Source organism: Oncorhynchus masou, chromosome 12 (genome assembly GCF_036934945.1).
Source record: "Oncorhynchus masou masou isolate Uvic2021 chromosome 12, UVic_Omas_1.1, whole genome shotgun sequence".
In the NCBI taxonomy this organism is placed as follows: domain Eukaryota; kingdom Metazoa; phylum Chordata; class Actinopteri; order Salmoniformes; family Salmonidae; genus Oncorhynchus; species Oncorhynchus masou.
This window is the reverse complement of record NC_088223.1, coordinates 71,103,386-71,247,564: the sequence shown is the minus strand read 5'-3', so window position 1 is coordinate 71,247,564 and position 144,179 is coordinate 71,103,386. Positions and strand designations below refer to the sequence as shown.

At 43.0% G+C, this 144,179-nt stretch overlaps 5 protein-coding genes and 1 pseudogene across 6 annotated transcripts; 2 read left to right on the top strand and 4 right to left on the bottom strand.

The window, feature by feature from the left end:
- Window positions 1–1,535: 1,535 nt before the first annotated feature.
- LOC135550768 (PRKR-interacting protein 1 homolog) lies at window positions 1,536–11,936 on the bottom strand. Of its 2 annotated transcripts, none has more exons than XM_064981873.1 (6): window positions 11,775–11,936; window positions 11,501–11,579; window positions 11,205–11,305; window positions 10,997–11,082; window positions 10,800–10,864; window positions 1,536–4,742 (listed from the first exon to the last, which is right to left on the bottom strand). In XM_064981873.1, exons 1-6 carry the CDS (start codon window positions 11,901–11,903, stop codon window positions 4,645–4,647), a joined length of 558 nt encoding a protein of 185 aa, XP_064837945.1. In that variant the 5' UTR covers window positions 11,904–11,936; the 3' UTR covers window positions 1,536–4,644. The 2 variants fall into 2 exon arrangements, with proteins under 2 accessions (XP_064837945.1, XP_064837946.1); XM_064981874.1 differs by having other exon boundaries at window positions 10,806–10,864.
- Window positions 11,937–28,035: 16,099 nt separating this feature from the next.
- On the bottom strand, window positions 28,036–74,663 carry LOC135550767 (vacuolar protein sorting-associated protein 37D-like). Its single transcript, XM_064981871.1, has 4 exons — window positions 74,378–74,663; window positions 61,268–61,439; window positions 36,045–36,127; window positions 28,036–29,010 (listed from the first exon to the last, which is right to left on the bottom strand). The coding sequence occupies exons 1-4, from the start codon at window positions 74,507–74,509 to the stop codon at window positions 28,480–28,482; spliced, it is 918 nt and encodes a 305-aa protein (XP_064837943.1). The 5' UTR covers window positions 74,510–74,663; the 3' UTR covers window positions 28,036–28,479.
- Window positions 74,664–78,168: 3,505 nt separating this feature from the next.
- LOC135549394 (nucleoporin 88-like) lies at window positions 78,169–88,342 on the top strand (annotated as a pseudogene).
- Window positions 87,003–113,110, bottom strand: LOC135550766 (rab GTPase-binding effector protein 1-like). The gene is made up of 19 exons (XM_064981870.1): window positions 112,972–113,110; window positions 106,726–106,854; window positions 106,365–106,568; window positions 102,457–102,620; window positions 102,165–102,284; window positions 101,422–101,557; window positions 100,651–100,829; window positions 100,315–100,422; window positions 99,139–99,441; window positions 98,888–99,040; window positions 98,397–98,501; window positions 97,991–98,107; window positions 95,974–96,072; window positions 95,449–95,589; window positions 94,284–94,473; window positions 92,214–92,269; window positions 91,275–91,373; window positions 90,850–90,966; window positions 87,003–90,286 (listed from the first exon to the last, which is right to left on the bottom strand). The coding sequence occupies exons 1-19, from the start codon at window positions 113,015–113,017 to the stop codon at window positions 90,185–90,187; spliced, it is 2,568 nt and encodes an 855-aa protein (XP_064837942.1). The 5' UTR covers window positions 113,018–113,110; the 3' UTR covers window positions 87,003–90,184.
- A 1,231-nt stretch (window positions 113,111–114,341) lies between these two features.
- LOC135550764 (uncharacterized) lies at window positions 114,342–121,413 on the top strand. The gene is made up of 8 exons (XM_064981868.1): window positions 114,342–114,485; window positions 116,299–116,422; window positions 118,527–118,584; window positions 118,855–118,937; window positions 119,125–119,286; window positions 119,414–119,471; window positions 119,722–119,804; window positions 119,975–121,413. Exons 2-8 carry the CDS (start codon window positions 116,314–116,316, stop codon window positions 120,163–120,165), a joined length of 744 nt encoding a protein of 247 aa, XP_064837940.1. The 5' UTR covers window positions 114,342–114,485; window positions 116,299–116,313; the 3' UTR covers window positions 120,166–121,413.
- Window positions 120,937–138,784, bottom strand: LOC135550765 (derlin-2-like). Its single transcript, XM_064981869.1, has 7 exons — window positions 138,657–138,784; window positions 132,950–133,015; window positions 132,712–132,785; window positions 132,391–132,484; window positions 131,785–131,980; window positions 131,307–131,397; window positions 120,937–121,413 (listed from the first exon to the last, which is right to left on the bottom strand). Exons 1-7 carry the CDS (start codon window positions 138,747–138,749, stop codon window positions 121,308–121,310), a joined length of 720 nt encoding a protein of 239 aa, XP_064837941.1. The 5' UTR covers window positions 138,750–138,784; the 3' UTR covers window positions 120,937–121,307.
- Between the last annotated feature and the right edge of the window lie 5,395 nt (window positions 138,785–144,179).

Genomic DNA, 144,179 nt, shown 5'->3' with positions numbered 1-144,179 from the left:
GAGACATTCCGTGAAAACATTTTTTGGTCTTCTCACGAAAACATCAGTATGATTTGGACTACCAAACTAATATGTTTGACCCTCACGAACACGATGGTGTTCTCCTTTTTCCACATTTTGTTACGTTACAGCCTTATTCTAAAATTGATTACACCCCCCCCCCCTCCTCAATCTAGCAGATATATTAAAAATAAATAACTGAAATATTACATTTACATAAGTATTCAGACCATTTATTCAGTACTTAGTTGAAGCACCTTTGCAGCGATTACAGCCTCGAGTCTTCTTGGGTATGACGCTACAAGCTTGGCACAACCTGTATTTGGGGAGTTTCTCCCATTATTGTCTGTAGATCCTCTCAAGCCCTGTCAGTTTCGATGGGTAGCATCGCGTTGTCTTGGCTGTGTTAGGATCATTGTCCTATTGGAAGGTGAACCTTCATCCCAGTCTGAGGTCCTGAGAACTCTGAAACACGTTTTCATCAAGGATCTCTGTACTTTGCTCCATTCTTGTCCTCGATCCTGACTAGTCTCCCAGTCCCTGCCGTTGAAAAACGTCTGCCACCATCATGGTGCCAGGTTTCCTCAAGATGTGACGCTTGGCATTCAGGCCAAAGAGTTCAATCTTGGTTTCATCAGACCAGAGAATCTTGTTTCTCCTGCTCTGTGAGTCCTTTAACTGCTGTTTGGCAAACTCCAAGTGGGCTGTCATATGCCTTTTACTGAGGAATGGCTTCCGTCTGGCACCTCAACCATAAAAATCTGACTGGTGGAGTGCTGCAGAGATGATTGTCCTTCTGGAAGGTTTTCCCATCTCCACAGAGTTACTTTGGAGCTCTGTCAGACTGACAATCAGGTTCTTGGTCACCTGCCTGACCAAGGTCCTTCTCCCCCGAATGCTCAGTTTGGCCAGGCGGCCAGCTCTAGGATGAGTCTTTGCGTTTCCAAACTTCTTCCATTTAAGAATGATGGAGGCCACTGTGTTCTTGGGGACCTTCAATGCTGCAGAATGTTTTGGTACCCTTCCCCAGATCTGTGCCTTGACAATCCCACCTCGGAGCTCTACGAACACTTCCTTCAACTCATGGCTTGGTTTTTGCACTGATATGCAGTCAACTGTGGGTGCTTATATAGACAGGTGTCAGCCTTTCCAAATCATGTCCAATCCATTGAATTTACCACAGGTGGACTCCAATCAAGTTGTAGAAACAGCTCAAGGATGATCAATGGAAACCGGAGCTCAATTTAGATTCTCATAGAAAAAGGGTCTGAATACTGTTTTTTTAATCAATTTGATAACATATTTAAAACCTGTTCCATGAGAGTATTGTGTTTAGATTAATGAGGATTTTTTATTTAATCAATTTTAGAAAAAGGCTGTAAAGTAACTGAATGGAAAGGTCAAGGGGTCTGAATATTTTCTGAGTACAGTGTAGTTTTGTGCCAACCCCCTAAAAGGGGTTAAATTTGTAAAAAAATATATATATATATATATACACACACACACACACAATACCAGTCAAAAGTTCACACATCTACTCATCCAAGGGTTTTTATTTTTACATTGTAGAATAACAGTGAAGACAAAACACACATGGAATCAATCATGTAGTAACCAAAAAAGTGTTAAACAAATCACAATATATTTTAGATTCTTCAAAGAAGCCACCCTTTGCCTTGATGACAGATTCGCACACTCTTGGCATTCTCTCAACCAGTTTCATGAGGTAGCCACCTGGAATGCATTTAAATTAACAGGTGTGCCTTGTTAAAAGTGAATTTGTAGAATTTCTTTCCTCCTTACTGTGTTTGAGTCAATCAGTTGTGTTGTGACATGGTAGTGGTGGTATACAGAAGATAGTCTTTTACCAAATAGGGCTAAGTCCATATTACGGCAAGAACAGCTCAAATAAGCAAAGAGAAATGACAGTCCATCATTACTTTAAGACATGAAGGTAAGTCAATGCGGAACATTTTGAAAGTTTCTTTAAGTGCCGTCGCAAAAACCAAGCGCTGATTAAACTGGATGTCATGAGGACCGCCACAGTAAAGGAAGACCCAGAGTTACCTCTGCTGTAGAGGATAAGTTCATTAGAGTTACCAGCCTCAGAAATTGCAGCCCAAATAAATGCGTCAGAGTTAAAGTCACAGACACATCTCAACATCAACTGTTCAGAGGAGACTGAGTGAACCGGGCCTTCATGGTTGAATTGCCGCAAAGAAACCACAAAATAAGGACACCAATAAGAAGAGTCTTGCTTGGGCCAAGAAACACAAGCAACGGACATTAGACAAGTGGAAATCTGTCCTTTGGTCTGAGTCCAAATTTGAGATTTTTGGATCGAACCTCTGTCTTTGTGAGATGCAGAGTAGGCGAACGGATGATCTCCACATGTTTATTTTATTTTACCTTTATTTAACCAGGCAAGTCAGTTCAGGGGGTTTGAACTTGCAACCCTGCCGTCCCAGGGTCGCCTAGTGATTCCCACCGTGAAGCATGGAGGAGGTGGTGTGGTGGTGTGATGATGCTTGCTGGTGTCTGTGATTTATTTAGAATTCAAGGCACACGTAACCAGCATGGCTACAACAGCATTCTGCAGCGATACACCATCCCATCTGGTTTGTGCATAATGGGACTATCATTTGTTTTTCAACAGGACTAAGGGGCCTAGCCCAAACAATGACCATTATTCCTCTTCCACCAAACTATACAGTTGGCTCAATGCATTGGGGCAGGTAGCGTTCTCCTGGCATCCGCCAAACCCAGATTCATCCGTCGGACTGCCAGATGGTGAAGCGTGGTTCATCACTCCAGAGAACGCGTTTCCACTGCTCCAGAGTCCAATGGCGGCAAGCTTGACACCACTCCAATCAACGCTTGCCACTGCACATGGTACCTTAGGCTTGTGTGCGGCTGCTCGGCCATGTAAACCCATTTCATTAAGCTCCTGACAAACAGTGCTTGTGCTGACGTTGCTTCTAGAGGTAAGGAGTGTTGCAACCGAGGACAGAGTTCTGTGAGCTTGTGTGGCCTACGACTTCGCGGCTGGGCCGTTGTGTCTAGATTTTTCCACTTCACAATAACAGCACTTACAGTTGACCGGGGCAGCTCTAGCTGGACAGTAATTTAACAAACTGACTTGTTAGAAAGGTGGCATCCTATGACTGTGCCATGTTGAAAGTCACTAAGCTCTTCAGTAAGGCCATTCTACTGCCAATGATTGTCTACAGAGATTGCATGGCTGTGTGCTTGATTTTATACACCTGTCAGCAACAGGTGTGGCTGGCAGGGTAGCCTAGTGGTTTGAGCGTTGGACTAGTAACCGAAAGGTTGCAAGTTTGAATCCCAGAGCTGACAAGGTACAAATCTGTCGTTCTGCCCCTGAACAGGCAGTTGACCCACTGTTCCTAGGCCGTTATTGAAAATAAGAATTTGTTCTTAACTGACTTGCCTAGTAAAATAAGGGTAAAAATAAAAATAGCCGAATCCACTCATTTGAAGTGTCCACATACTTTTGTATATATAGTGTATACTCAACCTTCACATAAGTTCAGTAGGGGAAAAAAGTAAGTTATCCTATTCAGGTCAAACACTTACTGTAGGACTTGATACAGAGATTAAACGGTTTAGGATGTGTTTTTCAAATAAGGATAAAACCTGATTCCTCATCTATGTAAAACTGTAGAGATATGTCACTGGAGGACCCTTGACAATAGCCACCGAACCGGTCTGGCAGGTGTGAAAACTGAGTAACTGTGGGTGATAGTCCTTGGCAACCAACAATACACATATTTGAGGAAGGAAAATAAAGCATTACACCAATCTTGTTGTACAATGGAACCGCCAATAGCCGATTTGCAAGTCAAGGTCAGCCATACCAGCAAACTAGTTCAAAACTCATTCCATTAAAGACTACAAATACTAGTACTCGACTACTCTTGTTACAAATATTAGACCAATTCTATTATCCTTCCCCAAATTAATTTCACATGGAGGGTGGAATGAGTGGAGTGACCCTATGAGTATTATGTCCTGCTCAGCATTGTGGAAATAGCTTGACAGTGCTACCTAAAGTAATTGTATATCTAGTGAAATTGGGTTATCATTTAGTAATACATTCCAGAAGATTCTATTGGGGTAAACAGCAAATATAGGCCCAATTCTTCCCAGATGTTTATGAAAAATATATACACAAGCATAGTATAAAATAAAATGTGAGAAATGACGCTAACACACAACAAGTTTCAAAGTAGAGACATGCATGAAATTAACATCTTGATAATCATATTCATCAGGGCACACTGTAGCAAAAGGTTTTTGCAACGAAAAACAAAAACGAGCAAGTCTTATTTCAAGTTCAGGTAGTCCCTCCCTGTTACAGACCATTTGGTGCCTAATGAATACAACCCAGCTTTGTCATCCTCAATTCAAAGAATCTAACTACAACCACAAGTTGGGAAGAACAGCAGTTACCTAACAGAGGCTTATCTCCCTTGGTTCGCTCTCAGATAATGTCTCAAATCCATGACATTGATCAAAGCTAGGCTGTGTTGCTTGGCTGTGTTGACTTCTGAACTGGTATTAGATGTTGTTCCACCGTTCAATTTCGTCTTGGAGCACGTCTCATGACCCGGAGCCATGCATTCATCTCTTCCCCATGACGAAACTGGGCGCCTCTGCATCATCCTCAGCCTCCCTCTCCTGGTCGTCCTCTTCACTGCTGGAGGAGGACTTCTCAGAATCTAAAGAGAGGGGATACCAAAAATAGTCAAAATCAGTCTCTTCTGCCATAGCGGGCTCTAGATGGCTGTAACACCTTTTAGCATAGAGATTGCCATTGATGGCTTCCACCATTTAAAAAGTAGTCAAGAGGGTGGGGATTTCTATGTGTTGGAAGTGATCATGCAATGATCGGCACTAGGGCTGGAAGTGATCAGGCAATGATCGGCACTAGGGCTGGAAGTGATCAGGCAATGATCGGCACTAGGGCCAGCACGCTAATTGTATAACCGACGTGAATAAACAAAAAAAAAGTCATAAAAATATATTTGCTCAAATTAATGTATTATCAACTTGATTCAAGTAGTAGATATACTATCCCAATTTCAGTAGTGTAAATTGATAATTGTTTTGCTACCTGAATGCATTTATATCAAACTGTCTCCATCTCCTCCTTCAAAATGCCTCCATTATCTGTACTACAGTGAGCATAACTCTGCACGTTCTCTGGTTTGTATAGATGGTAAAATACACCCTTAAAAATCCCCACTATGCTGAAATGAGCTACCAAATATCATCTTGGTGAGTGTGGACATTTATAAGCTAAAGTCATCAATGACGTTATAAAAACCAAGTCGAGAGCCATGCTAGGCGAGCAAACATCAAGTATGTGAGCAACGTGTATTTAAAAAAAAACGAATTTGCCTAAAATAAAAGGTTAAGAACAAATTCTTATTTTGAATGACGGCCAGGAACAGTGGGTTAACTGCCTTGTTCAGGGGCAGAACGACAGATTTGTTCCTTGTCAGCTCAGGGATTTGAACTTGCAACCTTTCAGTTACTAATCCAACACTAACCACTAGGCTACGCTGCCGCCCCGTAGTGGGAGAGCAGACTCCAAAAAGAAATACAATTTGCCTAGGCAGCTAGGCTGACGTAGGCTACCAATTAGCCTTGAATATTTAGGTTAGTATACATTGTCAGACGGCTCCATATGCATTCATAATCAATCACCCAGTTAATTAGTGTGTGTGCACATCTGACATTGCAGCTGTAGCACTTGTGCTAATTTTGGTCCGTTTTGTCAAATTTCAGTCAGAGCAGAGGCCGGAGTCATTCACCACTACCTGCTAGTGGGGAGTCGACTCCAAAATAATTGATTCCTCGACTCCTTGCCCTTTGACTCCCGGTGTCGACTCCCATTTCTGGGTGTAAAGTTTAGATTTCACTAGGAATCGACTCCTAGTCAGCATTTTTGCAACGGAGGAGACCGAATAGTGGCCGTAGGCTACTTCAAACAACAGAAACTCTTGCATCTTGCACGAGCGAAAGCGAGAGGCACAGTCAGGCATAGGCAGGTCGGCAACCAGATACTGCACTTGACACATTTATGAAATTGCTTATCCCAGTTAATAATAAGCATGCACCCATTAAGAAAAATACTGTAAAAACTTAAATCCACATTTTAATTGAAAAATTGTTTGTCTGAGCGGGATGAGGAAAAAGGAATAGCAAATAAGTGTCTGCACAACTGATTGGCAACTGTACTGCAATTTGAGAAATCATGTGATTATACCGAATAAAAATAAATCTATACTATGAAACAAAGATAAATGACAAATGATAGTAAAAAGCTTTGGAGCACCTTAAAATTACATTTTGGGCAAAAAGCTCCATCATTCATGGAATTAGCTGGCTCGTTCATGACAAAACCCACTGATATTGCCAACTACTTTAAATTATTTTTTCCATTGGTAAGATTAGCAACTTAGGCATCACATGCCAGCAACTACAGGGTTCTATTCAATAGAGCACACCACAGCAAAATGCTCTGAAACAATTTGGGTGGGTGTTTGTTATTGGACAATTTTTTACGGTATATAATTGGTAGTTAGTCTTTTCCCATCGCTGCAACTCCCGTACGGACTCAGAAGAGGCGAAGTTTGAGAGCCATGTGACCTCCGAAACACAACCCTGCCAAGCCAACCGAAAGGTTGCAAGTTCGAATCCCCGAGCTGACAAGGTACAAATCAGTCGTTCTGCCCCTGAACAGGCAGTTAACCCACTGTTCCTAGGCAGAATTCATTCTTAACTGTCTTGCCTAGTTAAATAAAGGTTGAAAAAAATATTTTAAAAACCCGAAAGCCAGCCTCACCAATGCGTCAGCGGAAACGCCGTACAACTGGAGACCGAAGTCAGCATGCATGCGCCCGGCCCGCCAGGGTTGCTAGAGCGCAATCGGACAAGGACATCGCGGCCGGCCAAACCCTCCCCTAAGCCAGACGATGCTGGGCCAATTGTGCGCTGCCTCATGGGTCTCTCGGTCGCGGCCGGCTGTGACACAGCCTGGGATCGAACCCAGGTCTGTAGTGACACCTCTAGCACTGCGATGTAGCGCCTTAGACCGCGACGACACTCGGGAGGCCCAGTCCCTCCATGTTTTAGTTTGTTTTTTCCCCCGGTTGGTGCCTAATGAATACGACCCATGTTCATAGGGCAGGTCTCTCACCTTTAACATTTGCAACTGTTTAATTAATAAATACCTTATTATCCACTTTAATGTTAACCCCCTAATATGTTTGTTTTTCACGCATCTCCAGAAACAGTCAACAAGTTTGGCTTTTTCTCCTTGGTTTTGTGTACGATTAAAAGTGTAGTTGGCTGTACAGGCTTTGCCGAAGGACTTTGTCTCAATATCATGGTTTAAATGACATTAAGCCATCCCTTTTTAATGTTTGTTCAAATAGGTTAACTGTCATGGTCAAAACATATTGATACAACAGTAGCTACGATGGGGAGAAGTCTGTCCATAATAAAGCATTGCTCTGCATTCTTAACAGCACTATCAACAAGGCAGGTCCTACAGGCCCTAGTTGTGTTGCACCTGGACTACTGTTCAGTCGTGTGGTCAGGTGCCACAAAGAGGGACTTAGGAAAATTGCAATTTGCCCAGAACAGGGCAGCACAACTGGCTATACATAGGGAGTTAACATTAATAATATGCATGCCAATCTGTAAATATGTGGTGGTGGAAATTATGAAATGTAATGCGATGTAGTATTTTAAACTGTATGTAACTGTCTTATGTTGCTGGACACCAGAAAAAAATAAAAAAATAAATAAATGGGGATCCATAACAAATACAACCAAAAGAAAATGTACTGCTTTAAAATTGAGATGGCCTCAATGGTGCTATCCATGCTGTCACAGATACCATAATGGCAGATAGAAAGTGAACTCCTCTTTGTATCTCTATGCTTTACACACAAGATCTCATCCAAACACAGATCAAATTGTCTGTCTCTTTGTGACCGTCAATAATGTCATAGTTTAATACAAATATGAAGATGGCAATGTTATAAACAAGTGAATCAAGGTAAAAAAAAAAAAAAGGATCTAATGAAAACCAATGACTGCATTAATGTTACAAGCTAGCTTTTATAGGCTGCATATTTCAATCATTAAAATAATTTTCATTTAGTTATTTTTCCAATATTTTGTCAGCATTGTGTAATCATTCTAATGTGAGGGTAAGAATGTGAATAGAGAAAGCTGATCCGAAGTGTCGCCTTCTTTCGATCCTATCGATATTAACATACACAGAGCACACAAACAATTAGGAACACTTATTTCCATGACAGACTGACCAGGTGACCGCTATGATTCCTTATTGATTACACCTGTTAAATTCCCTTCAAATCAGGGTAGATGAAGGGGAGGAGACAGGTTAAAGATGAAGGGGAGGAGACAGGTTAAAAAATGATTTTTAAGCTTTGAGACATGGATTGTGTATGGGTGCCATTCAGAGGGTGAACGGGCAAGACAATAGATTTAAGCGCCTTTGAACGGGGCATGGTAGGTGCCAGTCGCACCAGTTTGAGTGTCAAGAACTGCAACGCTGCTGGGTTTATCATGCTCAACAGTTAAGGGCAAAAGGGGATGTAGTGCAACTCAATATTAGGAAGGTGTTCCTAATGTTTTGTTCACTCTGTATACAACAACACACTTAAACCTTGTTCACACTGCAGGCCTTAATGCTCAAAACAGTTTTGTTTTTCAAATCCCTTTTGGAATACTGACTGTCCGAACAGAAAAGACATTGGATTTGTGTGTTCAGACTGTAGTCATTTGCGGACATTGCTATGCTAGTTGTCATGGTAACGGCAGGTATGTATGCAATGGCATAGGGTAATTGGTGGTAGTGCTTCCTCTCACTCAAAAGTTGTGTGGTAAGCTAAGATGTCATTGCCTGCCATTGGAAGTATCCCAGTTGCTTTGAACGTTCAAAAATCAGTGTAAGAACACTTTTAGAGCCTCAAAGAATAAGATGTTTTGAATCAAGTCCTTTTTGTCTTACCACAACAGTCAACTAGCTAGCTAGCTGGTTGGTTAGCTTGCTAGCACATCAAATATTATTGGTCACATACACATGGTTAGCAGATGTTAATGCGAGTGTAGCAAAATGCTTGTGCTTCTAGTTCTGACAGTGCAGTAATATTAACAAGTAATCTAACAATTGCCCAACAACAACCTTTTACACACAAATCTAAAGGGATGGAGGAGAATATGTACATGTAAGTATATGGATGAGTGTTGGCCGGGCGGCATAGGCAAGGTGCAATAGATGGTATAAAATATGATATGAGTAATGTAAGATATGTAAACATTATTAAAGTGGCATTGTTTAAAGTGACTAGTGATCCATTCACGCTGTTAAGCTTTCTTCACCACACTTTGTGTGGTGGACCATTTCAGTTTGTCCGTGGTGTGTATCTCCAATGCACTTCTTTATAAACTCACTCACTGAGTCAGCGTTAGACAATGTTATCTGAGGCTGACCGGAACATATCGCGGTCCACGTGATCAAAAGAATCTTGAAGCGTGGATTCCAATTGGTCAGACCAGCGTTGAATGGTGCTAGTCACCGGTACATCCTATTTGAGTTTCTGCCTATAAGACAGTAGGAGCAAGATGGAGTCGTGTTCGGATTTGCCGAAGGGAGGGCGGGGGAGGGCTTTATATGCATCGCAGAAGTTAGAGTAGCAATGATCAAATGTATTACACCCAAGCGTAGTGCAATGAATATGCTGATAGAATTTAGGTAGCCTTGTCCTCAAATTTGCTTTGTTAAAATCCCCAGCTACAATGAATGCAGCCTCAGGTTATATGGTTTCCAGTTTACACAGAGTCCAGTGAAGTTCCTTGAGGGCCGTATTGGTGTCTGCTTGAGGGGGAATGTACACAGCTGTGACGATAACTGATGAGAAATCACTCATTTGTTTGTAAAGTTTTAACAACCTAGTTGACTGTTCAGAAGAGTTGCATGGTCAGGAATCAGATTTATTTATGAGTGGTTTGAAATTTGGCTGGAAATATCTGATTCCAAGTGCTCTTTGGCTATTCAGACTATAGGAAAAAAGATCAGATTTAAATGTGCAAAAATAGAATTTGAGTCACTTCAAACTGCCAGTGTGAACAAGGCTTTAGTGAGCATTCTCTACGTGCTAGCCTAGCAGTTAAGAGCATTGGGCCAGTAACCAAAAGGCCGACAAATCTGTCAATGCGCCCTTGAGCAAGGCACTTAACCCTAATTGCTCCCGTAAGTCACTCTGGATAAGAGCTTCTGCTAAATTACTAAAATGAAAATATGTTTTGGGAAACACGTTACACATTTGTCTGTTAAAAAAAACAATGCAGCATTAAAACTCATAGGCTTAAGTTCCATGCTATTGGGAAACCTAGCCCTGTTCTGTAGCACAATATGCAAGTACAATTTGGCTCTTGCACTGCACTTACGAAAAATATTGCAGTCAGAGTGTAGTATAACTGCAGTGCAGTATGCTGCAAATACCGCATCCAAAATAGTTTTTTTACTACCGTAATTCTGAAATTACTGTGTCCAAAATACCACAGTCGACAGCAGTTACTGCACTTTTACTGTAGTTTCAAAACTATTCTTTTTTTGTAAGGGTGGCCATAGCAACACGAGTTGTGGACTTGCTCTTCGACACACTTCTGAACATCTGAGGGGAACATGTTTCAATAAAATCCATCACTTAAATGTCATTTTTTCCTTTTACCTTCACCTTTGTTGGCATCCTGCTTGGCTTTTTTTGCCATAAGCTTCTTCTGCTTCAGCTTTTCCCTGAAATACACATACATATGTGTAACATAAACCATCAAGTATACAGATTACAGCAGAGAATCAAAGAATAAAGGCCATGTATGCTCTATACATTTTTATTTTATTTAGCGGGTCCATGATTACTGCACCAACCTTTTCTTCCTGCGTTTGGCTGTTCTTTCATCAGCTGCCTGTTGGTTATCTGACACCTTGTCAAGATAGTCCAAATCCATCTTTTGCTGCAAGAACATTTTATTATTAAAATCTTTATTGGTTACCCCCACCGCTTGAAAGAAATTGGTTCCCATGAGAAACGATGTCGCCGGGTGTCATTGGGGAGCCCGTAATAAAAAATGCCCACCTTCTCGGTCATCTTGTCCAGGAAGTCCTGTCTCTGATACTCTCGCCTGCGAAGGTGTCTGTACACATGGAATTCTCCACTGCCAGCTCCTGCACTGGAGCCTGGAGAAGATTCATTAAATATCTCATCAGTGGGTTTAAAACATATTGCTTAGGCTTTAGGGTTTTTGAAAAATGCGTCCATACGCCTCTCTTGCAAGGGCTCGCTCTACTATTGGACTGCAAAACAAGGGAATCGTACATGCCCTTGCCGAACCCTGAGAATTCACAAATTCATCCGCCAAATTGCAGGCTTACCCATCACATCCCGCACAAACTCCGGAGGAGCCCGGGGGTTCCATTCTTTCGGTCGGTCTGGGATAGGAGCAGGTTTATCCTGCAAACATACGTGAGTATTCATAGATTCATAAATTAACTAAATACTTGCTATAGTCACACACTGTTCTATCTACCGTAACGTTAAGCACATATTCGCTGGTGCTAACGTCGTTAGTTAGCCTGGCTAACTGTGGAGATAAGCATGTGCCATTTGAAGATATCCTCAAAGGCCCGAACCTCCCCAGCCACTTACAGGGTTTCTCATCAATCTCTCCAATTTCAGGCGCTGCTCCTCTGCTGGAGTTTTGGCAATAATCAACGGCTGAGATTCCTTTCCTGGCTGTTTCCCTGGTCTCCCATCTTTTTCCTTGATCACCGCCATCTTTCGAATATGATGTTTGTCTTCTTCTACATTGATTTGTAAGTACAAGGTTTAGCACCGCCTAGCGTACTGGTGGGTGCAATCCTGGAAACGATACATTAGTATTGCGCTAAATTGGTTATTATGTTACTGTTGGTATATTAGGTAGGCACTCGTAGAAAAACACAATGAACGATGTTCCTTGCAGCATGTTATTCTAAAGTAGCACCTCCTCGAGAAAGCGTAGAAAAACACAATGAACGAGGTTCTTTCGAAGTAAGGTAGTTGATTTACCTTGCAGAATGTTTTTCTAAAGTAGCACCTCCTTGAGAAAGTTGTAATGCAGAAGTCTTGATAGGCCAACAGGGGGCACTCCTCCCCCTAGTTCAGGGATCGTCAAATACATTCACATGGGCCGATTTTTTTTATTGAGCGGATGGTCAGGGGGCCGGAACATAATTAAAAGTAATTTGTAGACTGCAAATTGACCGCATGACACCCAAACAGATAGAACGTTTGATTAAAACATAGTAATGTCAAACCTTGCTTATATTTGTATACACATATGTATCATATATTTGTATTTAACCTAGGCAAGTAAATTAGTGCCTGCCTACTATACCAACAGGAACAGCTGCCTGTTCAGGGGCAGAACGAGAGATTTGTATATTATCAGCTCAGGGATTCGAACTTGCAACATTTGGGTTACTAATCCAACACTTTAACCACCAGGCTACCCTGTTGCCCCATATATCCCTTGATTATGCATGTGAATACTTTGGAACAGATTTCCAAAATTAAAATCACTTGGAGCTGGTGTTTTTAGAGTATTTTATGAACATCAATTTACAAAAATGTAATTCAAAATAAATGTCAGCTCAGAAAACTTGGGGACCAAGTAAAATGACCCACAGACCAAATTAGGCACGCGGGCCGCCAGTTGGGGAACCCTGCCCTAGTTTAATCGGCCAATCTTCAGTTTCTACTACCATTTGTGGACATAAATTAATGATATATACCCACTGATTTTTTAAGAATATCTAGTTGCGGCCATATATATTGGCACCCTTGCAATTTAAAAAAAATTGTTGGATTTTCTTGTTATTGGATTTTTAACATTACAGAAATAAATATATTTTTGTAAAACATTTATTGAAATTCTCAAACATTCAAATATGGGGAGTTTTGATAATGTTGTGGGGTTGCTTTGCTGCATCTGGTACTGGGGAACTTAAACATCCATGCGCAAGGCATCATGAAGTCAGCAGATTATCTACGGCGAGGTCATAAAACAGCAGTTGATGGAGAGCACCCCTCAAACATTGAAGAATTAAAACAGTTTGCTGGTAAAAAATAAGGGGGGCCAAATCACAAAGGTGTAGCAAGCTCATTGATGGCTACAATAAGTGTTTGTTTGCAGTTATCATGGGAAAAGGCTATGTAACCAAGTACTAGCTCCGGTGTGCCAATAATTATAATTTTGTCCATGCCATTTGTCTCTATTACAACTTAAGTTTACAAAAAAATACAATTGGTTCTGCAATGTAGAAACTCCAATAACAAGGTGTTATTCATTATTATTTCAACTCATTTTTAGAAGAAATGTGGAATTATTTAAGAAAGGTGCAAGGATGGCAATTTATTTCACATCAATTTTAACTTATAAATGCCTCATGAGCTTTAGTTCAACAGTCATACCCAATCAGAACCCAAAATATAGTCTAAGCTTGTTTTATTCCAATGTTTGTGAATAAAATAAATGTAAACAGATTCTGTATAGACTCAAAACAAGCTTAAAACTATAATTTTGATATAATGGTCAGTACTTACATCCATAGCTCTGTCTATGAATTTGAGTGGTTGCATTACTCCAGCCCCATCCCTCTGCTTTTTACCGAAACAATGGTGGGGGCAACGCTTTGTTATTGTTTCAACAGTGGTTTTGCCCCTTTAAAGGCAAAAGCTTGGGAGACTTGGCTTGTTCCTGCCTTGAAAAACATATTCCACAACCCTTTCACCTTAAAAATTACATCCCATTTATTGTGACAATGTAACCAACTCCCCTACTTGACGCATAATTTCTTTGTTGGCCATTGCTCGACAACTAATGCTTGTTGGGCATGTTGGCATAAGATGATGCATTAGCATCACCCAGGAGAGGAGCGAGCGTAAGTTTAGCCTTAAAAAAATAACTCCATTCGTTTCCATAATAGCAATATTTTGTTATATTTAGTGTAGTTTTCCTAGTCAGACTTTGAACATCAACATCATGCACGTTGTTCAGTACAGAGCAACCTAACCTCACCAATCGATACCAAAGCCAACACACAATCAATGGTCTCTGTTATGACAATAAGCATATAACAACTCTTATGCAAAATACTCTGAATGGTCAAAGCCACAGTGTTTCAGAGTTTCAATTAGGCTTACTTTCAGTCCCTCCGAGAGCGGCAATTACGCAAGGCAAATATGATACACACTCAAAATGCATCAACTCGTTGCATCTGAATGAATTAGACTGGTTACATCCTAAACAGAGAGCAATAGGGATATTTCCCCCCTTTACACATCAACCGTAGGGAGAATGTTTATGTCGAGTCAACCAGGCAGATATAAACACAATTGAACTCCCAATAGGCACACATACACCATACACACTTATTGTGTGTGTGTGTGTGTGTGTGTTTGTTCATTCCTGCATTTGTGCATACACGTATGCTTAACAGGTTGAGGGAGGTCCGGAAGCAACAGGGGTGGTTTCTCCCAGTAAACTCTGTCTGAGCTGGTTTGTGAATGCACTCGAAGACTCCCATATTTTAATAGGCTGTGGCAGCTCTCACAACAGCTCCCTGACTAAAGTGGACACTGTACTCACCCCTTGCTCGGTTACCCCTCAGTCCCCCCAACCTCCCATAGAGTTTCTCTCTAGGGTACAGGACTTGTTTATGCCACTTGCTCTGCGTGGCATTCTCTGGAGGCGTTGTGTGGGCTGTAGTCAAAATGATTTCATTTTCCCTATTACGCCCACAGCATCTTAATGTCAGCAGGGATGTGCCAGTTACGTAACATGTAGCACACTCACGATGGGATGTTTAAAACATGCAGATGGGCGCCAAATTGGGGATTAGCAAGCAAGAGAACATCAGCCAGAGAAAGGGAGACTGAGTGAGATGGACTATATGCTGTGCTACAGCCCCCTGTCTTTGGGGCACAGGGGCTTATGTTAATTTGATACGGCTCTCGTGAATTTGACATTGATCGGCCCTGCCCCTTCCTCTCCTCAAATTCAGTTCTAACTCAAACCACTCACCAGATAGACCCTGCTAAAAGATCAAAGGCGGATAACTGTCTGGACAGAACATCACAGCTTCTCCCTGTGCTGCCTTTCAACTGGCCCTGTCTTTCGTTGGGCCTTCACTTGACTGAACTCCCCTCCCCCAACAACCCCTACAGGGGCATTTGATAGGGCTAATAAGCAACATAAACAATCGCACGCGCACACATTGTTTTCACCTGATCCCATACTGTGAATAGTTGAAGGGAAAATAAATATTTCTGCCTTAATTAAACATCAAACATTCACCTGACTTAAACCTCTATACTGTGCATATGAAAAAGTCAAATCAGCTTTCATAGATCAAATTTATCATTCAACTATGAAATATAGCTGATGATTTTTATGGTGTGTATGCAAAGGATTGGAGCTGGAGTTAAGCTTCAAGGAAATTGAAGGCCCACCTAATCACTGTGCCAAAACATTTAATTTGCATTGACTGGGTTACTATGGTGAAAATGGTAATTATTCCACATATGACCATATTTTATTAGATCACATCAATATTAGGGTGTGGTAGGTCAAGACTAGAGCAAAATGCTGCATTCATTGTCCTCTAATGTAAGTGAATATCTCAAACCTGAAGTATTTTCTGTTCCTGATCAGTCCATATTTCTAACACTATCAATACTGCTTTCATGAATTCAAAAAGAGTGTTTCTTCCTAATAAACTTAGCAAAAGAAGAAAAATCCCTTTTTCAGGACCCTGTCTTTCAAAGATAATTTGTAAAAATCCAAATAACTTCACAGATCTTCATTGTAAAGGGTTTGAACACTGTTTCCCATGCTTGTTCAATGAACCATAAACAATTAATGAACATGCACCTGTGACGGTCGTTAAGACACTAACAGCTTACAGACGGTAGGCAATTAAGGTCACAGTTATAAAAACTTAGGACACAAAAGCCTTTCTACTGACTCTGACAAACAACAAAAGAAAGATGCCCAGTGTCCCTGCTCATCTGCGTGGACGTGCCTTAGGCATGCTGCAAGGAGGCATGCGGACTGCAGATGTAGCCAGTGCAATAAATTGCAATGTCTGTACTGTGAGACGCCTAAGACAGTGCTACAGGGAGACAGGACGGCAGGGGCAGACCATGTGTAACAACACCTGCAAAAGATCAGTACATCTGAAAATTACTATGATCACTTGGCTACATAGCTGATGCCTGCTGGACTGCTCATTTAATCACGGTACTCCATTTTGTTTATTTTATATATCTGTCGGCCCCAGCCTCGAACTCAGGCCCTGTGTGTAGTTAACTGACCCTCTCTGCCCATTCAATGCCATTTTACCTGTTGTTGTTGTCTTAGCGGATTAGCTGTTGTTGTCTTACCCGTTGTCTTAGTTAGCTCTCCCAATCAACACCTGTGATTGCTTTATGCCTCACTTTGTCTCTCTAATGTCAATATGCCTTGTATACTGTTGTTTAGGGTAGTTATCATTGTTTCATTTTACTGCGGAGCCCCAAGTCCCACTCAACATGCCTCAGATACCTCTTTTGTCCTATCTCCCACACATACGGTGACCTCATTTAGCATAACTAGTGCCTCCAGAGATGCAACCTCTCATTGTCACTCAATGCCTAGGTTTATCTCCACTGTACCCGCACCCTACCATACCCCTGTCTGTACATTATGCTTTGAATCTATCCTACGACGCCCAGAAATCTGCTCCTTTTATTCTCTATCCATATCGCACTAGACAACCAGTTTTAATAGCCTTTAGCTGTACCCTCATCCTACTGTTCCTCGGGTGACGTAATGGCTAACCCAGGCCCTGTGTGTCCCCAGGCGCTCTCATTTGTTGACTTTGGTAACCATAAACACCTTGGTTTCATGCATGTTAACATCAGAAGCCTCCTGCCTAAGTTTGTTTTACTCACTGCTTTAGCGCACTCTGCCAACCCTGATGTCCTTGCCGCGTCTGAATCCCTGCTTAGGAAGGCCACCAAAAATTCTGAGATTTCCATCCCCAACTACAACATTTTCCGTCAAGCTAGAACTGCCAAAGGAGGAGTTAGCCTGAAAAGTTCTGTCATACTTTCCAGGTCTATGCCCAAACAGTTCGAGCTTCTAATTTAAAAAATGAATCTCTCCAGAAATAAGTCTCTCACTGTTGCCACCTGTTATAGACCCCCCTCAGCTCCCAGCTGTGCCCTGGACACCATATGTTAATTGATTTTTCCCCCCATCTCTCTTCAGAGATAATTCTGTTAGGTGACCTAAACTGGGATATGCTTAACACCCCGGCCATCCTACAATCTAAGCTAGATGCCCTCAATTTCACACAAATCATCAAGGAACCCACCAGGTACAACCCTAAATCCGTAAACATGGGCACCCTCAGATATTATTCTGACCAACTTACCCTCCAAATACATCTCTGCTGTTTTCAATCAGGATCTCAGCGATCACTGCCTCATTGTCTGCATCCGTTATGGGTCCGCGGTCAAACGACCAACCCTCATCACTGTCAAAAGCTCCCTAAAACACTTTTGCGAGCAGGCTTTTCTAATCGACCTGGCCCAGGTATCCTGGAAGGATATTGACCTCATCCCGTCAGTAGAGGATGCCTGGTTGTTCTATAAAAGTAATTTACTCACCATCTGAAATAAGCATGCCCCATTCAAAAAAAATTGAACTAAGAACAAATATAGCCCTTGGTTCACGCCAGACCTGACTGCCCTCAACCAGCACAAAAGCATCCTCTGGCGTACTGCACTTGCATCCAATAGTCCCCGCGATATGCAACTTTTCAGGGAAGTCAGGAACCAATACACACAGTCAGTTAGGAAAGCTAAGGCTAGCCTTTTCAAACAGAAATTGGCATCCTGTAGCACTAATTCCAAAAAGTAAAGTCCATGGAGAATAAGAGCACCTCCTCCCAGCTGGCCACTGCACTGAGGCTAGGAAACTGTGTCACCACCGATAAATCCACGATAATCGAGAATTTCAATTTCTCTACAGCTGGCCATGCTTTCCTCCTGGCTACCCCAACCCCGGTCAACAGCTCTGCAACCCCCGCAGCTACTTGCCCAAGCCTCCCCAGCTTCTCCTTCACCCAAATCCAGATAGCAGGTGTTCTGAAAGAGCTAAAAAACCTGGACCTGTACAAATCAGCTGGGCTACACAATCTGGACCCTCTCTTTCTGAAATTATCTGCCTCCATTGTTGCAATCCCTATTACTAGTCTGTACAACCTTTCTTTCGTATCGTCCGATATTCCTAAATATGGGAATGCTGCCGCGGTCATCCCCCTCTTCAAAGGGGGTGACACTCTAGACCCAAACTGTTAAAGACCTACAGTTGAAGTCTGAAGTTTACATATGCCTTAGCCAAATACATTTAAACTCAGTTTTTCACAACATTTAATCCTAGTAAAAATTCCCTGTTTTAGGTCAGGATCAGCACTTTTATTTTAAGAATGTGAAATCTCAGAATAATAGAAGAGCTAATGATTTATTTCAGCTTTAATGTCTTTCATCACATTCCCAGTTGGTCAGAGGTTAACATACACTCAATTAGTATTTGATAGCATTGCCTCTAAATTGTTTAACTTCAGTCAAACATTTCAGGTAGCCTTCCACAAGCTTCCCACAATAAGTTGGGTGAATTTTGGCCCATTCCTCCTGACAGAGCTGGTGTACCCGAGTCAGGTTTGTAGGCCTCCTTGCTTGCACATGCCTTTTCAGTTCTGCCCACAAATTTTCTGTAGGATTGAGGTCAGGGCTTTGTGATGGCCACTCCAATACCTTGACTTTGTTGTCCTTAAGTCATTTTGCTTTGGAAGCATGTTGGGGTCATTGTTCGTTTGGAAGACCCATTTGCGACCAAGCTTTAACTTCCTGACTGATGTCTTGAGATGTTGCTTCAATATATCCACGTAATTTTCCTACCTCATGATGCCATCTATTTTGTGACGTGCACCAGTCCCTCATGCAGCAAAGCACCACCACAACATGATGCTGCCACCCCGGTGCTTCACGATTGGGATGGTGTTTTCGGCTTGCAAGCCCCCCCCCCCCTTATCCTCCAAACTTAACAATGGTCATTATGGCCTAACAGTTCTATTTCTCCAAAAAGTACGAACTTTGTCCCCATGTGCAGTTGTAAACCGTGGTCTGGCTTTCTTATGACAGTTTTGGAGCAGTGGCTTCTTCCTTGCTGAGCGGGCTTTCAGGATATGTCGTTATAGGACTAATTTACTGTGGATATAGATACTTTTGTACCTGTTTCCTCCAGCATCCTCACAAGGTCCTTTGCCGTTGTTCTGGGATTGATTTGCACTTTTCGCACCAAAGTACGTTCATCTCTAGGAGACAGAACGCGTCTCCTTCCTGGGCGGTATGTTGGCTGCTTGGTCCCATGGTGTACTATTGTTTGTACAGATGAATGTGGTACCTTCAATTTGGAAATTGCTCCCAAGGATTAGCCAGGCTTGTGGAGGTATACAATTACATTTTTCTGAAGTCTTGGCTGATTTCTTTTGATTTTCCCATGATGTCAAGCAAAGAGGCACTGAGTTTGAAGGTAGACCTTGAAATACATCCACAAGTACACCTCCAATTGACTTAAATTATGTCAATTAGCCTATCAGAATCTTCTAAAGCCATGACATCATTTCCTGGAATTTTCAAAGCTGTTTAAAGGCACAGTCAACTTAGTGTATGTAAACTTCTGATCCACTGGAATTGTGATATGGTGATTTAGTGAAATAATCTCTCTGTGAACAATTGTTGGAAAAATTACTTGTCATGCACAAAGTAGATGTCCTAACCAACTTGCCAAAACTATAGTTTGTTAACAAGAAATTTGTGGAGTGGTTGAAAAACGAGTTTTACTGACTCCAGCCTGTGTATATAAACTTCCGACTTCAACTGTATATCCATCCTGACCTGCCTTTCTAAAGTCTTCAAAAGCCAATTTAACAAACAGATCACTGACCATTTCGAATCCCACCTTCTCCGCTGTGCAATCCGGTTTCCGAGCTGGTCATGGGTTCACCTCAGCCACGCTCAAGGTACTAAACGATATCAGGCTACCGGAGACCTGGAGTTCTCTGGAACTGCCGATCTGCGGCCAACAAGGCAGAGTTCATCTCAGCCTATGCCTCCCTCCAGTCCCTCGACTTCTTGGCACTGACGGAAACATGGATCACCACAGATAACACTGCTACTCCTACTGCTCTCTCTTCGTCCGCCCACGTGTTCTCGCACACCCCGAGAGCTTCTGGTCAGCGGGGTGGTGGCACCGGGATCCTCATCTCTCCCAAGTGGTCATTCTCTCTTTCTCCCCTTACCCATCTGTCTATCGCCTCCTTTGAATTCCATGCTGTCACAGTTACCAGCCCTTTCAAGCTTAACATCCTTATCATTTATCGCCCTCCAGGTTCCCTCGGAGAGTTCATCAATGAGCTTGATGCCTTGATAAGCTCCTTTCCTGAGGACGGCTCACCTCTCACAGTCCTGGGCGACTTTAACCTCCCCACGTCTACCTTTGACTCATTCCTCTCTGCCTCCTTCTTTCCACTCCTCTCCTCTTTTGACCTCACCCTCTCACCTTCCCCCCCCACTCACAAGGCAGGCAATACGCTCGACCTCATCTTTACTAGATGCTGTTCTTCCACTAACCTCATTGCAACTCCCCTCCAAGTCTCCGACCACTACCTTGTATCCTTTTCCCTCTCGCTCTCATCCAACACTTCCCACACTGCCCCTACTCGGATGGTATCGCGCCGTCCCAACCTTCGCTCTCTCTCCCCCCGCTACTCTCTCCTCTTCCATCCTATCATCTCTTCCCTCTGCTCATACCTTCTCCAACCTATCTCCTGATTCTGCCTCCTCAACCCTCCTCTTTCCCTTTCTGCATCCTTTGACTCTCTATGTCCCCTATCCTCCAGGCCGGCTCGGTCCTCCCCTCCCGCTCTGTGGCTCGACGACTCATTGCGAGCTCACAGAACAGGGCTCAGCCGAGCGGAAATGGAGGAAAACTCGCCTCCCTGCGGACCTGGCATCCTTTCACTCCCTCCTCTCTACATTTTCCTCCTCTGTCTCTGCTGCTAAAGCCACTTTCTACCACTCTAAATTCCAAGCATCTGCCTCTAACCCTAGGAAGCTCTTTGCCACCTTCTCCTCCCTCCTGAATCCTCCTCCTCCCTCTCTGCAGATGACCCATTTTGAAAAGAAGGTCGACGACATCCGATCCTCGTTTGCTAAGTCAAACGACACCGCTGGTTCTGCTCACACTGCCCTACCCTGTGCTCTGACCTCTTTCTCCCCTCTCTCTCCAGATGAAATCTCGCTTCTTGTGACGGCCGGCCGCCCAACAACCTGCCCGCTTGACCCTATCCCCTCCTCTCTTCTCCAGACCATTTCCGGGACCTTCTCCCTTACCTCACCTCGCTCATCAACTCATCCCTGACCGCTGGCTACGTCCCTTCCGTCTTCAAGAGAGCGAGAGTTGCACCCCTTCTGAAAAAACCTACACTCGATCCCTCCGATGTCAACAACTACAGACCAGTATCCCTTCTTTCTTTTCTCTCCAAAACTCTTGAACGTGCCGTCCTTGGCCAGCTCTCCCGCTATCTCTCTCAGAATGACCTTCTTGATCCAAATCAGTCAGGTTACAAGACTAGTCATTCAACTGAGACTGCTCTTCTCTGCATCACGGAGGCGCTCCGCACTGCTAAAGCTAACTCTCTCTCCTCTGCTCTCATCCTTCTAGACCTATCGGCTGCCTTCGATACTGTGAACCATCAGATCCTCCTCTCCACCCTCTCCGAGTTGGGCATCTCCGGTGCGGCCCACGCTTGGATTGCGTCCTACCTGACAGGTCGCTCCTACCAGGTGGCGTGGCGAGAATCTGTCTCCTCGCCACGCGCTCTCACCACTGGTGTCCCCCAGGGCTCTGTTCTAGGCCCTCTCCTATTCTCGCTATACACCAAGTCACTTGGCTCTGTCATAACCTCACATGGTCTCTCCTATCATTGCTATGCAGACGACACACAATTAATCTTCTCCTTTCCCCCTTCTGATGACCAGGTGGCGAATCGAATCTCTGCATGTCTGGCAGATCAGTGTGGATGACGGATCACCACCTCAAGCTGAACCTCGGCAAGACGGAGCTGCTCTTCCTCCCGGGGAAGGACTGCCCGTTCCATGATCTCGCCATCACGGTTGACAACTCCATTGTGTCCTCCTCCCAGAGCGCTAAGAACCTTGGCGTGATCCTGGACAACACCCTGTCGTTCTCAACTAACATCAAGGCGGTGGCCCGTTCCTGTAGGTTCATGCTCTACAACATCCGCAGAGTACGACCCTGCCTCACACAGGAAGCGGCGCAGGTCCTAATCCAGGCACTTGTCATCTCCCGTCTGGATTACTGCAACTCGCTGTTGGCTGGGCTCACTGCCTGTGCCATTAAACCCCTACAACTCATCCAGAACGCCGCAGCCCGTCTGGTGTTCAACCTTCCCAAGTTCTCTCACGTCACCCCGCTCCTCCGCTCTCTCCACTGGCTTCCAGTTGAAGCTCGCATCCGCTACAAGACCATGGTGCTTGCCTACGGAGCTGTGAGGGGAACGGCACCGCAGTACCTCCAGGCTCTGATCAGGCCCTACACCCAAACAAGGGCACTGCGTTCATCCACCTCTGGCCTGCTCGCCTCCCTACCACTGAGGAAGTACAGTTCCCGCTCAGCCCAGTCAAAACTGTTCGCTGCTCTGGCCCCCCAATGGTGGAACAAACTCCCTCACGACGCCAGGACAGCGGAGTCAATCACCACCTTCCGGAGACACCTGAAACCCCACCTCTTTAAGGAATACCTAGGATAGGATAAAGTAATCCTTCTCACCCCCCCCCCCCTTTAATGATTTAGATGCACTATTGTAAAGTGGCTGTTCCACTGGATGTCATAAGGTGAATTCACCAATTTGTAAGTCGCTCTGGATAAGAGCGTCTGCCAAATGACTTAAATGTAAATGTAATAACCGCCATCGATAAAAGACAGTACTGTGCAGCCGTCTTCATCGACATAGCCAAGGCTTTCAACTCTCAATCACAGTATTCTTATCGGCAGACTCAACAGCCTTGGTTTCTCAAGTGACTGCCTCGCCTGGTTCACCAACTACTTCTCAGAGTTCAGTGTGTCAAATTGGAGGGTCTGTTGTCCGGACCTATGGCAGTCTCTATGGGGGTACCACAGGGTTCAATTCTCAGGCAGACTCTTTGCTCTGTATATATCAATGATGTCGCTCTTGCTGCGGGTGATTCCTTGATCCACCTCTACGCAGACAACACCATTCTGTATACATCTGGCCCTTCTTTGGACACTGTGTTAACAAACCTCCAAACGAGCTTAAATGCAATACAACACTCCTTCCGTGGCCTCCAACTGCTCTTAAACGGTAGTAAAACTAAATGCATGCTCTTCAACTCCAGGTCATCTTCAAGTCTTTGCTAGATAAAGCTCTGCCTTATCTCAGCTCACTGGTCACTATAACAACACCCACCCGTAGCACCCGCTCCAGCAGGTATATCTCACTGGTCATTCCCAAAGCCAACACCCCCTTTGGCCGCCTTTCCGTCCAATTCTCTGCTGCCAATGACTGGAACGAATTGCAAAAATCACTGAAGCTGGAAACTTATATCTCCCTCACTAACTTTAAGTATCAGCTCTCTGAGCAGCTTACCGATCGCTTCAGCTGTACAAAGGACAACCGGTAAATAGCCCATCCAACTACCTACCTTATCCCCATATTGTTTTGTTGTTGCTCTTTTGCACACCAGTATTTCTACTTTCCCATCATCATCTGCACATCTCACTCCAGTGTTAATTTGCTGAATTGTAATTACTTTGCACTATGGCCTAGTTACTACCTTACCTCCTTACTCCATTTGCACACATTGTACATAGATTTTTCTATTGTGTTATTGACTGTACGCTTGTTTATCCCACTTGTGTTTATTGTGGCACTGCTTTGCTTTATCTTAGCCAGGTCGCAGTTGTAAAGGAGAACTTGTACTCAACTGGCCTACCTGGTTAAATAAAAAAACCCGTGGGACAGGTACAGGATGGCAACAACTGCCCCAGTTACACCAGGAACGCACAATCCTTCCATCAGTGCTCAGACTGTCCACAATAAGCTGAGAGAGGCTGAACTGAGGGCTTGTTGGCCTGTTGTAAGGCAGGTCCTCACCAGACATCACCAGCAACAACGTCGCCTATGGGCACAAAACCACAGTCGCTTGGCCAGACAGTACTCGCAGAAAGTGCTCTTCACTGACGAGTCGCGGTTTTGTCTCACCAGGGGAGATGGTCAGATTCTCTTTTATCGTCGAAGGACTGACCGTTACACCGAAGCCTGTACTCTGGAGCAGGATTGATTTGTAGGTGGAGGGTCCGTCATCGTCTGGGGCGGTGTGTCACAGCATCGTCGGCCTGAGCTTGTTGTCATTGCAGGCAATCTCAATGCTGTGCATTACAGGAAAGACATCCTCCTCCCTCAAGTGGTACCCTTCCTGCAGGCTCATCTTGGCATGACCCTCCAGCATGACAATGCCATACTGCTCGTTCTGTGCATGATTTCCTGCAAGACCGGAATCTCAGTGTTCTGGCCAGCGAAGAGCCCGGATCTCAATTCCATTGAGCACCTCTGGAACCTGTTGGCTCGAAGGGTAAGGGCTAGGGCCATTCCCCCCCAGAAATTGTCAGGGAACCTACCCTTGGTGGAAGAGTGGTGTAACAGTAAAAACTGGCAAATCTGGTGCAGTCCATGAGGATATGCACTGCAGTACTTAATGCAGCTGGTGGCCACACCAGATACTGACTTACTTTTGATTTTGACATGTCTGTGGAACTTGTTCAGTTTGTCTTAGTTGTTGAATCCTGTTATGTTGATACAAATATTTACACGTTAAGTTTGCTGAAAATAAACGCAGTTGACAGTGAGAGGACATTTCTTTTTTTGCTGAGTTTAGATGAAATTGCAGGGACAAAAAACACTGGGAGAAAGTGAGCATGGGTACTTATTTTTTTAAATGTTATTATTTTTACCCCGTTTTCTCCACTAATGGTAGTTACAGTCTTGTCCCATCGCTGCAACTCCTGTACAGACTTGGGAGAGGCGAATGTTGCGTCCTGCCAAGCCGCAGTGCTTCTTGACACACTGCTCTTTTAACACAGAAGCTAGCCACACCATTGTCAGAGGAAACACAGTACAGCTGCCAACTGATGTCAGCGTGCATGCGCCCGGCTGCCACAAGGAGTCGCTAGAGCACGATGGTACAAGGACATCTTAGCCGGCCAAACCCTCCCCTAACCCGGACAATGCTGGCCCAATTGAGCGCCGATTCTCCCAGTCGTGACCCATCCTGGGATTGCACACGGATCTGTAGTGACGTCCCTAGCACTGCGATGCAATGCCTTAGACCGCTGTGCCACTCGGGAGGCCCAGCGCATGGGTACTTCTAAAATAAAACTCCTTGCCCAAAGACATAGAGCTAAAGGTTAGAAATGAGCTGTTGACAGAGGGCAATTTTATCAGATTAACCACCATTGACAAAAGCTGTTGTTGACATAAAATGTTGCTGAAGAGCGCAAAAAACATTCCTTTTTTTGACAAGGCCTGTGGTTCTACTACCCATTGTCAAGCCTTGCCCACTCTGTCCAGCCACTGTTGCCCCTGGGGCCTGTTAGAGAGAGCACAGGAGGCTGATGAGACTCCAGATGACCCATGGGGGGGGGGGGGTGAGTCAACCGAGAGATGGCCAGGCTTTCTGCGTGTCGCCTGCAGGGAATACAAGTAAGGCCAACGTCTTTAATTTACGATATACTGTAGGCTTAGCATTGTGTGTATTTCTACTATGTGTTAAGATTATCATGTTGAATGATGTAGGCCAAGCTTAAATAATGAGATCAATGAATTCATAGTAAGTGATGTAAGTATTGTAACGAATCATTGTCTCTCATTTAGCTTGCTTCACCACACACAGCGCCGACTCTTTTTTTTCTCCTCACGCAATCAGGTCACTGGCAGTTCAGTGTCCAGACATCCATACAAGTAGACATTTACCTACTGAGACGCCATGATCTTATTCGGAGCGGTCTGCCCCACTCATATTTTCATACGCCACACACATTCATACTGAGACATTGCAGTGAAATACACAACAGGCAGAAAGGAGAAATTGACTTGAGTGTTATAGTGCTAATTTTCAATGGAATACACACGGATACATTTTGACATACACTGGGCATTTTGTAGAAGCGCTTGCCACCACAATCCACTGATATGAAAAGCTGTAGGCTTATGTCAATAGTATTGTTTTTGGCTAAGTGAATAACCACCACATTCAATTTGATGTACTGTAATTCACATTCCCATCCATTTTCAGGAAAGATGCATGAGTATTCAGTTACCTTGGAGGGAAGAGAAAGATACTATACTGGACAAAATGCTGAAAGCTTTAGTTGTGATCCTGAAACAGAATGGAAACCCCACATTGATATGTACACCATTCCCTTTCACAAAGACTTTCTGTGATAGCTTCTGTTTATTATCATTAGGCCTAATATCTGGGTTAGAATTCAAATCCACACTGTCACAAGTGTTAAAACACGAGTAACTTCAGTACTCCCAACATGAGCTGAAAGGCCTGGTAAACAATTAATGTGGGCTAAATAAAGTCCTCTAATTCTAGGCCCTTAAGTCACTTATGAGCTCCGTACAATCTTATTGCCATAATAACATATTGAGGACATAGGGGAAGACTTGTTCGTGACCACAGTGAAGCCATGGTGTTTTCGCTCTGGCTTGCCCTGGCAGGCTTCTCCTATGAGAGGGCACAAGATCTGAGCTATAAAGTTCACCCTCACCTTGGAGCCTTAAGCAATAAGGCCCGAAGGGGTGTGGTATATGGCCAATATACCACGGCTAAGGGCTGTATCCAGGCACTCAGCGTTGTCGTGAATAAGAACAGCCCTTAACCATGGTATATTGGCCATACACCACACCCCATCTGGCCTTATTGCTTAATTATCCTATTTTCCCCAAAGTGCACTTACAGTATATGCTGGACTGGTAATAAATTGTTTCATATTAAATCATAACAGTATGTGCTGTCTAAGATCAGCCTGCAGAAGGTTGTCTTTCTCACTGAGATAAAATGTACATGCTCTCAGTTGGGAGGAGAAATAAACATCCTGAAATATCCTGTGTGGCTCAGTTGGTAGAGCATGGTGCTTACAACACCAGGGTTGTGGGTTCAATTCCCATGGAAAAAGTACCAACAAAATGACTGTGCACACTCTAGAAAAAAACATCTGCTAAATGACTCAAATGTAAATGCAGTTTCTCATTTATCAGAATAAATAAACAGCCTTTGTTGCTGGTCATTTCAAATAGTAAATAATTTGCCAATGTGAATGCTTCAACACTGTTTGTGAAATAACAGAATTTGGTGCTCTTCAATGTTTATTTGTGACGGGAATCAACTTCGGCTGAGAATCTTGGTGACCTTTTAGAAAATGTAGCCCTATTTGGGAGCCGGGCCAAAGATAACAATGACTGTTTCCCCATATCCACTCTCCACTCTTATTAATAAAAAAAATCCATGTGACAACACCATTTTTTTGAAGACCATCTGCACCATCTTCAAATGTGCATTTGAAAAGGGAAGCTGCATAAACACTGCCACATATCGTGTTCTTGGTTAATCTTTGTGTTGCAATTTCAGAAAGATGGCTTGGAAATGGTTCCAAAGATGCATAAATATGACTATTGCTTGGATCGAACTATAAAACAAGTATCAACAAGGATTTAGATTAATAATAAAAACCATGATTTGAACTTTATTGATCATCAGCAAAACGACACCAGGCCATTTCATAGGAGCCTTGCAATTCTCAGTCGGATGGATGGACAATGGGGTCCTTTATGACAAGCTGGAGACACTAGTCCATTTGTGACATTTCCTTATCATAGCTGTGCTTTACAACCCTGTGACGCCCTGGAAGTGTAACATTCAAATAAAAATGAAAACCATGCCCTGTTTCTCCTTCATTTACTCCCTTGCTTTCAACTGAAATTATTCTGTGCTTTATGGCTTCTGGTTATATCCCATTTTAGGTATGTTTACGTTTTGTGTCATGGGTGGTGAACATATGTTTCAGATCAATTCCACAAAAGCCATCTTTGCGTGCATGAGTCTGGTAGCCACTGTTTGGTTCCATGTCTAGAGACCTCTAGGGCCCATGCCTCAGTTATCGGTATGGAGGCTCAGGCTGGTGAGGGGCGGGCCTATAGAGCTGCTGTAACCGCATCGGTCTGGATGACCAGCCTCCGGGTAACTGTCCAATGACCCGTAGGTTCACAGGATGCCCATGTCCAGAGAGCGGGGCACTGGGGCTCAGGATTTGGGTCTGGCCCGGCTGGGAGTCCAGCGGAGGTAGACTGGTGTGGGTCAGGGCAGATGGCGAGGTGGTGGAGGAGGGTGGCAGGGGGAAGTGGGGAAGCAGGATGGCGGGGGTGAGGCCGTAGCGGAGCTGGAAGACCCGGGGCGGGCCCTGGGCCATGAAGCCGTTGGTCCGCTGGGGTTCCGGCTTCTCGTCCCGCATCTTGTCCTCTTGCTCCTCTGGCTTTTTGGGTTTGCTGGAATTCCGTTTGGCTCGGCTGAGCTCCTGGATTTTCTCGGCCTGAGCACGGCGGATGTGGTAGCTCTTCCTGGAGCTTTGGAAGGAGTCCAGAAACCCCTCCAGGGGCACATTCCCCTCCATGAACTTCTCCAGGAGGTCCTGCAAAGCAGAGGCCCACAAATAAATGGGTATCAGGTGAATTCAAACAAAAGGATTCCCAACCCCTGGGAACAGTTCAAACACAGCCCCACATGTAAAAGTAGATTTCACATTAACTTACATTTTTCCATTAATACAGTGTCCACCACATTTCCACTGGCACAGCCCTAGAATGATTGTAATCAGTCTGACTGGCAACTGTGCCCCCAGTCATGGGGAGCAGATGGAAGACCCGTCTAGCCCAGTATGGGGGGAGTGAATAATTCATGACAGTCTAGTCTGCACAGCCCACCTCCCCAAACACTCTAACCTCTGTCTGAGCACAGCCAATGGAAATTACTCAATTAACAGGCTACGCACACAAAAAAGGCTTGGGTCATTACCGTGTCTCTTCCATATCAGAGCAGCGCAAATGGTCCCCACAGTACCCCCATAATTGCCCTGGACACTGTTTCTTTCTTCACAGTTGCCAGCTGTAGAGGGCTTGACATAATCAACACTATGATATTACCTTCAGCCTCTGGGGCTGAAATCTGGCGTCTTCAACAGGGAGCCGCTAAAGATAGTGTGGCGATACATAAAACCAAATGGTGTTAGAAGGCTGGAACACACAGAAGGACCCACCCTTACCATACGTTAGATAAATAGATTGTGTGAAATCCATCTAATAAACAAATGGCCTGAGGGTCGTCTATTTTTGAGAGACCCATGTTTTTTCAGTGCTGGCTAAGAGCCATTCCTCAACGCAGTCCTATTATGATGAGGGTCACCCAATCAATCAGGCTGACTGCTGCCCTAACAACTTTGAGTCATGGAGCCATCAAACGGGGTTGTGTGAGGTGGAGGAATCACAGTTTATTTAAGTCTGAGCTGGACGGCCTTGCATGGATAAATCAAAACCTGAAGGAAGGATTGTGTGTGGGAAAGTAAGCCTTTCTCTTGATGGGAACGTGCTGTATAGGACTGTAGTCTGTTCACAGTTATGCATTCGGTCACCTACTTAAAGGGTTTGTGAAATGAAGGATTATAAGGACCAATTGCTAATGGATCAAGCTCAATAAATGTGTTGCGCCATGTGTTCCTCGCCAAATAAAAATGTTTTATCACCAAGGACAGTGTCGAGGTTGCACAAATTGTCTGGTAAAAAAATTACCTCTCTCACAAGGGTAAAAACATACCGATATGTGCTCAGCAAACTTGATCCCATGACTCCATTTCCATTGGCCCTGTGCGGTTGGCAAAGTGTGCACAGGCTAGCCCACACCAAGCCCAATATGGGCTAGCCCACACCAAGCCTAGCTACTTCATAATATAGAGGAAGAGGCTCATTGGAATATTTTGGGGTGTGGTTTGCACACAGTTCTTTTTGTGCAACCATTACTGAGAGTGTTCTGTTGTGTGACGCCAAAAATATTTGATCTTGTACACTGTCAACATTGAAGTCTTTATAAAGACAAAGATGGAATCCGCAGTAGGGGGAAATTGTGCAACTGGCCGCCCCACCTCCATAATTGTTTTTTTGTTGTTGTCAAGCAAGCTGAGGAGCGTCGTGCGGCATGGTAAAAAAAAAATACAGTACATATTGTGCTCTTCTAGCACACGTGCAATGATGTCCGAGGTGGAAAAAAAGTGTTGTTTGCAGTAACTTTCTTTGTTGTTGTAATATCGCAAATGGATGTGGCAGTTTCACCATTTAAGGATTCCAGCTTTAAGTACATGTGACATATTAGACTTAACATTCTCTAAAAATGTATGAATGAAAGCAACAACTTGGTCGTCTTTGCTAAATACCTTAAAGCTGGAAACATTAATGGATGGGCTAGCCACATCTGTGCGATATTACAAGAACAAATAAGTTACTGAAAACAACATTGGCCATATCTGAATACCCATACTAGCGTACTACATACTTAAACTGCATAATATGTACTCATTGTCGCATACTATTTAGCACGTACCATTTAGTAAAAAGTATGCAGTATGCCACGGCTGCAACCAACGCAGTAGCGGCTCCTGACTGGCTGAGTAGGTGTGTGGCGGAGTGCGGGTGGATTTGTCAATTCCAGACGTGCAAACTACCTGCCCTCCAGGACACCTACACCACCCAATGTCACAGGAAGGCCATAAAGATCATCAAGGACAACAACCACCCGAGCCACTGCCTGTTCACCCCGCTATCATCCAGAAGGCGAGGTCAGTACAGGTGCATCAAAGCAGGGACCGAGAGACTGAAAAACAGCTTCTATCTCAAGCCCATCAGACTGTTAAACAGCCATCATTAACTTTGAGTGGCTGCTGCCAACACACTGACTCAACTCCAGCCACTTTAATAATGGCAATTGATGGAAAAATATATCACTAGCCACTTTAAACAATGCTACTTAATATTATGTTTACATACCCTACATTACTCATCTCATATGTATATGTATATACTGTACTCTATGTATATACTGTACTCATCTACTGCATCTTTATGTAATCCATGTATCACTAGCCACTTTAAACTATGCCACTTTGTTTACATACCCTACATTACTCATCTCACATGTATATACTGTACTCGATACCATCTACTGCATCTTGCCTATGCCGTTCTGTACCATCACTCATTCCTATATCTTTATGTACATATTCTTTAACTAGAAGCACAAGCATTTTGCTACACTCGCATTAACATCTGCTAACCATGTGTATGTGTGTCACGTTCTGACCATAGTTCTTTTGTGTTTTCCTTGTTTTAGTGTTGGTCAGGACGTGAGCTGGGTGGGCATTCTATGTTTTGTGTGTCGAGGTTGTTTTTCTGTGTTCGGCCTAGTATGGTTCTCATTCAGAGGCAGGTGTCCTTAGTTGTCTCTGATTGAGAATCATACTTAGGTAGCCTGGGTTTCGCTGTGTTTTTGTGGGTGATTGTTTCCGTGACTGTGTTTTACACCACACGGTACTGTTTTCGGTTTTCACATTTGTTGTTTTTGTAAATTGAAGTGTTCAGTTTGGATTTATTATTAAATAAGATGAACACTAACCACACTGCGCTTTGGTCCTCTCCTTCAACGGAAGAAAACTGTTAAAATGTGACAAATACATTTGATTTGATTTGATGACAATGGACCTCAGGATATCATCACGGTATCTCTGCATTCAAATTGCCATTATAAATTGCGTTCGTTGTCCGTAGCTTATGCCTGCCCATACCATAACCCCACCTCCACCATGGGGCATTCTGTTCACAACCTTGACATCAGCAAACCGCTCACCCACATGATGCCATACACGCTATGCCTGGTACAGTTGAATCCGGGTTTAATCTGGGAAGAGCACCTATCTCAAGTGTGCCAGTGGCCATCGAAGGTGGGCATTTGCCCACTGAAGTTGGTTACGACGCCGAACTGCAGTCAGGTCAAGGCCCTGGTGAGGACGACAAGCACGCAGATGAGCTTCCCTGAGACGGTTTATGGACTTGGTCTGCGGTTGTGAGGCCGGTTGGACGTACTGCCAAATTCTCTAAAACGACGTTGGAGGTGGTTTATGGTAGAGGAATTAACATTCAATTCTCTGGCAAGTTCTGGTGAATGTTCCAGCAGTCAGCATGCCAATTGCACGCTCCCTTAAAACTTGAGACATCTGTGGCACTGTGTTGTGTGACAAAACCGCACGTTAGAGTAGCGCTTTATTGTCCCCAGCACAAGGTGCATCTATGTAATGATCATGCTGTTTAATCAGATTCTTGATATGCCACACCTGTCAAGTGAATTGATTATCTTGGCAAAGGTTAAAAAAAAGCTCTCTAACAGGGATGTAAACAACTTAGTGCACAAAATTTGAGAGAAATAAGCTTTTAGTGAATATTTCTGGGATCTGTTATATTAGCTTGTGAAACAAGGGACCAACACTTTACATATTGCATTTATATTTTTGTTAAGTGTAGTTATATTAAATTGAAGCTTTAGGTTACTGAGGTATTTACATTTTTCAGTAAACCGTGATGGTTAACCTGCAGTATGTATTAAAAAGTAGCTGAATATTCATATACACATTTATGTAAATGTAGGAACATGCTATAATTCATCAAAGGTAGGCCTATATCTGTAAATCCACTCAACCATGTCAGTGTTTGAGTGTTACATTTCCCAGCACTGTAAACATTATCAATATTTCCTGTCTTCCTTCAAACACAGTTATTTTCGGAATATCACATGTACTAAGATGATGTGTTAGGGGGGGTTCTGTGCTATGGCTCATGGTAAAGACCCTTGAGCAGGATGTGTGGAATACAGAGTGCTATTAATGACATGTGATGTGGACATACAGTATAGGCTAGGCTATGGGGGTTGAGGGAGGCCTTTCATTCTGGAGAGAGACAACTGAGGGCTGTCACATGACTCCTGCTCCATTGTGGCTACCCGGTTTCTCTTGGGATGCATGGGCTGTCGATTGATTTGAACAGTGATTACACTATTGCACAGTCTAGGTGGACATTTTTGGAAATGGAGCGGATCATCCCCATGTATGGATTTCTGTGAACTGTCTGGTTGTCAATAACATTGTGGCAGGGTCTACAGTCAATCACGGACTACAATCACGGACTACAAGAAGAAATCCAGCCCAGTCACGGACCAGGATGTCTTGCTCCCAGGCAGACTAAGTAACTTTTTTGCCCGCTTTGAGGACAATACAGTGCCACTGACACGGCCTGCAACGAAAACATGCGGTCTCTCCTTCACTGCAGCCGAGGTGAGTAAAACATTTGAACGTGTTAACCCTCGCAAGGCTGCAGGCCCAGACGGCATCCCCAGCCGCGCCCTCAGAGCATGCGCAGACCAGCTGGCTGGTGTGTTTACGGACATATTCAATCAATCCCTATCCCTATACCAGTCTGCTGTTCCCACATGCTTCAAGAGGGCCACCATTGTTCCTGTTCCCAAGAAAGCTAAGGTAACTGAGCTAAACGACTACCGCCCCGTAGCACTCACTTCCGTCATCACGAAGTGCTTTGAGAGACTAGTCAAGGACCATATCACCTCCACCCTACCTGACACCCTAGACCCACTCCAATTTGCTTACCGCCCAAACAAGTCCACAGACGACGCAATCTCAAACACACTGCACACTGCCCTAACCCATCTGGACAAGAGGAATACCTATGTGAGAATGCTGTTCATCGACTACAGCTCGGCATTTAACACCATAGTACCCTCCAAGCTCGTCATCAAGCTCGAGACCCTGGGTCTCGACCCCGCCCTGTGCAACTGGGTCCTGGACTTCCTGACGGGCCACACCCAGGTGGTGAGGGTATGCAACAACATCTCCACCCCGCTGATCCTCAACACTGGGGCCCCACAAGGGTGCGTTCTGAGCCCTCTCCTGTACTCCCTGTTCACCCACGACTGCGCGGCCACGCACGCCTCCAACTCAATCATCAATTTTGCGGACGACACAACAGTGGTAGGCTTGATTACCAACAACGACGAGACGGCCTACAGGGAGGAGGTGAGGGCCCTCGGAGTGTGGTGTCAAGACAATAACCTCACACTCAACGTCAACAAAACTAAGGAGATGATTGTGGACTTCAGGAAACAGCAGAGGGAACACCCCCCTATCCACAACGATGGAACAGTAGTGGAGAGGGTAGTAAGTTTTAAGTTCCTCGGCATACACATCACATACAAACTGAATTGGTCCACTCACACAGACAGCATCGTGAAGAAGGCGCAGCAGCGCCTCTTCAACCTCAGGAGGCTGAAGAAATTCGGCGTGTCACCAAAAGCACTCACAAACTTCTACAGATGAACAATCGAGAGCATCCTGGCGGGCTGTATCACCGCCTGGTACGGCAACTGCTCCGCCCACAACCGTAAGGCTCTCCAGAGGGTAGTGAGATCTGCACAACGCATCACCGGGGGCAAACTACCTGCCCTCCAGGACACCTACACCACCCCATGTTACAGGAAGGCCATAAAGATCATCAAGAACAACACCCACCCGAGCCACTGCCTGTTCACCCCGCTATCATCCAGAAGGCGAGGTCAGTACAGGTGCATCAAAGCTGGGACCGAGAGACTGAAAAACAGATTCTATCTCAAGGCCATCAGACTGTTAAACAGCAACCACTAACATTGAGTGGCTGCTGCCAACACACTGACTCAACTCCAGCCACTTTAATAATGGGAATTGATGGGAAATGATGTAAAATATATCACTAGCCACTTTAAACAATGCTACCTAATATAATGTTTACATACCCTACATTATTCATCTCATATGTATACGTATATACTGTACTCTATATCATCTACTGCATCCTTATGTAATACATGTATCACAAGCCACTTTAACTATGCCACTTTGTTTACATACTCATCTCATATGTATATACTGTACTCGATACCATCTACTGTATCTTGCCTATGCTGCTCTGCACCATCCCTCATTCATATCCTTATGTACATATTCTTTATCCCCTTACACTGTGTATAAGAAATTTGTTTTGGAATTGTTAGTTAGATTACTTGTTGGTTATTACTGCATTGTCGGAACTAGAAGCACAAGCATTTCGCTACACTTGCATTAACATCTGCTAACCATGTGTATGTGACAAATAAAATTTGATTTGATTTGATTGTGTGTTTAATGCGCAAATTAACATTTGAAAGAACCTGTTCTTTTGAAATATAAAGCTCTAGGCAAATGCTCTCTTTCAAACTGTAGATATTTCTATTGAAATCGTGACCAGATAGATGTAGTATAGTGCACAGAAAACACTTTTTTTATCGCACTTGAAAAAGGCAACCAGTACAGTGTGGATCATAACTCCTGCATTCTTGAATACTCAAGTGTGCATGCGTTTCATGGACTATTCCTAGAACAAGCAGTAATCTGTCCATCGTTACCGGAGTGCAGAATGAACAAAAGTGGCCTGGCTGTTGACTGGCATGGGGGCTTTTCAATTATACTACACTCGTGCTGACAATGCAAAGAACACAGTCAGTGGTTTATGCTAAGACTAAACATTAGAGTTCAGGCTTTGGATTTACCTCGGACTGTTCCTCAGCACGCGCCACATCTTCCTGGAGAAGATTCTGTGCTGTCTGGAGGCTGTGCTTCTGTATGTCGGCCTCTGCAAGGACAAAGAATCATAATTTATTCACAGGGAATGACAGTGACAGAGGGAACAGTTAAGAAAAAGAGTGACTTATGATTAGCTCAAGACTGAGGGTGGTTTAGTCACTGAGAAACCAGGAGAGATTAAATAATTTAAAAACAAATAACCTTTCAGGGAATGAACATTATTTCAAAATCGGACCTCTGAAATGAAAATGGTTGGCCCTGCCTTCAGCAAAATATATTTGACCTAAACCCTCTCTGAATGCTTGAGAAAAAAACAAGTGACCCTCCTTTATACCCCAAAATAATAATTAAAATAAAATGGATTGCAGAGAACATGTCTACCGTTTACCCTCACTTGTTGGACAGACTAGAGCCTTAAATATGCAGTTTTAGAAACTGTACTTCGTACTGTAAGCATTATTTGGCAACGCAGGTATTCTGATACACAGGGCTGCAGGCCAGAAGGTTGTGGCTCATGGTAAAGATCCTTGAGCAGGCTGTGTGGAATATAGAGCGTTATTAATGAAATGTGATGTGGACATACAGTATAGGCTAGGCTATGGGGGTTGGGGGAGGCCTTTCATTCTGGAGAGAGACAACTGAGGGCTGTCGCATGACTCCTGCTCCATTGTGGCTACCCGTTTTTTTTATGAGATGCATGGGCTGTCGATTGATTAAATCTGAGACATCATTGGGAATCTGGGAATGGTACTACCTTAACCCAATGAGAGAAGGTCAAAAGTGATTCCCTAAAAGCTATCTGGGTTTAAACCTCTTCTATTGTACAGAAAGTCAATCAATCACATTTACAGTGGGGCAAAAAAGTATTTAGTCAGCCACCAATTGTGCAAGTTCTCCCACTTAAAAAGATGAGAGAGGCCTGTAATTTTCATCATAGGTACACTTCAACTATGACAGACAAAATGAGAGAAAAAAATCCAGAAAATCACATTGTAGGATTTTTAATGAATTTATTTGCAAATTATGGTGGAAAAGAAGTATTTGGTCAATAAAAAAAGTTTATCTCAATACTTGTTATATACCCTTTGTTGGTAATGGCAGAGGTCAAACATTTTCTGTAAATCTTCACAATGCTGCTCCTCGCTTTGAGGACAATGCAGTGCCGCTGACACAGCCTCTACCAAAACTTGCGGGCTCTCCTTCATCGCAGCCAACGTGAGTAAAATATTTAAACGTGTTAACCCTCGGCTAAGAAAGCTAAGGTAACTGAGCTAAATGACTACCGCTCCGTAGCACTCACTTCCATCATCATGAAGTGCTTTGAGAGACTAGTCAAGGATCATATCACCTCCACCCTACCTGACACCCTAGACCCACTCCAATTTGCTTACCGCCCCAATAGGTCCACAGACGACGCAATCGCAATCACACTGCACACTGCCCTAACCCATCTGGACAAGAGGAAAACCTATGTAAGGATGCTGTTCATCGAGTACAGCCCAGCATTTAACACCATAGTACCCTCCAAACTCATCATTAAGCTCGAGACCCTGGGTCTCAACCCCGCCCTGTGCAACTGGGTCCTGGACTTTGACGGGCCGCCCTCAGGTGGTGAGGGTAGGTAACAACATCTTCACCCCGCTGATCCTCAACACTGGGACCCCACAAGGGTGCGTTGTCAGCCCTCTCCTGTACTCTCTGTTCACCCATGACTGCTTGGCCATACACGCCTCCAACTCAATCATCAAGTTTGCAGACGACAGTGGTAGGTTTGACATGATCGTGGACTTCAGGAAACAGCAGAGGGAGCACCCCCCTATCCGCATTGACAGGACAGTAGTGGAGAAGGTGTACATTTTTAGGTTCCTCGGTGTACACATCACGGACAAACTGAAATGGTCCACCCACACAGACAGCGTGGTGAAGAAGGCACAACAGCACTTCATCAACCTCAGGAGGCTGAAGAAATTTGTCTTGTCACTAAAAACCCACTTTTACAAATGCACAATCAAGAGCATCCTGTCGGGCTTTATCACCGCCTGGTACACAACCACAACTGTAAGGCTCTCCAGTAGTGAGGTCTGCACAACACATCACAGAGGGCAAAATACCTGCCCTCCAGGACACCTACACCACCCGAAGTCACAGGAAGGCCAAAAAGACACCACCCAAGCCACTGCCTGTTCACCCTGCTATCATCCAGAAGGTGAGGTCAGTACAAGTGAATCAAAGCTTGGACCGAGAGAATGAAAAACAGCTTCTATCACAAGGCCATCAGACTGTTAAACAGCCATCACTATCTCAAGCCACTTTATTAATTAAAAATCGGATGTAATAAATGTATCACTAGTCACTTTAAATAATGCTACTTTATATAATGTTTACATACCTTACATTACTCATCTCATATGTACAGTTGAAGTCGGAAGTTTACATACACTTAGGATGGAGTCATTAAAACTTGTTTTTCAACCACTCCACAAATTTCTTGTTAACAACTATAGTTTTGGCAAGTCGGTTAGGACATCTACTTTGTGCATGACACAAGTCATTTTTCCAACAATTGTTTACAGACAGATTATTTCACTTATAATTCACTGTACCACAATTCTAGTGGGTCAGAAGTTTACATACACTAAGTTGACTGTGCCTTCAAATGTATTTCAAGGCTTACATTCCAACTCAGTGCCTTTTTGCTTGACATCATGGGAAAATCAAAAGAAATCAGCCAAGAACTCAGAAAAAAATTGTAAACCTCCACAAGTATGGTTCATCCTTGGGAGCAATTTCCAAACGCCTGAAGGTACTACGTTCATCTGTACAAACAATAGTACGCAAGTATAAACACCATAGGACCACGCAGCCATCATACCAGTCAGGAAGGAGACACGTTCTGTCTCCTAGAGATGAACGTACTTCTGTGCAGAAGTGCAAATAAATCCCAGAACAACAGCCAAGGAAATTGTGAAGATGCTGGAGGAAACAGACACAAAAGTATCTGTATCCAGAGTAAACAAGTCCTATATCGACATAACCTGAAAGCCTGATCAGCAAAGAAGAAGCCACTGCTCCAAAACTGCCATAAAAAAGCCAGACTATGGTTTGCAACTGCACACGGGGACAAAGATCATACTTTTTGGAGAAATGTACTCTGGTCTGATGAAACAAAAATAGAACAGTTTCGCCATAGTGACCATCCTAATGTTTGGAGGGAAAAGGGGGAGGCTTGAAAGCCGAAGAACACCATCCCAACCGTGAAGCATGGGGGTGGCAGCATCATGTTGTGGTGGTGCTTTGCAGCAGGAGGGACTGGTGCACTTCACAAAATAGATGGCATCATGAGTTAGGAAACTTATGTAGATATATTGAAGCAACATCTCAAGACATCAATCAGGAAGCAAAAGCTTGGTTGCAAATGGGTCTTCCAAATGGATAATGACCCCAAGCATACTTCCAAAGTTGTGGCAAAATGGCTTAAGGACAACAAAGTCAAGGTACTAGAGTGGCCATCACAAAGCCCTGACCTCAATCCCATAGAAAGTTTGTGGGCAGAACAGAAAAAGCGTGTGTGAGCAAGGAGGCCTACAAACCTGACTCAGTTACACCAGCTCTGTCAGGAGGAATGGGCCAAAATTCGCCCAACTTATTGTGGGAAGCTTGTGGAAGGCTACCCGAAACGTTTGACCCAAGTTAAACAATTTAAAGGCAATGCTACCAAATACTAATTGAGTGTATGTAAACTTCAGACCCACTGGGAATGTGATGAAAGAAATAAAAGCTGAAATATCATTCTCTCTACTATTTTTCTGACATTTCACATTCTTAAAATAAAGTGTTGATACTAACTGACCTAAAACAGGGTATTTTTACTTGGATTACATGTCAGGAATTGTGAAAAACTGAGTTTAAATGTATTATGCTAACATGCTGACCAGACCGGACACGTCGCGTGCGAGAGCGTCGCAAAATAAATTGAGAAATCCATGTTATTCAATTATTGCACCCACATTGCTCGCGCGCGTCAACGAGCATCTGCGTTGCCAAGGGCTAAAATAGGAGTCATCCTATTTCTGATGCAGATCGCACTGAAAGTCCTGCCTCTCCCATCTCCTCATTGGTTTAAAGAAGCAGGTACCCACATGCCATTTCCTCATTCGTTATACCCACGTGGGTGATTGAAAGACGAAATGTTTTGCCGGTTGTCGTGGTAAAAGTGTAGATGTATATCACCATATAAGTACAAAGATGAAAAAGCCTGGAAGGAGGAGAGATGACTAGAAAGGATTCGGTTGGCCGTTTATTGTGTGGATTAATTGTCGGAGTAGAAGACCTTGTGCATTTCAGGTAAAATAACAACTCAATGTTTATATCCCAGGACAAATTAGCTAGCAACAGCAAGCTAGCTAAATAGGACAAATTAGCTAGCAAGTGCATGTTAACTAGCCATACATGTTTAATGCTTTTCGACCTGTCCCCAAATGAATGTAATTGGTTCAGAGTTTGTTTTGATATTTTAACCTGCGTGTCGTGATCGCGTTTGGTGTAGGGGGACGAAATAAATTTATGCACGATGGCGCACACACGCAACCGGTTTTGGTTCCGTGTAAGGTGTATGTAAACTTCCAACTTCAACTGTATATACTGTACTCTATACCATCTATTGCGTATTGCCTATGCTGTACGACCATCGCTCATCCATATATTTATATGTACATATTCTTATTAATTCCTTTACACCGGTGTGTATAAGGTAGTTGTTGTGAAATTGTTAGATTACTTGTTAGAATTTACTGCACGGTTGGAACTAGAAGCACAAGCACTACGCTACACTCGCATTAACATCTGCTAACCATGTGTATGTGACCAATAAAATTGATTTGGATTTGATTTCATGTACAAAGCAGTACAAGTTTACTGTACTGCACAAAAATCCCCAGTAAATTACCCACCACCCTAATGTATGTATGAATGAGAAAGAAACCGTTTTCGCGGTGAGACAAACAGGAGACGTTGATCAGGAATAGATGACATCCATTGTACCATGACATCATAGACAGCCTTTGCTGGACTCTGTTGCTGTTTCTGTAACTCCTGGTGCAGTTTCTTTAAGTCACCCACCCACTGCATAATGTCAGTGTCCAAAGGATCCTCAGCTGTCTTTCTCGGGGAGATGGGGTGGAGGTTGATGGAGCTGCATGGCAGAGGGCACAGATGCGCCTGGACAGTGGGTTGGGTGTTGGTGAGAAGGGCCTAGGTGTTGGAGAGAGGTGCCGGACAGGTGATGAACCAGGCTGGGGGGGATGATGAATCAAGAGGCTATGAACCACCTGTAGATGGGCCCCCATCTCCATCTCTGGACTGTCCAAAACATCACCGCCATCCAACAAGTACAAGCACATGGCGAATACATTAGAATACAATGCAAACAATCTTAAAATACCTCCATGGGCTCCATGGAGTTAAAATGGATTTCATAAAATGGATTTCTCCTGACCCCTCCTGTCTCAGCCTCCAGTATTTATGCTGCAGTAGTTTGTGTCGGGGGGCTAGGGTCAATTTGTTATATCTGGAGTACTTCTCTTGTCCTATCCAGTGTCCTGTGTGAATTTAAGTATGCTCTCTCTAATTCTCTCTTTCTTTCTCTCGGAGGACCTGAGCCCTAGGACCATGCCTCAGGACTACCTGGCATGATGACTCCTTGCTGTCCCCAGTCCACCTGGCCGTGCTGTTGCTCCAGTTTCAACTGTTCTGCCTGTGATTATTATTATTTGACCATGCTGGTCATTTATGAACATTTGAACATCTTGGCCATGTTCTGTTATAATCTCCAACCAGCACAGCCAGAAGAGGACTGGCCACCCCACATAGCCTGGTTCCTCTCTAGGTTTCTTCCTAGGTTTTGGCCTTTCTAGGGAGTTTTTGGGGTTTTAGGCTGAGTTTCTGTACAGCACTTTGAGATATCAGCTGAAGGGCTATATATACATTTGATTTGATATGCTAAACATCTCAATCTAATTAACACACACAACACACCGTCTGTTTTCTGATGTTTGAACTTGCCATCATTATTATAACACAAGCATTGAATATATCCCACTCACAGTTTCCCCCATCCAGAAAAGAGCTGATGTCATATGTTCTAACTAGGTCTGCTAAACATAAGATCACAAACACCCACACACATAATGTACAAAAGGACTCGGCTGCATAATGACTACATACTGTATCTGGCATATCGGTGTCTGTCTGACGATGTTTCACGTGAACACAATCTAGTTGTCTGAGAATCGGTGGGACATACACCACCAGCAGCCCCACTCCTCTTGCCAAATTCACTTTTCAGACTGAACATACCAGTTCCGAATCTTTCTACATGTTTCTTTGATATCAGTATCGGTGTTCAAATTCCGTGATATTTCCCTCCAGCTGTTGACTTTTGCTGGCTTGTCCGAATATAACCGCATCGAAGGGTTGTAAAGGTTCTCGTATTGTCTCATCGACTCGCACAGACGCTCCTCCAAACTGGACATAGACAAAATTGCACTTAGCAAATCTCAAATTAAAAAGCATAAAAAAGGAAGCTTGCAAGTAGTAGAAGTGAAGTAGCAGACCATCTCTTCTGTGTTTACACCAGAAGGGATACCGGAAAATATATGACGTAGACACAGGGACGGGACTTACATTGTAAAACTAACTTAATACTGCCCTCAGTATTCGCAAGGAATGATACGTCGGGTCTCGATTTCCAGGTATTACAAGGAACTGCCTCTTTTGTGGTGAAAAACAACACTGCAACACTGCGCTAAGTCCCGTTGTCCCGTTTTTAAACATTTAAAAACATTGAGGTTTGCTCAAATGAAGAAAAACCTCTAGCTCTTCTCTCTCAGCCTGTCAACACAAGAAAGAGGCATCCTCATACAGCAATGCTCCACTTCCATTGAATAATGTTTGCAGTGTCATCGGTAGGCCCCGGGGCAGGGGAATAAGGCAAACACAATCTATTAGCTCAACCCAGCTGATGAAAAATGGGGGCTTGTCCCTTGAAGTGTAGCTTTGCTGTTACTATGGAAACGTGTCATATTAACGTGCCCTCATTTGTTTATGGCCGCAGGGTAGTAAGTCGCCCAGGCAAGTTGGCCAGCGTAACCATGGAGCAAAGAAAGGTCACGGTGATGACACTATCTTTCTGCACCACGGAGAGAAGCCCCCACCCTTGTATCTGGACAGATGGAGCCAAAAATGCAGGATATGCAAAGACCAGCCCAACAGCTGCGCCAAACAGGCCTACTATTATTCAACAAACGCATAATAGCTAATTGTACACAGATCTCCTTGTTTGTCCAGCCAATTAGTGGTGTTTTCAGCATAGTTTTAGTTGAACATGTCTCCACAAGATGTTCCCTTTAACATGTCACTTCAGTTGATAATGGATTTAGCATGCTAATGATTTATACAGAGCACCGCAGTGTTCACACAAAAACAACAAACCATAGTAAACATTCCAATAACAAGCCCATGACAACTCTGCACCTACGCCTCCGTTCATGTCTCCATTGCCTGAACATGAATAATCCAAACCAACATTAAAGCCCCTTCTGGCAAGAGCTGTGTGAACATGTACCTTCAAATATGTGAGAACCATGCATGTGGGAAATGGTGAGGCGTGTCACGTACATGACCTGTGCTACAGATGTTGGGGTGTAATGGGAGGAGACAGACATCCAAACACTACAGGAGCAGCTGCATGTGACCTACATTGAGGGCAGAAATAATTCAGCAGGCCTGAAGGCTAACTGGCTAACACAATAGCACTAGCGATAGCGGGTCCACCTCTGGGGGAAATGGGGGGGGGGCAACACCACCCCATCCTCTGGGAGTGGCGGTTGGCGTGCTGACACCCACAGCAGAGGTTTTAGGATTTTGCACATTTGAAAAACAGTATGTAGTACAATCCAAACACTTCCTTGGACTCCTTCAGTAAAACATACAGTATAAAGCTCTGTTCTCCAAGCAAGCCAACAGAAAGAAGACCGATTTTATGATTGAACTGCAGCTGACATTGTCTCTTGTCAATGGCTATTAGATAGCATTACTGCTGACTGGTATGCCTGCAGCACTGCATATAGACACCAATGCAAGGACCAGGCTGTATCACATTTGGCTGTAATTGGGAGTCCCATAGTGCAGTGCACAATTTGCCCAGCGTCGTCCTGGTTTGGCCGGGGTAGGCCGTCATTGTAAATAAGAATGTGTTCTTGCCTCGTTAAATAAAAATAAAAGGACATGTATCCACAGGAATGAACTTTTTCCAATGGTAGTGTCCTATCAAATGAATATGGGAATTCATATTAAGACGTCTAACGTGGAAGTTCATACTGTTGTATACTGATGCTACGCAAATAGGTCATAGTATCACAGATGGGGTGTCGCAGGGCTTGGTGTATTAGAGCCCTCAAATTAGCCAGTGGGTCAGCAGTAAATTATAACTCTGCAGGACCCTGGCCTGGTTTAGATGCCTACATAGCACAACATGTCTTCTCTCTCAAATTAGGTCAGGATGAAAAAGACAAAGCACGCAAGCTCCTAGACCATTTTATTCAGCGAAATGAAAGCCCTCTCCCCCAGACACACGCACACACTCTTCCTGTCATAACAGTGGGTGTTCTCTTTGGTATGTGGATACTGTAAATACTGCGGTCTGCTGCTGCTCCTCTTGAATGGGGATGATAAAATGAGCTTGATGGGCTTCACACAAAGAGACACACAGTGATGTTTCCTGCATTTGTCACCCTGTCTCTTTGCAATGTTTCAAGCTTTTTATAACATAAAGGCACTGTGCTGACATCTGCTATGCATCCCTCTGACAAGTTTGGTAGAGTTCCCAGAAATCTTTTAGGATGTAGATGAGGCGGATAAAATGCATACCTGGGGCCTCATTTATAAACAGTACGTACAGTTGAAGTCAGAAGTTTACATACACCGTAGCCAAATACAAGTGAACTCAGTTTTTCACAATTCCTGACATTTAATCCTAGTAAAAATTCCCTGTCTTAGGTCAGTTAGGAACACCACTTAATTTTAAGAATGTAAAAAAATGAATAATAATAGAGAGAATGATTTATTTCAGCTTTTATGTCTTTCATCACATTCCCAGTGTGACGATCGTCTGAAGAAGTAGACCAAGGTGCAGCGTGGTAAGTGTTCATGATCTTTAATAGTCAGAACACCAAACAAAAACAACAAAAGGAATAACGAACGTCACGTTCTGCCGGCTTCACAGAGCTAACAAAAAACAAGATCCCACCAACAGGCTACCTCAGTATGATTCCCAATCAGAGACAACAATAGACAGCTGCCTCTGATTGGGAACCACACTGTACAAAAACCAAAGAAATACAAAACATAGAATGCCCACCCCACATCACACCCTGACCTCATCAAATAGAGAAATGAAACGGCTCTCTAAGGCCAGGGCGTGACAGTACCTCCCCTCCCCCTCAAAGGTGCGGACTCCCGGGCCGCAAACCTGAATCTATAGGGGAGGTTCCGGGAGGGCATTTATCCTTGGCGGCGGCTCCGGTTCGGGGAGTAGCCCCCGCTCCGCCTCTGGCTCCCCCAACCTTGGTGGCGCCTCTGATGCGGGGACCCTCGTCGCCAGCCCCGGACTGGGGACCCTCTCCGCAGGCCCCGGACCGGGGACCCTCGCCGCAGGCTCCGGACTGGAGACCGTCGCTGGAGGCACCGTGCCATGGATCCTTACTGCAGGCTTTGGGCCATGGATCATCACTGGAGGCTTCGTGCCATGGATCATCACTGGAGGCTTCGTGCCATGGATCATCACTGGAGGATTCCATACTGGAGTTCTGGAGCGTAGAGCTGGTTCCAAAGAGTACAATCTTTGTACCCATGTGCAGTTGCAAACCGTAGTCTAACTTTTTTATGCCGGTTTTGGAGCTGTGGCTTCTTCCTTGCTGAGTGGCCTTTCAGGTTATGTCAATATAGGACTTGTTTTACTGTGGATATAGATACTTTTGGGCCTGTTTCCTCCAGCATCTTCACAAGGTCCTTTGCTGATGTTCTGGAATTTATTTGCACTTTTCGCACCAAAGTACATTCATCTCTAGGGGACAGAACGCGTCTCCTTCCTCAGCGGCATGGCGGCTGCGTGGTCCCATGGTGTTTATTCTTCTGTACTATTGTTTGTACAGATGAACGTGGTACCTTCAGGTGTTTGGAAAATGCTTGGCTGATTTCTTTTGATTTTCCCATGATGTCAAGCAAAGAGGCACAGAGTTTGAAGGGAGGCCTTGAAATCCAGCCACAGGTACACCTCCACTTGACTCAAATGATGTCAATTAGCCTGTCAGAAGCTTCTAAAGCCAAGACATTATTTTCTGGAATTTTACAAGTTGTTTACAGGCACAGTCAACTTAGTGTATGTAAACTTCTGACCCACTGGAATTGTAAGTTAAATAATTTGTCTGTAAACAATTGTTGGAAAAATTACTTGTGTCATGCACAAAGTAGATGTCCTAACCGACTTGCCAAAACTATCGTTTGTTAACAAGAAATTTGTGGAGTGGTTGAAAAACGAGTTTTAACGACTCCAACCTAAGTGTATGTAATCTTCCAACTTCAACTGTATATATATATAATTATCCAAAAAATATATGGGGGATTGGAAATGATGCAGACAATTACATTGATGGAAGCAACAATCTATCCGCAATTGTCACGTTCGTCATAACGATGAGACCAAGGCGCAGCGTGATTTGAATACATTCTTTTTTATATATGAAGAACACTAAACAAACTAACAAAATGAACGTGACGCTAATAATAACGAGTGCTGACATGCAACTGCACATAGACAATAACCCACAAAACCAAAATGGAAAATGGCAACCTAAATAGAATCCCCAATCAGAGACAACGATAAACTTCTGTCCCTGATTGGGAACCAATTCAGGCCACCATAGACCTACATTTACCTAGACAATACCAAAGCCCATAGATATACAAAAAACCCATAGACAAGACAAAAACACACATACCACCCTCGTCACACCCTGACCTAACCAAAATAATAAAGAAAACAAGATAACTTAGGTCAGGGCGTGACAGCAATATTAAAGCTGATCCACCCTCAAAAAAATAACATACAAGTGAGTTTGTCAAATTTCTGCCTTGCTAGAGCTGCCCTGGTCAACTGTAAGTGCTGTTATTGTGAAGTGAAAACATCTAGGAGCAACAACGGCTCAGCCATGAAGTGGTAGGCCACACAAGCTCACAGGACGGGACCACCGAAATTGTCTGTCCTCGGTTACAACACTTACTACCGAGTTCCAAACTGCCTCTGGAAGCAACGTCAGCACTAGAACTGTTCGTCGGGACCTTCATGATATTAGTTTCCATGGCCGAGCAGCCACACACAAGCCTAAGATCACCATGCGCAATGCCAAGCATCGGCTAGAGTGGTGTAAAGCTCACCACCACATCTGCTAACCATGTGTATGTGATCAATAACATTTTATTTTATTTAAACTTTGGACTCTGGAGCAGTGGAAACACATCCTCTGGAGTGATGATTCACACAGTCTTTACTGTTTACTGTTTCAGCATCACAATGCCCTATGCACAAGTGAGGTCCATACAGAAATGGTTTGTCGAGATCGGTGTGGAAGAAGAGAGAGCCCTGACCTCAAGCTCAACGAAACACCTTTGGGATCAATTGGAACACCGACTACGAGCCAGGCCTAATCACCCAACATCAGTGTCTGACCTCACAAATGCTCTTGTGGTTGAATAGAAGCAAGTCACCATAGCAATGTCATAACATCTAGTGGAAAGCCTTCCCAGAAGAGTCGAGGCTGTTATAGCAGCAATGGTGGGACCAACTCCATATTAATGCCTATGATTTTGGAATGAGTTGCAGGTGTCCACATACATACTTTTGGTCATGTAGTGTATGTTACTACTGTAGCTTACTGTAATTTAAATTTGTTTTGACTAGCCTAGACAATGTTTCACAATTCACAGGGGGAAAAGGTTGGGGGGAAAGTCAAAGCAAAACATTGTTGAATTCAAACGTTCTGCTGACAGGTTTGCTATTGTTTTCTCTTTCATTAACTGTCACATACCTTTGCCAAATACAGCATCAATTACTGCAAAAAAAATGACACAATTCTGACAACACAGTGAATAGAACAGTAGCTTATGCAAAATAGTTGACAGTATGCCTATGGGTGGGCTACAGTATTGTTGTGTGATAGGAGCGCAACATCATCATCTTTATCTCAGAGACTATACCAAAGCAGGATATAGAAACACAACAATCTATTGATGAACAAAATATTGAACAACATTTCATCCTCTTGCATAGAAGTGTGGGCTGTAGCCTACTTTTAAATTGTTTCCAATATGCAATCAATCTTTCAGAATGCATGGACAGGCACTCGCTATAGGCAGCATGCATGTTTAGTTGGAAAGGTTCACAGTAAAATACCTAAATGTTCACCCAAACCTCTGCAGAAATGTGATCAAATATGCCATTGCTCTTTCTTTTACAAACTGCAGTGGTCCAATTCCAATAGTGCCAAATTATACAGAAAATAGAGGGTGTTATTGTCACCATAAAAGGTGAATGGAGGGTGATTTCCAGGCAAAGTTTTAATGCTTGTTCACATGTAACAGATGTCCAGCAAAGACAAGAAGACTGGTCTCGGCAACAGTGTAACTCTTGCGTTATGTTTTTAAAGAAAGGATTGTCCAGCCAGTGATCCCAGTTGATTGGTGTTAATTCTGACGTGGACACAAGGAAGCACATTAGATGTGCAGGAGAACAGTATGTTGATGGCTGTAGATTCTTGATTTGGCAGGTAGCCTAGTGGTTAAGGGTGTTGGGCCAGAAAAAAAAACTGAAAGTTTGTTGGTTCAAATCCCAGAGCAGACTCAATGAAAAATGTGCCCTTGAGCAAGGCACTTAACTCTAATTGCACCTGTAAGTCGCTGTGGATAAGAGCGTCTGTTAAATGACTATACAGTGCCTTGCGAAAGTATTCGCCCCCCTTGAACTTTGCGACCTTTTGCCACATTTCAGGCTTCAAACATAAAGATATAAAACTGTTTTTTTTGTGAAGAATCAAGAGATCCTCACTGAACTTCTGGAGAGTTTGCTGCACTGAAAGTAAAGGGGCTGAATAATTTTGCACGCCCAATTTTTCAGTTTTTGATTTGTTAAAAAAGTTTGAAATATCCAATAAATGTCGTTCCACTTCATGATTGTGTCCCACTTGTTGTTGATTCTTCACAAAAAAATACAGTTTTATATCTTTATGTTTGAAGCCTGAAATGTGGCAAAAGGTCGCAAAGTTCAAGAGGCCGAATACTTTCGCAAGGCACTGTATATGAAATGTAGTGTGAAAATCATTGTGAATTAGAAGGGAGTTATTGCGGCCATTACAATTAGAGCATGCAAGCTAAATATTCAGTCATGTCAAAGTGGAAGAAAAATTCTAACATTTATTTACATTTTTTATTTATTTATTATATCTTGATTAGATTAACCCCCTGAGTGAATACATGTTAGAATCACCATTGTCAGAGATTACAGCTGTGAGTCTTTCTGGGTAACTCTCTAAGAGCTTTCCACACCTGGATTGCGCAACATTTTCCCATTTTATAATTTTTCATGCTCTGTCAATTTGCTTGTTGATCATTGCAAAACAACTATTTTCAGGTCTTGCCATAGATTTTCAATCAGATTTAAGTCAAAACGTTAACTCAGTCACTCAGTTGGTAACCAACTCCAGTGTAGATTTGGCCTTGTGTTTTAGGTTATTGTCCTGCTGAAAGGTGAATTTATCTCCCAGTGGAAAGCAATGAATCTGTGTTTGAAATTCACTGCTCGACTGAGGGACCTGACAGATAATTGTATGTGTGGGGTACAGAGACGAGGTAGTCATTCAAAAAGCGTGTTAAAAACTATTATTTAACACATAGTCCATGCAACTTATTATGTGAATTGTTAAGCACATTATTACTCCTGAACGTGTTTAGGCTTACCATAACAAATGAGTTGAATACTTATTGACTCAAGACATTTCAGCTTTTCATTTCGAATTAATTTGTACAAATTATGAGTATTGTGTGTAGGCCAGTGACAAAAAAAATCTAAATCAGTGGAGGCTCCTGTCATGACTCCCGCCGAAGTCGGTCCCTCTCCTTGTTCGGGTGGCGTTCTGATTTACACCTGATTTACATCCCCTCATTACTCTACGTGTATATTATCCTCTGTTCCCCCATGTCTGTGTGTGGTTTTGTTTGTTCGTTACGTGTGTGACGCTACAGGCTGGTTTTGCGCCGGGTTTTGTTGACCCGTGGTTTTATTATTTTGTACCATGCTGTGGGCCAGAGTGTTGACGCAGTTGTGTCCGGCTGTTTTTTTCTGCCTCTGCCTGTTCACTCATGTGCCTGTTCACTCATCTCTGCTCTCCTGCACCTGACTTCCTTTGACCAGTTGCGCACACTCTGACAGCTCCTCAGAGGAGGAAGGGGAGGACCATCCTCCTCAGTGAATTTCATATATTTTTTAATAGTGAAACATTTTAAAAGTTATCCTTTATAGATAAAACTATACTAAATATATTCACGTCACCAAATAATTTATTAAAACACATTGTTTTGCAATGAAGGTCTCCAGTAGCCTCAACAGCACTCTGTAGGGTAGCAGCATGGTGTAGCCAGAGGACAGCTAGTTTCCGTCCCCCTCTGGGTACACTGACTTCAATACAAAACCTAGGAGGCTCATGTTTCTCACCCCCTTCCTTAGACTTACACAGTAATTATGACAACTTCTGGAGGATGTCCTCTAACCTATCAGAGTTCTTGCAGCATGAACTGAAATGTTGTCCACCCAATCAAAGAATCAGAGAATGAATCTAGTACTGAAGTACATTTAAATTTAATCTAGTTTAATCTAGTACATTTATGCAGTGCATAAAATGAGGGGAGTAGTTAATAGTTGAACAGTTTTGAACAAATGTATTCATTTAAAAATGAAGAAGCCAGAGAGAGAGAGAGCTAGCTATATTTAATTGTTTTTTTAACTTAGCTATGCAGCTAACTAGTTCACCCTACTCAAACACCCAGCTCAAACAGAAAGTGATGCTATGTTTGCTAGGTGGTTATGGCCATTCAACACTAGAACTCTTCCAAGTAAAGGTAAACTTTTGGTTTTATTAACCTTTCTAGGGCAGGCTAGCGGAACCCCTCGACAACATTCAGGTGAAAAGGCAGCGCACAAAATTCACAAATATTTTTGGGAAATATGTAACTTTCACACATTAACAAGTCCAATACAGCAAATGAAAAATAAACATCTTGTTAATCTACCCATCGTGTCCGATTTAAAAAATGCTTTACAGCGAAAGCACAACATATGATTATGTTAGGTCATAGCCAAGTCAAAAAAACACAGCCATTTTTCCAGCCAAAGATAGGAGTCACAAAATGCAGAAATATAGATAAAATTAATTGTGAAGACTTACAGAAAATGTTTGACCTCTGTCATTGCCAACAAAGGGTATATAACAAAGTATTGAGATAAACTTTTGTTATTGACCAAATACTTATTTTCCACCATAATTTGCAAATAAATTCATTAAAAATTCTACAATGTGATTTTCTGGATTTTTTTCTCATTTTGTCTGTCATAGTTGAAGTGTACCTATGATGAACATTACAGGCCTCTCTCATCTTTTAAAGTGGGAGAACTTGCACAATTGGTGGCTGACTAAATACTTTTTTGCCCCACTGTAAATACATATTTCTGAGATGTCAAGTGGACACATAACCCACCCACCATGTTACAAACATGCACAGCAGTTTTACAACAGGTCTGATTTAGAACAGAAAACATGCGTAGCCTATGTATGGCATGCGCCAAGTTTATAAATCTCAATATTTTTAGATGTACGTATTCTTTTCAGAAATGGCGCACGCAGATATTTAGTGTGAAACTTACGAAACGGTTATAAATGAGGCCCCAGCATCTTGTGTAATGAGATTTGTACAGAATGGTTTCTCAGCTCTCCTCAGATCCAAGAAGACTGTGTGTGTGCAGAGGAGGTTAGAGCAGTGCTAGCACTCCGGATTGGAGCCGAGTGGCTTCATCTTTACTTTACCACAGTCTGACAATAGCAACACCATTAGCATCTTCTAGTGCCTTCAGCAGCTAACGATAACTGTTTCTCTACATCAGCAAAAAATAACATGAGAATTCAAAACACAAATCCAGCAAGATTGATTACAACTTCAGGCGAGTTGAAAGGTGAAGGATTTTGTCTCTAGATATCTTCCAACAATGTGTGCTTTCACAGCTCACCACTATATCACATTTGTTGGGCATTTTTATTTTCTCCTTACAGCTCCCCAAAAAATTAGACATCGAGCAAATTATTTCACAATCTCTTTATGACAACTTGGCAGTATACAGCAGGCCTACACTGTGTGAGGTAATGGAGGTAAAGCTCCTTACATAGGCCAATGCTAACATGTTTAATTAGGCCAATGCTAACATGTTTAATTAGGCTAATGCTAACATGTTTAATTAGGCCAATGCTAACATGTTTCATTAGGCCAATTCTAACATGTTTAATTAGGCCAAATCTAACATGTTTAATTAGGCCAATTCTAACATGTTTAATTAGGCTAATGCTAACATGTTTAATTAGCCCCCCCCCACCACCGTCAGATTTAACAGATCTCGAAAAGGTCAAGGTCATGGGAAGAATTGAGTTAAATATGGGTGCGGGCAAAATAAATCCTTGTTCAGACCACTGAAGGTCTCCTCATGCTGCAGAGATTACTCTCTCTCTTGTACAATGCTGTGTGTGTGTGTGTGTGTGTGTGTGTGTGTGTGTGTGTGTGTGTGTGTGTGTGTGTGTGTGTGTGTGTGTGTGTGTGTGTGTGTGTGTGTGTGTGTGTGTGTGTGTGTGTGTGTGTGTGTGTGTGTGTGTGTGTGTGAAACTATGGGTACACAATTCCCATTGGAATGTGCAATGTTGAGAAAAACTGTTTTCCATTTGGTACGTAACTACTTTATGTATCATTTGTTACACATAAGTGAGGGCTGTCTTTGTCTATCTGGCAGTTGTGGTTTGATTCCCAGGGGGATTGAGTACAAAAGCCTGCAAAGGGCCCCATTCTCCCCCCATGTGGTAAGGTCTGTGTAAGGGGAGTTCAGTAGCCTTAATCCAACTTTGATAACTACCCCCACCAACACACATACCGAAATGAAACGGACTTAATTACTGACTCCCACCAGTCACAGTGCAATCTCACACCCTAGCACTAAAGTGGCTGGCTTCCAATCAGTCTGAAGCCGTGGGAGTGTAAGCGGCCAATAAAATCCTTGCGCTTCATGGTCACTCAGAGAAGTGGGCTTTGTTTGTCTTGATGCTTCTTTTCACGTTTGCATGTATAATGACCTGATTTATTGTAATAGTTCCAGATGTATCTCAAGTCACACTGAAAGATATCTGTGGGTGGGAAGAGCCCACGTTGTAGATAGATCAGGGGGGCATACTTTTCTGCAGCAGTCCCATTCTGTGTACATTCAATGTGGGCGGAAGCATCGACCACAGGTTTCTATCTGTGTGTTCTGAAGAGAGGAGGTGAGGTCGGAAACACATGCCGTCTATAGAGAAAAATAAGATACTCTAAATACATAGATCAGATTTCTGTCAGAAGTTAGAGCCCAAACGTGTGCAAACAAAATTCACAACTCAAAGAAAAACATTTTGAATCCCACAAATAAGCCTAAGCCTCAGTGCTGACAGTAATTTGAAACGAGGGGGAGAAATATATCTAAACCTGGAAGTCAATACTACTGTTACACTCTCACCAAGCTCGAATTTGACTCTCACGGCATTACTTAGAATATCTGAACAGCATGGGACATTAGGTGAGAAGGACATCTCCAATAAGAATCCCTATTGTAAACTCGCTAGCGTTGTAACAATGTGCGATGACAGTCAGGAAGCAAGTTCAGGAGGTGTGTGTTTTAATAAAACAAACAGAATATAATATAAAACAAGAAACACTAACAGAACACAGACATGACACTGGAACAGAAACAATAACACCTGGGGAAGGAACCAAAGGGAGACATGACATATATATATATATATATATATACATAAGGACGGTAATCAGGGAGGTGATGGAGTCTAGGTAAGTCTGATGTCACACAGGTGTGAGTAACGATGGTGACAGGTGTGCGCCATAACAAGCAGCCTGGTGACATAGAGGCCGGAGAGGGAGCTCACGTGACAAGGGTGATGACAATTAGGGTATTAACTTCAGATAGACTGATTATAGATTTATGTTATTATATAAGGATATGATTTCCCATGCATTAATTGACACTCAAACAGTAAATGACTCCACCAATGCAACATATATAAGGTTCAAGATGTATATTACCACATTTTCAATGTACCACATCAAAAGAAATACAAATAATGAACCCCAATGAGTCGTGCACAACCCATGTCCAAATTACTTGTGTAATGTTGGAGCTATAAAAAAAATGACTACACACAAAGTCCCGAAGCACCCCACCGTTGTGGTTACTCACTACTTGTAGACATTTCCTCAGTGAAGTAACTTATAGCAGTTCCATGCAGGTGTCACAAGATCCACAGCAAGCACAGCTATCAATGCAGACAGTACTCCTTAGCAGCAACAGATATCCCATAGAAACATGAACTCGTTAATCTTCCACAAGCAATTCTCTCCAAGTCTCGTACGTTGCTAGGCTAACCTCGAGCTGTCAAATACCTCCGCGATGAGACGGCACGTCGGTAGCTTCAGTCTCTACTAAGTCTTTCTTAACAAAATAATAACTCTATTATAAAATTAAATCAGTATTTCCCTTCAAAACTCAGTAGATGTGGGTTTTGTTATACTTTTATCATCATCTTTTATAGTTTTTCTTCACCAACACTGATAATGTCTCTTTCCCCCAGGCCTCCTGTTAACGAGGTCAACTCTCCCATTGGCCACAGTTTAACAATCTACCTTATTGGTCAAAAATTTAATTTAAAAGTAAACCAACCTATTCACTTGTACATTAAATAAATATTTATTCAGAAGAAATACATTAACAACATTACAATTCAGGAGCAATTCGATCACTTTTTAAATCTAATACCAATTAATTATAACAAATAAACTCTACACCTGGTTTTAACAAGGTTATTACATTACTAATTATCAATTGTGGGAACAAGCTGAAAAGAATAGAATGTGAGCTGGTGTTGGGAAGTTGATGTGACAAGTGACAGACAAACAGACAAAGGCTGCAGGTCCACCTGTGACCACAGCAACCTTGACCACATTCCGCACTTGATGTCTTCCATCTCTAAGCAAGCTGCATTACGCAATACACACAGTACGTTGAGCCAGAACACAGTGTAACTATTCTGCGATTTCTTGCCTAAGGAATTCTTCCTTTTTTTCACCTTTTTCCCTCTCCTCTGGCCAAATGAGAATCAGATGTTTTGTGGAGGAAGGACGGACTCCCAACCATCCTGCTTTGTTGGTGCAGCTAGAGTGTTGGTACAGTATGTGTGTGTGGTGACAAGAAGGTGAACATTCCACCCTCCTTCCATCATTGGACAGCTGCTACGGCTGTAGATGGACATAAAAGGGGAGGAACGATTGGCTTCAAAACATGCCTGTTGTACATGAGGGTTCATTTAAATCGGGTGCTTTTGAGATTTCCTCTGTAAATAATATGGATAAATTCGTCAAAACATCAAAATAGGTGTTCGACAATTTAACTGATTTAAACATCTGTGGATCTGAGCAGCACCTACTTTATCCCCAATTGAGGAAAAAGTAACATATTTCTGAGTTTCACCCATTAGGCTCAAGAAGAGGGGTTTTACGGCTTCCTCTACTGAGCGGCTGCTGCTCTGCTAAAGCATTTAAAAGCTCTAACATACCCCACTGGTGCAGCTCTACTGTCATCCTGTCAACATCATGCCTCTGCTAAGCAAAGACAAGGCCCCTTTCCACCCCCAAATCCCCTGACAACTGCTCAGTTTCCTGCTGGCATTGATGCGCCCAATCTTTCCCATGACCATTAGCTGGTGAGTTTGCACACAGTTACAGCAGCAAAAACCCAGCCTGAGGGGTGGGCCGTCTGTCTTAAGAGGCTTTTCGAAGCAACTATCTACACAGTCATGTACCATTGTCTTTGAACTACCAGCTAGTGGGAGAACAGCAGACAAAAGCCTTTCATATACACTACCGGTCAAAAGTTTTTGTTGTTGTTTTTTAAAAACATTTTCTACATTGTAGACTAATAGTGAAGACGTCAAAACTATGAAATGACACATGGAATCATGTAGTAACCAAAAAAGTGTTAAACAAATCAAAATATATTTTATATTTGAAATTATTCATATAGCCACCCTTTGCCTTGATGACAGCTTTGCACACTCTTGGCATTCTCTCAACCAGCTTCACCTGGAATGCTTTTCCAACAGTCTTGAGGGAGTTCCCACATATGCTGAGCACTTGTTGGCTGCTTTTCCTTCACTCTGCGGTCTGACTCATCCTAATCCATCTCAATTTGGTTGAGGTCGGGGGGACTGTGTAGGCCAGGTCATATGATGCAGCACTCCATCACTCTCCTTCTTGGTAAAATAGCTCTTACACGCCTGGAGGTGTGTTGGGTCATTGTCCTGTTGAAAAACAAATCCTAGTTCCACTAAGCCCTAACCAGATGGGATGACGTATCGCTGCAGAATGCTGTGGTTGCCATGCTGGTTAAGTGTACCTTGAATTCTAAATAAATCACCAGCAAAGCACCCCCACACCATAACACCTCCTCCTCCATGCTTAACGGTGGGAAATACACATGCAGAAATCATCCGCTCACCCACACCACGTCTCACAAAGAAACAGCGGTTGGAACCTAAAATCTCCAATTTGGACTCCAGACCAAAGAACACACCTCCCCCCATCACAACACAACTGCTGGCTCAAATGCAAGAACAAAGAAAATAAGTTCCACTAAAGAACTTTTAACAAGGCACACTTGTTAATTGAAACAGGTGACCTCATGAAGCTGGTTGAGAGAATGCCAATCGTGTGCAAAGCTGTCATCAATTCAAAGGGTGGCTATTTGAAGAATCTCAAATATAAAACATATTTTGATTTGTTTATCACTTTTTTGGTTACTACATGATTCTATATGTGTTATTTCAGGGGCGGCAGGTAGCCTAGTGGTTAGAGCGTTGGGCCAGTAAACGAAAGGTTGCTGGATTGAATCCCCAAGCTGACAAGTTCAAATCTGTCATTCTACCCCTGAACAAGGCACTGTTCCCTGGTAGGCTGTCATTGCAAATAAGAATTTGACATAAAATAACACATTTCAAAGTTGTGATGTCTTCACTAGTATTCTACAATGTAGAAAATAGTAACAAATAAAGAAAAACCCTTGAATGAGTAGGTATTCTAGAACTGACCTGTAGTGTAGATTTGCAGCACCACTTGGACTGTTCAACAGTTGGGGGGGTGTTAAAGTCAACAAATAATTAATATCTCCTTGTTTGATTTGAATGCTAGAACACTGGCTGAGGCTGTAGGGAAATGCAGGTTGGGAGTGGGATTGAATGGAAGTAGTGTTAGAAGGTGTTGCAATCTCATTCCTATGCTTGTCCTCATATCTACTGCATGACTTGGTGCACCTGGGAGACTTATAGCTAATCTAGACATTGTTTTGTGATCCCCTAAATTTCCATAATCTAAATAATTCATTCGCAATGCGCTGAGCACGGGTTGTTGAAGAGCCGAGTGGAGTTCATAACAAAGATGACCGTTTAACCCTTTACACTCGTGGGAATTGGTCTATATAGTTGCAACATAAGACAAAAACATTACAAGGGTTTGAATGAGAGGACGAACTGGTGTCTCCAAATGCGCACAGTTCCTAAGCAATGTCAATTCACTTTTATGACTCAAAGAAGAATCTTTTTTTTTTGCTCTCCTAGCTGTGCCATTGAGGAACTAGAGCAAGCATACTTGTAGTCATTTCATTTGGAACACAACCCACCCTCACACATTTACTGTTGTTTACACAATCCCAAAAACGGTCCATTATAAATGGCAATCTGGGACAGGTAGGCATGATTTGAAAGCTTGTTCTATTGCCAACATAACTAGCTATGTTATACAATATGATCTTACAGTGTTCGGTTTCACAAGGCAAATCAGAGAAACAGATCGTAATTTTGGTGTGCATAGAAAGGAGACATGAGAAATGTTCCCTCTAAACTGTGTGCGGGCACGCAGCTCCCCGGGACTGCTATGCAGAATAAATATAAACCCGCACAGAGAAACACGAGATTGAACTTCACTCAACTTTCTAGAGTTTTCCCGTTAGTTAACACTATCAACTTTTCCCATTACTGTGGGAATTGTGATCAAATTAACACAATATTAGCCGCTTTCAATGCAACATACCGAAACAAAATGAACTATGCAAGACTTAGTATACAAAACTAACTATGCAAGAGATTTTGTTATAGGGAGAAATGCATCTGAGTAGGATTGTATTGCATTGCCAGGCATGACTCAGGCCCATACTCTACACAGACCGGTACGCCATAACCAATCAGAGCTACAGCAGGCCTATATACAAATAGACGATTGCCATATATGGATCTGTGCCATTCACGTTGAGCTGGACTGTGTTTACAGCATGAGCGGTCCTGAGTGGTTGTGCTTGTTTTGAGATCAAAGTCAGAGCTACATGTAGTGAAGTATGCACAGTTGTGCATTTGTTCATATCCTTTGCTAGTTACTGAGTTATTAACCCAGTTACAGATAAATTGTAGTCAGCAATGGGTGAGTGATTGCTTCCTACAAAACGTGTGCATTTCATCTTTCAAAAGCAAGTCAGGTAAAGAGCTTTTTTGTCTTAAAGGTGCAGTGTTGTATTTTGAGACTTGAATAAGCTTGAATAAGCTAAGTAGCCAATTGGCAGAGGGTAGCATGATTTGCCTTATTCTCTGTAATAACGGCATGGGAATAATGATGCATTTTACTCTGCAAAGTGGTTTCTTGCATCAAACAACACAACATTTTCAGTCACCTCTTTGTCTGAAGGACAAGTGGTTATAAACAAGTTAACGTCAAGCGCTGCATGTTTTTTTTCAAAGGTCTCATAGAATGTAGAGCTACTGAACACACATTGGCTGCTACTGTAGGCTGAAGATTGAACAGCTATTTCCATGTTAAAATGATATGGTATGCATTTTCTCCATTGTTTTTGATTATGGCCCACTCTGATAGTCCTACATTATGATCAAATAGCCATTGTAGCCTACTTAAAACTGTTACTTAAAGCGGGTACAGCCTGTGTCCACAGTAAATGTGTTCCGGAAGTTTTCACAGTGTTCGTGTTTGCGCCCAGCAGACCTGAAATTTGCTCAGTGATAAACATTTTTGAGGGAACATAAGGTCATGAATGCATTCAGGTGAAGTGTGACGCGGCAAATTTTCTTCACAATAAACAAACATAGGCTCATTCTGTTCAGAACAACTCAGGGTATGATGCTATGTCATCTTGTAGCTGTACATCAAACATAGTGATCATAAACTTTGACACTGTATATGACATGAGTTTTCTGATTTGGAAATGTGAAGTGTACATTTGGACTCACGGGTGTTTGGCTTCCTTTTATGACATCCAAGTGGTATTTTTTATAATCCTCAATGTCTTGTCTTTCCAAAACTTAATTTACAGCATTTCCCTCACTCAGCCAACCCAAAACATTTCTAAATTTCTCCAATTACTGGGAGGGATGGGGCCAACTTCTTGTCGGATGCAGTTCTGTCAGTCAAAACCCATACAGTGCTGTGAAGTGCAGAGCCAGAACTCTGACGTCATGTATAGCATGTTACTGTACAGCCACTATGTTTCAATTTAAGCACTTACAGTATTAGTGCCCAAATCTGCCATTTTCAACTGAGTGTAAAGGGCTACGATAAGACAGCGAGACTGAAGTTCTCTCTCAAGTCTCGGAAGGACTGCCCCAAAAAGGGGCCCCTTTGTCTCTTAGAAAACACGAGGTAAGGCAATGAGGGCCACCGCAGACTAAACCATGCAATTACTCAGCCCGAGGAGGTTAGCGTGATGGCGCTCCTTTGGGTACTGAGGTTTCTGCCTAGTTTACTTTGGCCTCATGGGTAGCTCAGCAAGTTGCATGAACAGTACCATAAAAAAAAATATGTTATTCTGTTTATTTGTTTGTCTGTTTAAATAACTTGTTCTTTGATTCAGCGAGTCATAGATGACGCTGAGATGTGCGAGTCTGTCTGACCGTGAGAATACACTCAGCTTCTTACACTGCCAAGAAGGAAACCAGGAGAAACACAATATTCAGTCATTTTGGCCAAATAGAATAAACATTTAAAAAAATAGCTCCATAAGCAGAGGAGCGCCCCTGTTAACTGTTTGGGAAATGAAACAGGCTCATGTGGAGCAGGAGTCCTATTTCATACATGCTCCAGTGGTTACTCTTGGCTAGTGTTGAAAGAGAGGTGGAACTGCCAGGTGGGAACTCCTTTGCCTGAGCTCACCCATGGGCACACGATAGTTCTGCAAGACCCCACCTCCACCCCTCACACCCATGAGCGGGACTGGAGGGGAGGGGCATGGACCAGGTCCAGAGTTTGGATCCCAGCAGATTTCACCCACCAACCTGTCAAATGTAATAACAATCCACACAAGAGGTTGTGACACTGATCAGCGCGGGCCTCATAAATTAAACAGCCGACATTAGGGCGTTGTTATGGAACAGTGTTTCTCTGTGATGTGTTTCCACAGACACAAAGGCACACACCCTGGGGTTGTTTAGATGTTATTAATAAACCATTGTAGATTTTGCAGCTTACCTCAAAAATAGTCAGCTACAACAGCTCATCAAAATCTCGTTCCCTGGTCTATGATCACTCCGCACACAGACATTATATTTCCATAAATTCTTATCCAGCTGTATTTTTATATTCTTAATCGTGACTCATGGCTGACAGCAATATTCCATGTACACCCAGAAACAGAGACAATCTTCCTTTCTCCTCTGCCTCTCTTGGTCACATGTAGACTCACCGAGCCGACTCTGTTTTTCCCAGCAGGCGGTTGCCAGATTGGTCAGATCCCTATATTTCTCAGCCAGCTGGAGTTTGCCGTTGTTGAGGCGGGGTCGCCTGGCGAGGCTCACCTCGGCCAAGCTCCGGTTGGAGGTCAGCAGAATCTCTCTGTCCACCTGCAGCTCCTGAAACTGGAGACAGGCATGGAGTCAGAACCCTGAGAATGTACAGCTCAGCACACACAAAGAAAAGGTAAATGGATTAACTGAATCAATAGCAGACTGTGATGGTAGGGTGCCATGTTTAAAATAGTATTCCAGTAATACAGGTGTATGTGTATCAACCTACTTATAGCATCTTGATAAATAGGAGTTTAAAGTTGGCATAACAGTTGGAAATGTACATATGTTTTTAGCTATTTAAAGATTGATGTTTACAAATCTGCTCAACTGAGCCTTCACAGAATTCATAGTTAAATAAAAAATGTGTCAAGCTACAATAGATCTCCAAGGTTAACCTCACTCTGCAGGAAATGCTCTACACACTGAGTTTGAAATGTATTGAGCTGGAAAATGTTTTCTCATAGGGTTTGAGCAGAGAAAGCAACAGCAAAGGGGTTAGTCAATGTGGAAAGTATGAAACTGTGAGAAACAGCAGGGTCATTGAGGGCCAGAAACACAGGAAGGAACAAGGGTGTACTGTATATACATGAATGTTTGATGGTGAGTTACTTAAGAACAAAAACCTGTTCCAAGGTGTGAACTTCAACCAGTAGGTCTATACTAAATATTGAATATATCAAATGACTTTCCCAGTCAGGGTTAATAAAACTGAGGGCATTTGATACTTAATTTCATGTGAAGGTTAAGTCAAGATGTGTTAAACAAGATCAACAAAAAATTGATGTTAAAAAAACAACTTACAAGCCACATTCCCAAACCAATGTGACTTTCCACCTCTGGCAAATAGCGGACTTTGAATTCCTAGTCAAGAGCCTCACTCATGTTACACATGGACCACATGATACGCTTGTGGCTTTGGCATACACACTGGGAGGATTCAGTTGATGACTTGGCACTAGCGAAGTAACATTTCACTTACTTCACATATCAGCCCTTTAAAGTTGTTCAAAAACCAAACTCAAGACTAAAGTCAGGCTATTGCTTACACTTTCAAGAATCTTCATACCACAGCAAGAAAATGTATACATGTAGAGTAGTCATTAATAGTGACAGTTTCACAGACTAACGCCTCAATCAGACCGACAGCATCATTGCATCAATACTGCATAATAAATTCTTCAGTCAAACTTTTCCATGGTCTAATCCAAAATTTTGTGGATATATTGTACCAGTCAAAAGTTTTGACACACCTACTCATTCAAGGGTTTTTCTTAATTTTCACTATTTTCTACACTGTAGAATAGTAGTGAAGACATCAAAACTATGAAATAACACATATGGAATCATGTAGTAATCAAAAAGTGTTAAACAAATTAAAATATATTCTATATTTGAGATTCTTCAAAGTAGCCACCCTTTGCCTTGATGACAGCTTTGCACACTATTGGCATTCTCTCAACCAGCTTCATGAGGTAGTCACCTGGAATGTATTTCATGCTTTTCCAACAGTCTTGAAGGAGTTCCCACATATGCTGAGCACTTGTTGGCTGCTTTTCCTTCACTCTGCAGTCCAAATCAACCCAAACCATCTCATTTAGGTTGAGGTCGGGTGATTGTGGAGTTCAGGTCATCTGATGCTTGGCAAAATAGCCCTTACACAGCCTGGAGGTGTCATTGTCCTGTTGAAAAACAAATGATAATTCCACTAAGTGCAAACCAGATGGGATGGCGTATCGCTGCAGAATGCTGTGGTAGCCATGCTGGTTAAGTGTACCTTGAATACATCACAGACAGTGCCACCAGCAAAGCACCATCACACCTCCTCATCCATGCTTCACGGTGGGAACCACACATGCAGAGATCCTCCGTTCCCCTACTCTGTCTCACCAGGACAAGCCAGTTGGAACCAAAAAACTCAAATTTGGACTCATCAGACCAAAGGACAGATTTCCACCGGTCTAGTGTCCATTGCTTGTGGCTCAAGCAAGTCTCTTCTTATTATTGGTGTATTTAGTAGTGGTTTCTTTGCAGCAATTCGACCATGAAGGCCTGATTCCCGCTGTCTCCTCTGAACAGTTGATGTTGAGATGTGTCTGTGACTTGAACTCTGTGAAGCATTTATTTGGGCTGCAATCTGAGGTGCAGTTAACTCTAATGAACTTATCCTCTGCAACAGAGGTAACTCTGGGTCTTCCTTTTCTGTGGTGGTCCTCATGAGAGCCAGTTTCATCATAGCACTGGATGGTTTTTGCGACAGCAAAAATAAATGTTCGCAAATTTTCCATATTGACTGACCTACATGACCTACATGTTTCCGGTTCCGGGTTGGAGCGAGCGGTCGCATCTACACTTCGGTCCGCAGGTAGTATAACTTTTCATTACATTTCATTATAGTACAACGGTTTGATTTGTCTAATCTTAGCAATTTCTTCGTAGCTAGCTACATAGCCGTCTTTGTATCAAAGATAATTGCGTAATTATCGTATTTCGTCGTCCTAACGTAGTCTACACTGCTTTCTGCCCAGCAGCTAGCTAACGTCCACTAGCACAGCAGCTAGCTAACGTCCACTAGCACTGTAGAAACTATTACACTCAACGACTCGATTAGTGTAGTGTTAGCTAGCTACATAGTTGTCTTTGCTGTCTTCGTATCCAAGGTAATTGTGTAGTTTAGAGTGTGTAGACTTAGAGTGATTATCTTAATTTACCGAGGTTAGCTAGCCAGCTATTTGTCGTCCTTAACGTAGGAGTCACTGCTAGCTAGCTAGCCAACAGCTAGCCAACGTCTTCCGAATTGAACTTCAACAACCCGGTCAACATTCCGCCTCGCTCCACAGGTAGTATCACATTTTCATTTCACTTCATTACAGTACAACGGTTTGATTTGTTTGATCGTAGCTAGCTAGCTACATAGCCGTCTTTGTTCTAAGACAATTGTGTAGTCTGGAGCGATTTTCTAGGTTAGCTAGCCAGCTATTGTCGTTCTTTTAACGTAACGTTACGTAATCAACACTGCTAGCTAGCCAGCTAGCCCCCGAATAGCAGCACTGTAGAAACTATTACACTCGACGGAACGACTTGATTAGTGTAGTGTCAACAACGTAGCCACTGCCAGCTAGCCTACTCCAGCAGTACTGTATCATTTCAATCATTTTAGTCAATAAGATTCTTGCTACGTAAGCTTAACGTTCTGAACATTCGATAAGTGTAGTCCACTTGTCATTCCAATCTCCTTTGCATTAGCGTAGCCTCTTCTGTAGCCTGTCAACTATGTGTCTATCTATCCCTGTTCTCTCCTGTCTGCAAAGACCATACAAACGCTCCACACCGCGTGGCCGCGGCCACGCTAATCTGGTGGTCCCAGCGCGCACGACCCACGTGGAGTTCCAGGTCTCCGGTAGCCTCTGGAACTGCCGATCTGCGGCCAACAAGGCAGAGTTCATCTCAGCCTATGCCTCCCTCCAGTCCCTCGACTTCTTGGCACTGACGGAAACATGGATCACCACAGACAACACTGCTACTCCTACTGCTCTCTCTTCGTCCGCCCACGTGTTCTCGCACACCCCGAGAGCTTCTGGTCAGCGGGGTGGTGGCACCGGGATCCTCATCTCTCCCAAGTGGTCATTCTCTCTTTCTCCCCTTACCCATCTGTCTATCGCCTCCTTTGAATTCCATGCTGTCACAGTTACCAGCCCTTTCAAGCTTAACATCCTTATCATTTATCGCCCTCCAGGTTCCCTCGAGAGTTCATCAATGAGCTTGATGCCTTGATAAGCTCCTTTCCTGAGGACGGCTCACCTCTCACAGTCCTGGGCGACTTTAACCTCCCCACGTCTACCTTGGATTCATTCCTCTCTGCCTCCTTCTTTCCACTCCTCTCCTCTTTTGACCTCACCCTCTCACCTTCCCCCCTACTCACAAGGCAGGCAATACGCTCGACCTCATCTTTACTAGATGCTGTTCTTCCACTAACCTCATTGCAACTCCCCTCCAAGTCTCAGACCACTACCTTGTATCCTTTTCCCTCTCGCTCTCATCCAACACTTCCCACACTGCCCCTACTCGGATGGTATCGCGCCATCCCAACCTTCGCTCTCTCTCCCCCGCTACTCTCTCCTCTTCCATCCTATCATCTCTTCCCTCTGCTCATACCTTCTCCAACCTATCTCCTGATTCTGCCTCCTCAACCCTCCTCTCTTCCCTTTCTGCATCCTTTGACTCTCTATGTCCCCTATCCTCCAGGCCGGCTCGGTCCTCCCCTCCCGCTCCGTGGCTCGACGACTCACTGCGAGCTCACAGAACAGTGCTCCGGGCAGCCGAGCGGAAATGGAGGAAAACTCGCCTCCCTGCGGACCTGGCATCCTTTCACTCCCTCCTCTCTACATTTTCCTCCTCTGTCTCTGCTGCTAAAGCCACTTTCTTCCACTCTAAATTCCAAGCATCTGCCTCTAACCCTAGGAAGCTCTTTGCCACCTTCTCCTCCCTCCTGAATCCTCCTCCCCCTCCCCCCTCCTCCCTCTCTGCAGATGACTTCGTCAACCATTTTGAAAAGAAGGTCGACGACATCCGATCCTCGTTTGCTAAGTCAAACGACACCGCTGGTTCTGCTCACACTGCCCTACCCTGTGCTCTGACCTCTTTCTCCCCTCTCTCCAGATGAAATCTCGCTTCTTGTGACGGCCGGCCGCCCAACAACCTGCCCGCTTGACCCTATCCCCTCCTCTCTTCTCCAGACCATTTCCGGAGACCTTCTCCCTTACCTCACCTCGCTCATCAACTCATCCCTGACCGCTGGCTACGTCCCTTCCATCTTCAAGAGAGCGAGAGTTGCACCCCTTCTGAAAAAACCTACACTCGATCCCTCCGATGTCAACAACTACAGACCAGTATCCCTTCTTTCTTTTCTCTCCAAAACTCTTGAACGTGCCGTCCTTGGACAGCTCTCCCGCTATCTCTCTCAGAATGACCTTCTTGATCCAAATCAGTCAGGTTTCAAGACTAGTCATTCAACTGAGACTGCTCTTCTCTGTATCACGGAGGCGCTCCGCACTGCTAAAGCTAACTCTCTCTCCTCTGCTCTCATCCTTCTAGACCTATCGGCTGCCTTTGACACTGTGAACCATCAGATCCTCCTCTCCACCCTCTCCGAGTTGGGCATCTCCGGTGCGGCCCACGCTTGGATTGCGTCCTACCTGACAGGTCGCTCCTACCAGGTGGCGTGGCGAGAATCTGTCTCCTCGCCACGCGCTCTCACCACTGGTGTCCCCCAGGGCTCTGTTCTAGGCCCTCTCCTATTCTCGCTATACACCAAGTCACTTGGCTCTGTCATAACCTCACATGGTCTCTCCTATCATTGCTATGCAGACGACACACAATTAATCTTCTCCTTTCCCCCTTCTGATGACCAGGTGGCGAATCGCATCTCTGCATGTCTGGCAGACATATCAGTGTGGATGACGGATCACCACCTCAAGCTGAACCTCGGCAAGACGGAGCTGCTCTTCCTCCCGGGGAAGGACTGCCCGCTCCATGATCTCGCCATCACGGTTGACAACTCCATTGTTTCCTCCTCCCAGAGCGCTAAGAACCTTGGCGTGATCCTGGACAACACCCTGTCGTTCTCAACTAACATCAAGGCGGTGGCCCGTTCCTGTAGGTTCATGCTCTACAACATCCGCAGAGTACGCCCCTGCCTCACACAGGAAGCGGCGCAGGTCCTAATCCAGGCACTTGTCATCTCCCGTCTGGATTACTGCAACTCGCTGTTGGCTGGGCTCCCTGCCTGTGCCATTAAACCCCTACAACTCATCCAGAACGCCGCAGCCCGTCTGGTGTTCAACCTTCCCAAGTTCTCTCACGTCACCCCCGCTCCTCCGCTCTCTCCACTGGCTTCCAGTTGAAGCTCGCATCCGCTACAAGACCATGGTGCTTGCCTACGGAGCTGTGAGGGGAACGGCACCGCAGTACCTCCAGGCTCTGATCAGGCCCTACACCCAAACAAGGGCACTGCGTTCATCCACCTCTGGCCTGCTCGCCTCCCTACCACTGAGGAAGTACAGTTCCCGCTCAGCCCAGTCAAAACTGTTCGCTGCTCTGGCCCCCCAATGGTGGAACAAACTCCCTCACGATGCCAGGACAGCGGAGTCAATCACCACCTTCCGGAGACACCTGAAACCCCACCTCTTCAAGGAATACCTAGGATAGGATAAAGCAATCCTTCTCACCCCCCCCTTAAATGATTTAGATGCACTATTGTAAAGTGGCTGTTCCACTGATGTCAGAAGGTGAATTCACCAATTTGTAAGTCGCTCTGGATAAGAGCGTCTGCTAAATGACTTAAATGTAATGTAAATACATGACTTAACATAATGATAGACTGTCGTTTCTCTTTGTCACGACTTCCGCCGAAGTCGGCTCCTCTCCTTGTTCAGACGGCGTTCGGTGGTCGACGTCACCGGCTTTCTAGCCATCGCCGCTCCATTTTTCATGTATCCATTTGTTTTCTTGTCTTGTTCCCTGCACACCTGGTTTTCATTCCCCAATCAACCTACATGTATTTATTCCTCTGTTCCCCATCATTGTCTTTGTGTAAGATTGTTTGTGTTACGTGTGTATTGTTGACGCGCCAGACTGGCTTGTTTTTTCCATGTTATTTTTTCACAAAGATGTTTATTGTGAAACATAATTCTTGTGACTGTTTTGCGCGTTTTGCACTTTTGCCTAAATAAAGTGTGCGCCTGTTCACAAATCTCTGCTCTCCTGCACCTGACTTCGCTACCAGTACGCACACATCTGACACTCTTTGCTTATTTGAGTTGTTCTTGCCATAATATTTTACCAAATAGGCCTATCTATCTTCTGTATACCCACCCTACCTTGTCACAACACAACTGATTGTCTCAAACGCATGAATTAACTTTTAACAAGGCACAACTGTTAATTGAAATACATCCCAGGTGACTACCTCATGAAGCTGGTTGAGAGAATGACAATAATGTGAAAAACTGTCATCAAGGCAAAGGGTGGCTACTTTGAAGAATATAAAATATAAAATATATTTTGATTTGTTTAACACTTTTTTGGTTACTATATGTTTCCATATGTGCTATTTCATCGTTTTGATGTCTTCATTATTATTCTACAATGTAGAAAATAGTAAAAACAAATAAAAACCCTGGAATGAGTAGGTGAGTCCAAACATTTGACTAGTAATGTATGTGCAACAAAAGTTCAACATTTACCTTTTGCTTCTATTTCTGTCAGGTCTACGCATACAATTTGATATATAAGTTGGATAAATAGTGGTTGTGTTTGCCTGCAATGCAATGGTGCAAGGCAAACGCAACATTCCATTGGAAATGTATGTACTTCTGGTGAACCAAAACACAATGGCGCTGTCGGTTTGATCGAGGTGAAAGGTTTCAATTAAACAAAAATGTATTTTGCATTTAAGTAAGTGTCAATATATGGGAATAATCCCCAAACGAAAGGACAATTACAAAATATATTGCAAAGTATTTCAGCGGTCAGGACTAATGGTGAGTCCAGTGCCATTTTATGCATCGCTTTAGACCCAATGAGAAAAACACAGTTGCATGATGAAGGGATTCTGTGGCTTGTCATCTGTAGCTCCATCCATCTTGTTCCTAAAACGACATTGGCATAGCACAGACAGGATGGCAAACCACAAACCCCACTGTTAACTCAAATTATCTGAAGTCAAAAGAGCGTGGAGGCTTTTATTGAGATTTGCTATTCTGCCTGAAGTAAAATTATGAATTCTTTAGCTGCCAATTGCACTGTTTAAAACCTCAGGGATATTGGTAACTCTGGCTGAGCTCACCAAAGTATACCGAGGATAAATGGTTTATTTTGTTAAATGATAATGAGATTTTTGCCTCACTTAATACTCTGCTCATGACCAAAAACAGTTTGGCTCTCCTCATGGGGCATACCTCCACATGAAATTAATTTGCTTACAGGAATGTGAGAATTTATGTTCATTGCATCATAAACAAACACACAACAAAGTGGGTCAGTTGAAAGTGCTTTAGACTGAAAAAGAGCCAAGGAGGAAGAGCTTCTCAGTGACATCAGAAAGTGGAGGTAAGTGAGGTAAAATGAATGAGACTGAGAGGGCGTACTGTTGCAGAGTGGCCAAACGGAATTAGGTGGGAGGATTATTATCTACAGCTTGTATTGGCATGTTTCCCAAGTTACTGAGTCACAATCACTGATAGTAATCTTTGTTATTGATGCAGCTGGGTAGCACTGACTTTCCTTGCAGCAGTTTTGAAATGCTCAGTCAATGGCTCCTCAACAGTGGTTTCTTTCGACTTCAGAGTTTACGTATAACCCTCACTTCTCCACTGAAACCACATGAGTTTCTTGCAACAGGAAACCAAAGCGAATGCCACCCCCCAGCCAGAGAAAGTCAGATACCACTGATCCAATCATAGTGGTCTCCAAGCAAAGGCACATTGTATGCCTCACACCTCCCAAAATGGAGGGAATATAGTCTTCTTCTGATTAAATATTTCCATTCCTGCAAGCTGAAACTGCAGAGCAAGATGCTAGATAAGACTTCTTCTTTAATTGGAGCAAGTTCTATGTACAAGGAATGAGAGAACATTTCAAATTGCCCACCTTATCTGAGAAGAGGGTTGAGTTCAAGACTTCTGGCTCAGGGTGATAATCAATTGCTAATTAAAAGCTTCACTTGGCAGTCAGCCTGAAGAAGGCTATTTCTAACTTTGGCCAACTACAAAACTATGTCATCGCTCCCAGGAATCCAGTTCAGTGGAATGTGTCTGGCTGGACATATCAGGCTTTTTACAAATCTTGCACTGTAATAATCAAAGAAGCTCTGCGGGTCCAAAATACATTTATTTCCCCTTCAATACTTAAACCCCTATTTGTCTGACTTCGAGGTTGAAGAATCACTTTGAAAAAAGTATTTAATTTAGCTATGATATGCTGAAAGTAGAGGGGAGTGTGCAATGTATAAGCAAGGCTTTAATCTGTGTTTTTTTTAATGATTAATCAAATCGAGGAAAAGAACAAAAAGCCTTAGGGACTTTTTTATCAAGGGCTCCCATTCTCAAACGAATGAAGGGGCCTTCTCAGAACTGCTTAGGGCCCAGCCTTCTCCCTCAGCATCATCAGGAGGATTGGGTATGTAAGGACATACAAATGTTTCAGACCACTAACTGACTGACTGTATACACAAATAAGAAGTATGTCTGTGTGTTACAATTACTAAAAAGACGCTGTGGAGGATGTACTGTACAACATGATAAATGCATAATCCAATGAAGTAGTGATGGCTTGAAATATGATTTCCACTGATCTCAGTCACAACCAACTGGGCATAGATGACAGTTAAATGTCTAGTTTTGATTTACATTTGGTTGAGTTGTCAACTAATGTGAATTCAATGTGAAATCAACAAACAAATTCACCATGTTATTGAATTTAGGTTTAAAGTTGGGTGAACAAAACACAATGCCCTTATGTTGATGACGTTTTGCAAATCCAATCAGTTTTCCACATTGATTTAACGTCATCACATTGAAAAGACGTGGAAACAACGTTGATTCAACCAGTTTTTGCCCACTAGGAAGCCACAGGGAATAAAAGACTGTGGCTTCAATTGGATCATGGCTCTGGACATCACAGCTGCATATGTGATCTTGTTTTAGACAGCTCTCTGGGATTACCTTGACCATCTGATGCTGAGAGGTTAGAATTCAACCCCGAGAAACATCTCATCTGCTGTTTTACTGCCGGTCAGGTGACAATTTTCAAAGCAACCATTGACGGTGAAAGTCATCAGGAAAATGTGTGACTTATTCCACAGATGTTACCCAAGATACTGTGCCAACACTTTTCCCCGGAACTGTTTCTTGACCAATTTTTCTTTGTCAGGTCAATATTTACTTTATGTGTATTATCTAGTGGAGTGATAAATGATTTCAATACCTTTTCATTGACAACTTAATCTGAACAAGTATATGCCCAACAGGCTACATTTTTTGGGATTACTTGTTGATTGCTTTTAAGAATATTGTAACTTTAAGATGTGTTCAAATTAAAATATATAAGCATGAAAAAGATTTTTAAACACATTTTGACTTGTGTGTGTTTGCTTTGAGGTTGGATTTCCTTTCTGTGTTACGAATCCTCTAAATGTGGGGTATTTGCTTCTTGCATTCCACTTCTATATTCATTTTAATTGAGAATTAAATATTTAAAACACTCATGCCATGTAGTAAAATAATCTGAATGTTAACATTTAGTCTAGTTATTCATTGTAGGTTTATGGAGTATATTTTCCATTCCCAAATGCTTTCGAACTTTCTAAACTGAGCCCCTCCAGTTTTTGTATCTGAGCCAATATCCTGTCTCTTATGCTTGTCACGCCTCTTTGTGCATACTTAATTCTTGTCATCGGAACAGCTTGAAATATCTGCATTGTCACATCACAGCAGGCAAGATGGCAAAATCTACAGGGTATTAAACTACTTCTATGACGCCACACTGTGTGGGCCCGCATGCAATTTAGAGAAACCACAAATATTTGCAGCCCATTTGAAAGTGCTCTAAAGATTCTAGCAGTGTCTAACAGTTCCTGTGATTTTGCTAAAGTGTAATTTAGCTCCAAGTGTTTTTCAAAAGTCTCCCTCAACACTGGGCTACTTCAGTCCCTTCACAAGTGTCTTACTGTTCATTTCTCTTACACTTGTGGTTTGTATAATGATCATTTGCAAGGCAATCAGAGCCCCATGTTCTGTAGAATCTGGAGCATTTGGCCCAGAGTCAAAATAAGCACGGTGTACACAAAGACACTGCAGAGCCACTGTTCTCTATTGAATTTCCTGTGACTACAAGGACACTGTACAGCTTATTTCACTCCAAATCCCTGTCATCCATGGCTATTCATAATCACCGGCGTTTTCCCTAAACAGGAATAGCATCAGACCTTCCATTTCCTATTGTGGCTGCTCCTACCCCTGTTTAGCAAGCGGGAGGTTCAGGAGCCCCTGGGACTGTGGTTGTGATGATGCACTGGTTGTAAAGCAAACCACCAGACAGTATTCACCGGCACTGACAAAAAACACTTGAAGGGCACTTCAGATTAGGAAAGAAGTTCAATGCTGTGTGAACTTCTCGAGCTGAAAATGTACTGATGTGGCAGTTTCTGTGAAGACACAAAAACTGGATATACAATAAAAATGTATGTGAACCAAGTATAAAATATTATTGTTTGACATTTGATATTGGGAAATATATTATACAAACATGATGAATGCGTTATGATTTAATATGCCAGCGTGAGGATACTGGCTCCTTTTCCATCAAGTCTGTACAATCTGCCAGAATTTACCAGTTAGTTTTATCTTGGGGGAAAAGGGCTTGAGTGTTGCTCTGTTCCTTCACTGCCATTTGTGGTAAGCTGAGGTGCTCAGCGTCTGAGTGTCTTCAAATGGAGCAGTTAGTGTCCAGATGACTGTAATTTAATTTTCCCATGTAGTGCTTCCTACCCATGTCAAATCCCATGGAGCCAGTAGAGGATAGCAATTATGCCAGTCAGGAGGCTGAGAACATTCTCTAGAGGGAGCTAGCCAGTAGCTAGTGAGAGGTGGGCTATATACACAAGTGCCCATCTTATTGTGCCATTAATGATGCTTTCAGAGCGGTTGCCCTTGGATACCCTAAAGTGTGAATGAATTGGAGCGCTGCTCACCAGTGGATCGTAGGGGCTGTGGAGCCAGCCCCTACAATAAGTTCAACTACCACTACCACATGCTCACATGTCAGCCAACCATGCATATGTGGGCTTTATTAAACTAACAATGGCAACTGCAAGAAAAACAATGGGAGGGGGGCATACCCAGACACCCTACTGATGTTTAGTTACACAAACTGTAAATGAGAATTGTGTGTGAATGTCTCAACTAACCTACAGTATCATATTGCCTATCTTAATACTGGCATGTAACACTTGCATGTAAATGTATGTTCAATCAAATGTCTTGGTCAAGTCAAATGCAGCTGCTACTACAACCATTACTGAAATCCCTAACATGCCTCCAAGTAATTCGTATCCAGTCCCTTGGGAGCATTCCATAGCCTCTCTCGATGAGATGCAACCACTTTGGAAACATCTCTCTAATTCATTCGCTGCAGCAGTGAGGCAGGTTTCAAATTTCATGTCTTGATCTGAATTGGACACATGCGCATCCAGTCCCAAATGAATAACGATTTTCTCTCTGTCCAAGAATGAATGCCACACCTGATGAGTTCAAGCAGAGGGCTATGTGCCATGAATCACAATTTTTTTTTAACTGTGCAAGACAAATAGAACAAGAACAAACTGCCCTCGTAATTTAACATTATATTTAGGAATAGATGTTCTAGTGAGGAATAAGACAGAAAGACAGAATGAGGTGCATTTGCATTTAAATGTGCATGTGTGTGGGACAGAGAGACCGATTATATGTTTTCAAATGAAAATTTTAGTGCTTTTATAGCATTTTGAATAGGTTGATCCTGCTGCTCACTGAACATGTACTGTATGGCAAGCAGGAATTCCCTGTTCAGGTCGATTGGTATGGAAAAACATTCTGTAAAAAACGAATGAAATGTGAACAATGTCAATTGTACATACTATTTACATTCACGTAAACTCTATCGGATTAAAGGAGAACGTGGGGGGAAACATTAAAGGCTTTTCCCATTGGAAGCCACGCACAATAATATAGTGTCATAGGAGGATAATAAAGCATGCATTGCATATAGCCTACACGATGTGCCATACGATGAGGCATCAAAGCAATTATTTCGTGCTCTATAGAAATCAGCAGAGAGCATAATGTTGAGACCTATTTGAGTTTGAATGTAGCCTAATAGTCTGGAAAATGTCCTATCAACCACATGTAACTGACAGATACATTTAGCAAAACTGTGGTTTTATTCGATAGTTATCACACTGTATAACCAAATACCTTCTCATTGAGTCGGACGATCTGGTCCATTTTTTCTTCATCTTGTAAAAGCTCCTGCAATTCACTGGTGTTTAGAGCCCTGTACCCATCTGGGATAGAGTTCGTGTCCTTAAAATTGGACATTGTATTCATTCACAAGCAGTTCAGACGACTTCGTTTGTAAGCCCATTTGGTTCCATGTTGTTCGCAGTGAATAGCACAGCCGCACGCGCGTGTTGTGTTGAAGCAGACCGTGTAGCGAGAACCGAACGTTTCTGTTGGCGGAGACAATACAAGATGCAGGGACACATACTTAACACGTCTGCAGCTAATGTAATGCCACTGACAACCACAGGAAGGCATTGTCGTTTATAAGCAAATGTTATAAACAGTAATAAACCTCTACCACAATTTTGTTTGGCAGTATTTTATAATTGCCTACTGAAGTCCTGTATTTCCCAAATACCCCAAAATGTGTAGTAATAATAATACAAATGCATGGTGTACCTTACATTTGAAAGCATTTTCAATGTATGTAGGCAAGTGTGCAGTTATGCTGTGTGTCTGGCAAATTGAATATTGCAACCATTTTCACTTCCTTGACTGTTGTTACATAGCATCATTTTGTAGCAACTATGCTGTTACTAAGTATCAACTCTTGAGCTAACTTTCGTTTCAATATCAGTGGTTGTAAAAACTCAAATTCCCATTTGTTTTACATATTCAGCTTGCCTCTGGATCTGATTGGATTATTGAGTTGAACGAATCCTGAAGTTTTCGTTGGTTTTCATTGGTAGGATTCTAAAATCGTAATATTCAGACGACAGGAAAAATGGCTGCGTTTGCTGGAGAGCGACGGCGAAGCGAGCTGATATTTTTTATAAATTACGAGAGGAACTCGATTTGGAACCCAAAGCTAATTGCAGAAGAACTGCAAAGAGTCTTACATTTTACCCCAATGGCGACATATTCTTGTGGGATGACGCAGACAGTGTTTTTTACACGACAAACCTGAGGCAGCTCAATTCAGAGGACAGCTTTGAGAGTGTGATATACCAGGTGAGTAACGTTAAATTACTAGATCACGTGTTTAAAGGTTGGTTGTTCATCTAGCTAGCTACTTTCTGACAAGTTTTTTTTAAACGAATTATATTAGATAGACTAGTCTTTGCAGTGTAATTACAGTCAGTTGCCACTCCCATTAATTCCTGGCACAATATGCAATCACTTTCACGTTGACCTTGTCTGAACCCAATGTTTCCTATATATTTTTTCCAGCAGCGGTGGCAAAGTTTGCAGAATGCATTTAGAGTTGCAATTCTACACATTTTGTCATAGAGATGAGAATTTTTTTTAAAGTAACTGTCCAGTGAAAATCTAACTTTTGAAAGTTCATGTTCCGTTAACTCCTACCCAAATAATGCTGTTGACTCGTGCTGTATTTTTATGGCCAAATCATAAATAGGGAAAAACTACTTAAACTCCTCCTTAAACTATAAAATACTTGCCATTTATTCATAAAGTATGATGCCCTACTCCCGTGGAGGATGAGCTGGCCAATGAGCAGTCCAAAAGAGGATTTTTTATTTTTTTTATTTCACCTTTATTCAACCAGGTAGGCTAGTTGAGAACAAGTTCTCATTTGCAACTGCGACCTGGCCAAGATGAAGCAAAGCAGTTTGACACAGACAACAACACAGTTACACATGGAGTAAACAATAAACAAGCCAATAACACAATAAACTAGTCAATGACACAGTAGAAAAAATAAAGTTTATATACAGTGTGTGCATAAGACGAGGAGGTAGGCAATAAATAGGCCATAGGACTCAGATCCCTTGACTATTTCCACATTTTGTTACGTTAAAGCCATATTCTAAAATGGATAAAATTATTATTATTTACTTTTTACCCTCATCAATCTACACAATACCCCATAATACCAAAGAAAAAACTGGTTAAGAATTTTGTGACATTTACACAAGTATTCAGACCCTTTACTTAGTACTTTGTTAAAGCCCCTTTGGCAGTGATTACAGTCTCGAGTCTTGGGTATCACTCTACAAGCGTGGCACACCTATATTTGGGGAGTTTCTCCCATTATTCTCTGCAGATCCTCTCAAGCGCTGTCAGGTTGGATGGGGAGCGTTGCTGCACATCTATTTGCAGGTCTTCGATAGGGTTCAAGACCGGGCTCTGGCTGGGCCACTCAAGGACATTCAGAGACTTGTCCCAAAGGCACTCCTGCATTGTCTTGGCTGTGTGCATAGGATTGTTGTCCTGTTGGAATGTGAACTTTCACCTCAGTCTGAGGTCCTGAGCACTTTGGAGCAGGTTTTCATCAAGGATCTCTCTGTACTTTGCACCGTTCTTTTCCTCAATCATGACTAGTCTCCCAGTCCCTGGCGTTTGGAAAAACATCCCTACAGCATGATGCTGCCACCACAGTGCTTCACCGTAGGGATGGTGCCAGGTTTCCTCCAGTTGTGAAACTTGTCATTCAGGCCAAAGAGTTCCATCTTGGTTTCATCAGACCAGAGTGTCTTGCTTCTCATGGTCTGAGAGTTCTTTAGGTGCCTTTTGGCAAACTCCAAGCGGGCTGTCATGTGCCTTTTACTGGGGAGTGGTTTCCGTCTGGTCACTCTACCATAAAGGCCTGATTGGAGTGCTCCAGAGAAGGTTGTCCTTCTGGATGGTTCTCCCATCTCCACAGAGGAACTCTGGAGCTTTGTCAAAGTGACCATTGGGTTCTTGGTCACCTCCCTGACATAAGCCCTGCTTCCTCCAAGGCCCTTCTCCCCCCAAGCTCTAGGAAGAGTCTTGGTGGTTCCAAACTTCTTCCATTTAAAAATTATGGAGGCTGTGTTCTTGGGGACCTTCAATGATGCAGACTTTTTTTGGTACCCTTCCCCAGATCTGTGCCTCAACACAATCCTGTCTTGGAGCTCTACGGACAATTCATTTGACATTATGGCTTGGTTTTTGTTCTGTGGGACCTTATTTAGACAGGTGAGTGCCTTTCCAAATCATTTCCATTCAATTGAATTGACCACAGGTGGACTCCAATCAAGTTGTAGAATCAAGGATGATCAATGGAAACAGGATGCACCTGAGCTCAATTTCGAGTCTCATAGCAAAGGGTCTGAATACTTATGTAAATAAGCTATTTCAGTTTGCAAAAATGTATAAACCTGTTTTCATTTTGTTGTTATTGGGTATTGTGTATAAGTTGATAAAAAATAATAATGTTTAATCGGTTTTAGAGTAAGGCTGTAAAGTAACAAAATGTGGAAAAAGTCAAGGGGTCTGAAAACTTTCCGAATGCACTGAATGTATGGAGGTATGCACGTTTTAACATTTTGAACAGTCAATTGGTTGAAAGAACAGATGACTCGGTCGACCAAAATTTGTATGAGGCTGGGAAAGCCAGAGTCGGCTTCCAGTTAGTTGTGTTCTCTGGCTTGGTCTGATTGAATTCCAATTAATAAAACAGGGTGAGGCTTATTTAGTCGACCTTATAAATATATACTGAACAAAAATATAAACACAACATGCAACAATTTCAACGATTTTACTGAATTACAGTTCATATATGGAAATCAGTCCATTTAAATAAATGAATTAGGCCCTATTCTATGGATTTCAACATTGACTGGGCAGGGGCGCAGCCATGGTTGGGCCTGGGAGGGCTTAGGCCCACCCACATGGGAGCCAGGCTCAGCCAATCAGAATGAGTCTTTCCTCACAAAAGGGCTTTATTACAGACATAAATACCCCCCAGTTTCATCGGCTGTCCAGGTGGCTGTTCCCAGATGATCCGGCAGGTGAAGAAGCCGGATGTGGAGTGGAGTCCTGGGCTGGCGTGGTTACACATGGTCTGCGGTTGTGAGGCCGTTTCGACGTACTGCCAAATTCTCTAAAACGAAGTTGGAGGCGGCTTATGGTAGAGAAATTCACATTCAATTCTCTGGCAACAGCTCTGGTGGACATTCCTGCAGTGAGCATGCCAATTGTACGCTTCCTCAACTTGAGACATCTGTGGCATTGTGTTGTGACAAAACTGCACATTTTAGTGGCATTTTATTGTCCCCAGCACAAGGTGCAACTTTGTAATTATCATGCTGTTTAATCAGTTTCTTGATATGCCACACCTGTCAGGTGGAGGGATTATTAAGGAGAAATGCTCACTAACAGGGATGTAAACAAATTTGTGCACATTTGAGAGAAATACGCCTGTTGTGCGGATGGGAGATTTTATATGTTGCATTTATATTTTTGTTCAGTATATTATGCTACTGTTTGAGGAAAATGTAATAAAATATCATCCATAATAGGAATCTCATTTGAATCTCATTCCTAGACCCTATTTTTCTGTCTTTCAGTTCAGGTAGCCTCAGTAGGCCCAGTGGGCCCTTACCCATGTACCCCGCGGCAGAGGATAACTGTGCCGTGCTCTGCCTGCCCTGCGTGCCCAACATCCTGGTCATCGCCACAGAAATGGGCACACTGTATCACTGCGCGGTACTGGAAGCAGAGGAGGAGGAGACAGGAGTAAGTACTGTACAGACAGTACAACGTTACAGAATATTTAGATAGAAATGTTCTGTGATAAACAGATATGATTGTCTATCCAGTAGAACAGGGAATCGTGTTGGCTCTATTCGTTACATATATCTGTACAATTCTGAACATTTCACCTCACGCTATGTCCATGGAGGAATTTTCTTCTCTGTGTGTGATTGACAGGCAGTTGAGAGGTGGATGCGGGGCTGGGGAGGTGTTGCCCTCTCTCTATGTGTTTGAGTGTGTGGAGCTGGAGCTCACCTTCAAACTGGCCGCTGGGGATGATGAGGCGCCTGTGGAGTCTGACTTCACCTGCCCAATCAGACTGCACAGTGGTGAGTGAGTCATGCTGATTGGTTGATATAGTTGAATTCTATAATGGGATCCATTGATGCTTCTCACCAGGTCTCGGTGTATCAAAGTCCACACCCCATCATCATGTTTGTCAAATGTACTTTGAATGTGATCTTTTTTCTTCTGTGGTGTTCTTTATGTTTCATTGAAACTTGCTTCATGCCCTATTGCAGACCCCCTGTGCCAGCACAGATACCACTGCAGGCATGAGACAGGAGTGCACAGTGTAGGCCTCACTTGGTTCAACAAACTGCACAAGTTCCTCCAATCAGGTGAGGCCTTCATTTTTATTTATTTTTTATTTTATTTTTTATTTCACCTTTATTTAACCAGGTAGGCTAGTTGAGAACAAGTTCTCATTTGCAACTGCGACCTGGCCAAGATAAAGCATAGCAGTGTGAACTGACAACACAGAGTTACACATGGAGTAAACAATAAACAAGTCAATAACACAGTAGAAAAAAAGAGAGTCTATATACATTGTGTGCAAAAGGCATGAGGAGGTAGGCAAATAATTACAATTTTGCAGATTAACACTGGAGTGATAAAATGATCAGATGGTCATGTACAGGTAGAGATATTGGTGTGCAAAAGAGCAGAAAAGTAAATAAATAAAAACAGTATGGGGATGAGGTAGGTAAAATTGGATGGGCTATTTACCGATAGACTATGTACAGCTGCAGCGATCGGTTAGCTGCTCAGATAGCAGATTCATGTCCAGATGGGGTGTCAATTCAATTGCATTGTTTACCACGTAAATCGGAGGTGGTTAGTGCATGTTAGTGCATTAATTTGACTGATGTGCCATAATGCTCTCTCCACAGATGAGGAGGACAAGGATAGTCTTCAGGAGCTGGCTGCTGAACACTGCTGCGTCGTAGAGCACATCCTCTGTACCAGGCCTCTTAGTAGAAGGTAGCACTACAACTATTAAGGCACCAGATATTAATATGACGTCATTGAATAGATTGAGATTCTGCTTGGCACTCCTTAGTCATAAGTACCAACTTGGGACTGTTGTCATAGATTGTCAACGTGGCAGTAAATGTTGTTTTCTCAAAATGTAAAAAACATCGCTCTCGCTCTTTGGCCACAGTGTGTCAGCTCCAGTACGGGGCTTCTGGATTGTGTCTGACCTGTCTTTGGGTGCCACCATAATCTGCATTACAAGCACCTATGAGTGTCTACTACTGCCTCTCCTCTACGGTTCCTGTACAGTTCAAAAGACTATTATTTTTTATTTCATTATATAGGGGTAGGGATGCAAAGGGTCGGGAACTTTCCGCTAAATTTCCGGAAGTTTTCCATGGAAACTTAAGCCTGGAATTTTTGCTTAAATTCATCAAAAAAGTTAGCTTATAACAGTGAACCTTTTTTGTGGGATACACATAAGGCAATTCTAGGTCTTGTGGCATATTTTGGTTAAACTATCCTCAATTCAATGGAATTACAACCCTCTGCATGTACAGTGCACTCCTCTATCCCATGTACAGCTGATTCTCAAGATCTTGCACACTAATGATGTAATGGTTTTCTTGTGGGGAAAGAGAGGCGGACCAAAATGCAGCGTGGTTAGTTTTGTGCATCTTTAATAAAGATGAAAGTACGACAATCTACAAAACAAGGAACGTGCAAAAACCAAAACAGTCCTATCTGGTGCCACAAACACAAAGACAGGAACAATCACCCACAAAACCCAACACAAAACAGGTACCTAAATATGGTTCCCAATCAGAGACAATGACTAACACCTGCCTCTGATTGAGAACCATATCAGGCCTAACATAGAAATGGACAAACCAGACACACAACATAGAATGCCCACCCAGCTCACGTCCTGGCCAACACTAAAACAAGGAAAACACACACGAACGATGGTCGGAACGTGACAAATGAGATGCTATTGAGCCCACACTACTACACTGTCTGAGCCAAGGACGACATGCTTTCTGGGAAGTTTTGATTACAATACTGGGTCCAAAATGTCCCCCACCGGAACCCAGCATCTCTCCTCCGGACCGTACCCCTCCCAGTCCACGAGGTACTGTAGGCCCCCCACCCGGCGTCTCGAATCCAGAATGCCACGAACCGTGTACGCCGGGGACCCCTCGATGTCCAGAGGGGGCAGAGGGACCTCGGGCACCTCACCTTCTTGCAGGGGACCAGCCACCACCGGCCTGAGGAGAGACACATGAAACGAGGGGTTAATACGATAATACCTAGAAAGTTGTAACCTGTAACACACCTCATTTATTCTCCTCAGGACTTATCTACTCATTTGCTGGATGCAGAGTTCAAGTGAAGGTCAAGCAATTCATAGAGGAAGCAGACTGCATTGCAAGCATCTCTGATGGGTGGTCGAATGTTTGTGGGCAAGGAATAATTAACTACATCATCTCCACCCCTCAACCAATATTCTACAAGAGCACAGACACACCGGTTTCTACATTGCAGATGAGCTGAAGGCAGTCATCAATGACCTTGGACCACATAAGGTATTTGCACTGGTGACAGACAATGCTGCGAACATGAAGGCTGTTTGATCTAAAGTGGGGGAGTCCTACCCTTACATCACACCCATTGGCTGTGCTGCTCATGCATTGAATCTGCTCCTCAAGGACATCATGGCACTGAAAACAATGGATATACTCTACAAGAGAGCCAAGGAAATGGTTATGTATGTGAAGGGTCATCAAGGTATAGCAGCAATCTACCTCACCAAGCAAAGTGAGAATAAGAGCACCACAATGAAGCTGCCCAGCAACACCCATTGGGGTGGTGTTGTCATCATGTTTGACAGTCTCCTGGAGGGGAAGGAGTCTTCCCAAGAAATTACCATATCACAGTCTGCCGATATGGACAGCTCCATCAAGAGGATCCTCCTGGATGATGTATTTTGGGAGAGAGTGGTAAGCAGCCTGAAACTCCTGAAACCTATAGCAGTAGCCATTGCACAGATTGAGGGAGACAATGCCATCCTGTCTGATGTTCAGACTCTGCTTGCAGATGACAGATAAGAAATCCGTACTGCCCTGCCAACTTCACTGTTCCTCCAAGCAGAGGACACCGCAGTTCTGAAATGCATCAAAAAAGCGTGAAGACTTCTGCCTGAAGCCCATACATACCGCAACGTACGTGTTGGACCCCAAGTATGCTGGCAAGAGTATCCTGTCTAGTGCAGAGATCAACAAGGCCTATGGTGTTATCACTACCATGTCTCGCCACCTTGGCCTGGATGAATGCATGGTTCTTGGCAGTCTGGCGAAGTACATTTCCATGCAAGGGCTTTGGGATGGAGATGCAATATGGCAGTCGTGCCAACATATTTCATCAGCCACCTGGTGGAAAGGACTTTGTGGATCTGAGGCTCTTTCCCCTGTTGCCTCCATCATCCTCAAAATCCCTCCAACATCAGCCACATCAGAGCGCAACTAGTCCTTGTTTGGGAGCACACTCACAAAAGCATGCAACAGGCTGACCAAGGGTTGAAAAATTGGTGGCCATCTGGGCAAATTTTATGCTTTTTGAGCCTGACAACGAGCCATCCTCAACAAGGTTGGAAAGTGACAGTGAAGATGAGGCCTCAGAGTCTGATGTTCAAGGGGTGGACATTGAGGATGTCCAGGGATAAGACATTGAAGCCTGAGAGGAAGATAACCAAAGCTTTTGTTTCTAGACTAAAATTTTACTGATGTATGTTAAAAATGTTTTTGGGAGATATAATGGATCATTCAATATTCCCTTTTGTTGTTCAGTGAAATCATCCCATGTGAAGAGTCAACTCATTTAATTCAAGTTCAATTCATAACTAAAAAAATTGTTTTAAATTATATTGGAAGGATTTAATCATTTGCAATTATGTCTACTTATGATAAGGTAAAAGGTTTGTTTCTGTCCATATGATATGGTAAATATATCCAATGCAAAAAAAATCTACGTTTAAATGGTATTCATGTTAATTTGCATATATTCCCGTTAATTCCCACAGAAAGTTTCCGCCTCTGAATATTCCCCAAAATATGCAACCCTATATAGGGAGCATTATCAGTCCAAACATTAAAATATATATATAGCTAGGAAAGTGTGTCACAGGCTGATGGTGCATGTCCATGTGTGTCCTAGGAGTTCCATCCGGCCTTCCTCTCCTCTCCTGCTGTGTTACTACCCAGGGGTCGGCTCAGCTAGCTCTCCTCTGCGTGGATTGCACAACGACTACTTTGAGCAGCACATTTGAAACATCCTAGCCCGAAGCTCCACCAATCCTCTCATGCTGAGGTAACACACTCACCACAGTACATTGAAAACAGCCCTGTAGGATGATCTTGGATTTGTACAGATGCTTATTTAGACTCCATAGCAACATGCTTTGGCATCATGCTGAGCCATTTTGACATGTAGTATCCTCCCTTGTGGCTGTTTTTGGAATGACAATTTATTCTCAATGAACTGGCTTGATAACGGTTAGATCACATTTTACAGAATGCCCAGCTTCCACGATAAACAAAAAGACCCCTATTATGCTTAGTTTATTGTGTGGACTCAGTCGTGTTGTCCTGTGCTTTTAGAGCAGGGGACAAGGACACATCGTCCCCTCCTCCAGAGTGTCTCCAGCTGCTGAGCAGAGCCACTCAGGTGTTCAGAGAGGAGTACATCCTCAAACAGGATATGGCCCGCGAGGAGATGCAGAGAATGTCAATGTCACTCGTTAACAGATAAATACACACACATTTAATCAACAACACACATGATCACTTGTAGTTGTAGTTCTGATACACACTCACACACACACACATGCCGTGTACAAAATCTTTCTTGCTTACTTTTTACTAAAACTCAATACTGTGTACTAATATTATTACATACTATTTATAACATACTTTGTGTAAAAACGTTTGCAGTAAGCAACACATATCAACATACTACTCATCCACACTGAGAAGGCGTCATCTAAATTTCAATCGTGTTAGTTCCCCGCCAATCGTACATTTTTGTAGACCGCTTCCCCTATTCTAATTATCAGCTGTGTCAAACACTATCAGCTCTGCCAAACACGTGAATGTGAAAAGACTATTCTCTTCCTCAATGTGTTCAGTGAATTCTACTTGATGAAAAGTATGCTGAGTATGACATCCTGTCATTTAAAGCATACAAAACTTTCAAAATGTCACATACTATTAAACATTTCAGGCATACCCAAAAAGCGTACTATTTAGAACTCAAGTATGGGTAATTGGGCACGGCCATGGACACGGCCATGTCAGGAAGCATGTTGTTGATGGGTTTTTCTTCTTCAGGGTGAAATTGCTGACAGGACAGAGGAACAAGCAGCTTGAGGACCTGGCCTTGTGCAGAGAGGAGATGTAAATAGTGTTTCCAAATAAACTTAGTGCTTGATGGCCATAGCTATGCACTCCCAAGGCTTACAGCAACTCAGAATTGTGCTATAACAAATGAAAGCACTTAAAATAATAATGAAACATTGTAATACTAATGCATTTTTACTTATGCTATGTTTTTTCTATTTACAGAATGAGGTAAAGACAGGGACATGTATTGCATGAAGAATAGGTAGTGGTAGCTGCAGATTTGGAAAAGGCTTCTTACAGTGCATCTTACAGTGCATCAGATATCAGCATTGGTAGAAATGTGCTCATGTGTATTTGTTATCCTGTTTGCTCCCAGTGTACATATAATATGATTATTCAATGAGGTCACATTCATATGTAATTGAATGTGATGTGACTGATTTGGTTTTACTGGCAGTCTGGGGTTGATAATGCAATTAGAGGCCAAACATAACTCTTTGAATTACAGTGATGGAAGTACTGAGGCTTCATGAGCTTTACCATGCATTTCATATACTTTGGAGCTATTCTTCATCTTGTGTTTCCTTTTCTATCAATAGGAAAAGACTGCGAGAGTCTGCAGAGCGTCTGGCTGATAAGTACGGGGATGCCAAGTATCGCCAGGAGGCCACCATGAACAGGTAGCTAGTTACACCCGTCACTCTACGCTCCTCTTTCAAATCTAATCTAATCTTCATGGCTTGTTTCAGAAGTGTACATTTGTTTATACATTTTGTTTTTAAAGTCTTCAAAACAGTCAGACACCCAAGCAACATAAGAACTGACTAACTCTCTCTCAAAAAAAGCTATCTGCTTCAGAGCTTCTATTACATCAACTATTCCAGGGTGAAGCAGGTTCTGGGCAGTCTGCGCAGTCAGCTGCCTGTTCTGTCTGACAGTGAGAAAGACATGAAGAAAGAGCTCCAGACTATCAACGACCAGCTGCGTCACCTGGACAACGGCATCTAACAGGTGAGCTGACCTCTTGGGGTCTCCTTCATCCTCATGGAGCCTCGTACTGGTTCACAGTAATAACTGGGCTAGTGTCTTATCTTCTCCCAGGTAAATATGAAGAAGGAGTACCAGAAGAAACAGATGGACAAAGGGGTGTCTCCGGCCAGGGCTACTATCGCCCTCAACTTGCACCAGAGGAAGTGTGTCCAGGAGGTTATAAAAGAACAGTGAGTATGAGCAGCTCTTCCCTGGGTGTTATGCCAGCCTGCTGGCTGTATGATACCCATTGACCCGTTGTTTGGATATGGTCCCAAATGTTTAATGTTGGTCCTCAGTCTTGTTTAATATGTCACATAGGAGAAATTATGAAACAGATCAAGGACATCAATAACCATTTCAATTTCTGAGACCGTTAAGGGAGCCATCCTTCATATACAGCTATCCCACTGCTTTCCAAACAACCAAAATAATAATGAAGCACTATTGTGAATACTTAGTCAACGCTTGCTAAAATAGTCTGTCTCATGACATGTCAACTCTGACTCATAAGGCATTGTCAGCCATAATGTCAGATTTTTGGAACCAGTCATTGAAATGGGAAAATGTTGTATGAGTCTTCATAAGGTTTTATACACAGACAAATATACATGAATGGTATCTGGAGAATAAAAGTAATGCATGTACAGTACTACCTATTTTTCAAATGTGTTCATTTTAACTGAACAGTTAGCCCCACATACTGGTCTGGGTGGAGATCTTTTCTTCAGCTTCGCCGATTTACAGGGCTATCAGCTTGGAGGGGAGTTGGTCTCATGGTTCAAGTGTGACAGCAGTTTTTAATCTCCATACATTCTTTGATGCATTGAGTTTACATCAACTGTAGCAAACTCTACTCGTGATCTTTTAAAACTGGGGGTACACAAGTAAAATATTTTGGGGTATTTTTGCAACAATACCATCGTGGATACCATTGTCTCTGCATTCAGTATGAAGAAAGTTTGAGGTTTCACAAGCCAATGCTAATTAACGTTAGCGCAATGACATTGACAGGAGGTTAGCATGCCAGCTTTTTCTGGTAGTGGTAATTTTCAGGTTGGAAAAAGTGCTTCAGTGTCGACTTAAACCAGAAAGCATGCTGAAAATATTTAATCCCATCTGAGAAATAACCAAATAAAATCTTGACAGTCAGGTACCTGGGCAATAAAAGTTGGAAAATGTTTATAAAAAAGGTAATTTCATTTATTGCAAGTAATAGTTTTCCATAGCAAACATGAAGAGCTTTCTGAACAAGATTAATTTCCCATTTTATTTTAGTCACTAAGTATCTGAAATTCACAGGCTGTGCTGTCCAGTGTTTTTTATGGGTTCTACCTAAGAGCCTTTTACAAGATTGCCCTCCAATGGTCCATTGTGTTTGAGAGAGTCACACGTTCTATAAAGTACAATTTGGTTTATTAGGTATATACAGAAATGTACACAGTACTGTATATACACATTTGCAAGAGGCCCTAGCAGAAGAATCAAAGCATGCAAAAATAACTTTTTTGCAAAGATTCCTCCCACCATTATCAGAATGACTGTTCTGCAGGAAACATTACGCCACAGTGAAATCCTAAATTAAAACGTCTTAACTGAAAGCTACTGTCATTTTTCATTGGAATTTCAGTAACTGTAGGAGCACAAGAAATTTGTTTATGCAAAGCCCAAATAAAGGGGTTGTTTGAGGACCTTAAGACAATTACACACAGCAGCACTATTCAAGGGAAGGGTAGACAAGTTATTCCATAGAAATGATAGAACCAAAAAGCCTTGTTAATGCTGACTGTTACGGATTCAATTTGAAATAGACAGATATTCAACTCCTTCGAAATGAATGGGGTACTGTGAACATGTTGTAGTGACTAGTGATTATCACTATAATGATAGAGCTTTGATACTTATAAACACATGTATTTGAACCCATGTCTAAACCGAATTCACAATATTACACAGAATCAATCATTTTACAAGCCATAAACATTCATTTCTTTCAGCACAAGTTCATCTGACTTCCTTACTCATATCCTCTCAAAACATAGCAAGATTCTGATAAACTCAAGACATTTACAGATTTATCCAATTGATACAGATGTAGTACATGCAAGTCAAAGATTCAATGATCTCAATGTATCCTTAAAAATCACATTGTCGAATTATGTTCAGTGTTAAGGAAACATTTCCTATAAGGATGATTGTTTTACAACAGTTAAAAGCAATAAATCATGCGGTCATGTCTAAACATTTTCCATAGAGCAACCCTAAGTGCTGTAAGCACCGCGGTCACCTCAGCTAATGAATGAAAATGCATTTTACCCACCACACACAATTAAATCCAAACTGTTAAGTCCATCACTACCACCATTTAAAATCCTTGCCTAGAGGTTCATTCCTTTAGAGAAATTAAAATGCAAATACTTCACGGTGCATTACGCGTTTCTAAAAGGCTGTATTAAGTAGGTTATTCAAATGTGGAAAGTTTCTCCCCAAAGCCAACCATTCTCTTTCGTGTGAACTGCCTGATGGGATTGCATGAGTGACAAACGATATTGAAAAATATGTTATTATATTGGTGAACTTTCCTGATCCTAGAGACCTCTATTTTGTACAGCTCTTGCTATTAGTAATGATCATAGCCTTCATTGCCAAAACCATATTCATTCTGATTCAATAATTCCATCTCCTAGTGCCCACTTAGGGTTCAGTGATTATCTGTCAGGATGAATTTGACAGTTCTGTCCAAGAAAAAGGGACATGAAACCAACATGGATCTAATTTAAACAGGAAGAGTACTCAACCAGTTCCATGGAAACCTAGTAAAACCTGACCATGAGTCAGATTTCACATTATTCATCATTTCCAATGAGACATGACACCTACACTTAAGGCTCAAATGAACCATTTTTATATTAATATCAAATCATTTCTGGGTAACAATAAGGTACCTTACTATAATAGATTTCCATTCAAATTGGTAAAAATGACTTTTTTAGGAAAAACTCAAGCAAGAATTTTGATGGGCTGTCTGGCAGTGGTCTGAGTGGGGAGGGGAAAACTGAACACCAGCTGTAATTGACAGAGGTTTACAACTCTTTATTGGTCTATTGACCAATTTAACACATGCTGATGTCACTACAGAAAGCCAAAACCCCCACCCATGCAAACCTGCTGATTAGAAGGTCCTGTGTAGATTGTATTTTCAACCAGCAACCATCAGGAAATAACACTTTTCACAGTGTTAGTTTCATCAGCTGTTGTACAATATGACATAAAAACAGGGTAGAAATCACATTTGACAGCACTGGGCCTTTAAGCAACTTCAGAATGTGCTCAAGAAGTTGTGCCAGGAACTCCATGACACTAGGGACAGTGTTGATGAATCAGGTAGTGTTCAATGTGGACATACTTTACAAATGACATATCCTGGTCAAAGCCCCCTCATTTCAAAAGAGTATTTGTGGTGCAGCCAGAAACAAAACTATACGAGTGAAATATGAAATACATAGGAAAAAGTAGAGACAAGAGTGCATTTTCTCAGCAAGAGAGGGACAAAAGTCAGAGAAACTTTTCATCAATGAGTTACCATTAACATTCAGGCATGACAGTGAAAATGTAATCAAAGGAACATTGTCAACGGTGATCCCAGACCATGAAAAATCCACCCTTCAGAAGAATTAGTCAATTAGTTAGTTCTATGGATTATCCATTCCACTGAGATAGTCACCTGGAATGCTTTTCAATTAACAGGTGTGCCTTCGGATGTGCAACTGACTAGGTATCCCCTTTTCCCTTGTTAAAAGTACATTTGTAGAATTTCTTTCCTTAATGTGTTTGAGCCAATCAGTTGTGTTGTGACATGGTAGGGGTGGTATACAGAAGATAGCCCTATTTGGAAAAAGACCAAGTCCATATTATGGCAAGAACAGCTCAAATAAGCAAAGAGAAATGACCATCATTACTTTAAGACATGAAGGTCAGTCAATTGGAAAATTGAAGTCTAAATAGTAAAAATACAGAAAAACCCTTGCATGGAGAGAGAAAAGGAGATTAACAGTAAACATAAGGGGGCAAGACTAAGTAAGAAACTAAGTGGGAGCGAGAACATTTTATTAACCACTTGCAGAAATTGTATGGATCCATTTGTTCCCTTTACCTGAAAGAGAAGTTGTAGATGAAAGTGACTTAGAAGAAGACTACAAACTCCTCCTTTGGTTGGGCTAATATGGCCAGTCCAATGTCTACAGTAGAACCACAGGAAAGATACAAGAATTACCACTCTGCAGAAAACAGTCATTTAGTTATTTACAACCTCTTAGTAGTAGTGTTCACCTTCACTCCTGCCTTGTGTGCTTCAAATCCTATACAGAAAAGGCCTTTTCTCCTGTAATGATAGATAACCTCCATCTTGGATTTAGACTTCATTTAAAAACACCCACACTCCTCTTATCCCTCCGGAGCCCTTCAATTGGGTGGTAGAAGTGGGGGAGTGGCCTGTAAAGGTGGGAGAATGTCATTAGGTCAGTGAGATGGAGGGAAATGAGGGGCAGGAGGGAGAATGGAGTTTCAGCCAAGGGTATCATGTCTCTGGGAGCTGGCTGATGTCAGTCAAGTTGGTGTTGTTGAGGATGGCTCGGATACGGTCTAAAGAGTCAGCCTGTCTGATCCGCTCCAACTGGACCTGAGGGGGAAGAGTGAATAATTTATATTGAATATACTAGATCTAGAAATACACATACAGCCATGTAGATGGCGCACATCAGATACAGTAAAATAAGTCACTCAAATAGTGTAATGAGCACTGATGAGGTGCTGTATATGGTTGCCATGGTAAGAGGTATACTATAAGAGTTGGAGTAATGTTGCCATAGTAACACCACTATCATGCAGACTCACCTATCAAGTGTAAGGTCAGACTATAGAAATAGAATGAATTCACTCTATTTCTATGGGTCAGACAAGGTACAGATCCATTTGTCAAAGAGAAAGGTATGGCTAAGATCTACATCAAATGTTGATTGTATACTATTATGCATTTTACAAGCAAGTAAGTGTTCTTCCAATTCTAGGGGAAGGCATGCATTGCCTACCAATAGACAGAGGCACGGTCATACATAACCTAGGACACATTTTGGAGGCGCATTTTCTAATGAATGTTAAACACCCCAAGCAGAAGAGTAACCACCGTTTGTCATCTCAGAGAGCCTAGTGGCCATGGTAACCCAGCAGCAGTACTGTCCATACCTGGAGTGTCTGGGAGAGCTTGACAAAGTCCCTCTGCACCTGCTCACTAACATCCAGCTCCGTCTGCAACCGCAGGGCTTTGTCCTTCTCATCCAATGCCTGAGCCTCCAGGGCCGTCTGTCACCACACACAGCACACTGAGTATCACTACTCCCACTCGATGCTGAGACTTATCACAGATAGTTGAGAAAGAAACAGCAGCAGTGGCCAGTTGTAACATACAGGCCAGTGGAGTCTGCTGTGGGGAGGATGACTAATAATTGCTGGAACAGAGCCAATGGAATGGCATCAAACACACGGAAACGTGTTTGTGTATTTAATACCATTCCACCTATTCCACTCCAGCCATTACCACAAGCCCGTCCTCCCCAATTAGAGTGCCACCAACCTCCTGTGATATGTCTGAGTAGTGAATGACCTCTGACCTTGGTTGTGGTGAGCTCTCTGAGCTGCTCCTCCAGACTGCTCTTCAGACCCTGGACACTCGCTAATGTCTTCCTCTTTTCTGCCAGGCTGCTCTCCAGCTGGGAAATGAGCACATCACAGTTATTATCAACTACTGGCATAAACAGTCTACAACCAAACTCAAAGTCCTGATTTCACAGTCTGGGGAGGCTGTTTGATATTGTTGGGACGATGTGTTGATAATGAAGGGGGCTGTGCCTTACTGGTAGATTCTCCTCTGTGTCTTTCTCACTCAAACACGGAGTGTCACCTCCTTCCATTACAACTGTTTGATTTACAAATCCAAACGAGAGGTCTCAAACCCCCATGGGGGAAAACAACAATCAATGTGTCAGCTCTTGATAAGAGCGGAATATGGAATTATAACAGCCTCCTGCTCAGACCAGTGGGACTCAGCTCTCGCTGTTTCACGTGATCTGTGCGTCAGCTAGGCTACAGACAGACTACGATGCAGAGCAAAACAATTAGGTTAAGCCAATGGTCTCCAACCCTGGTCCTGGTAGAAAGTTAGATGCACAGGCCTTTGTTCCAGCTCAGTACTCAAACACCCAATTCAAGTAATCAACTAAACATCAAGACCTTGGTTAATTCAGGTGTGTACGTGCGAGGCTTGAGCAAAAGCCTGCACCCCTGTAGCTCTCCGGAACAATGGTTGGTGAAAACTGATAACCTCATTAAATTTACAACAGCTTTCACATAACACATTGGTGATGGTAAATAAATCACTCACACCTACATTTGTACATATTGTTCCATACATTTCAAACAGCAACTACTAATCCAACAAGCTAGTGGTTTTAGGCCTTAGCTGGGATTACATTATTGAAGGCAGCCACTCAAGACAATCTTACTTCACATTCAGAGGCGTGACTCATGCAGTCTCCCTACAGTTCATGTACCTGTTCTTTCTCAGCTTTCACTCGCTCCAGCTCAGTTTTCAGACTGGATAATGACGCTGGGGAAAAGAAAAAACAGATACATAAAGTGTCATTATGATGGTAATCAGAACATCAACCCAAGACATGCGTTCTAGAATTCTAATGCTGGTCCTGGAAAATGAGTTGTCAATTCATGAATAATGCATTAGTGCTGTGTGGCTAGTCTTAAAGGGGGCGAATCTCCTCTGCCAAGGAGAGTGGTGTGTGAGGCTTAGTAACACACACACAAGCAAACAAAATACTCCTCCCTGCTATTAGACTGACACACAGAGCAATCAAGTGTTCATAACTTGGGCCAGAATTCAACAACTTTTCCGCACTTTAAGCAGTGTGTTTGATTAACATTTCTGAAGACAAAGAAACAAAAAAGAAAGCTATGATGTTATGCCATATTAAATGGTATTACATGGTTAGTCATAACCATGCTAACTGAAGTGAATGGCTATGACTGGACTATGCTAGCATATAACAGGTGCTATGTCCATAATCCTCGCATTCCCATACCAATCTGGCATGCCACATTTTCAAAAACATTACTGCAGTGAGTGAGTTTCCGTGTCATACGGTCATTAATCCAACATTTACAGCATTAACACACAAACAGCCTAAAGAAGATTTGTCAGTGTGTTTCGTAACTTCCAAGATGTCTGAACAACAGTCACCAACCAAGAAAAAAGGAAAGGAGAAAAATGTTTGAGAGGGTACAGGGGAAATCTTCAGAGAACGAGGGTCTTTGATGAAATTCAAAGGAAAAGACAGGCAATTTCATGGTGGAGAAGCTGAGTTCAGTTGCGCTGATGGGTTCAGTATGTGACCGTGAAGCTGAACACTTGCTCAGCACATGTTTTATCCCTTAACTCTGCTGTAATTTGTACCGCTGAAACTACTGTAAGCCATACAAGTTTGAGCTGACGGCTAAGCATCATATTTAGCATCTCTGGCTCTTATTAAATGCAACTCAAGATTCTTTATTGCACATATTCACTCTGCACCAGCAGTTAATCAACAGGTATCCAGATAGCTCAACTCAGAGCCATAGATAAACATCTACACCTGCCCAGGACATACAGACGGAATGTTAACTTTCAATAAATCTGGTACATTAATCAATAGATATCTTGATTAATGAGCATGAGGATTATAGCACAACAAAGTGACAGTGTCTCACACAGTAGGTGTGAGACACTGTAGCTTGTAGGGCTCTACAGGTCTCGTGAAATTTTGTGGAGGATTGGTGATGATCTGGGGGTGCTTCAGCAAGGCTGGAATCAGGCAGATTTGTCTTTGTGAAGGATGCATGAATCAAGCCACGTATAAGATTGTCCTGAAAGAAACCCTGCTTCCTTCTGCTCTGACAATGTTCCCCAGCCTATGAGGATTGTTTTTTCGAGCAGGACAATGCTCCATGCCACACAGCCAAAACAATCTAGGTGTGGATGGAGGACCACCAGATCAAGACCCTGTCATGGCCAGCCCAGTCTCCAGACCTGAACCCCATTGAAAACCTCTGGAATGTGATCAAGAGGAAGATTGATGGTCACGAGCCATCAAACAAATATTTTTTTGTGCCAGGGGTGGCATAAAGTCATCCAACATCAATGTGAAAGACTGGTGGAGATTGTGCTAAGACGCATGAATAACCCAGAGTTTTGCCAAATATTGATTTATGAACACTGTTAAAACATTAGTATTGATGTTTAAAAATGAATATGAACTTTATTTTCTTTGCATTATTTGAGGTCTGACAACACTGCATCTTCATTATTTTGACCAGTTGTCATTTTCTGCAAATAAATGCTCTAAATAACAATATTTTTATTTAGAATTTGGGAGAAATGTCAGTAGTATAGAATAAAACTATAATTAACATTTTTACCCAAACACATACCTATAAATTGTAAAACCAGAAAAACAAATAATTTTGCAGTGGTCTCTTAATCTTTCCCAGAGCTGTATGTCAAATATACATCTATGGTTCTTCTCTATCTATCCTTGTGTGTCAAGCCTAAGGAATGAGAAGGTGAGCCTCACCTATCTCCTCCTTGCAGCCATCTATCTCCAGCTGTAGTGTGTCCTCCAGGTTCTCTTTGAGGCACTGCTCTGCCTGGAGCTGCTCCTTCAGGAACAGGATCTCCGCCTTCAGCTTCTCTTCCAGGTGGTCTGCAGCCGTGCGCACCACAACTATGTCCTCCCGCAACTGCAGCACCAGGGCTTGTAGTTCCTAGAGGGGAGCAGAAATAGTTGCACGTACCAATTTAAGTGAGTCAATGGGTATGTGAATGGTGAAAGAAGTACCTGATGAACATGTAAAGCGCTCGATGGTGTGAACCAGACGGCCGTCTGCTTCTGGGGACCGTGCACTTGGAGATGTGTATGGTGACTTACTCATACATTTCAGACCAAGTTGTTCCATCCCTTTCATACTTGTTACAATCAGTTCTTCCAAGATGTAATTGTTTTCTTCATTTACTCCAACGTATTCCTATTTCAATACCTCATTTAAAAAAAAAATGTAATTGAATACTGAGATATGAGTTTATATGGAAGGAAAATACGCCAATAACCATTATGGTGGTTACGAGAGTTTAGATACTGCATTTTCACCAAGTTTTGGTTTCACTCTAAAGACTTGTTCATGTTAAAGCAGTCAACAAGTACACTATAGAATCCTTAACAGCCTGAAGGGCCCTAGTATGTTCTCCCTGCCAGTTCATTAACCAGTCAGTGAAATAGTACGTGGTCAGTCAAGGTGATGGTTTCAGTTCTGAACGACAGATTCTGTGCAGGTCTGCTAACATTACTAGATCTTTACAATTTCAGGTGTTTTGGTTTTCTACAACATTAACATGACACTCCTATAATTTGTGCAGAATCTATGTATTTGGAACACAAAGTCTTAGAAAATGACCTGACTAAATCTAGGAATAAAATACATATCACCTTATCCATCTTGGATTTAAATGTGGAATATTACTGACGTTTTCATCTTTGTCAATGCCATGTAAGCACAGGGGGAAAAAATGAAGAGCCTGGATGGTCCTTGCAATGAACTCTTGTTTATTATTCAGATGTCAAGAGACATTCTTCTGTAAATCTATGAATTAGTGTGAAAAAAAGAAGAGGGCTCTCCTTTAGACTATTGAGATGCGCCTGAGAGCAATTCTCAAAATGGTGGCTGTGAATGATTGTCTCGTACTTGCACCATGGTGGGTAGTTTGAAGTCCTCCTGCTGCTGGAGAGATAAGTGGAGTCGGTGTTTGCCTGTTAGGCTGTCGTTGTCCCTCTGCAGTCTGCTCAGTTCCTCCGCAACCTGCTCCCTGGACTGCATCAGCACAGCCTGATTATGGCAAAAACAGCACTCAGTCAAATCATGTGGCATCATCCTGTTTCCTCCTGGTGTTTCAATGTACTGTCAAATGGAACTGCCGGACTGAAGGACAGAGACCACAAGTGTGATTAGAGGTCAAACGTCTATCAGGCAGAACATTCCATCACATTTCCACTAGCTCTCTCTTCAGCAAGATAAACATCCTTCTTAATTACAGTAAGAAGCTGGTTGAATCACCAAATCAAAAAAGGCACACGCAGCGATGGCATGTTCAAATGCTTTTGCTGCTAACTTTATTTACACAGGCCTTCTGGCACAGACTGACACTATTGAGACACCGGAGGCCCAAACAGAGGCTGTATTGAGAGGCTGTAGCAGAAAAGTGCTGCTCACCATCTGTTCCTGTGTGTTCCTCTTGGCTTGACTGAAGGCCTCTTGTAGTGTTTTAAGCAGTGACTCGGACTCCTGGACTCTGTGCATGAGAGCAGCAACCTGGGAAAAAGCAAGAAATCCACATGCTCCAGAGGATAACTGAACATACAATCCACAGAAAAAGTATGACGTATCCTGATTTATCCACATTCCAACCATAAGCATTGTACAAAAGTTGAGAATGACACAAATATTAATGAAGTCTGCTGCCTCAGTTTGTATGAGGGCAATTTGCATATACTCCAGATTGTTATGAAGAGTGATCAGATGAATTGCAATGTCCCTCTTTGCCATGCAAATGAACTGAATCCCCCCCAAAAAATGTTTGCACTGCATTTCAGCCCTGCCACAAAAGGACCAGCTGACATCATGTCAGTGATTCTCTCGTTAACACAGGTGCAAGTGTTGACGAGGACAAGGCTGGAGATCACTCTGTCATGCTGATTGACTTTGAATAACAGACTGGAAGCTTCAAAAGGAGGGTGGTGCTTGGAATCATTGTTCTTCCTCTGTCAAACATGGTTACATGCAAGGAAACACATGCCGTCATAATTGCTTTGCACAAAAAGTGCTTCACAGGCAAGGAAATTGCTGCCAGTGAGACTGCATCTAAATCAACCATTTATCGGAACATCAAGAATTTCAAGGAGAGCGGTTCAAATTATGTGAAGAAGGCTTCAGGACGCCCAAGAAAGTCCAGCAAGTGCCAGGACTGTCTCCTAACGTTGATTCAGCTGCGGGATCGGGGTACAACTAGTACAGAGCTTGCTCAGGAATGGCAGCTGGCAGGTGTGAGTGCATCTGCACGCACAGTGAGGTGAAGACTTTTGGAGGATGGCCTGGTGTCAAGAAGGGCAGCAAAGAAGCCACTTCTCTCCAGGAAAAACATCAGGGACAGACTGATATTCTGCAAAAGGGATAGGGGTAAAGTAATTTTCTCTGATGAATCCCCTTTCTGATTGTTTGGGGCATCTGGGAAAAAGCTTGTCCGGAGAAGACAGTGTGCGCTACCATCAGTCCTGATGTGCGTGCGCTACCATCAGTCCTGATGTGCGTGCGCTACCATCAGTCCGGGGGGACAAAAAAAACAAACACAAATTCTGACAAACTCCAAACATTGATTATGCAAGAATGAATGGGCTACCATCAGTCAGGATATGGCCCAGAAGTTCATTTACAGCATGCCAGGGCAGATTGCAGAGGTCTTGAAAAAGAAGGGTCAACACTGGAAATATTGACTCTTTGCATCAACTTCATGTAATTGTCAATAAAAGACTTTGACACTTCTGAAATGATTGTAATTATACTTCAGTATTCCATAGTAACATCTGACAAAAATATCTAAAGACACTGAAGCAACAAACATTGTGGAAATTAATATGCGTGTCATTCTCAAAACTTTTGGCCACAACTGTACATTCTTTGAAGATTAGAAATAACTCCTCAAACAACAAAAGAGCTAAGCATAAAGATTACCTGACACTTTACTATCCTTGACACTTTTTGGATTCTGAAGTGTGTTAATGTGTGTAAGACTTTTTTTTTCTTTTTAATTTGACCCCTTTTTGTCCCCAATTTCGTGGTATGCAATTGTTTAGTAGCTACTATCTTGTCTCATTGCTACAACTCCCGTACGGGCTCGGGAGAGACGAAGGTCGAGAGTCCTGCGTCCTCCGATACACAACCCAACCAAGCCGCACTGCTTCTTAACACAGCGCCATCCAACCCGGAAGCCAGCCACACCAATGTGTCGGAGGAAACACTGTGCACCTGGCAACCTTGGTTAGCACGCACTGCGCCCAGCCCGCCACAGGAGTCGCTGGTGCGCGATGAGACAAGGATTTCCCTACCGGCCAAACCCTCCCTAACCCGGGCGACGCTAGGCCAATTGTGCGTCGCCCCACGGACCTCCCGGTCGCGAGCCTGGGCACGAACCCAGAGTCTCTGGTGGCACAGCTGGCGCTGAAGGAGGACAGACCTTTGCAGTGGTTTCCTCGTTGCCCTGTTTCACAGAGTCCTCCAACTCCTGTTTTTCACTCATGGTTCTCTCTAGCTGGTCGTTGGCCTGCCGCAGCATCACCTGGAGCTTCTTTACCTGAGAGATCAAAGAGACGGAGACAAATGAATGAGAAAGATTGGCACCAGCTAACTTGCACTTTTTCTTTCACCCCATTAATTTAGGATTCTTGTGGTCAGATATCTTCTAATGCATGTAGCTTAGTGGGAGCCAAACATATGACATGGAATACAGAAAGACTAAATATCACTAAAGATGACTTTGATCTTGGGAGGAACTTTCCCTTTAAGTATCCTTGACATAGGTGTATACATCACAGAAAGTTAAGCTGTAATAAAGTGTCACAGGGAATGAAAGAGGGCGTTACCTGATCGCGTGTCTCTGCCTCCTGGCCCTGGATGACCTGCAGCTGTTTTTCGTAGTTAGAGCACATGTCACACCGCCGTCCCAACTTCCTTCCTGCGTTCTTCACCTAGTGACAGACAGCCAAGAATGAAGTTAGGAGGAATACCACATGGTAAATACAAAATATTTATATGGAAACCCCAGGCTGTCCATGTGTGCAGACTAAACTTTACACAATTCATAGCAGTGTAAAGAATGTTTACTTTGTTTACTTTATTTCAACACCTAGGCTACATTGTATTTTCCTAATAGTAACAAATACAGTACTTAGTACTAAATTATACTTATTGCTGCTTTTGAGCTGCTTTTGAACCAAAGTGGTTAAGGGATTACAAGCCAACAACGGTTACCATGCAAACAACGTATAGCGGACAATATTGTACTGCAAAACAAAGCCCAACCAAAACATCAAACAATTTAAATGAACCAAAACACTGTATGAAACTGTCTGACCTCTTGCTGAAGCAGGTTCCACTCCTGGTCACTGACCAGGCGGTAGCCTGACGGGGTCAGGAAGGTGGTGTCGTGGGCGTGGGAGATGCTGGACATCAGCGAGGCAGTCTCCTCCTGCTCCGGCGTCATGGCCTTTATAGCCTTCTCCTGGTCCTGGATCAGAACAAATCATTATTTAAAACTGCATTTAAAAAGATCAATCGTTTTACAGACACAATACATGAAAGTCTAAAAAAAAGTTGATTTAAGACCTTGGTGAGCAGGAAGTGGCCGGCCGTCAGCTGGATGGAGCTGACCGATAGTGTGTCCCCAAAGCCCGCCAGGCCCTCAGGGGCCCCGCAGTCCGCCCCCACCAGGGGTCCGAAGTCGGACTCATCTAGGTGGCTGGCTGACTTGGCCTTATGGTTGTAGCCCCCCAGGCCCTGGAGACCAGGAGAGGAACCCAGGCTGTCTGTGGACTGGACCCTCCGAAGGCCGTCTTTGTAGAGGTCCATAGGGCCCCCTGCCACCAGGTCAGAGTCTAAGGAGTGCATGGAGCCGTGGGCACTGTGGGGCTGGTGGAGAGAAGAGGGAGGGAGAGAATGGTTTTAATGATCAGAAGTAAATGAGTAGCACTTCAGGCTGCGTTCACAGTCAGCCCATTCAGATCTTTTGCCAATTATTTACATATCCCATTCCCATCGGATCTTTTCCCTAATGTGTAAACAGCTAAAAAAAAAAAAAAAACACGTGGAACTTTTATCTTTTGACTTCCCATTTATACCACCTCCACATGTGGATCTGAATCCTGATACAAACCCAATCCTCCATATGCGACCTGTCTGATATGTATTTTTCACGTCATGACATTACCATGACAACCAGTGACAGGAAATAAGCATTGCATCAGTGTGAATGTGCAAATCTAATATGGGTCACATGTAAAATAGTGCAAGTCAGAAAAAAAAATTGATATAGAAAGAAAATCAGATTTGGGTTCTTAGGGTGGCTGTATAAACACAGCCTCAGAGACTCAGAATGACAGAGAGCAAAAGAAAGAAAATGGGTGGGGATGTGCTTTTGTTGTGAGTGCGATGTCAAAACTGGAAATGAGAGGTACATTGTCAGAGAATAGTGCTTTGAACAAAATCACATGCTTTAGACCAATTTCTGGAATACTTATGTTAGTGCCATTAAAGAAATTCTCCAAGATATTTAAGGAGATGGCATTTTAGACCACAATTGACCATGCTTGTCACAGCGGATTAGGTGGAGAGGTTACCTTATACATTCAACGAGACCCAAAGTCATTGTAAAGATGTGGAGTTAATGTCCAGATTTTATGGCTATTTCATATTCAATATGAAATTAGATGTTTTAAAGAGAGAAGATCACATGTGTCTGAGGCATGTGCTCTCTGTAAGGTGTTGGTGACCTCATATCCATACCTCTTCAATACTGAGCCCAAGGAATGAGTCTTCTAAAGGTTCGGTTTCTGTCCCGTCTTCCTCGTTCTGCTCCTTGGCCTGGCTGATCCTTTCCTTCTCATCCTCCTCCTGAGGGAAACAATGTCAATAAATGGACTACACTTTGACAGGGTATTTACACCTTTTTAACTGACTGGCATTCCCATAAGAGCACATGCACACACAATATCACGTCAAATTGTCTGTCATTACACTGTCAGTATTTACTCTATTCCTCATATATTGTCTCATTCAATCTTGCACGGCCAGACACACCCCAGGCCACTAACCCCCCTTTCTGACTCCAGGTGTGCGCACCTGGTCCCTCTTCTTAATTTCTTCCACCTGCCGGAGCTGCTCAGAAGAGAGCACGTTCTCGATCCTCTGCATGTCCCTCATCAGCAGCCTCTGTGACTCCAGGAACTGGTCGTTGGCCCGCTGCCAAGTGTGCTTCAGCTGGTTGTGCTGCTGCCGCTCCAGCTCCAAGAGGTGACACACTGACCATGGAAGAAAAAAAACATGACAGACAGATATATATAGCGAGAGATAGAGGGGAAAAAAAGGGACAATACTGTGCTGTACTTTTGTATTGAAATGTCTTACATCTCTTATCCTTATGTTTGACAGTATAAGAAAATTTGAAAGAAATACACAACACAGAGAGAGGACAAGAGGTCATTAGAGTACGAGAGACAAAGGATTAAAAGTCAATAGAGTACTAAAGATGAATGGAAATAGTGTTTTTTCTGTAATAGGGGATTAATGGGAGGAATTTGTCTATACAGTGAGCCTGAAATAGGATACTTGTATTTGGCCATTGGCCCAGTTTTATTGCAAGGAATTCTAATTGGTCAACCACAGGCTAGGGCTGGGTTATAAAACTACATGCTGTCCCTTTGTTCTGTGGGGAGAATCACTGGAGAGCATCACTGAGGACAGGGGAGAATGACAATCTACTTCCAAACATGATTTGTCCTACTTGAATAAACCTATTTTCCTCCCCTTGATTTGCTTTGGGGTCTGTGTTATTAAAGAATAACATAAACTACTAACAGCTTGCTTAAAAAAAAAGCTTTACGAGTGTGTCACCTTCGTGGAGCTCTTTTCGTAGTTTCTCTGCGTCCTCCTGAAGGACTGACTTCTGAGTGTTGAGCACCGCCACGTACATCTCCAGGTCTGTGCGGCAGGATTTCTCTGCTTCCAGGACATGATTGAGCTCCTTTACCTACAGAACGAAAACAAGTCATTTATCAGTAACTCAAATTACATTTTTAAACTGAAAGCCATTTTTAGGAAGTATTTCTTCCACTGTATCACTTCAGACAGTTTTGCCTAGATTATTTGTCTATAAATGTCATAAATAATGATCCTAAATTCATGGTCCTCTGCAAATGGTCTAAATTAGGGGTTGGCAAATGGCGGCCTGCGTGGCAAAACCGGCCCGCAAGGGATATTTTTATTATTTTAGTTTTGGGCAAAAAATAAATAAAATGAATAACCAGGAATTCAGCAAAAAATGTGTTTAATTTAGGAAATCTGTTCCCTAGAGACACATGTGATCGTGTCTCATTGTAATTTTCAAATACAAATCTCTTTTTAGGCTTAGTTGTGGTCAATTTGCAGTGTACAAATTATAATTAGGTTCCGGCCCCCTGACCATCCACGCCGTCAAATCGACCCACGGCTGAATCTAGCCTACCGTCGTCTAGATATAACCCATACTGCAATTGACATCTTGGATGGATAAGATTGTTTTGTTAATAAAATAAGCATGGAGATCTTGTCTGTGTTGTAAAAGTTTTTGTTCTCCTTTCCAGACCCTTTTGACTAACCTTCGAGGCCTCCAGCTCCTTCACCCTGTCCCCTGCCACAGTAAGTTTGACTTTCAGAGCTGCTATCTCCTGCTCCATAGGCATTACCACTGACCGTAGCTTCTCTGCATCTTCCTGGGCCTGGGGGAAAACACATTCAAATCGAGTCACATTCCAATTCTCTTCAAGGCGTCTCTATGGAGATTTTCTGTTTTTATTAAATTGATTGAATTGCAATGGAATTGACCCCAACACTGATGAAAGGATTAATGTACTTTGATGACCCCCCCCCCCCGGTGTGAAACCAGCCAACCTTCTTCATGTCGTTCTCCAGGTTCTCCTCCTCCTGGCCGCCCTCAGAGAGGCGGTGTCTCAGCTCACCCATCTCCCTCTCCACCACCTCCCTGTACTGGTTCCATTGGGCACGCTCCTGCTCAAGGCGCTGGTGGAACTGCACCTCATACTCACGCACTGTGTCTGAAGGGGGAGGGGAGATAACACAGTACCAGTCAATGTGCTCATAACTGATCCTCAGTGTAAAGAGTAGCAGTGGATTTTTAAATCAGGCTCATTACTAGATACCTACTCAACTCAATTTTAACAAACTTTATTTGCTGACAATTTTTTATTGTAACGGAACCGCAATCAACCTTGCTAGCTAGCCAGCTAGCCCCCGAATAGCAGCACTGTAGAAACTATTACACTCGACGGAACGACTTGATTAGTGTAGTGTCAACATCGCAGCCACTACCAGCTAGCCTACTCCAGCAGTACTGTTTCATTTCAATCATTTTAGTCAATAAGATTCTTGCTACGTAAGCTTAACTTTCTGAACATTCGAGACGTGTAGTCCACTTGTCATTCCAATCTCCTTTGCATTAGCGTAGCCTCTTCTGTACCCTGTTAACTATGTGTCTATCTATCCCTGTTCTCTCCTCTCTGCACAGACCATACAAACGCTCCACACCGCGTGGTCGCGGCCACCCTAATCTGGTGGTCCCAGCGCGCACGACCCACGTGGAGTTCCTGGTCTCCGGTAGCCTCTGGAACTGCCGATCTGCGGCCAACAAGGCAGAGTTCATCTCAGCCTATGCCTCCCTCCAGTCCCTCGACTTCCTGGCACTGACGGAAACATGGATCACCACAGATAACACTGCTACTCCTACTGCTCTCTCTTCGTCCGCCCACGTGTTCTCGCACACCCCGAGAGCTTCTGGTCAGCGGGGTGGTGGCACCGGGATCCTCATCTCTCCCAAGTGGTCATTCTCTCTCTCTCCCTTACCCATCTATCTATCGCCTCCTTTGAATTCCATGCTGTCACAGTTACCAGCCCTTTCAAGCTTAACATTCTTATCATTTATCGCCCTCCAGGTTCCCTCGGAGAGTTCATCAATGAGCTTGATGCCTTGATAAGCTCCTTTCCTGAGGACGGCTCACCTCTCACAGTCCTGGGCGACTTTAACCTCCCCACGTCTACCTTTGACTCATTCCTCTCTGCCTCCTTCTTTCCACTCCTCTCCTCTTTTGACCTCACCCTCTCACCTTCCCCCCTACTCACAAGGCAGGCAATACGCTCGACCTCATCTTTACTAGATGCTGTTCTTCCACTAACCTCACTGCAACTCCCCTCCAAGTCTCCGACCACTACCTTGTATCCTTTTCCCTCTCGCTCTCATCCAACACTTCCCACACTGCCCCTACTCGGATGGTATCGCGCCGTCCCAACCTTCGCTCTCTCTCCCCCGCTACTCTTTCCTCTTCCATCCTTTCATCTCTTCCCTCTGCTCATACCTTCTCCAACCTTTCTCCTGACTCTGCCTCCTCAACCCTCCTCTCTTCCCTTTCTGCATCCTTTGACTCTCTATGTCCCCTATCCTCCAGGCCGGCTCGGTCCTCCCCTCCCGCTCCGTGGCTCGATGACTCATTGCGAGCTCACAGAACAGAGCTCCGGGCAGCCGAGCGGAAATGGAGGAAAACTCGCCTCCCTGCGGACCTGGCATCCTTTCACTCCCTCCTCTCTACATTTTCCTCCTCTGTCTCTGCTGCTAAAGCCACTTTCTACCACTCTAAATTCCAAGCATCTGCCTCTAACCCTAGGAAGCTCTTTGCCACCTTCTCCTCCCTCCTGAATCCTCCTCCCCCTCCCCCCTCCTCCCTCTCTGCAGATGACTTCGTCAACCATTTTGAAAAGAAGGTCGACGACATCCGATCCTCGTTTGCTAAGTCAAACGACACCGCTGGTTCTGCTCACACTGCCCTACCCTGTGCTCTGACCTCTTTCTCCCTCTCTCTCCAGATGAAATCTCGCTTCTTGTGACGGCCGGCCGCCCAACAACCTGCCCGCTCGACCCTATCCCCTCCTCTCTCCTCCAGACCATTTCCGGGGACCTTCTCCCTTACCTCACCTCGCTCATCAACTCATCCCTGACCGCTGGCTACGTCCCTTCCGTCTTCAAGAGAGCGAGAGTTGCACCCTTCTGAAGAAACCTACACTCGATCCCTCCGATGTCAACAACTACAGACCAGTATCCCTTCTTTCTTTTCTCTCCAAAACTCTTGAACGTGCCGTCCTTGGCCAGCTCTCCCGCTATCTCTCTCAGAATGACCTTCTTGATCCAAATCAGTCAGGTTTCAAGACTAGTCATTCAACTGAGACTGCTCTTCTCTGCATCACGGAGGCGCTCCGCACTGCTAAAGCTAACTCTCTCTCCTCTGCTCTCATCCTTCTAGACCTATCGGCTGCCTTCGATACTGTGAACCATCAGATCCTCCTCTCCACCCTCTCCGAGTTGGGCATCTCCGGCGCGGCCCACGCTTGGATTGCGTCCTACCTGACAGGTCGCTCCTACCAGGTGGCGTGGCGAGAATCTGTCTCCTCGCCACGCGCTCTCACCACTGGTGTCCCCCAGGGCTCTGTTCTAGGCCCTCTCCTATTCTCGCTATACACCAAGTCACTTGGCTCTGTCATAACCTCACATGGTCTCTCCTATCATTGCTATGCAGACGACACACAATTAATCTTCTCCTTTCCCCTTCTGATGACCAGGCGGCGAATCGCATCTCTGCATGTCTGGCAGACATATCAGTGTGGATGACGGATCACCACCTCAAGCTGAACCTCGGCAAGACGGAGCTGCTCTTCCTCCCGGGGAAGGACTGCCCGTTCCATGATCTCGCCATCACGGTTGACAACTCCATTGTGTCCTCCTCCCAGAGCGCTAAGAACCTTGGCGTGATCCTGGACAACACCCTGTCGTTCTCAACCAACATCATGGCGGTGGCCCGTTCCTGTAGGTTCATGCTCTACAACATCCGCAGAGTACGACCCTGCCTCACACAGGAAGCGGCGCAGGTCCTAATCCAGGCACTTGTCATCTCCCGTCTGGATTACTGCAACTCGCTGCTGGCTGGGCTCCCTGCCTGTGCCATTAAACCCCTACAACTCATCCAGAACGCCGCAGCCCGTCTGGTGTTCAACCTTCCCAAGTTCTCTCACGTCACCCCGCTCCTCCGCTCTCTCCACTGGCTTCCAGTTGAAGCTCGCATCCGCTACAAGACCATGGTGCTTGCCTACGGAGCTGTGAGGGGAACGGCACCGCAGTACCTCCAGGCTCTGATCAGGCCCTACACCCAAGCAAGGGCACTGCGTTCATCCACCTCTGGCCTGCTCGCCTCCCTACCATTGAGGAAGTACAGTTCCCGCTCAGCCCAGTCAAAACTGTTCGCTGCTCTGGCCCCCCAATGGTGGAACAAACTCCCTCACGACGCCAGGACAGCGGAGTCAATCACTACCTTCCGGAGACACCTGAAACCCCACCTCTTCAAGGAATACCTAGGATAGGAGAAGTAATCCTTCTCACCACCCCCCCTTAATGATTTAGATGCACTATTGTAAAGTGGCTGTTCCACTGGATGTCAGAAGGTGAATTCACCAATTTGTAAGTCGCTCTGGATAAGAGCGTCTGCTAAATGACTTAAATGTAAATGTAAATGTATTCTATGTTAATTTCTGCGTATCAAGCTAAGATGCTACTTCTGTAACAGAAGCATGGCAATGACATGGGATCAAAATGACTGCCTTTCATGCAGGCCTAGTCTAGAGGAAATGTTACATGGGTTATTTACAGCTACTGGAATCCTTCCAACAGAGTCACCAACTAGATACTGAATGGCAAAATTAGGGCCAGAGGAGGCAATGTAGAGTTAGCCTAGCTACAGTACCTTTCATGATGGCCTGTAGGGAGGCCACCTCCTCCTGCCACTGTCCCTTGACTTGGTCAATGGCCTCCTGCTTGGTGCTCTCTGACACAGTGGCCACCGCCTTGATGTTCTCCATGTCAGCTTGGGCCTGTTCCAGCTGGGCCTGTACACGACTCAGCTCCGACTGGGCCCCCTCCAGAGACGCTGCCTGGCACTTCAGTTCCTCTGGGAGGAAAGAGAGGAACGGTGAGGAAAATATAGGAGGTAACCCATGATAAGGTTGGATATGTTCCAGGAGACCAGGGTCCATATTCATGAAGCTAACTACACAAGTTTACCATTAGCAACATGGCATAATGCGGACAGCAGATTGAACAGTCACCTTCTTTGGACAGGTAGAGCTCTTTGAACTTGGCCCGTTTCTGGTTGAACTCAGACTCCAGTTGCTGTTTGCGCTTGACAAACTCAGCTCTCTCCTGCTCCAGGGCTGCCACTCGCTGCTGGAGCACCGCTAAGGGAAATTACAAAACAAGAACACTAAAGAAACTTCCAGGGGAAAAAAGGGTATTCGTCTACACACTGCAATACAACCAGCCTGAAAGCAGTGATTTCATTTATTTAAAGGGAAAATTCAAAAGGCACTCGTACATCTGAGCTATCTTTGTTGCAGGTGCACGGTAACAGTTGAATAAGATAAGAAAAAAGAAGAAACCTGCACTGTTCTTGATAGTATCACTGCTCTTTAATAAGCTTTACGCATCGGCCTCAAGGCCTTCGTCAGAGCTTTGCGAGGGGCAATCCATAACTACATTTTTGGTATTGCCAAGGCAGGACTCAGTGGGAGGGTCACTTGGTCTTCACTTCAACAATAATCCCTGTTGGTGTTGTTTATAATACAATAAATGGAGGTCTAACTGGTGGACAGATTATTTCACCAGGTTGGCCAGTTGAGAAAAAGTTCTCATTTACAACTGCGACTTGGCCAAGATAAACAAACAGAGTTACACATGGAATAAACAAACGTAGTCAATAACACAATAGAAAAGTCTATATACAGTGTGTGCAAATGAAGTAAGATTAGGGAGGTAAGGCAATAAATAGGCCAGTGGCAAAATAATTACAATTAGGCAAATAAACACGAGTGATAGATGTGCATTAATCTTCTGCACAAGTAGAGATGCAAAGGAGCAAAAATATATATTTAAATAAAAATAAATAAAAATATGGGAATGAGGTAGTTGGATGGGCTATTTACAGATGGGCTATGTACAGGTTCAATTATCTGTAAGCTGCTCTGATAACTGATGCTTAAAGTTAGTGAGGGAGATATGGGTCTCTGGCTTCAGTGATTTTTGCAATTCGTTCCAGTCACTGGCAGCAGAGAACATGAAGGAAAGGCAGCCAAAGGAGGAATTATCTTTGGGGGGGGGGGCAGTGAAATGTACAGTTTAAGACGGAAGTTTGCATACACCTTAGCCAAATACATTTAAACTAAATTTTTCACAATTCCTGACATTTAATCCTTGTAAAAATTCCCTGTCTTAGGTCAGTTAGGATCACCACTTTATTTTAAGAATGTGAAATGTCAGAATAATAGTAGAGCTGAAATAAAAGTGATTTATGTCTTTCATCACATTCCCAGTGGGTCAGAAGTTTACATACACTCAATTAGTATTTGGTAGCATTGCCTTTAAATTGTTTAACTTGGGTCAAACATACTTTGGTAGACTTCCACATGCTTCCCACAATAAGTTGGTGAATTTTGGCCCATTCCTCCTGACAGAGCTGGTGTAACTGGGGCAGGATTGTAGGCCTCCTTGCTCACACACGCTTTTTCAGTTCTGCCCACAAATGTTCTATAGGCTTGAGGTCAGTGCTTTGTGATGGCCACTCCAATACCTTTACTTTGTTGTCCTTAAGCCATTTTGCCACAACTTTGGAAGTACGCTTGGGGTCATTGTCCATTTGGATGACCCATTTGGACCAAGCTTTAACTTCCTAACTGATGTCTTGAGATGTTGCTTCAATATATCCAAATAATTTTCCTTCCTCAAGTTGCCATCTATTTTGTGAAGTGCACCAGTCCCTCCTGCAGCAAAGCACCCCCCAAAACGTGATGCTGCCACCCCCGTGTTTCACAGTTGGGATGGTGTTCTTCAACTTGCAGCCTCCCCCTTTTTCCTCCAAACATAACGGTGGTCATTATGGCCAAACTGTTCTATTTTTGTTTCATCAGACCAGAGGACATTTCTCCAAAAAGTACCATCTTTGTCCCCATTTGCAAACCGTAGTCTGGCTTTATGGCGGTTTTAGAGCAGTGGCTTCTTCCTTGCCGAGCGGCCTCTCAGGTTATGTCGATACAGGACTCGTTTTACTGTGAATATAGATACTTCTGTACCCGTTTCCTCCAGCATCTTCACAAGTTCCTTTGCTGTTGTTCTGGGATTGATTTTCACTTTTCGCACCAAAGTACGTTCATCTCTAGGAGACAGAATGCGTCTCCTTCCTGAGTGGTATGACAGCTGCGTGGTCCCATGGTGTATATACTTGTGTACAATTGTTTGTACAGATGAACATGGTACCTTCAGGCGTTTGGAAATTGCTCCCAAGGATTTACACCTCCAATTGACTCAAATGATGTCAATTATCTTAACAGAAGCTTCTAAAGCCATGACATAATTTAATGGAATTTTTCAAGCTGTTTAAAAGGCACAGTCAACTTACTGTATATAAACTTCTGACCCAGTAAAATTGTGATACAGTGAATTATAAGTGAAATAATCTGTCTAAACAATTTTAGGAAAAATTACTTGTGTCATGCACAAAGTAAGTGTCCTAACAGACGTGCCAAAACTATAGTTTGTTAACAATATATCTGTGGAGTGGTTTAAAAACGAGTTTTAATGACTCCAACATAAGTGTATGTAAACTTCCGACTTCAACTGTACCTGCTGGAGCGTGTGCTACGGGTGGATGCCGCTATGGTGACCAGTGAGCTGACATAAGGCGGGGCTTTACCTTACAGATGACCTGGAGCCAGTGGGTTTGGTGACACATATGAAGCGAGGGCCAGCCAACGAGAGCATACAGGTCGCAATGGTGGGTGGTATATGGGGCTTTGGTGACAAAACGGATGGCACTGTGATAGCCTAGTCTATTTTGTAAATGATATCGCCGAAGTCAGGGATCAGTAGGATAGTCAGTTTTACGAGGGTATGTTTGGCAACATGAGTGAAGGATGCTTTGTTTCGAAATAGGAAGCCGATTCTAGATTTAACTTTGGATTGGAGATGTTTGATGTGAGTCCGGAAGGAGAGTTTACAGTCTAAACTAGGTATTTGTAGTTGTACACATATTCTTTGTGAGAAACATCCAGAGTAGTGATGCTAGGCGGGCGGGCAGGTGGGGCAGCGATCGGTTGAAGAGCATTTAGCATTACTTGCATTAAAGAGCAGTTGGAGGCCGCAGAAGGAGAGTTGTATGACATTGAAGCCATAACCAGCAGCCTTAACACAGTGTCCAAAGAAGGGCCAGAAGTATACAGAATGGTGTCGTCTGCGTAAAGGTGGATCAGAGAATCACCAGCTGCAAGAGCGACATCATTGATGTACACAGAGAAAAGAGTCGGCCCGAGAATTGAACCCTATGGCAACCCCCATAGAGACTGCCAGAGGTCCAGACAACAGGCCCTTCGATTTGACACACTGAACTAGTAGTTGGTGAACCAGGTGAGGCAGTCATTAGAGAAACCAAGGCTTTTGAGTCTGCCGATAAGAATGCGGTGATTGACAGAGTTGAAAGCCTTGGCCAGGTCGATGAATACGGCTGCACAGTATAGTCTTTTGTCGATGGCAATTATGATATTGTTTAGGACCTTGAGCGTGGCTGAGGTGCACCCATGACCAGCTCAGAAACAAATCAATCTCACTAATTGTAGCCGATCCAAAAGGACAATACCTATGCCGTACAAAATACCAAGCAGCATTCTGGGGCTAGAATCAAATGAGTATTTAATGACTGTATTAGCATAGTGACTGTGTAAGCAAGATGTTTGACAAGAAAGACATGCTCAAAACAAAGACTTTGACGTAGGCCTGATCATCAACAAACTCTAGGGGGTGTCCAAATTGGTAAAATATTCAACTTCATTGCATATAAAACAGCAAGAGTTGCCCGATATCCCTTGTGTCCAACATAATGGTTATATAAATGGCATAGTAATATAATTTACTTTTTAGAGTCAATCTCCAGCTCAAAAAGTACACTAGTTGCCAGTTCCAGTCTTTGATTTGGGTTTTTTGGCCTACTCTGGGAATAGCTCTCCACTAGCTTTAGGCTACGTACTGTACAGCTTTTCCCATTCAAATAAAAATGTATTTGTCACATGCACCGAATACAACGGGTGTAGACTTTACATTGAAATTCTTGTTATGAGGCCTTCCCAATGATGCAGAGTTAATAAGACAAATAGAAACACACAAGGAATAAAATAGACAAGAATTAAGATATATCTAGGGAGTACCAGTACCATAACAATGTGCTGGGGTATTTGAGGTAGCTATGTACATAATGGCAGGGTCAAGTGACAAGACATCAGGATATATAATAGTAAAATTAAAATAAAGAATAGCGTAGCAGCATAGGATGAGTGTGAATGTGTCTGCATGTGTGTATGCGTGTGTGTGTCTGTACAGTAGTGTATGTAAATGTGTATAAACAGAATATAGTCTTGTGAGTGTGCATAGAATCAGTGCAAGATAAGGTCAATGTAGATTGTCCAGGTAATTAACTATTTAGCAGTCTTATGGCTTGGGGTAGAAGCTATCTCGGAGCCTGTTGGTTCGAAAGCCTATGCTCCAGTAACGTTTGCCGGACGATAGCAGAGAGAACAGTCTATGGCATGGGTGGCTGAAGTCTTTGGCAATTTTTCAGGCCTTCCTGACACCGCCTGATATAGAGGTCCTGGATGGCAGGGAGCTCTGCCCCAGTGATGTACTGGGCCGTCCGCACAACCCTCTGTAGCGCTTTGCGGTCTATAGAGGCGCATTTGCCATACTAAGCAGTAAAATCATCAGATCAGTGTTGCCTTTTGCAAAGCCTGTCTTTAGTCAATTAAATGTGTTATTGCACTCATTTAGCACCTGGTGAATGTAGCCTCAATAATAATAGTATTTTATATAGATAGCACTTTTCATTAGAAGTAGAATCTCAAAGTCGCTATAAACACACACTGAACCAAAAACATTATGCTAAACTGAGGACGGATATGGAGCACCTCTACTTTGGACAACTCCTAGAAATGGCATACAAGTCAGAGGCCATTAAAATGAACAGAGGTGTGACAATGTCAGCTTGTGCATATTGCAGAGCATGACATATTTCAGAGTGGGATGACATCAGTAACATTCCAACCATTGACACAACTCATTATCTCCATTGCAAGATCTGGTGTAGATAGTTCGACAAAATCTGCAAGAATCCTGTAAATTGAATTCAGTCATAGGCTGAATTTATCAATACATTTTGGCCAACGATGTATCTGCGTGGCTACTACTAGCAAACTAGCTAGGGTCTGAAACTCAAAATTGGTCCATGTCCCCTGCTAGCTCTCGAAAACCCTTCTCCATGTACATTCGCCCGCATTTGGCTCCATGTTAACTACAAATTCAGGTATTTTAACATGTAGAATAGTCAATACTCAAACCGTTTTTTTAAACATATGCCCCTTATCTTTCATATCTGCGAGAAATATTTCAAATTAAAAAAAAAAACACTTACTGTAGCCGTTTTGCACAGATCAACATGTTGTGTGTGCCTCCAGTTGATGGAGACACACTTCCTCCCCAGTTTCTTTCATAGTCAAACGTTGTTAAAGAAAAATTCCATCCGAAAACTATATTTTGGTATTTGTTTCGTTAGTCTATTGTTGACACAGGAACACAAGGTAATTTAACCTTGTGTTTTTTTTATTTATTATTTCTCACTGCGTTTCCAAAAACTTACCACAACCGATGTGCGTTAATAACGTTTAGAGCAAGCGTCGGGCTCTAATGAAAACTCCCCCGGGCAATAGAAGCTATAGCACTTAGTCTATGAATGGGATAGTCCCCTGTTAGTTAGAGTAGACAAAAGCTATGCAGCTAACTACATTTAGCAAACAAGGGGATGGAAAACTAACGTTAGCTAAATGTTACAATATTCATGTTTAAATAAACACTGTTCGAAAACGTTTGATACTTGTACAAATGTGACTGCCAGCATTATCCCTTTCCAGTTTCCACTGCGTCGATGGTCTCGCCTACTGTCAATGGCTTCAAAACAACAATGACAGGTATAGTGGTAGCTAACTAGCTAGTTAGGTAACATCAACACCGTTCGACTAGCTAACTAACACCAAGATGGGTGTATTTATTTTCCAACAACGTATGGAAATCTAGTTTTGGGCCTGTGTAGCTCGCTATGTATGAATATATCCAGTAGTGAGAACATTGGAATAATGTCCAGGGAGAGGGAGTGACACGTCGGGTGATGGTGCTTGCTGAGCCCGATTATTCACAGGCCGTTTAATTATCTGTATTAAATCGAGACTATACCACATGAAGACTATCAAAAAATAACAAATCTTTACCGTCATGCTGGGGCTGCCGGGCGGATCCCGAGGCCTGGTCGGCCATGGTTTCCAGGGGATGGAATTGCAATAACCGGCGCGGTGTTGGAGGAAAGCTAGCTCGCTAGGCGTGTCCAAGAAAACAGCCTGCTTGAAAGTGCTTGCTACATTGAAGACAACGTCATTGGGGGAAACAGCACACTACGCATGTGTGAACACTACCACATAAATAATCCGGAGTTTCCGCTAGTTACCACAGTCACAAATGGCTATATCCCAGATTATCCATTATATTGACAATATACTCTCGTGGCCGCTCTAACAACGAAAATGCATTTATTCAAAAATGGAAGGCAGTCGGTCGGAGGCAAGATCAAGTGGGATTATGAGGGCAGATACGCGTGTGAACAACACACACACTGACACACACAATGGTTTCCACTAGTTACCATAGCCACAAAATGAACATTTGCCTATAGTAAAAATTCCTGAAAACAAAAATGTACTTTTTTTATTTAAAGATTAGGGTTGGGCATAAGGTTAACCGTGTGGTTAGGTTTAAAATCACATTTTAAGAAGACACAATGTAGAAATAGGCGGGGTTTATGACTTTCTCAATTTTGCTAGGATGTCACGTGTCCTACTCGTATCAGTACACTCTTAACAATCAAAGCCTTACGAAACTTCTATTTTATAAAATAAACCATATATTGAAGACCGAATGCATTTGACACCCCTGGCATAGAGCTTCCTATTGGCTGCTTCTGATCATTTCCAAGTGGGGAAACTCTTTTTCCGCATTCATATCATGTCGGAGTGATCGGAGGAACGTCTTGCTTACTTCAGAGGAACGATTTGGGCATTCACATGCTCAGAGCTTGGAAGGAACGCAATAAACATTCTCACCATTGACCACTGTGTTTGTTGCCTTTTTCAGTGGTGCGTGATCTCAAAGTTCAGCATGTGGGAATGATCGGTGGTCAAGAGATCATTCCCAATTTTCCTAGTCATAATTAAAGATTGGAGGGGCGTTCACACGCATTTTTCCCAGTAGGAAGGTCGTATTTACGAGTTGCCAAATGGACGCAAATGCGGCATTTCTACGCACCACCAGTCGAGAGATCACATCTAAAATGTTGTGATGCCATTCAGTATGTGGTGCTTTCACCCAAGACAATATTACTTTGACTCAAACTACTTGTTGAACTATCCATACAAACTAGCTAACAAATATTAACAGCCACATACACCCCCCCCCCCTTCTCCCTCACTGCCTCACCCATCCTCACACTCTGCATGGTCTCAACAGCTCAACAGGGTCTATAAAAGTATCTGAACCAGTGGAGCGGAGTGATGGGTGGGGGAAGTAGCTGGGAGTTCCTTAAATATGGTTGAGAGGAAATGAGTCGGCTGCAGATCTCAGAAATGCATTGTGCCACCATAAGAGTTTCCCTATCTTCTGTACACAGCTTAGAAGTGAGAATATCATTGACCCACACAACCCTAGTTTTCAGCTGTTTGACTTTCCTTGTAAGGTAAGGCATATGCTATCATTTTGAGTGTATTCTATTGTCATAAGAACAAGAAAATGCTTCTTTGTATTCAAAATATTTTATTCTAGTGTACTATAAAACCGTGCTGACCATAGAACATTATTGTAAAATAAATACAATAGGTGATATTGTTATTATTTGATTAAGTGTTGATAAAATAACTGAAATTGCATAAGAATAAACTACAGACCAAGCTGAGGTTTATTTTGTATGATAATTACTGTTGGTGATGGTAGTTTATAATAAGATAATAAAGGACTAATTTATCATGTATGCTGAGATCAACTGTTAAAGTACAATAAATACATACAAATTTAACAATAGCCTACTCTGCAACATCTTTGTATTGTGTATAAAAAATGATATTGTTGAAAGTTATTTAGACACATTGTTCTATAAAATCATATGCAGCTGTGAAAGGATGTTGTCTGATAAACTGAGGTAATTTACATCAAGCTCTGGTCACAGAGTTAAGTGTGAATTAGTACCATTTACCAGCTGTGTCTGTGGCAAACACGGTTAATGAGACATTTTAAAACTTAACATTAATTATAGTAAAAATGTCAATTTGTATTATATGTAAATTATATGTAACTTATTTTTCAATTATATAATTAAGCATTAAGGCCCGACGATTGTGTATGGCCAATATACCACGACTAGGACTGTTCTTAGGCACGACGCAAAAGGGTTTTGTAATGATCATATAACGCTCCGGGTGTCGTGGGTGTGGAGTCAGACATAGGAAACAGAGATTGCAATACTGTGCTCTTTAATGCACTCACACAACACAGGGTGTTCCAAAACCAAATGCCCCAAACACGGGGACGAAAACAGTACAACAGCAACACGACCGGGAACAAACACGTTCCTCTAGTACATAACCGAAGGTCACAATAATTAATCCCACACAAAGAACCAGGCGGGCCGGCTGTCTAATAAAGCCCAACTAATGACTCCCCAACAGGTGCTAACAATAAACATACAAGGAGGGGGAGGAAAAAACAATCAGTGGTAGCTCATAGGCCGGCGACGACAACCGCCGAGCGCCACCCGACCGGGAAAGGGAGCCACCCTCGGTCGGACTCGTGACAGATCAATTAGCCTTTTAAAATGATAACATTTTAAACACACTTGGATTAGCTAAAAACGTGCAATTGGAACACAGGAGTGATGGTTGCTGATAAGGGGCCTCTGTACGCCTATGTAGATATTCCATGAAAAAATATGCCGTTTTATGTTACAATAGTCATTTACAACATTAACAATGTCTACACTGTATTTCTGATCAATTTGTTGTTATTGTAATGGACAAAAAAAAGTTTTTCTTTCAAAAACAAGGACATTTCTAAGTGACCTCAAACTTTTGAACAGTAGTGTATATGTAAGGGTGCTCAGGGTTGAGCTTGACAGTCAAAAAAGCTGAAGAATCAGAGATGTCACAACAATATATTATGTAAAAATCTAATCACTTTTTGCCTTACACCTTTGATGTAGTACAATTGTCTGCTCATATACAGTGCAGTCTAAAATAACCACATGACCTGGTCAGCTCAGAAAAGGGGAAGTGACATACAATGGAGATTCAGAACCAAACTTAAATGTTCAAAGTCCTCATGTTTCCAATAAATCACTGAACCACTGAATTGAAAAGTTGAAATGCAGAACAATGTTGATTTACTTTCCTTGCAAAATATTTCAAGTAGCCATTGCTGTGGAATTCATGAGGTCCTCAAATTCATCTGAAGTTCATAATCAGTTACTTACATGTATATTTTGGCACTTTTGTTTGCAGTGGACTAGATCACCAATGGCACTTTTACGAGAGTTCTTGCTGTGGGTGGTTCTTGGAATGATTTTTGTATCCTTGGTAATAGGCCTCATCTTTGTCTTTATCAACAAGTGTATCTCCAAGAAAGGTATGTTTTTTCAATGATGCTATTACACTGAACAAAAATATAAATGCAACATGTAAAGTGTTGGTCCCATCTTTCATGAGCTGAAATAAAAGATCCCAGAAATGTTCCATACAAACAAAATGTTTATTTCTCCCAAATTTTGTGCACACATTTGCTTACATCCCTGTTAGTGAGCATTTCTCCTTTGCCAAGATAATCCATCCACCTGACAGGTGTGGCATATCAATAAGCTGATTAAACAGCATGCTCATTACCCAGGTGCACCTTGTGCTGTGAGCAATAAAAGGTTACTTTAAAATGTGCAGTTTTGTCACACAACACAATGCCACCACAGATGTCTCAAGTTGAGGGGAGTGCAATTGGCATGCTGACGACAGGAATGTCCACTAGAGCTGTTACCAATAATTTAATGTTAATTTCACTACAATAAGCCTCCAACGTCATTTTAGAAAATGTGTCAGTACGTCCAAACGGCCTCACAACCGCAGACCACGTGTAACCACACCAGCCCAGGACCTCCACACCTGGCTTCTTCACCTGCATGATTGTCTGAGACCAGCCACCCGGACAGCTGATGAAATTGTGGGTTTGCACATTTTTTTTATTTTTAATTTTACCCCTTTTTCTCTCCAATTTCGTGAGATCCAATTGTTTTAGTAGCTACTATCTTGTCTCATCGCTACAACTCCCGTACGGGCTCGGGAGAGACGAAGGTTGAAAGTCATGCGTCCTCCGATACACAACCCGACCAAGCCGCACTGCTTCGTAACACAGCGAGCATCCAACCCGGAAGCCATCCACACCAATGTGTCGGAGGAAACACCATGCACCTGGCAACCTTGGTTAGCGCGCACTGCGCCCGGCCCGTCACAGGAGTCGCTGGTGCGCGATGAGGCAAGGACATCTCTACCGACCAAGCCCTCCCTCACCCGGACGACGCTAGGCCAATTGTGCGTCGCCCCACGGACCTCCCGGTCGCGGCCAGTTATGACAGAGCCTGGGCGCGAACCCAGAGTCTCTGATGGCACAGCTGGCGCTGCAGTACAGCACCCTTAACCACTGCGCCACCCAGGAGGCCGGGTTTGCACAAATGAAGAATTTCTGACTGTCAGACTGTCAGAAACCCTCTCAGGGAAGCTCATCTGTGCGCTTGTCATCCTCTTCAGGGTCTTGACCTGACTGCAGTTCGGTGTTGTAACCAACTACAGTGGGCAAATGTTCACCGTCGATGGCCATGGATGAATCCCTGTTTCAGCTGTACCAGGCCGATGGCAGACAGCGTGTCTGGCATCATGTGGGTGAGGAGTTTGCTGATGTCAACTTTGTGAACAAAGTGCCCCATGGTGGGAGTGGGGTTATGGTATGGGCAGGCATAAGCTACGGACAACGAACACAACTGCATTTTATCGATGACAATTTGAATCCACAGAGATATCGTGATAAGACCCATTGTCATGCCACTCATCCACCACCATCAACTCATGTTTCAGCATGATAATGCACAGCCCCATGTAGCAAGGATCTGTACACAATTCCTGAAAGCTGAAAATGTCCAAGTTCTTCTATGGACTGCATACTCACTAGACATGTCACTAATTGAGCATGTTTGGGATGCTCTGGATCGACACGCACAACTGCGTGTTCCAGTTTACGCCAATATCCAGCAACTTCGCACATCCATTGAAGAGGGGTGGGACAACATTCCACAGGCCACAATCAACAGCCTGATCAACTCTATGTGAAGGAGATGTGTCATGCTGCTTGAGGCAAATGGTGGTCACACCAGATACTGACTGGTTTTCTGATCCACGCCGCTACCTTTTCTTTAAGGTATCTGTGACCAACATATGCATACCAGTATTCCCCGTCATGTGAAAGCCATAGATTAGGGCCTAATCAATTTATTGCAATCGACTGATTTCCTTACATGAACTGTAACTCATAAAAATCTTGAAATTGTTGCATGTTGGGTTTATATTTTTGTTCAGTGTACATCACTAAAAGCACTATTGTTGGAATTCCAGGTCCATTTTCATCACTACTTATATGAACAGTCTATTTAAATGTCTGTGCATTGTCTCAACAACTATCATATTTTTTACAGCTGCTGAACAATACAATACAAATAGGCCAAGTCACACAATCCCCGAGTCTTATGCCCAGTAAGTCTCTTGCACTATTCCGTTTTCAGCTGATGAAAATGTAACCTACATTTTATTGACATTATATAGAGATTGGTTTTGTTGTTCATTAACACAATTAAAACCATACCTTTAGTCCTCAATTTCCCTCAAACCTTTAAATCAATATAGGGCCAGTTGTTTTAGGAATTCTCAGTAGTCCGGGGGAGGGAGAGGGTGCTTGTCAAAAGCATTTTCCAAGGTGGACACCTAATTTCTCAGGTTTCTCCCCATGGTTTCTCCCTTATCCAGGAGCAGCAAATATCATCCCAAAGATCTGGAGAATGATTTGCCTCCTTTACCACCCAGGACACAGTTTCTCACATCCTACCCCGGTAAGCATCAGGTTTCATGGGATGAGCATTGAAATGCAATCATCAGCACACAATGAGAGTAATATTACACAAGGATAAAGCTGTTGTGTTATAACATTCACAATAGGAACCTTTAAGCCCACAGTAAGAAAACACCTTTTGGGTGTTCAATGTCAGCTTCAATGGTTAATCTGTGTCTGCTTTCCAGAGAGCGAAAGCTATGAGAACCTTGCAGAGCTACCCTACAATGTGAAAGTAGATAACGAGGCCCCTCCTCCGCCGTACCATCACACTGAGACAGAGGTGTGTCAGGACGTGTCTCATGACAGCATTTCAGAGGACTATGATGACATCGGAGCAGACTGTCAGAGTGAGGAGGACTATGATGATGTGGGATAAGGCCAGAGGCAACAGAGACAATACTAGACACTGTTGATATGAACTATCTTTTTCAAAGTCTGTGCACATTGTCTCAACAACTATCATCTTTTTTACAGCTGCTGAACAATACAATACAAATTCGCCAAGTCACACAATGCCTGAGTATTATGCCCAGTAAGTGTCTTGCACTATTCAGTTGATGTAACTTAACATTTCAATGGATATTTATAGAGTGATTTTGTTGACTCATCATTCATTAACACAAAACCACCATTTTGGTCCTGTATTCCCCTCAAACCTTTTAATCAACAATATAGGGCCATTTGTTTTAGGGATTTTCAGTAGTCCGGGGACGTGAGAGGGGGCTTGTCAAAAGCATTTTCCAAGGTGGACACCTAATTTCTTGGGTTTCTCCCTTATCCAGGAGCAGCAAATATCATCCCAAAGATCTGAAGGATGATTTGACTCCTTTACCACCCAGGACACAGTTTCTCACATCTTACCCCGGTAAGCATCAGGTTTCATGGGATGAGCATTGAAATGCAATCATGAGCACACAATGGGAGTAATATTAGGATAAGCTGTTGTGTATAACATTCACAATAGGAACCTTTAAGCCCACAGTAAGAAAACATATTTTGGGCAGCTTCAACTGTCAATGTGTCTTTGCTTTCCAGAGATCAAAAACTGTGAGAACCTTGCAGAGCTACCCTACAATGTGAAAGTAGATAACGAGGCCACTCCTCCACCGTACCATCACACAGAGACAGAGGTGTGTCAGGACGTGTGTCATGACAGCATCTCAGAGGATTACGATGACATTGGAACAGACTCTCAGGGTGAGGAGGACTATGATGATGTGGGATAAGGCCAGAAGCAACAGAGCCTACTTTAAAGACACTGTGGTGGCACATAATGTATACTCCTGCTAGACCAAAATAGATGTTCTGTACAACTAGCCTCATCTGATACAGCTTTAATGTTTACTAATTTATTTGGTAATGCTTTACTTCAGTCCTCTGCCAACTGGTATAGCTGCCTGGTATTTACCAAGAAGATCTCATTACAATGTGTACTTTCTTACAACCAAGAATTCAACACAATTTAATTGTGTTTCAGGGTATACTTTGTAATTGAAACTTATTGTGCTGTCGTGAGAAGGTATAGAAAAAAAAGAGAAGCTGTGTAGTTTCAATATGCATATTGACCATTGTGTACATTTTATACTCTATATTTTAGGTTCTGACAGTTGAACTATGCTCTTGAGGGATTTACAAGTTTTATTCTTTAGAATCAATTAGAATACAAAGTCCAAAATGGGTGTACCAATTGCAGATTGCCCCTTTGAACTAAAGTGTTCTGAAACCTTCCATACACTGCAATGTCTTCTACCAGAGGAGGGTAAGCAATGTATGCAGTTTGATTTGTTTGCAGTTACAGTAATAATTGTTTCTACAGTTGCAATAAACAAAATGTGTGCTTTTATTCAATATGTAAGTTATGCAAGAGTTCACATTGTTGATGCCTAGTGCATCCAAGCACTCTTTTGGGTCTGAAATCACATTAATGAAATAAATCAAATATGGAACGCTTTATAAAAAAACTGACAAAGAAAATATATCCAGCAATATGCCACACGTTAATTATATATATTTATTGAAGTAAAATGAGAAAAAACTCCAGATCTGAATTAATTCAGATTTTTGCCTCCGTTTCCCATATTGACAATATTCCCCCAGAGATAAAGCCAAACATCAACACAGCCAAAGGTTCCCCATCAAAAGTCCCTTGCTGTTGTAACGTCCTCATGTGGTCTTAAAGTGACAGTCTGGCTTATAGAATAGTTTGAGGGAGATGTAAGCCACACACCAATCTCAGAAAAGCTCTGGTTGGATACTGGCGTTCTCCATTCAGAACTAGAGAAATAAGTCAAGAAAAAAAAAGACCAAGTTTGTCCCTCTGTCTCGCTAAGGGAATGTCCATAAAGTGATCCTGTGGTGGGGGGCTAGGTTAACCCCCGAGGCGCTGTCCCTCTCCCCATGCGAACCCCCCTGGACGCTCCTCGGGAAGGGGATTGTAGTTGGCATCTTCTTCTGGAGTGTCAAACAGCATCTTACTGTGGTAGAGACAAAATAACAGAGACAGGTTATATATACACAAACCAAAACGAGGTACAATATGCTTAAGATAATTTTAATAATACAGTACCTTCAGAAAGTATTCACACCCCTGGACTTTTCCCAAATTTTATTGCATAACAAAGTGACATTACAATGGCTTGAATTGTAAACAGCATGGGTGGTGGTACTTGGATTATTATTTTTTTGCATGATAGTACTTTAAAAAGGTGTCAATATTTAGAGAAAAGTAAATAACATTTGGTGAATAAAGTGGCAATATTTTGAGAATAAACAAAATACATTGAGAATAAAGTTGTTTATATTTCCAGATTATTGTATGGGATTTAAGTGCACGTCTCGTTGTTGTGCGCCCCACCGCTGAAATGCCAAGTTAGATGATACTTTACTTTAAAATTGCCTTTAGTTAGATGGAAATCTGGAGACTGTCGGGTAGGAGGGGAAGCTTAAGTACTAAAACAGGTGTTGATAACGTGGCAGCGTGGTAAACTAGCACAGCTTGTTCCATGAATTAAATCACACAAAATGATTAGCTGATAACTACAAAACAAACATTATGGATATATAGAGAATCTGGAACCATATATTGATCAGAATTTTGATTTGCTCGAAAAAGATACATCGAAGCGAACAAGGGAAGACCTTTCCTCGAGTTTTGCGAATGAAACCGGAAGGAAGCCGCAGTCTAAAATTCTAAATTTAACATTGGTGGGGACGTTTTTATAACGGTCTCCAGAAGATAGAGCATTACTTACAAGCATGAGCGAGCAGTTAAACTGGATCTATTGCCTGGGGTACTGGGGGAGGTTGAGGCCTCAAAAACAGGAATGGATTACAGGAATAAAATGGGAGAAATACGAGTTGAAAATAAGATATTGAAAACTACCGTGGACTCCCTTAAAGACACTTCAGAGAGGCTACGGTATGATAAAACAATAAAAGCTGAATTACTATATCTAACGTGCATAATTATGAAAAATGTTAAATGGGAATAAAGGAGAACAAAAACGAAAACTATCAGTCAACAGAGGGAAAAAGTCAAGGTGTTCATGAAACATAATCTCAAGATGTCAGACGAACATGTGGAAACAATTGATTTTCAAAGAGCTCACCGTGTCGGTGGCAGAGCAGAGGGATGGCCCCGTCCGATCGTAGTTATGCTAACCCACTACAAAATGAAAATTGCCTTGTTACAACAGGGTAGGGAATTGAACACCCCATTCTCTATTAATGAACAATTTCCTCATGAAATAGTGGAGAGACGACGTGCCCTGTACCCCACTTTCAAAAGGCTCCGAGCAGAGTAACAGAACATTCATCTAGTGGTTGATAAATTATATGTAAACAACCAAATGTTCAAGGACTCAAAGATTACAATGTGGCGGTGAGTGATAGCTACCTCCTGTTGAAATAGTCCCCAATATATTGCTGCTGCATTGCTGACGCCATTTCCGGTCACAACTTGCAGACTTGTTTAAGTGTTGCTGTGCGTTTTGTTGCCAACCTTACTTTGCTACCTGACAACTTTACGGTTTTTACTTTTTAATTACCATTTATATTTTTTCCCCCTCACGCACCTATTTTTCATTCAACTTTTTCACTCCGGACGCTTTATCTGGACATGGTTCGTCAGGACCTCCAACAGCCGAAGCGAAGTAGTAACATTAACATGATGCCTTCTAATTGCAGTCGCTGTACTCACAATATACAGGAGAACGATCGCCTACGGCGAAGATAGCTGTGCTGCAAGCCCAGCTTCAGACGCAATCGTTAGGCAGTGTAGGAAAGGCTGAAACAGCGTCTGTGCCACCAGTAAGTACAGATAGTATAAATCCACTCGCATGGTCCCCGCAGCCGGACAACTTTCTCATGGTTTGTGGAGGGAAATGCTGTAGGAATGCTCAACCGGTGTTGCTCATTCAGCCGACAGAAACTTTCAACCGGTTTTCCCCATTAAGCAGCGAGTCGGAGTCTGAGGCCAAGCCTTCTCGTCTCTACTCCTCCCGTTACGGGGTCTGAGACGCCGAAGCTTCCCACCATTAGCTCTGACAAATTGAACACCCTAGTCATTGGCGACTCCATTACCCGCAGTATTAGACTTAAAACGAATCATCCAGCGATCATACACTGTTTACCGGGGGACAGGGCTACCGACGTTAAGGCTAATCTGAAGATGGTGCTGGCTAAAGCTAAAACTGGCGAGTGTAGAGAGATATTGTTGTCCACGTCGGCACCAACGATGTTAGGATGAAACAGTCAGAGGTCACCAAGCGCAACATAGCTTCAGCGTGTAAATCAGCTAGAAAGATGTGTCGGCATCGAGTAATTGTCTCTGGCCCCCTCCCAGTTAGGGGGAGTGATGAGCTCTACAGCAGAGTCTCAACTCAATCCCTGGTTGAAAACAGTTTTCTGCCCGTCCCAAAAGATACAATTTGTAGATAATTGGCCCTCTTTCTGGGACTCACCCACAAACTGGACCAAGCCTGGCCTTTTTTTTTTTACACCTTTATTTAACTAGGCAAGTCAGTTAAGAACAAATTCTTATTTTCAATGACGGCCTAGGAACAGTGGGTTAACTGCCTGTTTAGCTCGGGGATTTGAACTTGCAACCTTCCGGTTACTAGTCCAATGCTCTAACCACTAGGCTACACTGCCGCCCCGCCTTTGAGGAGTGACAGACTCCATCCTAGCTGGAGGGGTGCTCTCATCTTATCTACCAACATAGACAGGGCTCTAACTCCTCTAGCGCTACAATGAAATAGGATGCAGGCCAGGCAGCAGGCTGTTAGCCAGCCTGCCAGCTTAGTGGAGTCTGCCACTAGCACAGTCAGTGTAGTCAGCTCAGCTATCCCCATTGAGACCATGTCTGTGCCTCGACCTGGGTTGGGCAAAACTAAACAAGGCCGTGTTCGCCTTAGCAATCTCACTAGGATAAAGACCTCCTCCATTCCTGTCATTATTGAAAGAGATCGTGATACCTCACATCTCAAAATAGAGCTACTTAATGTTAGATCCCTTACTTCAAAGGCAATTATAGTCAATTAACTAATCAATGATGATAATCTTGATGTGATTGGCCTGACTGAAACATGGCTTAAGCCTGATGAATTTACTGTGTTAAATGAGGCCTCACCTCCTGGTTACACTAGTGACCATATCCCCCGTGAATCCTGCAAAGGCAGAGGTATTTACGATAGCAAATTTCAATTTACAAAAAAAAAAAAAGAGCTTTGATGAAATTTGAAATTTGAGCTTCTAGTCATGAAATCTATGTAGCCTACGCCATCACTTTTTATAGCTACTGTTTACAGGCCTCCTGGACCGTATACAGCGTTCCTCATTGAGTTCCCTGAATTCCTATCGGACCTTGTAGTCATAGCAGATAATATTCTAATTTTTGGTGACTTTAATATTCACATGGAAAAGTCCACAGACCCACTCCAAAAGGCTTTCGGAGCCATCATCGACTCAGTGGGTGTTGTCCAACATGTCTCTGGACCTACTCACTGTCACAGTCATACTCTGGACCTAGTTTTGTCCCATGGAATAAATGTTGTGGATCTTAATGTTTTTCCTCATAATCCTGGACTCTCGGACCACCATTTTATTACGTTTGCAATTGCAACAAATAATCTGCTCAAACCCTGACCAAGGAGCATCAAAAGTCGTGCTATAAATTCACAAACAACAAAGATTCCTTGATGCCCTTCCAGACTCCCAATGCCTACCCAAGGAAGTCAGAGGACAAAAATCAGTTAACCACCTGAGGAACTCAATTTAACCTTGCGCAATAACCTAGATGCAGTTGCACCCCTAAAAACATTTCTCATAAGAAATTAGCTCCCTGGTATACAGAAAAAAACAGAGCTCTGCAGCAAGCTCCAGAAAATTGGAACGGAAAATGCGCCACACCAAACTGGAAGTCTTCCGACGAGCTTGGAAAGACAGTACCGTGCAGTATCGAAGAGCCCTTACTGCTACTCGATCATCCTATTTTCCAACTTAATTGAGGAAAATAGGAACAATCCAAAATTTATTTTTGATACTGTTGCAAAGCTAACTAAAAAGCAGCATTCCCCAAGTGAGGATGGCTTTCACTTCAGCAGTAATAAATTCATTAACTTCTTTGAGGAAAATATCAAAGCAAATTACGGACTCCTCTTTAAATCTGCGTATTCCATCAGAGCTCAGTTGTCCCGAGTATGCACAACTCGGCCAGGACCTAGGATCAAGAGAGACACTCAAGTGTTTTAGGACTATACAACGACACAATGATGAAAATAATCATGGCCTCTAAACCGTCAAGCTGCATACTGGACCCTATTCCAACTAAACTACTGAAAGAGCTGCTCCCTGTGCTTAGCCCTATTATGTTGAACATAATAAACGGCTCTCTAGTCACCGGATGTGTACTAAAAGTGGCAGTAATAAAAGCCTCTCTTGAAAAAGCCAAACCCTGACCCAGAAAATATTTAAAAAACTATCGGCCTATATCGAATCTTCCATTCCTCTCAATTTTAGAAAAGGCTGTTGCGCAGCAACTCACTGTCTCCCTTAAGACAAACATTGTATACGCTAAATGCTTCAGTCTCGTTTTAGACCCCATCATAGCACTGAGACTGCACTTGTGAAGGTGGTAAATTACCTTTTATTGGCAACAGACCAAGGCTCTGCATCTGTCCTCGTGCTCCTAGACCTTAGTGCTGCTTTTTCAACAGATTTTTTAACATTTTAAACACGTTTATTTAATCTTTATTTAACTGGGCAAATCAGTTAAGAACACATTCTTATTTTCAATGACGGCCAAGGAACGTTGGGTTAACTGCCTTGTCAGCTCGGGGGATTCAATCTTGCAACCTTACAGTTAACTAGTCCAATGCTCTAACCACCTGATTACATTGCACTCCACGAGGAGACTGCCTGTTATGCGAATGCACTAAGCCAAGGTAAGTTGCTAGCTAGCATTAAACGTATCTTGTAAAAAACAATCATAATCACTAGTTAATTACACATGGTTGATGATATTACTAGTTAATCTAGCGTGTCCTGCGTTGCATATAATCGATGCGGTGCGTATCGTTGCGCCAATGTGTACCTAACCATAAACATCATTGCCTTTCTTAAAATCAATACACAGTAGTATATATTTTTAAACCTGCATATTTAGCTAAAAGAAATCCAGGTTAGCGGGCAATATTAACCAGGTGAAATTGTGTCACTTATCTTGCGTTCATTGCACGCAGAGGGTACATGCAACAGTTCAGGCCGCCTAATTTGCCAGAATTTTACGTAATTATGACATAACATTGAAGGTTGTGCAATGTAACAGGAATATTTAGACTTATGGATGCCATCTGTTAGATAAAATATGGAACGGTTACACTGGCAATACTAAAGTGCCTATAAGAACATCCATTAGTCAAAGGTATATGAAATAAATGGTATAGAGACAAATAGTCCTATAATTCCTATAATAACTACAACCTAAAACTTCTTACCTTGGAATATTGAAGTCTCATGTTAAAAGGAACCACCAGCTTTCATATGTTCTCATGTTCTGAGCAAGGAACTGAAACGTTAGCTTTCTTACATGGCACATATTACACTTCTACTTCCTTCTCCTACACTGTTTTTGCATTATTTAAACCAAATTGCTTTTTTGGTCCTCCAATAAATCGGTATCGGCATTGAAAAATCATAATCGGTCGACCTCTAATCCAGGACCTATATACTAGGCAGTGTCAGAGGAAGGCCCAAAAGTTGTCAAAGACTCCAGTTTCCCAAGTCATAGGCAGTTCTCTAGGCTATCGCATGGCAAGCGGTACCAGAGCGCCAAGTCTAGGACCCTCCCTTTGATTTTACACAGCTGCTAGTCGCTCGTTATCATCTATGCATAGTCACTTTACCCCTACCTATATGTACAAAATAACTTGACTAACCTGTATATAGCCTCGTTATTGTGTTACTTTATTTAGGAAATCTTTTCTTAACTCTTTCTTGAACTGCATTGTTGGTTAAGGGCTTGTAAGTAAGCATTTCACAGTACCTGTTCTATTCGGAACATGTCACTAATACCATTTTATTTGATGTGTTGGGTACAGAGATGGGGTACTCATTTACAAATCATGTTAAACACCATTATTGCACACGGTGAGTCCATGCAACTTAAGCACATTTTCACTCCTAAACTTAGTCATATGAAAAGGTTTGGGCACCCCTGAGGCTGCATAATAATTTACTCTGTCGTCACAGAAAATGACCAGTGGCATGCCATTCATTTTCTAATAAAAGCCGAGTACTGGAGTATTGTCCAGACAAAGATTTTTAGTGTAGCAATATTAAGTTGTATGAAATTAAATCAGATGTGAAAAATAGGCTATGCAAAAATGTGGGCACCCTTGTCATTCTGTTGATTTGAATACCTAACTACTTAGCACTGATTAATTGGAACACACAATTGGTTTGGTGAGCTCATTAAGCCTTGAATTTCATAGACAAGTACATCCAATCATGAGAAATGTTATTTAAGGTGGCCGATTGCAAGTTGTTCTCTGACTCCTCTGAAGAGTGGCAACATGGGGGCCTCAAAACAACTCTCAAATGACCTGAAAACAAATATTGTCCAACATTATAGTTTAGTGGAAGGCTACAAAAAGCTATCACAGAGATTTAAGCTGTCAGTGTCCACTGTGAGGAAATGGAAGACCACAGGCACAGTTCTTGTTAAGGCCAGAAGTTGCAGGCCAAGTAAAATATCGGAGGGAAAGGCGAAGGATGGTGAGAACGGTCAAACAGCCCACAGACCACCTCCAAAGACTGACAACATCTTGTTGCAGATGGTGTCACTGTGCATCGTTCAACAATTCGGTGGTGGTTCCATCATGCTGTGGGGCTGGGGCTGTGGCCAGTGCCAGTACTGGGAATCTTGTTAAAGTTGAGGGTCACATGGATTCCACTCAATATCAGCAGATTCTTGGGAATAATGTTGAAGAATCAGTCACAAAGTTGAAGTTACGCCGGGGCTGGACATTTCAACAAGACAATGACCCAAAACACTGCTCAAAAATCTACCCGTGCATTTATGCAGAGGAACAAGTACAATGTTCTGGAATGGCCATCCCAGTCCCCAGATATGAATATCATTGAGAATCTGTGGGATGATTTGAAGCGGGCTGTCCATGCTCGGCAACCATCAAACCGAACTCAACTGGAGATGTTTTGTAAGGAGGAATGGGCCAAAATACCTTCATCCAGTATCCAGACACTCATTAGAGGCTATGGGAAGCGTCTAGAGGCTGTTATTTTAGCAAAAGGAGGCTCTACTAAATATTAATGTGATTTTTCTATTGGTGAGCCCAATTTATGCACCGGTCTAATTTTGTTTTGATGCATATTGCACTTTCTGTTAATCCAATAAACCTAATTTCACTACTGAAATATTACTGTGTCCATCAGTTATTTGATAGATTAAAATGAAATTGCTGATCCAAACACCCAATTATTTATAAATGGAAATCATGGAAATTGTCAGGGGTGCCCAAACTGTTTCATACAACTGTATTTAGTCTTGCCATAACAAAAGGGTTGAATACTTGAGTCAAGAGAATCCAGCTTTTCATTTTTTATTAATTTGTAAACATTTCTAAAAACATAATGCCACAAAATCTCAATTTCATCGATTTTAAATTCAGGCTGTGACAAAATGTGGAGAAAAAAAAATCAAGGGGTCTCCCTTGACTTTTTCCACACAAAAAACATTTCTTATTTTAAAATTTATTAAATACATAATTTTACACAAAATACCACATAATTATGAAGTTTAGACATGTTTGCTAATTTATCCAAAATAAACAGCTGAAATGTCTTGATTCAATAAATATTCAACCCTTATGGCAAGCCTAAACAGGTTCAAAATGTTGCTTAACAAGTCACATAAGTATTCAGACCCTTTGCTATGAGATTGGAAATTGAGCCGAGGTGCATCCCGCTTCCAATGATCATCCTTGAGACGTTTCTACAACTTGGAGTCCACCTGTGGTAAATTCAATTGATTGGACATGATTTGGAAAGGCACTCACCTGTCTATACAAAAAGATCCCACAGTTGACAGTGCATCTCAGAGCAAAAACCAAGCCATGAGGTCGAAGGAATTGTCCGTAGAGCTCAGACAGGATTGTGTCGAGGCACAGATCTGGGAAAGGGTACCAAAAAAATGTCTGCAGCATTGAAGGTCCCCAAGAACACAGTGGCCTCCATCATTCTGAAATGGAAGAAGTTTGGAAACACCAAGACTCGTCCTCGAGTTGGCCGCCCGGCCAAACCGAGCAATCGATGGAGAAGGGCCCTGGTCAGGAAGGTGACCAAGGACCCAATGGTCACTCTGACAGAGTTCCAGAGTTCCTCTGTGGAGATCAGAGAAGCTCCCAGAAGGACAATCATCTCTGCAGCACTCCACCAATCAGTCCTTTATGGTAGAGTGGTCTGACAGAAGACACTCCTCAGTAAAAGGCATATGACATCCCATTTGGAGTTTGCCAAAAGGCACCTAAAGGACTCTCAGACCATGAGAAACAAGATTATCTGGTTTGATGAAGCCAAGCGTCACGTCTGGAGGAAATATGGCACCATCCCTACGGTAAAGTAGTCAGGACAGAGCAAATTACAGTAAAAGCCTTGAAGTCCTACGCACTCTGGGGCAGGTTCTCAGAATGGGATGAGGGTTCACCTTCCAACAGGACAAGCAGAAGTGGCTTCGGGAGAAGTCTGAATGTCATTGAGTGGCGCAGCCAGAGCCCGGACTAGAACCCGATCGAACATCTCTGGAGAGCCCTGAAAATAGCTGTGCAGAGTCGCTCCACATCCAACCTGAGAGAGCTTGAGAAGATCTGCAGAGAAGAATGGGAGACACTCCACAAATACAGGTGTGCCAAGCTTGTAGTGTCATACCCAAAGAGACTCAAAGCTGTAATCACTGTCAAAGACGCTTCAACAAAGTATTGCGTAAAGGGTCTGAATACTTACGTAAATGTGATATTTCAGTTTCTAAAAACCTGTTTTTGCTTTGTCATTTTAGGGTATTGTGTGTAGATTGATGAGGAAGTAAAACAATTTAATCAATTTCAGAATAAGGCTGTAACATAAAATGTGGACAACGTCAAGGGGTCTGAATACTTTCCAAATGCACTGTATGTTGCTCATTAGGGCTGGGAATTGCCATGGACCTCACGATATGATATTATCACGATACAAATTGAATTGGCACCTAAGTATCACGATTCTATACTGTGATTTTGTTGTGCTTTGAAATTCCAAACATTTTGCTCACCATGACTGCTGCAGAGAGAGCATGAGAAATTAGTTTTGATCAGTCATGGAAATAAAAGGGCTGAAAACATGTTGGCTCACTATTTAAAAATAAGATTTATTACAAATCAATACTTGGAGTGAAAGTATCAATACTTCATCGTCCAAAATAATCATCCAAATAATATTGCGACATGTACCTATAAATTTATTTCCCCCAACGCTATTGCTGATCTGATAAATGAATGGTATGTTTCTACTTTTAGCTATTGATGTGCCTTTCGTTTTCTAGAATCATCATACCAATCAACAAACCATTTATGGCCTTTTCCAAGGACAGCTTACCTTAAGACCATGCCCAAACATTGGTTATTATAACATTGTTAATGTTGGCAATATCCATATAAGAATAAATATTGCTTACTCTAACATGCCCCTGTCTCTCCAGCAACATTACCATCTCTCAGCAGACTCATGGCCTAAACACTGCAGTTTTAGACGTAAGAATAATGCATTCATTCCTGGACTGTACTAGAACCATATCAGACTTATAAATGGCCAAACTTACAGAAAAAAAGGAGTCTTGAGCCATCTGCCACCACCTGGCTGGTTTGGGAATACATCCTCAAGAAAGAAGTAGACATGACCCACAGCGATACCTTAGGGAAGGGAGTACATTGACCAGTTAATTCACTAGGGATGTGACTACATCAGTATCGCGATATTCTTTCCATGGCAAAAATGAAAAGACAAAGCAAAACAAACTCTTTGGTGCTTTAAAAAAACTGCTGTATGTAAAATAGTGTGCTATAGCTTGGGAAATAAATAAATGTGACTCTGGATGACAACATTAGGGCTGTTTTCCTGAAGAGTTAAATCCACTGTGGTTTTTTCCCTTGCCACAATACTTACGAGTATCGCAATACTGGTATCGTACCGGTCCCACTCCTCAATGGTCAATAAGGCAATGCCCTTGTGGATCTTAAAGCCATTAATAACGTTGATGCATTACAGAAATTATTCATGGTGGTTAGGGTGACTTGTACCTAGTAAATCCACAATGATGGAGTTGCCCAGCAGCAGAGAGAACCCCATGAGCACCCACGGGAGAAAAGGCGCCTGAAAGTTCAGCAGACCAAAGAAGTTCATGCGAACATTGGGGTTGCGCCTGCTCCACACGTACACCAGCATGATGGTGAAGGCTTGGCCCAAGAACACCAGACTCACAAAGGTGCCAAATATCTATGTGCTTACTGAGAAAAAAAAAGTTATTGGTGGATTGAATTGGCATACAGTGGGTGTTTTGCAGTCCATAAACAGTCAGAATTATTTTAGTTGATTTTCTCTTTACTTAGGTTATGCTGCTATTAACTGCAGCCAACCAGTTAATGATAATTATGACAACTAGCCTAAACACAGCTGAAAAGAAATCAGCGGGCAAGGTGTGTGACTGTTTCTCAAGAGCTTCTCATAGGGGCACCTGTAGATATTTAATGTACACACATACAGCATTGTACAACAGTAGGCCCAAGTAAGAGCTCAATCAGAAGCTTGCTAAGAATGTGACAAATAAATTAAGTCTATGTGGTATTGAACATGTCTTGACTCCTGCAGTATAAACTAAGACCATGACAGTAACAGAACAAGGATACAGTCATCAAAAGTCCACCAAAGAGGAACATAAAGACAAAGTCAGCGGTGCGGCCCCTGAAAGAGCCCTCCTCCAGCATACGACAGTATCGGTACCTGGAAGCCAACAGTTAAGGAAATCTGGCAAGTGCAAAGCAAACACTTAACCTATAATTAGACAGATGCATCATGATTACAAATTGATGAAACATGGCTAGTCTTGTTCAAGACAAGCATTTTATGAGTAGCATAGTGCTTCCAATCAAAGGGGATGAAAATAAATATGCAAACATCAATTTCACAAGTAAACTCAGAGCAAGACATGTGCAGTGGAAAAAGGATACAAAAAAATCATATTGAAAAGGAAGTTGAAGCCAACTGGACCGAAAAATAAAAAGTTGGTTATGAGTCTCCATACCTACAAGACAGAACAGAGAAATCAGTCAACCTTGCATCTCATAGTTAAAAAAAAAAAAAAAAAAACTGCTACATTTACACAAAAGGCCTAAGATTAAAAACTCTAAACAAAAAAAAATCTTACCTGATACAGTAGCTAAACAGCAGATGATTGCATGTACTTACCTGATAATTCCTTAGTATCAAATCAGGATTGAAGTATAGTTGGAAAGGTGTGATGAGTTCTAATTGCTGAGGGTGGGAGCAAAGAAAACATCAATCAGTAGTTCACCTGGTCTGATTATACACCTCGTCTGAAAATTCAAAGTAAAGTCAACCATGAACAACCAATCTTGGAATTATTGGCATTCTTTTTAATAGCAGTTAATAAACTGCAACTTTATGGTTTGCATGCGGAGGTTAACTAAGGTCAAAAGTAGCTACCAGTTTGTACGCCTGATGTGATAACCATGTTTCCGTACTTGGTGTTACAGGAAAGCCCTATACAAAAACTGCCATAGATTTTTCTACTAACCCGTAGTCGCCGATAAATGTTTTACTGAATCTAGAACTAAGAAAGTATATTAGAAAAGTCTCAAGTTGTAGGTGGCTCTACAAAAACTCAAAGATATTCAATCCAAGTTTCAGAGTGAGGAGTTCCCTCGTCATTTTAGCTGCCAGTAGATGACAGCGCACCACACAGTACGTCCAAAATAAATATCGATACACATTCAGGGGGCATCTCTCAAAACATGGATTTAATATCGCTTGAGTTTTAAATTTTTGTAGACCAACCTGCACACTGACATTTCAAAGACACTTTTTCCAAGGAATCGTGAATAAAGAAAGTCAATTGCCAAGAACAAGGTAGTTGAAAAATCTATTGTGGCGCTTTGTATAGTAGGGCCCTATAGAATCTGTTGCAGAGAACGCGGACAGAATCACGGAATTCAACAATATATATATTTTTAATTGCTATTGAATTTGGTAGGAAATCAATTACACGTATTGAACTTATTAAAAAATGCATTAACTTGCCCAAATTAATCATAAGACAAGAACAAAGTGTCATTGTTTAAGGGCACGTAGTAAGCATTTCACGGTAAGGTATACTCATGTTGAATTCGGCTTGTGACAAATAAAACTTGATTTGATATGAATCAGTGATTCGTATTTTCGGCACAGGAATGCCCTTGTCTGTGTGTGGTGCGCGCGTACTGTATGTCTACACTTCGTGTAGCTGTTAGCGATGATGCTTATGATAACCTTCTGGTAGAGATGGAAAGGCTTTCCCAAAAACCTTCAATTAAATGCTAACTACAAAGTAGCCTATGCCTACCTGGTAGAATGATATGATTTGCATACTTCAGACTTACAATAGCCAGCAAATTCCAACTCGTTACGTTTGTTTATACTTTTTTAAATGTATTTTACCTTTATTTAACCAGGCAAGTCAGTTAAGAACAAATTCTTATTTTCAATGACGGCCCAGGAACAGTGGGTTAACTGCCTGTTCAGGGGCAGAACGACAGATTTGTACCTTGTCAGCTCGAGGCTACCCTGCCGCTACTGAGCTGCACTGGAGTCAGAACGCCATCATGGTTAAATTAAGACGCCACGGAGGAGGCGGAAAACGTACCTCGATGCAGCAATGGGATATGCCTCGGTACTCCAAATGTGACCTTTATCCAAACTGATACATTGAGAAGATTGAAATACTGCTAGTTTATCTGGAAAAATGCCCTTCTCATCCTCATGCCAGCCAGCAGTAGACACCACAGCCATTTTGGAATGGCAGTGTAAGCCAATCAATAGCCTTAATTGTTGTTCAATTAAACGTTTTCAAACCCATATCTTGCGCCGGCTCCACAGTGTCTTAATCTAACCATGATGGCGCTTCGACCCCAGTGCAGCTCAGTTGAAAGGGTAACTACATCCAAAATGAAATTCATTCACACCCCCCCACCCAAATTTCAAAAGTGGCGTCCAGACATGGTTTAAGCAGTGTTGTGGACTTAAACTAAATGTGATATTCTTTCTATTAAACTGAATCAGGCAAACAATTGAAAGATTTTTTGGGCCCTTGTATAGACCTTTCTGGTAACGCACAATTAAGACATATCTGGCGTACAAAATGGTAGTTAAGTAAAAGGTAGGCAATAACAGGGATTTTTCTGCCACTGAAATCGTTGGGCGGGCCAAAAAATGTAAAATAAATGTTTTTTTAACAATTATGTTAATGCATTGGAGATGGAAAAACGCTTTCAGTGTTAACTTAAAACCAGCTATAAAAGTATGTAGAAAAGATAATGGACGTTCAGTGCATTCAGAAATATTCAGAACCCTTCCCCACAGTCATGTTACAAGCCTTATTCTAAAATTGATTAAATTTAAAAAATCCTCAATCTACACACAATACCCCATAAAGACAAATTGAAATTGAGCTCAGGTGTATCTCATTTCCATTGATCCTTGAGAGGTTTTTAAAACTTGATTGGAGTCCACCTGTGGTAAATTGAATTGATTGGACATGATTTGGAAAGGCACTCACCTGTCTATACAAAAAGGTCCCACAGTTGACAGTACATCTCAGAGCAAAAACCAAGCAATGAGGTCGAAGGAATTGCCCGTAGAGTTCAGACAGGATTGTGTCGAGGCACAGATCTGGGATAGGGGACCAAAAAATGTCTGCAGCATTGAAGGTCCCCAAGAACACAGTGGCCTCCATCGTTCTGAAATGGAAGAAGTTTGAACCCACCAAGACTCGTCCTAGAGTTGGCCGCCCGGCCAAACCGAGCAATCGGGGGAGAAGGGACCTTGTCAGGGAGGTGACCAAGAACCCAATGGTCATTCTGAAAGAGCTCCAGAGTTCCTCTGTGGAGATGGGAGAACCTTCCAGAAGGACAATCTTCTCTGCAGCACTCCACCAATCAGGCCTTTATGGTAGAGTGGCCCGACGGAAGCCACTCCTCTAAAAGGGCACGACAGCCCTCTTGGAGGACTCGCAGACCAGGAGAATGAATGAAACGGATGAAACCAAGATTGAACTCAGTGGCCTGAATACTAAGTGTCACATCTGGAGGAAACCTGGCACTATCCCTACAGTGAAGCATGATGGTGGCAGCATCATGCTGTGGGGATGTTTTTCAGCGGCAGGAACTGTGAGACTAGTCAGGACCAAGGAAAAGATGAACGGAACAAAGTAGAGATCCTTGATGAAAACCTGCTCCAGAGCGCTCAGAACCTCAGACTGGAGCAACGGTTCATCTTCCAACAGGACAACAACCCTAAGCACACAGCCAAGACAACGCAGGAGTGCCTTCAGGACCAGTCTCTGAATGTTCTTGACTGGCCCAGCCAGAGCTCGGACTTGAACCCGATCTAACATCTCTGGAGAGACCTGAAAACAGCTGTGCAGCGATGCTTCCCTTCCAACCTTAAGAGGATCTGCAGAGAAGAGTGGGGGAAACTCCCCAAATACAGGTGTGCCAAGCTTGTAGCGTCATACCCAAGAAGACTCAAGGCTGAGATATGAGGGAAAACTATTTGATCCCCTGCTGATTTTGTACGTTTGCCCACTGACCAAGAAATCTGTCTATAATTTTATTCGTCTATAATTTTAAATGGTAGGTTTATTTGAAGGGGGCCAAATACTTATTTCCCTCATTAAAATGCAAATCAATTTATAACATGTTTGACATGCTTTTTTGTTATTCTGTCTCACTGTTCAAATAAACCTACCATTAAAATTATAGACTGATCATTTCTTTGTCAGTGGGCAAATGTACAAAATCAGCGGGTGATCAAATACTTTTTCCCCCTCACTGTGTATGTATATATATTTTTACCCATTTTCGTGGTATCCAATTGGTAGTTAGTCTCGTCCCGTCGCTGCAACTCCCGTACGGACTCGGGAGAGGCAAAGGCAGAGAGCCGTGCATCTGCCGAAACAACCCAGACAAGCCGCACTGCTTCTTGACACAATGCCTGCTTAACCCAGAAGCCAGCCGCACCAATGTGTTGGAGGAAACACCGTACACCTGGCGACCGCGTGCACTGCACCCGGTCCGCCACAAGAGTCTCTAGTGCGCGATGGGACAAGGACATCCCTGCCGGCCAAACCCTCCCCTAACCTGGATGAGGCTGGGCCAATTGTGCACCGCCCCATGGGTCTCCCGGTCACGACCGGGACTCGAACCCAGAATCTCTAGTGGCACAGCTAAAACTGCGATGCAGTGCCTTAGACCGTGCCACGCGGGAGGCCATGTAAATGCAATTTCTGTTTATTTTTAATATGCTTACCTGTTTTTGCTATGTCATTATGGGGTATTGTGTGTAGACTGATGAGAATAAAAAAAATGTAACCCATTTTAGAATAAGTATAACGTAACAAAATGTGGAAAAAGTTAAGGTTCTTAATAGTTCCCGAATGCACTGTAGTGAGGAGAGCCTCATTCTGGTCCAGTCACTTTTTCAGTGTGTTAAATTGAGTCTTTTTTTGCAGGTCATCTAATGTATTTTTACTCACATTTCACAATCTGACAATGGTAGGCAACTGTAGGCTTTCAATTAGAATTTACTTTTTTTTGTTCATGGTTTTAGGTCAATCGGGCTCCCAAGTGGTGCAGTGCATCTCAGTGCAAGAGGCGTCACTACACAGTCCCTGGTTCGAATCCAGACTGTATCACATCTGGCTGTGACTGGGAGTCCCATAGGGTGGCACACAATTGGCCCAGCGTCGTCCGGGATTGGTCGGGGCAGGCTGTCATTGTAAATAAGAATTTGTTCTTAACTGACTTTCCTAGTTAAATAAAAATAACTTTTAAGATTTACTGAACTAAGCCGTTTGGGAGCCAAATGAAGGTTTCCTTTATGTGAACAGAGCCAAATGATCCGCTTCACAGAAAAGACACGGAATGTTCATCACTAGAAGCAAGTTGTCGGGTCGGGATAACAGTCTGGTGGGTTGACAGAAATACTTTCACAAAAACCTTCAATTGAATGTTAACTGCAAAGTAGGCTTACCTGGCATTAGTCTATGATGAGAAAGTATATTTGTATATATTATTTGCAAACTTTGCCATGAAATGAGCAGAAGCAGTACAGTACCATCACTAGACTGGCACATTTGAAAGCACACAAGATGTGCAATTAAAGAGTAATTACACTCAAATGAAATTGTGCTCATTTTATTCGACCCCCCCCCCTCATTGTTTCACTATGAACAATTCTAATTTTGAGAGTGAAGCCCCCCTCAAAAATCTAAAAACAGATCAAATAAAACTAAGATAACAATTTGGGAAAATATATAACAGAATGGGGGAAAACAATTACAGATTTTATAGGGCCCCCATTAACCATTATTTTACCAGGTATATTGACAAACAGTGCACTCCTTTCTCTTGTACACTAAAGACGAAGAGTTGCAGGGGAGTGAAGAGAACAATATGCCGTTTGAAAGATAGAAAGTAAATGAGTAGCTCACGACATGTTTCATTTTCTAAAAGTATAATTCATGCTAGAAAAAGGTTGGAGACCTGCGCTAGTTACTGACCCTTGCAAATTTGATCAATTATATCAAGGTCGGTTACAGTCCAAACAAGAACGTTCATTTGGCGACACTAACACAGCTGTCTACAGTAGCTAATTGACGTACACTGTTGGGATGTAATCATTAGTCCAAGCAGGTATCAAACGTTTAATTTCGCAACAAAAACTAAAGTTTCTATTGGACAAATCCAGGTAGGTCCCTCCCCGTTTGGTTCCTAGTGTTTTGCCAACGAGACGGCGTTAGCTACCAGCTAACCTTAGCAGACTGACATCCACGGCCAAGCCCTTACCCCATCTACATTGCCGACAAGAACGTGTTTTAGATTAAATTAAAATATCTTACCACAGCAGCGGTAGTCAGAACACAGGCAGTTGTGTATGCCCGAGTCACAAAAGGAATCTGTAAATATTCCTGTTGAACAGTCTGATAAGCCATTTTGGCACAACTGAACGCTTCCGGCACTTTCTTGACACGTCATCACAGGGTGTGATAAAGGGGAGTTTCTGTGAGTTTCTGTTATCTGTCATTGGTTTGTTTATTTTGTTTGAGCGAACCACAAACCTGTCAATCATATGGTAGAACAAACAATGGCAATATTTGATTGGGCCGCGTATGTCTCTACAGCGAATAGGATGAAGGGGGAGTGAGATTTTGTATACATGGGACCGCATTTTCTTTCATGTATATTTCATCCATCAAGAAGTTCGTTGTTGTCTTTTTCAACACCTTTTCTGTTTCTTTCTCTGTTTTCTTTCGTTATATTTCATCGCTTTCACCCTCTCCTTATTTTTCCTCACTTCTATCATTCTCTCTGCTGTTTTAGCTCTGAGCGGCTCTTTTACTTTGTTCTTATCCAACATCTCTCCATCTTTCTTTCTTTCCTCTCCATCTTTCTTTCTTTCCTCTCCTTTTTCTCCTGCTTTGCCCTCTCTCTGGGCACTTCTAGTTTCCATACCTTTACATTGATGGATCATCTGAAAATAATCAGACCCCTTGACTATTCCCACATTTTGTTACGTTACAGCCTTATTCTAAAATTGATTAAATATTTCCCCCCCCCCCTCATCAATCTACACACAATACCCCATAACGACAAAGAAAAACTGATAATAATAAATAAAAAATACATTTACGTAAATATTCAGACCCTTTACTCAGTACTTTGTTGAAGCACCTTTGACAGTGATTACCGCGTCAAGTCTTCTTAGGTATGACACTACCAGCTTGGCACACCTGTATTTGGAGTGTTTCTCCCATTCTTCTCTGTTGATCCTCTAAAGCTCTGTCAGGTTGGATGTGGAGCATCGCTGCACAGCTATTTTAAAGTTCTCTCCAGAGATGTTTGATCAGGTTCAAATCTGGGCTCTGGCTGGGCCACTCATGGACATTCAGAGACTTGTCCCGAAGCAACTCCTGCATTGTCTTGGCTGTGTGCTTAGGGTTGTTGTCCTGTTGGAAGGTGAACCATCGCCCCAGTGTGAGGTCCTGAGCGCTCTGGAGCAGGTTTTCATAAAAAATCTCTCTGTACTTTGATCCGTTCCTCTTTCCCTCGATCCTGACTAGTCTCCCTGCCGTGAAAAAACATCCCCACAGCATGATGCTGCCACCACCATGCTTCACCGTAGGGATGGTGAGATATGACACTTGGCATTCAGGCCAAAGAGTTCCATGTTGGTTTCATCAGACGAGAGAATCTTGTTAATCATGGTCTGAGAGCCCTTTAGATGCTTTTTGGCAAACTCCAAGCGGGCTGTCATGTGTCTTTTACTGAGGAGTGGCTTCCATGAAGGCTTGATTGGTGGAGTGCTGCAGAGATGGTTGTCCTTCTGGAAGGTTCTCCCATCTCCACAGAGTTACTCTGGAGCTCTGTCAGACTGACCATCGGGTTCTTGGTCATCTGCCTGACCAAGGCCCTTCTCTCTCGATTGCTCAGTTTGGCCGGACAGCCGCCTCTAGGAAGAGTCTTGGTGGTTCCAAACTTCTTCCATTTAAGATTGATGAAGACCACTGTGTTCTTGGGTATCTTCAATGCTGCAGACATTCTTTTTATTTTTTTTATTTCACCTTTATTTAACCAGGTAGGCTAGTTGAGAACAAGTTCTCATTTACAACTGTGACCTGGCCAAGACAAAGCATAGCAGTGTGAACAGACAACAACACAGAGTTACACATGGAGTAAACAATAAACAAGTCAATAACACAGTAGAAAAAAAGAAAAAGAGTCTAAATACATTGTGTGCAAAAGGCATGAGGAGGTAGGCGAATAATTACAATTTTGCAGATTAACACTGGAGTGATAAATGATCAGATGGTCATGTGCAGGTAGAGATACTGGTGTGCAAAAGAGCAGAAAAATAAATAAATAAAAACAGTATGGGGATGAGGTAGGTAAATTGGGTGGTCTATTTACCGATGGACTATGTACAGCTGCAGTGATTGGTTAGCTGCTCAGATAGCAGATGTTTAAAGCTGGTGAGGGAGATAAAAGTCTCCAACTTTAGCGATTTTTTCAATTCATTCCAGTCACAGGCAGCAGAGAACTGGAAGGAAAGGCGGCCAAATGAGGTGTTGGCTTTAGGGATGATCAGTGAGATACACCTGCTGGAGCGCGTGCTACGGGTGGGTGTTGCCATCGTGACCAGTGAACTGAGATAAGGCAGAGGTTTACCTAGCATGGACTTGTATATGACCTGGAGCCAGTGGGTCTGGCGACGAATATGTAGCGAGGGCCAGCCGACAAGAGCATACAGGTCGCAGTGGTGGGTGGTATAAGGTGCTTTAGTAACAAAACGGATGGCACTGTGATAAACTGCATCCAGTTTGCTGAGTAGAGTATTGGAAGCTATTTTGTAGATGACATCGCCGAAGTCGAGGATCGGTAGGATAGTCAGTTTTACTAGGGTAAGTTTGGCGGCGTGAATGAAGGAGGCTTTGTTGCAGAATAGAACGCAGACTCTAGATTTTATTTTAGATTGGAGATGTTTGATATGAGTCTGGAAGGAGAGTTTACAGTCTAGCCAGACACCTAGGTACTTATAGATGTCCACATATTCTAGGTCGGAACCATCCAGGGTGGTGATGCTAGTGGGGCGTGCGGGTGCAGGCAGGGAACGGTTGAAAAGGATGCATTTAGTTTAAGAGCAGTTGGATGCCACGGAAGGAGTGTTGTATGGCATTGAAGCTCGTTTGGAGGTTAGATAGCACAGTGTCCAAGGAACGGCCAGAAGTATACAGAATGGTATCGTCTGAGTAGAGGTGGATCAGGGAATCGCCTGCAGCAAGAGCAACATCATGGATATATACAGAGAAAAGAGTCGGCCCGAGAATTGAACCCTGTGGCACCCCCATAGAGACTGCCAGAGTACCGGACAACATGCCCTCTGATTTGACACACTGAACTCTGTCTGCAAAGTAGTTGGTGAACCAGGCAAGGCAGTCATTAGAAAAACCGAGGCTACTGAGCCTCAATACAATCCTGTCTCGGAGCTCTACAGACAATTCCTTCAACCTCATGGCTTGGTTTTTGCACTAACATGCATTGTCAACTGTGGGACCTTATATTGACAGCTGTGTGCCTTTCCAAATCATGTCCAATCAATTGGATTTACCACACGTGGACTCCAATCAAGTGGTACACTCTAAAAATTAGGGGTTCATGAAGGGTTCTTTTAATATCCTCAAAGTTCTTAGAAGAACCTTAGGGTTCTTGGCACTGAAAATTACCCCTAAAATGTTCTTCCAAGAACACAGTCAAGAAATTCCGTCAGACGGTGATTGTCAAGCAAATAACTGTCGGTCTCACGGTAATTGATGTTAATTAACATAAACACATTTAGCATCTCCTGGCATCTCCTATCCTTATCCTTGTTCTGGACACCTCCAAAACAAAGGTAATGTGGTTTGGTAAGAAGAATGCCCCTCTCCCCACAGATGTGATTACTACCTCTGAGGGTTTAGAGCTTGAGGTAGTCACCTCATACAAGTACTTGATAGTATGTCTAGGCGGTACACTGTCCCTTTTCTCAGCACACATCAAAGCTGCAGGCTAAAGTTAAATCTAGACTTGGGTTCCTGTATCATAATCGCTCCTCTTTCACCCCAGCTGCCAAACTAACCCTGATTCAGATGACCATCCTACCCATGCTAGATTACGGAGACATCATTTATAGATCGACAGGTAAGGGTGCTCTCGAGCGGCTAGATGTTCTTTACCATTCGGCCATCAGATTTGCCACCAATGCTCCTTATAGGACACATTACTGCACTCTATACTCCTCTGTAAACTGGTCATCTCTGTATACCCGTCGCAAGACCCACTGGTTGATGCTTATTTATAAAAGCCTCTTAGGCCTCACTCCCCCTATCTGAGATATCTACTGCAGCCCTCATCCTCCACATACAACACCCGTTCTGCCAGACACATTCTGTTAAAGGTCCCAAAAGCACACACATCCCTGGGTTGCTCGTCTTTTCAGTTCGCTGCAGCCTTAGCTGGAACTTAGACTGCTTAGACTGGAACGAGCTGCAACAAACACTCAAACTGGACAGTTTTATCTCAATCTCTTCATTCAAAGACTCCATCATGGACTCTTACTGACAGTTGTGGCTACTGTGCGTGATGTATTGTTGCCTCTACCTTAATGCCCTTTGTGCTGTTGTCTGTGCCCAATAATGTTTGTACCATGTTTTGTGCTTCTACCATGTTGTGTTGCTACCATGTTGTTGTCATGTTGTGATGCTACCATGCTGTGTTGTCATGTGTTGCAGCCTTGCTATGTTGTTGTCTTAGGTCACTTTTTATGTAGTGTTGTGTTGTCTCTCTTGTCGTAATGTGTCCTATATATATATTATTTATTTTTGCCTTTTGGTAGGTCTTCATTGTAATAAGAATTTGTTCTTAACTGACTTGCCTAGTTAAATAAAAGTTAAATAGAAATGTTATATCCCAGCCTCGGACTCGTCCACTTCCACTATGAACGCCAAAGAGGGAACCGGATGGGCCAGCACGGGAGCTGAGGTAAACAGAGCCCTCAGGTAACCAAAAGCCCTGTCCGCCTAAAAGCCCGTCTTCCACTCGTCTCTCTCCTGGATACGCACCAGGTTGTAAGCGCTCCTGAGATCTAGTTTGGTGAAGAAGCGCATCCCGTGCATTGACTCAATCGCGGTGGCTATGAGAGATAGCGGGTAACTGTACCTCACAGTGATCTGGTTTAGACCTCGATAGTCAATACACGGGCGCAGACCTCCCTCCTTCTTCTTCACAAAAAAATTAACTTGAGGAGGCGGGTGAAGTGGAGAACCGAATTCACCCCTGACGCGGGGATTCGGAGACATATGTGTCCATAGCCGCTGTCTCTGCCTGTGGCAGGGGATACAAGTGACTCCTGGGAAGTGCGGCTTCTACCAAGAGATTTATCGCACAATTCCCCCGTCGATGGGGCGGTAATTGAGTCAAATCGGAATATTCAGGGGGGATGCGCGCGGTGGAAACCTGGTCTGGACTTTCCACCGTAGTAGCACCAACGGAAATCCCTAAACATGTTCCCGAGCACTCCCGCGACCACCCCGTGAGAGCCCTGAAACAGTGGGGTCGTGATAGGCTGACCAGGGTAGGCCTAGCACCACGGGAAATGCAGGAGAGTCAATAAGAAAGAGACTGATTCTCTCCTTGTGATCCCCCTGCGTCACCATGCCCAGGGGAGCGGTGGCCTCCCTAATCAACCCTGACCCTAATGGTCGACTGTCTAAGGCGTGAACGCGGAAGGGCACAGCCACGGGAACAATGGGGATCTCTAAACTATGGGTGAATGATCTGTCTATAAAATTCCCAGCCGCGCCTGAATCGACGAGCGCCTTATGCTGGGA

Coding starts and splice junctions, on each gene's coding strand:
- LOC135550767 (XM_064981871.1), bottom strand. CDS start 74,509: ATGAATACAATGTCCAATTTTAAGGACACGAACTCTATCCCAGATGGG. Junction 61,440..74,377: donor TCGTCCGACTCAATGAGAAG/GTATTTGGTTAT, acceptor GCCTGTCTCCAG/TTTCAGGAGCTGCAGGTGGA. Junction 29,011..36,044: donor GTGCTGAGGAACAGTCCGAG/GTAAATCCAAAG, acceptor TCTGCTTTGCAG/GACCTCCTGGAGAAGTTCAT.
- LOC135550766 (XM_064981870.1), bottom strand. CDS start 113,017: ATGGCCGACCAGGCCTCGGGATCCGCCCGGCAGCCCCAGCATGACG. Junction 102,621..106,364: donor CCTACAGGCCATCATGAAAG/GTACTGTAGCTA, acceptor CTCCCCCTTCAG/ACACAGTGCGTGAGTATGAG. Junction 100,423..100,650: donor AAATTAAGAAGAGGGACCAG/GTGCGCACACCT, acceptor TGTTTCCCTCAG/GAGGAGGATGAGAAGGAAAG.
- LOC135550765 (XM_064981869.1), bottom strand. CDS start 138,749: ATGGCTTATCAGACTGTTCAACAGGAATATTTACAGATTCCTTTTGTG. Junction 131,981..132,390: donor TTGGTGGACTTTTGATGACT/GTATCCTTGTTC, acceptor GTAAGCACATAG/ATATTTGGCACCTTTGTGAG. Junction 121,414..131,306: donor CTCAAGACTCCTTTTTTTCT/GTAAGTTTGGCC, acceptor TCTCTACCACAG/TAAGATGCTGTTTGACACTC.
- LOC135550764 (XM_064981868.1), top strand. CDS start 116,314: ATGGCACTTTTACGAGAGTTCTTGCTGTGGGTGGTTCTTGGAATGATT. Junction 116,423..118,526: donor CAAGTGTATCTCCAAGAAAG/GTATGTTTTTTC, acceptor TATTTTTTACAG/CTGCTGAACAATACAATACA. Junction 119,472..119,721: donor ATGCCTGAGTATTATGCCCA/GTAAGTGTCTTG, acceptor TCCCTTATCCAG/GAGCAGCAAATATCATCCCA.
- LOC135550768 (XM_064981873.1), bottom strand. CDS start 11,903: ATGGCGGTGATCAAGGAAAAAGATGGGAGACCAGGGAAACAGCCAGGA. Junction 11,580..11,774: donor AGAGATTGATGAGAAACCCT/GTAAGTGGCTGG, acceptor GTATGTTTGCAG/GATAAACCTGCTCCTATCCC. Junction 10,865..10,996: donor GCCAAACGCAGGAAGAAAAG/GTTGGTGCAGTA, acceptor TGTGTATTTCAG/GGAAAAGCTGAAGCAGAAGA.